Source organism: Salmo salar, chromosome 14 (genome assembly GCF_965601325.2).
Source record: "Salmo salar chromosome 14, fSalSal1, whole genome shotgun sequence".
Lineage (NCBI taxonomy): Eukaryota > Metazoa > Chordata > Actinopteri > Salmoniformes > Salmonidae > Salmo > Salmo salar.
In genome coordinates, this window is record NC_138304.1 from 23751740 (window position 1) to 23895918 (window position 144179).

Sequence of the window (144179 nt, forward strand, 5' to 3'; positions counted from 1 at the left end):
AAACATTAGATTATGTCATTAGAGTACCCTGCCAAAAATAATCACACAGCCATTTTCAAAGCAAGCATATATGTCACAAAAACCAAAACCACAGCTAAATGCAGCACTAACCTTTGATGATCTCGATACTGGCTTCCGGTTTGGAGCGAGCAGCCGCACCACGCTTCGCTCCACAGGTAATATTACACTTCACTACATTACAACGGCTTGATTTGTTTGATCTGAGCAATTCTTCTTAGCTAGCTACATAGCCGTCTTTGTATCAAAGATAATTGTGTAGTTTAGAGTAACTGAGTAATTATCGAGGCTAGCTATCTTCGTCCTCCTAACGTAGTCAACACTGCTAGCTGCTAGCTAGCTAGTCATCACTGCTAGCTAGCCAACTTCTACCGACTAGCAGCACTGCAGAAACTATTACATCGTAACGACTTGATTAGTGTGGTGTTAGTGTTAGTTAGCCAGCTACATAGTTGTCTTTGCTGTCTCTGTATCTAAGATAATTGTGTAGTTTGAGTTTGAGTATTATCGAGGTGAGCCAGCCAGCCGCGACGCGGCGCCAGACTTACTCAACACACCTAGTCATCATTAACCCACTGCCAGCTAGCCAACCGTTACCGACTAGCAGCACTGTAGATACTAATACTTTACAACGGAACGATTTGACTAGTGCAGTGTTACCTAGCTAGCTACTTAGTTGTCTTTGTCATAGCTTGATAATTGTTAGCTAGCCAGCCATCGAGGTTAGCTAGCCAGCTATTTCCGTCCCCCGCGACGCCATTTTTCCTAACCCAGCCAACTATTACCGACGAGCAGCATTGTTGAAACTAAATACACTACAAGGAACGTCTTGATTGGTGTTATGTTAGCTAGCTAGCTACAAAGTTGCTTTGTATCATGACAAGGTGTAGTACTGAAACTACCGAGGTTACCTAGCCAGCTACACGTTCAAAGTCAACAACGCAGCCACTGCTAGCTAGCCTACTCCACCAGCCAGCAGTACTGTATCATTTTAGTCAATAAGATTTTTGCAACGTAAGCTTAACTTCCTGAACATTCGAGACGTGTAGTCCACCTGTCATTCCAATCTCCTTTGCATTAGCGTAGCCTCTTCTGTAGCTTGTCTACTATGTGTCTGTCTATCCCTGTTCTCTCTCCTCTGCACAGGCCATACAAACGCTCCACACCGCGTGGCCGCTGCCACTCTAACCTGGTGGTCCCAGCGCGCACGACCCACGTGGAGTTCCAGGTCTCCGGCAGCCTCTGGAACTGCCGGTCTGCGGCCAACAAGGCTGAGTTCATCTCAGCCTATGCTACCCTCCAGTCCCTAGACTTCCTGGCGCTGACGGAAACATGGATTACCACAGATAACACTGCTACTCCTACTGCTCTCTCCTCGTCTGACTACGTGTTCTCGCATACCCCTAGAGCATCGAGCCAGCGGGGTGGTGGCACTGGAATCCTCATCTCTCCCAAGTGGACATTCTCTCTTTCTCCCCTGACCCATCTGTCTATCTCCTCATTTGAATTCCATGCTGTCACAGTTACCAGCCCTTTCAAGCTTAACCTCTCTGGGCTAGGCGGGACGAATTCGTCCCACCTACACAACAGAAAGTCTAATCCAGTGGCGCGATTTTCAAATACCTTAAAAATCCTATTACTTCAATTTCTCAAACATATGACTATTTTACAGCTATTTAAAGACAAGACTCTCGTTAATCTAACCACACTGTCCGATTTCAAAAAGGCTTTACAACGAAAGCAAAACATTAGATTATGTCAGCAGAGTACCAAGCCTGAAATAATCAGACACCCATTTTTCAAGCTAGCATATAATGTCACAAAAACCCAGAAGACAGCTAAATGCAGCACTAACCTTTGATGATCTTCATCAGATGACAACCCTAGGACATTATGTTATACAATACATGCATGTTTTGTTCAATCAAGTTCATATTTATATCAAAAACCAGCTTTTTACATTAGCATGTGACGTTCAGAACTAGCATACCCCCCGCAAACTTCCAGCGAATTCACTAACAATTTACTAAATTACTCACGATAAACGTTCACAAAAAGCATAATTATTTTAAGAATTATAGATACAGAACTCCTCTATGCACTCGATATGTCCGATTTTAAAATAGCTTTTTGGTGAAAGCACATTTTGCAATATTCTAAGTACATAGCCCAGCCATCACGGGCTAGCTATTTAGACACCCGGCAAGTTTAGCACTCACCAATATCAGATTTACTATTACAAAAGTTTGATTACCTTTTGTTGTCTTCGTCAGAATGCACTCCCAGGACTGCTACTTCAATAACAAATGTTGGTTTGGTCCAAAATAATCCATCGTTATATCCGAATAGCGGCGTTTTGTTCGTGCGTCCCAGACACTATTCGAAATGGTAAATCAGGGTCGCGCGCATGGCGCAATTCGTGACAAAAAAAATCTAAATATTCCATTACCGTACTTCGAAGCATGTCAACCGCTGTTTAAAATCCATTTTTATGCCATTTTTCTCGTAAAAAAGCGATAATATTCCGACCGGGAATGTCCATTTAGCTAAACAGAGGAAAGAAAACAAAGCTTTCGGTCGACGCGGGCACGAGCCTGAGTCTCACAGTACTGTAACCAGCCACTACCCAAACGCGCTACTTTGTTTCAGCCAGAGCCTGCAAAGCCACGATTCAGCATTTTGCCGCCTTCTGAGAGCCTATGGCAGCCGTAGGAAGTGTCACGGGACAGCTAAGATCCTCACTCTTCAATAAACAGAGACAAGAAGAACGACACCTTGTTAGACAGGCCACTTCCTGCATGAAATCTTCTCAGGTTTTTGCCTGCCATATGAGTTCTGTTATACTCACAGACACCATTCAAACAGTTTTAGAAACTTTAGGGTGTTTTCTATCCAAAGCCAATAATTATATGCATATTCTAGTTACTGGGCAGGAGTAGTAACCAGATTCAATCGGGCAAGTTTTTTATCCAGCCGTGTCAATACTGCCCCCTACCCTCAACAGGTTAAGTCTTTTGAACTTTCTACAGAAGAATATCTTGTTGTTGTGCCCACTATCACCACATACACCACATACCTCATCAAGCTCTTCTTTCCTTGTGGTTTTTGTTGAGGCAATCTTTCTGTCATACTTCTTGTCTAAACGATCCGATTTTTCCACCATCTCCTCAGTTCTGAGCTGTTCGAGTCTCTCCAGTATTCCTTCTTGACTTTTCAGGAACTTCAAGAGCATGACAAAGTGGTTGTCTGATGTGACATCGTTTCTGGGTTCAACCATGATCATAACCCAGTCTCTTTTAATGAAGTCGGGCAACTTGCTTTCAATGGATCTAATTGCCAGTGGGTTATTTATGGCTCCAGAGTTTCCTAACTCTGTGAGATCTGCTAGAGCCTTCTCCACTGACTGTATGAGATCAATTACCTTTCTTGGTTGGTTCCCTTTCACATGTGGCATCTTCTCCAGCTCTTCCAGGATTTCCACAATGATGGTTGACTTGTTGCCATACCTGTTCGCCAGGACTCTGAACATGTCATCGGCAGTGGTGTAGGTTGAAAGTCTGAGGTATTTTGAGATTTTGTCATCCACACTCTCCAGGAGTTGAATTTTCTTAACTTCAGTGGATCCGGATGGCTCTCCCTGCTTTTGCAGGCTTTCCCAGTCTTTCCTCCATCTGTGATATTCTCTCCTGCTTCCATTGAAGATAGGTAGAGAGATTGGCTTGATTCTCACTATTGGTGTGGATGTTGCCGGTTGGGGTAGTAGTTTCACTCCTGTGCCTCGCTCATTGGTCGTCCGTGCAGTGGCAAATTCAGGTCTCCTTAACTCAAGCCTGTAGTAGAATGCTCTTACGTCCTTGACTCTTCCATCTAATTCGTCCTTTAATTCTACAGGGATCCATCGCTCCCATGATGACATTGCTGAGATGGCCTCTTTTATCCTCTTGTCCAAGAGAGCGAGGTGCACTTCATAGCCCTCTAAATTGGCACTTTCCACTGGTACATAAGCCGCTTTATCATTGGCTTTTTCAGCTTCCAGGATTGCCACAAGAAGTTCACTCCTTCCATACCTCGACCACAGGTTTGTTTGAACAATGTCTCTTATTTCCGCCAACTTTGTTTCACCTTCATTTACAGATCTATCAATGTCAGCCTCTTGCTGTTCATTAAGACCTGGTTCCTCATCCTCAGTCATGTCAGCCTCCAGTCCAATCCTGTAGTCATCGTTGGCATCGAGCATCTTTCTGAAACAATCTGAAAGCTTAGCGAATTCCTCCTTTAACTCCACTTGAAGCATGCTGCTTGCTCCTCTTGAAATGAAGTTGGCTTGTCTGGTGAAGCTGCTTTTTGCAGTGGTCCTCTCCTTTTTGAGCTGCTGGACCGACTTCCCCAGGACATCTTCCGCCATCTTGACTTCCTCTGCGTCAACAGCTTATTTCTGGATCTGAAGCCGTTTATCCTCAGGGCCAGGCCGCTCCGCGTGGTTTACAACTGTCAAGTCCTCCTCTTGTTCACCATCCAAAGGACACAGGGACAACTACATTTTCCAACTCAATCTTTTTTATTTTTAGTTTACCTTCAGTTAATTGGTCTGTCCAGTAATTTAACCAGTAAATTAGCCAGTAAATTAGCCAGTAAATTAGGTTGTAAACCTTTAAAGACAGAACAAAAAGTTACCATCTTAATTAAACATTTTAACCTCTATGGGCTAGGTGGGACGCAAGCAACAGCCAGTGTAATCCCGTGGCGCGTTATTCAAATTCCTCAAATGCAAAAACTTCAATTTTTCAAACATATGACTATTTTACACCATTTTAAAGACTCTCGTTAATCTAGACTTATAATGCTGTGAAAGCATCCAGGAACCCAGATCAGGGGTTGTTAAACTTTTTTCAGCATGGGACCCAAATGAGAAATTCTGTGTTTTCCTGGGACCCAAGCTTATGAAAACATGCGACTATATGTAAAAATCGGTACATTTCATTGCCCTTATGCCAGCCTAAAACAAATGCAATAATGACGAATAACAATGAAATTAAATATAAATAGCTATTCATGTTTATTTTTCCCCATTAAAAACACAGTCTAGGTTGGAACTGTTGCTGTTAAAATATAATAAAGCATTTGCATTCTGAACTGGAATATACTGATTGATCACATCACACAGATGTAGACTATAAAACACATACACAGGCTCAGTTTTTGATAGTGCATCCCTAAGTACCAGTACAGATGAAAAAAATCAGGTCTACTGTACATTAAGGATGTTTTTATTTTCGTGTCAAATCGCCAATTGGCAACCCATCCCTTTTGGGATTAATTGACACCTGAACAAACATTACAATAATTCACTATGGCAATTAAATCATAACTCTTCTTCCTGTGTTCTCTGCATTGTGCACCACAAAGAGTGATTTACATTTTTTATAATAATAATAATAATAAATAAATACATATAATAAATAAAAATAAAAAGTAAATCAAATCATAATAGTAAATTAGGCTATCCAAACAATAATTACATCCCTAGAGCAGTAAAATAATATACATACATATATGCATACTGTACAAACACATACATACATACATACATACATACATACATACATACATACATACATACCATATACAGACATACCATATACAGACATACCATATACAGACAAATAAAAACATTTAAATTTCTCCTCGTCATTCAGCCACGTAATGCCTGGGTATATCTGGTGTGCTTTCTGAAATAAGAGCAAGCGTATATCGTGGTAGAAAGGGTAATAGAGGATAAACTGAGTTTCATTCTATACTTCTTCAAGATCATAATAGTTACATTGTCTTTCCTCTTCCATTTCACCACAATACCGACCTGTTTCAATACACAGAGGCAATATCCCTGATCTGACCTGTTTCAATATGCAGAGGCAATATTCCTGATCTGACCTGTTTCAATACGCAGAGGCAATATCCCTGATCTTACCTGTTTGAATATCCCTGATCTGACCTGTTTCAATACACAGAGACAAAATCCCTCATCTGACCTGTTTCAATACGCAGAGGCAATATCCCTGATCTTACCTGTTTCAATACACAGAGACAATATCCCTGATCTTACCTGTTCAATACGCAGAGACAATATCCCTGATCATAGCTGTTTCAATACATTTTTACATTTTTTACATTTTAGTCATTTAGCAGACACTCTTATCCAGAGCGACTTACAGTAGTGAATGCATACATTTTTTTTCTTCCATACTGGTCCCTCGTGGGAATCGAACCCACAACCCTGGCATTGCAAACACATTGCAAACACCATGCTCTACCAGCTGAGCCACACCCTCCCCCGCAGAGGTAATATCCCTGATGTGACCTGTTTCAATACGCAGAGACAATATCCCTGATCTTACCTGTTCAATACGCAGAGGGAATATCCCTGATCATAGCTGTTTCAATACGCAGAGGTAATATCCCTGATCTGACCTGTTTCAATACGCAGAGGTAATATCCCTGATCTGACCTGTGCACATAGTGATCTCTTGCTTTTAGGTAGGTTATACATGATATATCGCTCACACACAAATTCACACTTAATTAAACAAAAGGTTCTCAATTTGTGTTTATGATGAATCTCCTCCACCTATTTTTTTTCAAATTGCATCAACAGTTGTTTTTTAATCATATCTATGTCTCACTTAATTTGGTTTTCATACAGATGTTCACAGTCAGACTGTTGAAAACGGTCAAACATTTCAGTTGCCCCATATGGATAGATCCCATTGAAAAACTTGACTCGCTATTCTGGCAGTTGGCATATCCAACAGTCTATTCCAAAGGCTCAGCATACACGCCTTCCATCTCACCTCACAGGGTTCCCAGCCCATGTCCCCTGTTATTGCAAGTACAGGTGCAAACCTGTGAACACCTAAAATGTAACGTACTGCTCTGTTATGAACATGTTTGTTTTTAAAATACCTCTTCGCACCCCACACTCCTACTGAATAGTCCAGAACAGGACACACGCATGTCTGATACAGTTTGGAAAATGTAACATAACCAATATCTTTGAGTGTTTTTGGTTTTTCCTAAAACTCCCCCAAGAGCTCTATTTGCTGAGTCGGCCAGGGCAGATGTTCCGTATAGAAAGGTAATATGTTCGTCAATAAAAATACCCAAATATTTATAAATGCTATTAACCCCGAGTGTCTTCACCAAAACAAAACTTAAAACACTTCTCTTAGTACCTGGTTTTCTAAAATGCATTATCTGTGTTTTTGTCTGGTTAATCTTACATCTAGGCGGTCCAGCGGGACCCCTAGCCAACAGCCAATGGGATCGCATGGCGCGAAATACAAAAACAACAAAAATACCACAATTCAATTTTCTCAAACAATCAACTATTTTACACCATTTTAAGGATAAGACTCTCGTTAATCTAACCACATTGTCCGATTTCAAAAAGGCTTTACAAACCCAAAACACAGCTAAATGAAGCACTAACCTTTGACGATCTTCATCAGATGACACTCCTAGGACATTATGTTACACAATATATGTATGTTTTGTTCGATAAAGTTCATATTTATATCCAAAAACAGCATTTTAGATTGGCGCGTGATGTTCAGAAAATGTATTCCCACCAAAATGTCAGGTGAATGTGCACATCAATTTACAAAAATACTCATCATAAACGTTGACAAAATATATAACAATTATTTAAAGAATTATAGATAGACTACTCGTGGATGCAACCGCTGTGTCAGTAACTGAGCTCCTATACTCAGCCCAGTGACAGGAGAATGCTCAAACCACTTTCTGAAGGATTTAGACAGCCAACGGAAGCCTTAGAAAGTGCAACGTAACCCCACAGATACTGTAGTTTCAAAAGGGACTAGAAAGAAGAACTACAATTCTCAGATCCTCCACTTCCTGGTTGACTTTTTCTCAGGTTTTTGCCTGCCATATGAGTTCTGTTATACTCACAGACACCATTCAAACAGTTTTAGAAACTTTAGAGTGTTTGCTATCCAAATCTACTAATAAAATGCATATTCTAGTTTCTGGGCAAGAGTAGTAATCTGTTTAAATTGGGTACGTTTTTCATCCGGCCGTGAAAATACTGCCCCCTATACCCCAACAGGTTAACTGCCTTGTTCAGAGGTAACACAACATATTTTTAGCTTGTCAGCTCAGGGATTCGATCCAGCAACCTTTTTAGTTACTGGCTCAACACTCTAACCACTAAGCTACCTGCCGCCCCACAGTGTTAATCTTTAATTTTGAACCTTGTTTCAACAGTGGCTATAATGAACGTTGAGAAAACTCACCAACAAGTGCAGAAATGAATAACAGTGGATAGAGGAACATGATGGTGGAAGTTCAGCAGCTCTCTCAGTAACACTGAGGTACCACTCCCCTGTGACAGACTAAATGATATCCCCCTGTGGTTTGCTTAGTTTAGCTCCTCCTCTTGAATAGATAGCAGTTTTTGAACAGTGTTGGCAGGTTTCCTGTCACTGTGGGCTCCAGAGCACAGTAGTACAGAGCAGAGTCTGTTACAACAGCAGAGGAGATTTCCAGATCCACACGGGTTCTCTCATCGTTCAGTTTACCATTCATTCTTGGGTATGGATGAGTAGCTTCCACTACAAGTAGATTTGCAGTGTCTGTGAGGAGGAGGAATTGGGATGCTCATCCAGGGTACTTTCTGTACAACTGGAGATAATTAACCTTTACTGTATAGTTACCGGAGAGCAACCTGTTGGGGCTAGGGGGCAGTATTTGCACGGCCGGATAAAAAACGTACCCAATTTAAACTGGTTACTACTCTTGCCCAGAAATGAGAATATGCATATAATTAATAGATTTGGATAGAAAACACTCTAAAGTTTCTAAAACCGTTTGAATGGTGTCTGTGAGTATAACAGAACTCATAATGCAGGCCAAAACCTGAGAAGATTCCATACAGGAGGTGCCCTGTCTGACAATTTGTTGTCCTTCAGTTGCATCTCTATCGAAAATACAGCATCTCTGCTGTAACGTGACATTTTCTAAGGCATCCAATTGGCTCTCAGAAGGCGCCAGAAAGTGTAATGGGGTGTCTGCTGTCTCTGGGCGAAGAACAGCAGGAGAATTTGTGAGTGGTCAGCCTGGGAACAGTGACACTGGAGATGCGCGTTCATAAGAATTCTCAATTTTTTTCTTTCAGCCTTTGAATGAATACAACGTCGCCGGGTTGGAAAATTATCGCTATTTCACGAGAAAAATAGCATTAAAATTGATTTTAAACAGCGTTTGACATGCTTCGAAGTACGGTAATGGAATATTTTGACATTCTTTGTCACGAAATGCGCGTCACCCTTCGGATAGTGACATGAACGCACAAACAAAACGGAGGTATTTGGATATAACTATGGATTATTTGAAACCAAAACAACATTTGTTCTTTAAGTAGAAGTCCTGGGAGTGCATTCTGACGAAGATCAGCAAAGGTAATCCAATTTTTCTAATAGTAATTCTGAATTTGGTGAGGGCCAAACTTGGTGGGTGTCAAAATAGCTAGCCGTGATGGCCGGGCTATGTACTCAGAATATTGCAAAATGTGCTTTCGCCGAAAAGCTATTTTAAAATCTGACACCGCGATTGCATAAAGGAGTTCTGTATCTATAATTCGTAAAATAATTGTTATGTATTTTGTGAACGTTAATCATGAGTAATTTAGTAAATTCACTGGAAGTTTGCGGTGGGTATGCTAGTTCAGAACATCACATGCTAATGTAAAAAGCTGTTTTTTTATATAAATATGAACTTGATTGAACAAAACATACATGTATTGTATAACATAATGTCCTAGGAGTGTCATCTGATGAAGATCATTTACATTTACATTTAAGTCATTTAGCAGACGCTCTTATCCAGAGCGACTTACAAATTGGTGCATTCACCTTATAATATCCAGTGGAACAACCACTTTACAATAGTGCATCTAAATCTTTTAAGGGGGGGGTTAGAAGGATTACTTTATCCTATCCCAGGTATTCCTTGAAGAGGTGGGGTTTCAGGTGTCTCCGGAAGGTGGTGATTGACTCCGCTGTCCTGGCGTTGTGAGGGAGCTTGTTCCACCATTGGGGTGCCAGAGCAGCGAACAGTTTTGACTGGGCTGAGCGGGAACTGTGCTTCCTCAGAGGTAGGGAGGCGAGCAGGCCAGAGGTGGATGAACGGAGTGCCCTTGTTTGGGTGTAGGGCCTGATCAGAGCCTGAAGGTACGGAGGTGCCGTTCCCCTCACAGCTCCGTAGGCAAGCACCATGGTCTTGTAGCGGATGCGAGCTTAGACTGGAAGCCAGTGGAGAGAGCGGAGGAGCGGGGTGACGTGAGAGAACTTGGGAAGGTTGAACACCAGACGGGCTGCGGCGTTCTGGATGAGTTGTAGGGGTTTAATGGCACAGGCAGGGAGCCCAGCCAACAGCGAGTTGCAATAATCCAGACGGGAGATGACAAGTGCCTGGATTAGGACCTGCGCCACTTCCTGTGTGAGGCAGGGTCGTACTCTGCGATGTTGTAGAGCATGAACCTACAGGATCGGGTCACCGCCTTGATGTTGGTGGAGAACGACAGGGTGTTGTCCAGGGTCACGCCAAGGCTCTTAGCACTCTGGGAGGAGGACACAAGGGAGTTGTCAACCGTGATGGCGAGATCATGGAACGGGCAGTCCTTCCCCGGGAGGAAGAGCAGCTCCGTCTTGCCGAGGTTCAGCTTGAGGTGGTGATCCGTCATCCACACTGATATGTCTGCCAGACATGCAGAGATGCGATTCGCCACCTGGTTGTCAGAAGGGGGAAAGGAGAAGATTAATTGTGTGTCATCTGCATAGCAATGATATGAGAGACCATGTGAGGATATGACAGAGCCAAGTAACTTGGTGTATAGCGAGAATAGGAGTGGGCCAAGAACAGAGCCCTGGGGGACACCAGTGGTGAGAGCATGTGGTGCGGAGACAGATTCTCGCCACGCCACCTGGTAGGAGCGACCTGTCAGGTAGGACGCAATCCAAGCGTGGGCGGCGCCGGAGATGCCCAGCTCGGAGAGGGTGGAGAGGAGGATCTGATGGTTCACGGTATCAAAGGCAGCAGATAGGTCTAGAAGGATGAGAGCAGAGGAGAGAGAGTTAGCTTTAGCAGTGCGGAGAGCCTCCGTGACACAGAGAAGAGCAGTCTCAGTTGAATGCCCAGTCTTGAAACCTGACTGATTAGGATCAAGAAGGTCATTCTGAGAGAGATAGCAAGAGAGCTGGCCAAGGACGGCGCGTTCAAGAGTTTTGGAGAGAAAGGAAAGAAGGGATACTGGTCTGTAGTTGTTGACATCGGAGGGATCGAGTGTAGGTTTTTTCAGAAGGGGTGCAACTCTCGCTCTCTTGAAGACGGAAGGGACGTAGCCAGCGGTCAAGGATGAGTTGATGAGCGAGGTGAGGTAGGGGAGAAGGTCTCCGGAAATGGTCTGGAGAAGAGAGGAGGGGATAGGGTCAAGTGGGCAGGTTGTTGGGCGGCCGGCCGTCACAAGACGCGAGATTTCATCTGGAGAGAGAGGGGAGAAAGAGGTCAAAGCACAGGGTAGGGCAGTGTGAGCAGGACCAGCAGTGTCGTTTGACTTAGCAAACGAGGATCGGATGTCGTCAACCTTCTTTTCAAAGTGGTTGACGAAGTCATCCGCAGAGAGGGAGGAGGGGGGGGGGAGGGGGAGGAGGATTCAGGAGGGAGGAGAAGGTAGCAAAGAGCTTCCTAGGGTTAGAGGCAGATGCTTGGAGTTTAGAGTGGTAGAAAGTGGCTTTAGCAGCAGAGACAGAAGAGGAAAATGTAGAGAGGAGGGAGTGAAAGGATGCCAGGTCCGCAGGGAGGCAAGTTTTCCTCCATTTCCGCTCGGCTGCCCGGAGCCCTGTTCTGTGAGCTCGCAGTGAGTCGTCGAGCCACGGAGCAGGAGGGGAGGACCGAGCCGGCCTGGAGGATAGGGGACAGAGGAAATCAAAGGATGCAGAGAGGGAGGAGAGGAGGGTTGAGGAGGCAGAATCAGGAGATAGGTTGGAGAAGGTTTGAGCAGAGGGAAGAGATGATAGGATGGAAGAGGAGAGAGTAGCGGGAGAGAGAGAGCGAAGGTTGGGACGGCGCAATACCATCCGAGTAGGGGCAGAGTGAGAAGTGTTGGATGAGAGCGAGAGGGAAAAGGATACAAGGTAGTGGTCGGAGACTTGGAGGGGAGTTGCAATGAGATTAGTGGAAGAACAGCATCTAGTAAAGATGAGGTCAAGCGTATTGCCTGCCTTGTGAGTAGGGGGGGAAGGTGAGAGGGTGAGGTCGAAAGAGGAGAGGAGTGGAAAGAAGGAGGCAGAGAGGAATGAGTCGAAGGTAGACGTGGGGAGGTTAAAGTCACCCAGAACTGTGAGAGGTGAGCCATCCTCAGGAAAGGAACTTATCAAGGCGTCAAGCTCATTGATGAACTCTCCAAGGGAACCTGGAGGGCGATAAATGATAAGGATGTTAATCTGTTAGGGCTAGGGGGCAGTATTGACACGGCCGGATAAAAAACGTACCCGATTTAATCTGGTTACTACTCCTGCCCAGTAACTAGAATATGCATATAATTATTGGCTTTGGATAGAAAACACCCTAAAGCATAAATTTAGAGTATGTTAGGACAGTACATTTACAAGAGTTGTGTGTAATGTTTTGTCAATTCAAAGACCGGGTCACCAAAACCATAAAACCAGCTAAAATGATGCACTAACCTTTTACAATCTCCATCAGATGACACTCCTAGGACATTATGTTAGACAATGCATGCATTTTTAGTTCTATCAAGTTCATATTTATATCCAAAAACAGCGTTTTACTATGGCATTGATGTTGAGGAAATCGTTTCCCTCCAATAACCGGCAGTCAAGTCAGCGTCACAAATTAAATAATTAAAATTAGAAAACATTGGTAAAATATTATATTGTCATTTAAAGAATTATAGATTTACATCTCTTGAACGCAATCAACTTGCCAGATTTAAAAATAACCTTACTGGGAAATCACACTTTGCAATAATCTGAGCACTGCGCCCAGAAAAATACGCGTTGCGATACAGACTAGACGTCATGTTGGGGAGATCTAAAATCGAAAATACTATGTAAATAATCCATTACCTTTGATTCTCTTCATCAGATGTCACTTCCAGGTATCACAGGTCCATAACGAATGTAGTTTTGTTCAAAAAAGCTCATCATTTATGTCCAAAAATCTCCGTCTTGTTAGCACATGATCTAAGCCAGCCGGACTTCTCGTCATGAACAAGGGGAAAAAATATATTTACGTTCGTTCAAACATGTCAAACGTTGTATAGCATAAATCATTAGGGCCTTTTTTAACCAGAACATGAATAATATTCAAGGTGGACGAATGCATACTCTTTTATAACGTATTGGAACGAGGGTACCCAACATGAACTCGCGCGCCAGGTGTCTAATGGGACATCATCGTTCCATGGCTCTTGTTCGGTCAGATCTCCCTCCAGAAGACTCAAAACACTTTGTAAAGGCTGGTGACATCTAGTGGAAGCAATAGGAAGTGCCAAAATATTCCTCAGCCCCTGTGTTTTTCAATGGGATAGGTTTAAAGTCAATACAACACATCAGGTATCCACTTCCTGTCAGAAAATGTCTCAGGGTTTTGCCTGCCAAATGAGTTCTGTTATACTCACAGACACCATTCAAACAGTTTTAGAAACTTTAGAGTGTTTTCTATCCATATATAATAAGTATATGCATATTGTAGTTACTGGGTAGGATTAGTAACCAGATTAAATCGGGTACATTTTTTTTATCCAGACGTGCAAATGCTGCCCCCTAGCCCTAACAGGTTAACCTCAGTTAACTTTTCAAAAAGGAAAAAGAAGATGAGAGTTGGGAAAAATCTTCTCAAGGAGGAGGTGAGAACTGAGATACCTAACCCACTGACTAGGAGGGCCCTCTTAAGCCAAGTGGCTGGACTGTACGACCCAATTGGCTTAGTTACACCTGCCAAACAGAAGGGAGCAATTCTTGTTCGAAAAGCATTCCAAGAAGGAGGGGGTGGGAAACTAACCCAAGAAACCTGGGACCAACCTCTCTCAGAAAACCTCAGGGAAGAAGCCATCCAACTTTTTGAAGAATATGTGCAGCTTGGAGAGGTGAAATTCCACAGGAGCCTCACACCAGCTGGCTGGGAAGGGAAACCGTGGGGCATCACATTCTCTGATGGAAGTGATAAAACCTATGGAGCTGTGATGTACTTAAGATGGGAGACAAGTCAGGGCACTAAAGTTCGATTTGTTGAATGATGGAAGTGATAAAATCTATGGAGCTGTGATGTACTTAAGATGGGAGACAAGTCAAGGCACTAAAGTTCGATTTGTTGAATCAAAAGCCAAGCTGACACCCCTGGATCAGAAGGGAGACGCTGTAAAATCTGAGATCTGTGGTGCTGTCTTCGCAGCCAGGATCAGGAAGTATGTGGAAAAGCATGCTCGAATTAAGATCGAGAGATGGTTCCATCTACTTGACAGTCAAACGGTCTTGGGAGCCATTAAAAGAGTCAGTTATGGGTACAAAACATTCTTTGCAAACAGAGTGGGTGAAATCCAGAAGGCTGGACAAGTGCAAGACTGGTGGTGGATCCGTGGGGATCTAAACATAGCTGACATCATAACAAGAGGGGGTGCTCCTGAAGATTTGAAGGAGAATTCCACATGGCAAGAGGGACCAGAGTTCCTAAAGTGGCCAGTGGAGGAGTGGCCTATAAAATCAGCTGGAGAGGTTGCAGCTCATGTCAGGGAGAGTGTAAACAAGCTCCAGAGGAAGGCATTCTCAGGTGCATTGACAAGAGCTGAAGCGAGAAGTAGTCAGCAGAAAGAAGACCTACAAAGCACTCAGGAAAGTCCAAAGAGTGAAACTCAAGAGGGAATACCTGTGGTGAACCCAACTCTTCTTAGAAGGAAGCCCACTGGTTGGGTTAAAGATCTTGTGGAAGTAAAAAGATTCATTAGCCTGTCCAAACTGGTGAGAGTCGTTGCCTGGGTTTGTCTAGCAGCCAAGCAGTGGCTGAAGAGGAAGGGCCGGGCCCCTAAACAGGCAAAGAGGGAGGTAAGATCACCCAAGCAAGCTGTGCCGACTGTCAAAGAACATGAAGATGCACTCAAATACCTTTTTCTCGCAGCTCAAGAAGGTACAGATTTTTCAGACAACTCTAAGCACACTGACAGTATACAAAGATGTGAAGTCTGGGCTGCTAGTTTGTGGAGGCAGAATTCAGACATTCAACGAAGATAAGACAGCAGTGCCAGTTTTACCCTTTGAAGCATGGGTGTCTACACTGCTGGCACAAGAATCCCACAAAGCAAACCACGAGGGAGTGGCGGGAACCCTTCTCCGGATGAGGAAGAAAGCCTGGGTAATAAAAGGCCGTAGACTTGCCAAGAAAATGGTTGACAGCTGTGTGGTCTGCAGGAAAAACAAGGCAAAACAGTGTCAACAAATCAAAAAAAAAAAGCTCTTAATTTATGTCCAAAAAGCTCCGTGTTGTTAGCACATGATCTATCCCAGCCGGACTTCTCGTCATGAACGAGGGGAAAAAAAATATTTACGTTCGTTCAAACATGTCAAACGTTGTATAGCATAAATCATTAGTGCCTTTTCTAGGAGACATCAAAAAGATGTACAACTCAGGTTAACCAGAACATTAATAATATTCAAGGCGGACGTTTGCATTCTCTTTTAAAACGTTTTGGAACGAGAGTACCAAACATGAACTCGCGCGGAAGAGTCTAATCGGCCATCACCGTTCCAAGGCTCTTGTTCGTTCAGTTCTCACAGTATAAGACTCAAAACACTTTCTAAAGACTGGTGACATCTAGTGGAAGCCATAGGAAGTGCTCAAAAATTAATAAGCCCCTGTGTGTTTCAATGGCATAGGCTTAAGGGTAATTCAACACATCAGGTATCCACTTCCTGTCAGAATTTGTCTCAGGGTTTTGACTGCCATATGAGTTCTGTTATACTTACAGACACCATTCAAACAGTTTTAGAAAATTCAGAGTGTTTTCTATCCAAACCTGAACAATAATATGCATATTCTAGCTTCTGAGTTGGTGTAGGAGGCAGTTAAAAATGGGCACATATTTTTTTCTAAATTCTCAATACTGCCCCCAAGCCCCAAGAGGTTTTAACCAACAAAATAAGTCTGAACTTGAAGACACAGCTGCCAAGCATGGTACAGAATGGTCATGGAAGATCCACCCTGCAGACTCTCCCCATAGGAATGGTGCCGCAGAGGCAGCTGTCAAAGTAGTGAAGCGGGCGTTGAGCAACCTTGGTGGAGATGGTGGTTTTACGTGGGGAGAATTCCAAACTTTTCTCTTCATGGCAGCCAACCTTGCTAATGAGAGACCCATTGATGCAAGAACTCAAAGCAGAGAAGACTGTGTAGAGTACATCACCCCGAATTCTCTGCTTTTAGGACGTACCAATCCAAAGGGAGACCCTGGAGATTTCCAGTTTGATGGCTACCCTTACAAAAGACTTAAACATATTCAAGCAGAGGTAAGCCGTTTCTGGAAGAAGTGGAGCCAATTGGCTGGACCTAATCTGTTCATAAGGAACAAATGGCATACCAAAAAGAGAAATGTTGCTGTTGGAGATGTGGTCTGGTTGGCTGACCAAAACGCGCTAAGAGGACAGTACAAGCTGGCTAGAGTGGTCGGTGTCAATGCTGACAGCAAAGGCATCGTTAGAGATGTGCTTGTGAAGACTTTTCCCAGCTATCCTGTTCACATCACAAAGTCAAACAGCAAAAAAGGGCCCAGAAGAGCAAACGGTGAAAGAACGAAGAGGCTTCAAACTGTCCGATTTCAAAAAGGCTTTACAGCGAAAGCAAAACATTAGATTATGTCAGCAGAGTACCAAGCCAGAAATAATCAGACACCCATTTTTCAAGCTAGCATATAATGTCACAAAAACCCAGAAGACAGCTAAATGCAGCACTAACCTTTGATGATCTTCATCAGATGACACACCTAGGACATTATGTTATACAATACATGCATGTTTTGTTCAATCAAGTTCATATTTATATAAAAAAACAGCTTTTTACATTAGCATGTGACTAGCATGTGACTAGCACTCCCACCGAACACTGCCGGTGAATTTACTAAATTACTCACGATAAACGTTCACAAAAAGCATAACAATTATTTTAAGAATTATAGATACAGAACTCCTCTATGCACTCGATATGTCCGATTTTAAAATAGCTTTTCGGTGAAAGCACATTTTGCAATAGTCTCAGTAGATAGCCCGGCATCACAGGGCTAGCTATTTAGACACCCAGCAAGTTTAGCACTCATCAAAGTCAGATTTACTATAAGAAAAATGTTATTACCTTTGTTGTCTTCGTCAGAATGCACTCCCAGGACTTCTACTTCAATAACAAATGTTGGTTTGGTCCAAAATAATCCATTGTTATATCCAAACAGCGGCGTTTTGTTTGTGCGTTCTAGACACTATCCTAAAGGGTAAATAAGGGTGGCGAGCATGGCGCAATTCGTGACAAAAGAATTCTAAATATTCCATTACCGTACTTCGAAGCATGTCAACCGCTGTTTAAAATCAATTTTTATGCCATTTTTCTCATAAAAAAGCGATAATATTCCGACCGGGAATCTTCTTTTAGGTAAACAGAGAAAGGAAAAGAAAGCATTCGGTCGAAGCAGGCACACGCCTAAGCCCATAGTACTCTGAGTGGCCACTTGCCAAAAGGGATAATGTGTTTCAGCCAGAGCCTGCCTCGATATCGTTCAACTTTTTCCCGGGCTCTGAGACCCTATGGAAGCCGTAGGAAGTGTCACGTTATTGCACAGATCCTGAGTCTTCAATAAAAAGAGCCAAGATGAAACACTACTTCTCAGACAGGCCACTTCCTGCTTGAAATCTTCTCAGGTTTTGGCACCATTCAAACAGTTTTAGAAACTTTAGGGTGTTTTCTATCCAAAGCCAATAATTATATGCATATTCTAGTTACTGGGCAGGAGTAGTAACCAGATTAAATCGGGTACGTTTTTTATCCAGCCGTGTCAATACTGCCCCCTAGCCCTAACAGGTTAAACAATAACGCGGCTAATATATGGATTTTTCCCGCTTTCAAATTTCTTTTCTCCAAAAAAACACATTCTGTGACGTGCTCCGTTTTTTGCCGGCATGAAGATTTCATTAGACCAATGAAATTGCCGAACGGGTTAAGTCAAACAACTTTTTTGTTTACTGTTTAGATTAAATCGGGCGCTCTCAAACTTCCCATCATTCTGATTACGGTAGTCATTTTGTCACCCTCATCATGGCAAAGACACGGAGAAATGCATATGATGCATTTCAAGCTTTCAAGCTTTCAAGTTGAAGGAGATTGATCTGGCTGTTGGAAAAGGAAATAGAGCTGCTGCACGGGAGCTTGGTCTTAATGAGTCGATGATAAGACGTTGGAAACAGCAGCATGAGGAATTGACTCAGTGCTAAAAGACAACTAAAGCTTACTGCCATCTTTTTTCTCACAAGCCGTGTTTCGTTAAATCAAATCAAATCAAATGTATTTATATAGCCCTTCTTACATTAGCTGATATCTCAAAGTGCTGTACAGAAACCCAGCCTAAAACCCCAAACAGCAAGCAATGCAGGTGTAGAAGCACGGTGGCTAGGAAAAACTCCCTAGAAAGGCCAAAACCTAGGAAGAAACCTAGAGAGGAACCAGGCTATGAGGGGTGGCCAGTCCTCTTCTGGCTGTGCCGGGTGAAGATTATAACAGCACATGGCCTAGATGTTCAAATGTTCATAAATGACCAGCATTGTCAAATAATAATAATCATAGTAGTTGTCGAGGGTGCAACAAGTCAGTAACACAAGAGTAACTGTCAGTTGGCTTTTTCATAGCCGATCTTTGAGAGTATCTCTACCGCTCCTGCTGTCTCTAGAGAGTTGAAAACAGCAGGTCTGGGACAGGTAGCACGTCCGGTGAATAGGTCAGGGTTCCAGCAGGTCTGGAACAACAGGTCTGGGACAGGTAGCACGTCCAGTGAACAGGTCAGGGTTCCATAGCTGCAGGCAGAACAGTTGGAACTGGAGCAGCAGCACGGCCAGGTGAACTGGGGACAGCAAGGAGTCATCAAGCCAGGTAGTCCTGAGGCATGGTCCTAGGGCTCAGGTCCTCCGAGAGAGAGAAAGGAAGAGAAAGAGAGAATTAGAGAGAGCATATTTAAATTCACACAGGACACCGGAAAATACAAGAGAAATACTCCAGATGTGACAGACTGACCCTAGCCCCCCAACACATAAACTACTGCAGCATAAATACTGGAGGCTGAGACAGGAGGGGTCAGGAGACACTGTTGCCCCATCCGATGAAACCCCCGGACAGGGCCAAACAGGTAGGATATAACCCCACCCACTTTGCCAAAGCACAGCCTCCACACCACTGGAGGGATATCTCCAACCACCAACTTACCATCCCGGGACAAGGCCGAGTATAGCCCACAAAGATCTCCGCCACGGCACAGCCCAAGGGGGGGCACCAACCCAGACAGGAAGACCACGTCAGTGACTCAACCCACTCAAGTGACGTACCCCTCCCAGGGACGGCATGGAAGAACACCAGTAAGCCAGTGACTCAGCCCCCGTAATAGGGGTAGAGGCAGAGAATCCCAGTGGAAAGAGGGGAAACCGGCCAGGCAGAGACAGCAAGGGCGGTTCGTTGCTCCAGCCTTTCCGTTCACCTTCACACCCCTGGGCCAGACTACACTTAATCATAGGACCTACTGAAGAGATGTGTCTTCAGTAAAGACTTAAAGGTTGAGACTGAGTCTGCGTCTCTCACATGGGTAGGCAGACTATTCCATAAAAATTGAGCTCTATAGGAGAAAGCCCTGCCTCCAGCTGTTTGCTTAGAAATTCTAGGAACAATTAGGAGGCCCGCGTCTTGTGACCGTAGCGTACGTGTAGGTATGTACGGCAGGACCAAATCGGAAAGATAGGCCTAAAGCCTATTTATTTTTGATATAAACCGTGTTTCGTTAAAGCCTATTTATTTTTGTTACAAGCCGTGTTTCGTTAAAGCCTGTGTAAAGTTAATTTGTTTCAATCTACCCGTAGGCACCTGCGGCTTATAGACATGTGCGGCTTATTTATGTTCAGAATAATAAAAATAAAAAAATTCAGTGGCTGCGGCTTATATTCAGGTGCACTTAATAGTCCGGAAGTTACGGTAAGCAACGAGTCGGAGTCAATGGCCGTGACTTATCAGGTCTCTCATCCACCTGTTACGGGGTCCCCACTGCCGAAGCCTCCCACTATTAGCTGAAAAATTGAAAATCCTAGTCATTGCCGACTCCATTACCCACAATATTAGACTTAAAAATAATCACCCAACGATCATACGCTGTTTACCCGGAGGCAGGGCTGGCGACATAAAGGCTAATCTGAAGATGGTGCTGGCTGAGGCTAAAACTGTTGAGTGTAGACTGCATAGGGATATTGTTATCCACGTCGGCACCAACGATGTTAGGATGAATCAGTTAGAGGTCATGAAGTGCAACATAGCTTCAGTATGTAAATTAGCCAGAAAGATGTGTCAGCATCAAGTAATTGTCCCAGTTAGGGGGAGTGCTGAGCTCCAGAGTAGTGTCACAACTAAATCGCTGGTTGAAAACAGTTTTCAGCCCCTCCCAAAAGGGGATTCAGGACCAAGTCTGGCCTGCTGAGGAGTGACAGACTCCATCCTTGCTGGAAGGGTGCTCTCATCTTATTAATCAACATAGACAGGGCTCTAACACTTCTTGCTCCACAATGAGATAGGGTGCAGTGTAGTCTGCTTAGTTTACCACATTCAGACCTTGGCTGTGCCTCAATCTAGGTCAGGAAAATCTCAACATAGCGGTGTTTGCCTTAGCAATCTCACTGGAATAAAGACCTCCATCCGTTTCAATGGAAACACTCAAGTCTTTTAATCTGTATCTCTCGAATCATTCACAAAAATAGTCATGGCCTTTAAACCTTCCAGCTGTCTACTGGACTCTATTCCAACTAACCTACTGAAAGAGCTACTTCTTGTGCTTGGTCCTCCTATGTTGAACATAATAAACGGCTCCCTTTCCTCCAGATGTGTACCAAACTCACTATAAGTGGCAGTAATAAAGCCTCAACAAGAAAAAGCCAAACCCTGACCTGGAGCATTTACAAAACTATTGGCCTATATCAAATCTCCCATTACTCTCAAACATTTTAGAAAAAGCTGTTGCTCAGCAATTCACTGCCTTCCTGAAGACAAATAAGGTATAGAAAACGCTCCAGTCTGGTTTCAGACTTCATCATAGTACTGAGACAGCACTCGTGAAGGTGGTAAATTACCTTTTAATGGCATCTGACCAAGGCTCTGCATCTATCCCTGTGCTGCTAGTCCTTAGTGTGGCTTCCAACACCATCGATCACCACATTATTTTGGAAAGATTGGTAACAGTAATTCGTCTATGTAGACAGGTTCTTGCCTAGTTTAGATCCTATCTGTCAGAAAGGTATCAGTTCATCTCTGCGGATGGTTTGTCCTCTGACAAATAAATTATTCATTTTGGTGTTCCTCAAGGTTCCATCTTAGGACCCCTATTGTTTTCACAATATATGCTACCTCTTGGTGATGTCATTCGGGAACACAATATCAACGTTCACTGCTATACAGACGACCCACGGCTGTATATTTCGATGAAACATGGTGAAATCCTAAAATGTCCTACTCTGTTTCAGACATAAGGAAGTGTATGGCGGAAAAATATTTTACTTTTAAACTCAGACAAAACAGAGATGCTAGTTCTAGTTCCCAGGAAACAAAGAGGTCTGCAGTCATATCTGAAAATGAATCTCGATGGCTGTACAGCCTTCTCAAATAAAACTGTGAAGGACCTTGGTGTTACTCTGGACCCTGATCTCTCCTTGGACGAACATATAAAAAATATTTAAAGAGCAGCCTCTTTTAATTTTCGTAACAATGCAAAAATCTGAAACTTTTTGTCCAAATTTGATGCAGAAAAGCCAATCTATGCTGTTGTCACTTCAAGATTAGACTACTGCAATGCTCTAATCTTGTCACGTCCTGACCATAGAGAGCCCTTGGTTTTCCATGGTGTTTGGGTCAGAGCGTGACTAGGGGGGTGTTCTAGTCATTCTTTTTCTATGTTGGAGTTTTGTATGGTTCCCAATTAGAGGCAGCTGGTAATCGTTGCCTCTAATTGGGGATTATATTTAGGAAGCCCTTTCTCCCACCTGCATTTGTGGGATATTGTTTTGTTGAGTGCTGATGTGCGTGCTGTGCTTCACTTTCGTTATATGTTTATTGTTTTTTGTTCAGGTTTCACGGTAATAAATATGTGGAACCCAACACACGCTGCGCCTTGGTCCGTCCTTTAAAACAATCGTGACAAATCTCCGGCTACCCGGATAAGGCACTAAATAAACTTAAACTAGTGCTAAATACGGCTGCTAAAATCTTGACTAGAACTCAAAATGTGATAAAATTACTCCAGTGCTTGCCTCCCTAAATTGGCTTCCTGTTAAGACTAGGGCTGATTTTAAGGTTTTAGTGCTAACCTACAAAGTATTACATGGACTTGCTCCTATCTAGCTTGGCAATTTGCTTCTGCCGTAAAAACCTACACATACACTACTGTCACAAGATGCAGGACTCCTTATTTTTCCTAGAATATCTAAGCAAACAGCTGGAGGCAGGGCTTACACCTATAGAGCTACATTTCTATGGAATGGTCTGCCGATCAATGTTAGAGACGCAACATTTTATAGAACACTGACCTGTTCACCGGATGTGCTACATTGTTGTGCTGCTGACACAGTTGCTGCTGTTCTGCCTGTGGTTATGGAACCCTGGCCTGTTCAGAGCCTGGTTCCTCTCTAGATTTCTTCCTAGATTACTGACTTTCTAGGGAGATTTCCCTAGCCACCGTGCCTCTACATCTGCATTGCCCACTCTCTAGGGTCTTAGGTTCGGTTTCTGTATAAGCACTTGTGACAACTGTTGTTGTCAAAAGGGCTCAATAAAACAATTTGATTGATTGATAGTACTGTGCCCGGGAGCCCACAGTGACAGGAAACACAACTTTGTCATACAAAAAGAAGCCAGCCTGACACACAGAGGTGGGAGGAAGGCTTTATGTTCAGAATGAACTTTATCCTTATCAAGAGTGATAAAATATTATGCAATTCTTAATATAAAGTTTATTTGCAGATTGTACATATAGTATGGCATAGTATTCTAGATATATTGAAAAAAATAACTAACAATCAAACAATAGCATTCACTAGACATTTCCAGATAGAAATTAAGTCTAAAATAAACTGAGGAGGAGACCAATAGGAACTGAAAACACTTAACCACAGAAGAAAAGTTTCATATCCAGTTATCAGAGGAGGGGCCTCATAGTCAAACACTGGTATAGGCTGGGTATACCTGCAACCATGAGGATGTCTCTGTAGAGGAACTACTCAGCTCTCTCCCTGTATTATCTCTCAGTTGGTTTGTCTAGTCTGTGTCAGGATGTCACTCATATTACTGTTTCTCCTCTCTGCATTTGTAGGTGAGTGCTGAGTTCTTATCTTAAACCAAATAACATTTGAATAGTGACATTGCTTTTTTCAGTGAATTATAGTTTTTAATGTAAAGTGGTATTTTTACTGAAAGGTTTCAGTCATTTCTCTTGTCATACTTTATGGACACCTAATCCATGTATTTTTTTCTCTTTAGGAATAAACATTAACACAATGTGAATACTTATATTGTTGCAGCTGATAGTATGGAGCAGGAAACAATAACTCCAGTGAAGCCTGAAGTCAATGCTCTCCAAGGAACAGACATCACTCTCTACTGCAACTACAAGGGCAACGTTAGCAATCACTAATGGTACCATTATTATCCCGGATCCAGACCAGAATGTCTTCTTTTGATCCAACAAAGCAGCATGTTTGTACAGTTATTTTATGAAAAAATATTCCCTCAGGAAATATTACTTGATATAGTCTGCATGTTTCTTTGTGATATAAAATGATCAAAAATAATAGTCTGAATAAATACAGAATGAAGAACATTTGTTGTGTTGTTATGCTTCATGAACAGTTATTTAATTGTTCATGAAAATGTATGTGTTTTAAAACCATTCTCTATGCAGGTGTTAGTTGTGAGGACCTCACTCCACTCAAGAAAGAGTACTGTTTAGAGGGAACCCCTGTTACCCTGTCTTACAACTACTACAGGACAGCTACTGGTAGAGATGAAGTCTATTGGTATCACCAAGACACAGCACAAAGGAAAGAGTTACTCCTGTACATCTTACAGTAGGTTCAGAGATGATAAGAAAAGCAGATCCTCTGACCACTCAAATAACTGAATGAAGATATAAACCGTTTGGATCTATAGATCTCCTCTGCTGTAGTCACAGACTCGGTTCTGTACTTCTGTACTGTGAGGCCCACAGTGACAGGAAAATTCCTTCCAGTTTGATGTATATTTGTATTCTGCTACAGTCAGGACTCTTAACCACATCATATACATACAATATGCATGGATTATATGACATCATTGCTCTCAACATGGACTTGCTCAGTGGTTTGGTCCTCTGGTGGTAAAACCAGGTACTGCACTCTTTAGAGGCGCATAGCTGAAGCCAACTGACTGGTAATGGACCAAACAAACTGCTTTTTTGGTCTGGATCACTAGATATAAAAAGTAATTAAAGTTTGTGCATGTATAATAATTAATTATTCATGTGAGGATTTTGTGTCTTTATTCTCAGAAGTTCCTCAACATTTAAATGCAGTCAGCAAAGTGAAAGTAGAGGAAAAAGGTTTTCTTTATATTTACCCACAAACAGCTGTTTCTGCAGCTCCTGGCTTATCTTCAGGTGAGGTACCTTCTTATCCTACATGTGCTACCCACTACACCTCCTGAAGGATGGATTAATCAGGCCCAAGTTAGCCAGGTGGCTCGTCCACTGCTTCTCACTCTTCAGCCACAACCACTGAGATGTTCTCTCTGCCTCCAGTTTTATGACAGATCTTCTTTGTCTGTGCTCCTCCTATAGACTGTTATTCTCAGAAGTTCCTCAACATTTAAATGCAGTCAGCAAAGTGAAAGTAGAGGAAAAAGGTTTTCTTTATATTTACCCACAAACAGCTGTTTCTGCAGCTCCTGGCTTATCTTCAGGTGAGGTACCTTCTTATCCTACATGTGCTACCCACTACACCTCCTGAAGGATGGATTAATCAGGCCCAAGTTAGCCAGGTGGCTCGTCCACTGCTTCTCACTCTTCAGCCACAACCACTGAGATGTTCTCTCTGCCTCCAGTTTTATGACAGATCTTCTTTGTCTGTGCTCCTCCTATAGACTGTCCTCCACAGTTATGAAGTCCAGTGAGAAGGTTTTTCTTCAGTTGAAGTTGGAAGTTTACATACGCTTAGGTTGGAGTCATTAAAACTCGTTTTTCAACCACTCCACAAATGTCTTGTTAACAAACTATAGTTTTGGGAAGTCGGTTAGGACTTCTACTTTGTGCGTGATACAAATACATTTTCCAACAATTGTCTACAGACAGATTATTTCACTTATAATTCACTGTATCACAATTCCAGTGGGTCAGAAGTTTACATACACTAAGTTGACTGTGCCTTGAAATAGCTTGGAAAATTCCAGAAAATGATGTCATGGCTTTAGCTTCTGATAGCCTAATTGACATCATTTGAGTCAGTTGGAGGTGTGGGTAAAACAAAAGCATGAATTAAAAGTACGTATCTCAGAGCATCGTAGCACCATTAGGTGCAAAAACTCAACTTACCCAGTTGCGGCCCACTTTTTGGAAGCAAACCATTCGATTTCGTCTCTGCCTTATATTGGCATTGAACATGTCACCCTCCCGAGGAGAGGGGGTGACCTTGATAATTTATTGTTAAAATGAGAGGCTGCCTGGATCTTTAATTTAAAGACCCTTGCTCCCTTCAGTCTCAACATAGACTTTGATCTGAAGCCATTCTTGTGATTATTGTGATTTTGCCATTGTAATTGTTTGTTAGATACATTTTAGACTACAAATGCTATGATCGTATGCTATCCATTTGTTTGTCTTTTTGTATGTTCTTTGTGTGCCATTTTTTTAAATATTTGAGTTAACCAATGATATTAGGCCACACTTGGCCATGATTACAAACACCTGTGTGTCTTCTGACACTATATAAATGACTCATCTCGCAGTATTTGTGATGATACCCTGATGAAGACAGCTTTGCTGTCGAAACGTTGGTTATTACATTTTTGCATCTGAGCTCTTAGTGTGCGGCTTTCCCTTATTTTTCAGTTGGAGGTGTACCTGTGGATGTATTTCAAGGCCAACCTTCAAACTCAGTGCCTCTTTGCTTGACATCATGGAAAATCAAAAGAAATCAGCCAAGACCTCAGAAAATAATTGTAGACCTCCACAAGTCTGGTTCATCCTTGGCAGCAATTTCCAAATGCCTGAAGGTACCACGTTCATCTGTACAAACAATAGTATGCAAATATAAACACCACGGGACCACGCAGCCGTCATACCGCTCAGGAAGGAGACGCGTTCTGTCTCCTAGAGATTAACATACTTTGGTACAAAAAGTGCAACTCAATCCCAGAACAACAGCAAAGGACCTTGTGAAGATGCTGGAGGAAACAGGTACAAAAGTATCTATATCCACAGTAAAACGAGTCCTATATCGACATAACCAGAAAGGCCGCTCAGCAAGGAAGAATCCACTGCTCCAAAACCGCCATAAAAAAGCCAGACTACGGTTTGCAACTGCACATGGGGACAAAGACCTAAGACAGGGAATTTTTACTAGGATTAAATGTCAGGAATTGTGAAAAACTGAGTTGAAATGTATTTGGCTAAGGTGTATGTAAACTTCCGACTTCAACTATATGTATACTAATGATACAACAGTTTAACCTCACTAGGGTAGGGGGCAGCATTCGGAATTTTGGATGAAAAGCATGCCCACATTAAACTGCATGCTACTCAGGCCGAGAACGTAGGATATGCATATTATTAGTGGATTTGGATAGAAAACACTCTAAAGTTTCTAAAAATGTTTGAATGGTGTCTGTGAGTATAACAGAACTCATATGGCAGGCCAAAATCTGAGAAGATTCCATACAGGAAGTGCCCTGTCTGACAATTTGTTCTCCTTCTAGGGCATTTCTATCAAAAATACAGCATCTCTGCTGTAACGTGACATTTTCTAAGGCTTCCATTGGCTCTCAGAAGGCGCCAGAAAGCGGAATGACGTCTCTGCAGTCTCTGGGCGAAAAAAAGCAGGAGTTTTTGTGAGCGGTCAGGCAGGGAACAATGACAATGGAGTGCACGTGCACGAGATCACTCCATGTTTTTCTTTCAGTCTGTGAATGAAAATAACGTCACCCGGTTGGAATATTATCGCTATTTTACGAGAAAAATAGCATAAAAATTGATTTTAAACAGCGTTTGACATGCTTCGAGGTACAGTAATGGAATATTTTGAATTTTTTTGTCACGAGATGCGCCCGCGCGTCACCCTTCGGATACTGACATGAACGCATGAACAAAACGGAGCTATTTGGATATACCTATAGATTATTTGGAACCAAAACAACATTTGTTGTTGAAGTAGAAGTCCTGGGAGTGCATTCTGACCAGGAACAGCAAAGGTAATCCAATTTTTCTTATAGTAAATCTGAGTTTGGTGAGGGCCAAACTTGGTGGGTGTCAAATTAGCTAGCCATGATGGCCGGGCCATGTACTCAGAATATTGCAAAATGTGCTTTCACCGAAAATCTATAAAGAGTTCTGTATCTATAATTTTTTTAATAATTGTTATGTTTTTTGTCAATGTTTATCGTGAGAAATTTAGTAAATTCACCGGAAGTTTGCGGTGAGTATGCTAGTTCTGAAGTGATATCTTTTGTTTAGACATGCTAGCTAAACAATGAACCGTAATCCTAATCCATAGAGTACTAGCAATACAAACCGATTGTCATAGCTAGCTAAAGTTAACCAAATAGGTAACATTAGGCTATAACTAGCAATGTGAAATGGCATTGTGAGAACATTATTACACACAGATCGTAAACATAATGTTAGCTAGCGAGCCAGCCATCTAACATCAGCTCGCTAGCTAACAGTAAGCTTTGACTTGGTGTAGTGGTCTGGGTGTAGCTGGTGCAGAGGAGTCAGGCGCAGGACAGCAGAGATGAGTAACACAAGTAACTTTATTCAAATATTCCAATAACATGTCGTAATACTGAGCCCACAATAACTGACCGAACATACATAAAACAGTCACGCACAAAAACCATGGGGAAAACAGAGGGTTAAATAATGAACATGTAATTGGGGAATTGAAACCAGGTGTGTAAAACAAAGACAAAACAAACGGAAAATGAAAAGTGGATCGGTGATGGCTAGAAGGCCGGTGATGTCGACCGCCGAACGTCGCCCGAACAAGGAGAGGGACCGACTTCGGCGGAAGTCGTGACACTTGGGTTCTTTTGTTTAGACATGTACCGTAAACTAACTCACTTTTGTACATCGCGCTGGTCTGTACAGTTGACCTTATTTTAGCACCCCAAAAACGTAATACTTCCAGATCAACTGTCATATCAATACCATTGTAAAGCACAATTTATCCCCTTTCCAACAAAATCAATGACGAGACCTTCATGATGCCCATCTCTGCATGATTCAAGAAGGCAATGACCCCCGTTTGTTTTGTTTTTTAAATGGCGGGTGGGGAAGCGAAACCTATTGCGTGATAGTGAGAAGGAGAGATGTCGTGTGGGGAAACGGCTTTTTTCACTCGATCTGTCCAACTTATCACCTTATCGCCTCTAAAATGTAAATAAAACACTATAAAGAGTTTATATAACGTGTCATTACGTACCTATTTGAATGTTTGTGTCGAATTTGAATCTGGTTTTCAGGGCAGTGCTAAAGTGATCTTCAGAAGTAAATAGTGGCTTTTGAGAGTCATGATAGTGTAACAGTGTAGGTTCCGTCCCTCTCTTCGCCCCAACCTGGGCTCGAACCAGGGACCCTTGCACACATCAACAACTGACACCCCACGAAGCATCGTTACCCATCGCGCCACAAAAGCCACGGCCCTTGCAATGCAATGGGAAACCCTACTTCAAGTCTCAGAGCGAGTGACGTCACTGATTGAAACGCTATTAGCGCCCACCACCGCTAACTAACTAGCCATTTCACATCGGTTACTCTCACCCCCCTTTGACCTCCTCCTTTTCCGCAGCAACCAATGATCCGGGTCAACAGCATCAATGTAACAGTGCAGGTTCTGTCCCTCTCTTCGCCCCAACCCGGGCTCGAACCAGGGACCCTTGCACACATCAACATCTGACACCCACCGAAGCATCGTTACCCATCGCGCCACAAAAGCCACGGCCCTTGCAACGCAAGGGGAAACCCTACTTCAAGTCTCAGAGCGAGTGACGTCACTGATTGAAACGCTATTAGCGCGCACCACCGCTAACTAACTAGCCATTTCACATCGGTTACAATAGCTTGCGGTGATGATGCAAAAAATGACTAGGTATCCCCCCTTACCCTGTCCCTGTCCCTTTCTTGTTTTTAAACGGTGAGAGAAATGCTATACCTGGTGGAAATAGGCTGTAAGACAGAATTAGTTGCTTTATGCGTGCTGTACGTTACACCATGACACGTCACGATGTAACGTACAGCGTCGGAGGGGTCAGTTTTTTTCAACTTTTCTCCAATACTAAAGAGACATTACCATGTCAATCAACGCTTGAATAGAAACGTAGTTCACACCCCAGATTTTGATGTTAACACAGTCGCTACAGTCCCATTAGTTTTCATTGCAGCCTCGTTTGAATGTCGCGGTTGCACACATTTGTACGACATTTGTAGAGTACTAGCAATACAAACCGATTGTCATAGCTAGATAAAGTGATGATATGTATTATGATACAAGCAGCAGTAATATGACTTTACTGGTACCAAGCACCTCAGTTTCTACTGTATTAAAGGTGCCATATTCTTCACTCTTCAGTCAGTGGTTTTCAATTCCACTTAGACATGTTGATATTGGTTGGAAAAGCACTTGGGAATATGACAAAGTGCAACAATGTTATTGTTTGTAGTTGGTTCTATTCACAATTCACACTTACCTGTGGTGTAGTATAAAAGTCCACCTAAAGGGGGCAACCTAACAAAGCACACACACCCCTGAATCAGAGGATGCCATACAGACAGACACCTCCCCATGGTCTACTACTGCATGTTATACAGAACAATATGAAACATCAACAGTAGGACAGAGGGTGTCAAAGCTCTGTGAAAGAGAGATCAGCATTGTTCTGCTCCACTTCAAACTGACTGACTAGTCATGAGAAATTGGCTGATCCTGCATGTTCTGGCTGCATGCTGCTTTGGTATAACATCACTCTGTTCATCTGTCTCTTTCTGTGCATTTGTTCATTTGATGTATATACATTATTATTAAATGTTGTGAAGATATATGTATCTTTCTTTTCAGGGTGCAGAGCAGAAGAGAATGTAAGACAGCCAACAGAAGATGTAATGGTCGTAGAAGGACAACCAACAAAACTCAGTTGTACATTTGATACAACTGATCTATCGCCATATCTCTTTTGGTACAAACAACCGCCAAATGGCAACCCCGTGTTGATGCAGAGAAAGGATACGTTTGGAGTTAAGGAAACTGTTAATGAGTTCAAGGGGAGATTTCATGCCCGTCTGAATGTCACAGCAAAATCATTCCCCATGTCGATCCAGAGGGTGCGACTGTCTGACTCTGCTGTGTACTACTGTGCTCTGAGGCCCACTGTGACAGCAGGATACACAGCCTCCTTACAAAAAGTATAGGTTTCACATGTGTCCATAGAAATATTCAGTACCCCTGAAAAGTTGGGACCAAAGCACAAAATGTATTTTAATATACTTTATGTACGGTAGTAGACCTGCATTAGATACTCTGTAAGCTACATGAGTGTTTGTACATTAATTATAATAGAACATCTGTATGTTTTTAAACTATATAAAAAAATAATATGAATCGTACTCACTTCATGGAACATTTAAGTTATTGTAAATTCCTTTAGGCTTCTTTCAGTATCATGTGAGCTAGACGTGAAGGCTTTACACTTTGTCTATTGTAATGCAGAGAGTGCTAATGTAATATTGACAAGGTAATATTGACTCATACATTTCTATGCAATCTTATCTCTCTGAACAGGCTCCTCCTTCATGTCTGTCAGTTGATGGTGATATACAGGCTGAGATGGACATGGAAGAGAGAGAGAGGATCTCTACCTCTTACTGTAACTCACAGTCACTCTCAGTGTGTTCTGTATAACCATGGTACTCTGTCTGATCATCTGGCTGGTTCTTGATGTATTCTGCTTCGGTATGATGGAACCTTTCTCTCATTGGTTTTTATAATCATCATCTATGTAATTTCAACTTTCATTATCACTCACTTTATACTTTTTTGTCTTCCAGAGTGTACAGGAGACCATGTTCAACAGCAACCAGGAGGTGTGATTGCTACAGAAGGAGGACTGGTAACACTGAGTTGTCAATATAACACCAGTGCTAATAATAATAATGCATATCTATTTTGGTACAAACAAGAAGAAAATGACTTCCCTAAACATATGCTGACCCGTTTTTCTTTTGGATCTGGAGACAATGCTGGAGGGTTCAAGGAGAGATTCAATGCAAGTCTAAATGCCAAGACACAATCAGTCCCATTGACGATCCAGAGGTTACAGCTGTCTGACTCAGCTGTGTACTACTGTGCTCTGAGGCCCACTGTGACAACAGGATATACAGCCCCCTTACAAAAACAGTGTGTGTGCACGTGGGTGCGTGTCTACAGTCCTTTGTGTTGTGAGTCGTTTTTTAAGACATTTTGAAACAATACCAATAGAGGGCAGTAATGAGCTAACACATCTCTATTCAGAACTACTTCAAAATCATGAAGATGACATTTAGCAGCAATCCAACCCAGAAAGACAGTTGAACTCAAATACCCAACCACCTTTAGTGTAGAGAGGTGGAGCTTCAAAGTCAATGAGTGATTTGACAGTACAGTATGTAGTCTACAAGATATTTGAGGAGAGTATAGTGATACACTCTTACCTGACAGCGCATGAAGCCAGCCATTCAGACCCCCTGAAGATGTTTAATGCAATTCTGCTTTTTTCAAGGTTCATTGGTAAGTGCATAGCTTTTGCACTGCAGTTTTGGAGACATACGTACATTTTTATTTAACTTAGTATGTCAGCTAAGAACAATTTCTTCTTTAAAATGACGGCCACCCCAGACAAACCCTAACGACACCGGGAACAATTGTGCACCGCCCTACGAGACTCTCAATCACGGCCAGTTGTTATACAGCCTGGAATCGAACCAGGGTTTGTAATGATGCCTCTAGCACTGAGATACAGTGCCTTAGACCACATGGGAGCCCCAGACAGAAAGTGCTCTGTACTACTGTGCTCAGAGGCCCTGTGCTTGAGCATTCTCCTGTCAATGGGCAGATTATAGGAGCTCAGTTACTGTGTGGCCTGCCTGGCAACAAAGGGATTGGATATGTGCGGTCACACGAGCACGCTGTTCCTTCTTTTTCTCCCTGAATGAATACGCTATTGTCCGGTTTGAATATTATCGCATTTCTACCTTAAAAATACCATAAAGATTGATTTTAAACAGCGTTTGACATGCTTCTAAGTACGGTAATGGAACATTTTGACTTTTGTGTCTCGAACTGCGCTCGCGCGTTATGCCTTTGGATAGTGACATGAACGCACGAACAAATCGGAGGTATTTGGACATAGAAATTGATTATTTCGAACAAAAAACAACATTTCTTGTGGAAGTAGCAGTCCTGGGAGTGCATTCTGACGAAGATCAGCAAAGGTAATATAATATTTCTAATACTAATTCTGAGTTTAGGTTGCCCCAAACTTGGCGGGTGTCTGAATAGCTCGCCGTGATGGCGAGCTATGTACTCAGAATATTGAAAAATGTGCTTTCTCCGTAAAGCTATTTTAAAATCTGAAACAGCGGTTGCATAAAGAAGTAGTCTATCTATAATTCTTAAAATAATTGTTATGTATTTTGTCAATGTTTATGTAAATTCACCAGAAGTTTTTGGTGGGAAAAACATTTTGTGAACATCAGGCGCCAATGTAAAATGCTGTTTTTGGATATAAATATGAACTTTATCGAACAAAACATACATGTATTGTGTAACATAATGTCCTAGGAGTGTCATCTGATGAAGATCGTCAAAGGTTAGTGCTTCATTTTGCTGTGTTTTGGGTTTTATTGACACATGTCCTTGCTTGGAAAATGGCTGTGTGATTATTTTTGTCTATATACTCTCCTAACATAATCTAATGTTTTGCTTTCGCTGTAAAGCCTTTTTGAAATCGGACAATGTGGTTACATCAAGGAGAAGTGTATCTTTAACCTCCCTGGGCAAGGTGGGACGTTTGACCCTAGTCAACAGCCAGTGGAATCGCGTGGTGCGAAATACAAATACCTCATAAATGCTATGACTTCAATTTCTCAAACATATGACTATTTTACACCATTTTAAAGACAAGACTCTCGTTAACTAGGCAAGTCAGTTAAGAACAAATTCTTATTTACTGTTGCGCCCTGATCTGTTTCACCTGTCCTTGTCTCCATCCCCTTTCAGGTGTCACCCATCTTCCCAATTATCCCCTATGCATTTATACCTGTGTTCTCTGTGTTTGTTGCCAGTTTGTCTTGTTTGTTGAAGCTTACCAGCATTTGTCCTGTCATCTGCCTATCGGTTCCCAGCCGCTCCTTTCTCGTCCTCCTGGTTTTTGACCTTTGCCTGTCCTGACCCTGACTTCATTGCATAACACATCAGCTGTTTATGTGTCGGGGGGCTAGGGTCAGTCTGTCACATCTGGAGTATTTCTCTTGTCTTTCCCGGTGTCCTGTGTGAATTTAAATATGCTCTCTCTAATTCTCTCTTTCTCTCTTTCTTTCTCTCTCTCGGAGGACCTGAGCCCTAGGACCATGACTCAGGACTACCTGGCTTGATGACTCCTTGCTGTCCCCAGTTCACCTGGCCGTGCTGCTGCTCCAGTTCCAACTGTTCTGCCTGCAGCTATGGAACCCTGACCTGTTCACCGCACGTGCTACCTGTCTCAGACCTGCTGTCCCAGACCTGCTGGAACCCTGACATGTTCACCAGACGTGCTACCTGTCCCAGACCTGCTGTTTTCAACTCTCTGGAGACAGAAGGTGCAGTAGAGATACTCTCAAAGATCGGCTATGAAAAAGCCAACTGACACTTACTCTTGTGTTACTGACTTGTTGCACCCTCGACAACTACTATGATTATTATTATTTGACCATGCTGGTCATTTATGAACATTTGAACATCTTGGCCATGTGCTGTTATAATCTCCACCCGGCACAGCCAGAAGAGGACTGACCACCCCTCATAGCCTGGTTCCTCTCTAGGTTTTTTCCTAGGTTTTGGCCTTTCTAGGGAGTTTTTCCTAGCCACCGTGCTTCTACACCTGCATTGCTTGCTGTTTGGGGTTTTAGGCTGGGTTTCTGTACAGCACATTGAGATATCAGCTGATGTAAGAAGGTGATAAATATATAAATAAATTTGATTTGATTTGAGCTGTCAGTGACCAATCGAAAAAACCTTTCCAAGCAAAAATATATCATAAACGCCTACTGCTACACACTGCCTACATCGTTGTCACCATATTAGCTAAACTAATGTCATAGTTAACATAGCTTATAGAATTAACACGTTAGCAAACTCGCTACAATCATGCAGTATAGTGTGTAGGAGAGTTGAAATGGTTATTCCATCAAACTTCAAATTATTAGAATAGTACACAACGCAGAACAGAACAACCAGGTTAAGGGTCAGTGGCCCAAACCCACAAACAGGAATATTCCAAGTTCAGACATGTGGGGGGAGTCAGATCGCTATGATCGCCAGGAACTTTACTTTTGGTGTCTATTTTTCATTGTTCGGCTACTAGTGCTGCCTGTTGACGTTAATTAGGCAGCTACAGTAGCTGAATGATATTAACATCTTCGGGTTTTATTTCATTAAATGTATTTTATTTCATCTGGGTGCTTACGTCACCTAACACCCTGGTACTACCCGTAGCTCCCGTTCTCCTCAGTCCAAGAAAACACAGAGAGAGAGAAAGGTATGTGTTGCAGGTTACTCCTTGGTAGAAGTCTATAACGTGAAGTAAATAAAACATCCCAAGGTTAATGCTGTAGATATTGTTATAAGGGAGTGTGAAACTATTGAAACATGTAACTTTCAGAGTTGTATTGGTATTGATATAGTTTACAGAGTGCTAAAAATTAATGCTGTTGCTAACTAGCATGCCTTTCTGTGATGCAAACGTTTAGCTGAGCTGCCAACTGATGCTAGCGTTGCATTACGGGAGATGTAGTTTTAGCCCTCTAAGGTCTGAATGGGATAAAGGCGATTTCACGTTGTAGCTTGTTTGTATTAGTGTTTTTGTACATGAGTTGTTGTATTTTAATACTGTCAACACTGAAAGCACCTAACAATGTATTGGGGATGTGAGACAGGTGTTTTACCTTTCTTCATGCTCCTGTATAGAACAAAATGTCAGATGGTGTATTGAAAACTGATGTGTTCCTGTCCTGTCTTTTCATAATAATATTGCAGATTGACAAAAAAGGCAAAAAGACAGACGTGGTGTCGCTCTTCATTTCTTGGTTCTCCTGTGGTACATATAAATACAGCTACAAGTGTACAGTCAGTAAGCGGTTTAGCAGTTACACCGGCAGGCCCCGGTGATGATAAATTTGTAAAACCAAAAGCTTACCTAGACTTGGTAGAGTTCCAGTGTTGGATAGTCATAGCCAGCTAGCTAACATAGGATCCCTGTATTTGAGCCGGGTGTTTGGGTAGGCTAAACTAGCTAGCTGCATTTGCTAGCTAAGTGAAAGGGAACTCTCCTTCTATCTTGCTTCCCCTTCATTTTTGAAGAAATTAATTTGTTAAAAATTCTTCAACTATTGTCTTTCGCTCTCTTTGCGATAACTACTCACCTCCTTTTATGCACGGCAGTGCTAGCTAGCTGTTGCTTATGCTTTCAGTACTAGATTCATTCTCTGATCCTTTGATTGGGTGGACAACATGTCAGTTCATGCTGCAAGAGCTCTGATACGTTGGAGGACATCCTCTGGAAATAATAATTACTGTGTAAGTCTATGGAAGCTGGTGGAAAAGTACATTGACGTCAATACTAGGTTTTGTATTGACGTCAATGAACCCAAAGGAGTAGAGAAGCTAGCTGTCCTCCGGATACACCACGGTGCCACCCTACAGAGTGCTGTTGAGGCAACTGTAGACCTTCAATGCAAAACAGTTTGTTTTAATCAATTATTTGGTGAGGTGAATATATTTCGTAGAGTTTTATCTAAAAAGGATAAATGTTTCGCTATTTACATTTTATGAAATTCACTGAGGATGGTCCTCCCCTTCCTCCTCTGAGGATCCACCACTGGTAGGCACTATCGTCTCCAATAGGGCAATTTGCATCCCCAATAAACAGTGGCGAGATCCATCAGGTCCTTTAAGATCACTTCCATGGTCATGACCCTCAGGTGGGGAGGAAATACTGCTGGTTCACACGATCTCCTCACCAAGGTCGTCAGGGATGAGAACAGACAGAACGATAGCAAAAGGACTCCAACCAGTACCAGGAGACATTGCAAGTCGAGAGTTCCAATGTTCACCAGGCTTGGCTAGGAGATCCAAATCCCAGTCATTATCTCGTTTTGCGACAGTAGCAACCACCTGTCTGATAATGGCAACTGACTCAGCAACATCAATAGAGGAGTCTTAAATATATGTACAGCATTCTTGACCCACAACCGCACAGGGGCCTCCCTTTGACACCCCTAGGAGAATATCCAAAGCCAATCTATTTTGTAAGACCATAGTATGCATAGCCACAAGTTCAGAAGTTCATTCTTCAATAGCAGTAGCATTACCCTGTTTCCTACTTCATTTGTTAGTTCTCTAATGGAAACAAGTGCAACTGTCAAGCCATATTAGGGATTAATGGAGAGAACAAAAGTTTTGCAGGGCCAGCTACAATGGTCCTCCTTTACAAGTGGGAGAAAGGGTGATTTGGGGGTACTGGGTTAAAGCGCACAGCAGGAACAACGTAAGCAGCATAACATGATCCTGGCCAGTTTGTGGGCAGATAACGGTAGGCTTTTCCCCCACACACATACACAGTTCCATTTACTGAGGAAGTATGTTTAGCATTCACACTGATATTTTTTAATCTATAATATTCCCAATGAAATGTCAGGGTGGAATGTTCCATTTCTCAATAGTAAGGATAGTGTAAGATTATTGATGACAGAAAGATTATACTTACAATGATTTTTCCCTAACTGGAGACCTGTTCCATTTGCTATATAACACAAATAACCTGGGGCACAGTAGGCCAGGGTGATGGGTAGCTTGGGCAGGGGGGTGGGATTATTAATATAAAATCTTCTCATATAAAACACCTCATCATCCACCCAATGAAGCTCTCGGTCTGTAAGGTTACTTGCTTTTGTCCACATCAATATTTCATAAGCACCGAGGGGTATAGCTAGTAATGGCATAGTCTCAGCACTGTCTGATAACAATCCACAAACCCAACAAGCTGATATATTCTGTAGTACAGAGACATTACTAGCTAATTGTAAGAAAGTGTTTGACCCGGGGAAAAAACAATAATGTTCATGACCTCTTTTTCTTAAGTCTGCGGGGTCATCAGGGTCCAAGTTCGGGTCATCTCACCCCAATTCTGCCACAACAACATGCATGATAGTCTTTCATGGTTGAGGAGAAATTGACTACTTATCTTCTAGTTTTTTAAAGAAAAATGTGTGGGTTGAAAATGCCTAACCCCTTGTATAATCTATTTGAATACACTTCAAGCAGACATACATACCCCACCAGAAACACCACTATGGGTTTCTTCACGGTTCCCAAACCATAAAAAGATTGAATGTGTTTCTTAATTATGTATAGTGCCGAGCCATGTCATCGTGGAATGCTCTGCCACTAGAGGTTACTCAGGCAAAAAGCAAGTAAAAACAACAACATATTGTATCACAGTGCCTCTCCTCTTTCTAAAGATCTAATTTAACTGTATATCAGAATATGAAGATGTACTGTATATATGAAGTTTGTAGAAAGCAAATATTTGTTTTGTCTTCTGGTGTCTTTCCTATATATATAACATTTTTATTTTGTACTTTTCTTTACTTTGTTTAATTTAATGTAATATATTATGTCGTTCTTGTCTATTATTGTTCTGTACTTTGTCATGTATTTGTACTCTTTATGTGGACCCCAGGAAGAATAGCTGCTGCATGTGCAGTAGATAATAGGGATCCAAATAAACCAAACCAAACCTGCATTAACTGCATTATCTTTACAGAATTGATTGCTGGGATCACATTACTTCTTCGTTGTTGAAGTTACAAGCCTGACACCTTGAACATAGACTGCTGACACCCTTTGGAAGCCATAGGAATTGCATCATGGGAGCTAATTTCCAGTAATCTCTTCCAGTAATGCCCTTATACTTTCCATTGTAAGAACATGGTCTCAAAAAAAAAATTACGGTTTGTTTTTCTTTGGATTTTCTCCTACCATATCTATTGTGTTATATTCTCCTACATTATTTTAACATTTCTACAAACATCAAAGTGTTTTCTTTCCAATGGTACCAATTATATGCATATCCTGGGTACAGTGCGTGAGCAACAGGCAGTTTACTTTGGGCACGTCATTCACTTATGAAGATCTGAGAGGATTTGATTGGTATACACAATATGGTTCAACTACCACCTAAGGAGGCAAGGTGTAGTTATTATTAGATTGATAACAACTGTCAAATCTTCTCAGTTCTCCACAAGCACAGAGTGTCTGTTTAGGGTGATGAGTTGGTATTGGGGGTAACTTTGCCTGCTCATGTTTAAAATCATATGATGAACATTATTGTAACGTCAGTTTCATTAAAAACACTCATTTTTTGCTATAAACCATGATGTTTTCACATATGTTGACGTTGGGGAGCTGCAAGAGGACAAATGAGGTTGAAAAGTGATGACATGTCCTTTTTTGTTGACGTCTGTTCATTAGCATTAACTGCACCTGAGAGCACCTGAGATTGCAGCCCAAATAAATGCTTCAGAGAGTTCAAGTAACAGACACATCTCAACATCAACTGTTCAGAGGAGACAACATGAATCAGGCCTAATGGTCGAATTGCTGCAAAGAAACTACTACTAAAAGACACCAATAAGAAGGGACTTGCTCGGGCCAAGAAACACGAGCAATGGACATTAGACCGGTGTAAATCTGTCCTTAGGTCTGAAGAGTCCATTTTTGGTTCCAACAGGCGTGTCTTTGTGAGACGCAGAGTAGGTTAATGGATGATCTCTGCATGTGTGGTTCACACCATGAAGCATGGAGGAGGAGGTGTGATGGTGCTTTGCTGGTGACACTGTGTGATTTATTTAGAATTCAAGGCACACTTAACCAGTATGGCAACCACAGCATTCTGCAAGAGAAAATCATCCATCACACCTCCAGGCAGTGTAAAGGCTATTTGACCAAGAAGGAGAGTGATGGAGTGCTGTATCAGATGACCTGGCCTTCACAATCACCCGACCTCAACCCAATTAAGATGATTTAGGATGAGTTGGACCGCAGAGTGAAGGAAAAGCAGCCAACAAGTGATCAGCATATGTGGGAACTCCTTCAAGACAGTTGGAAAAGCATTCATCATGAAGCTGGTTGAGAGAATGCCAAGAGTGCAAAGCTGTCATCAAGACAAAGGGTGGCTACTTTGAAGAATCTAAAAGATCAAATATATTTTGATTTGTTTAATACTTTTTGGGTTACTACATGATTCCATATGTGTTATTTCATAGTGTTGATGTCTTCACAATTATTCTACAATGTAGAAAATAGTAAAACTAAAGGAAAACCCTTGAATGAGTAGGTGTGTCCAAACTTTTGAATGGTACTGTATATTTTTCCCTGCATCACGACATCCATTGAAATAGAAGAACTAACTGTTATTTAATATAAATACTATTCAGGAAATAATACTTCATATTGTCTGCATGTTCCTGTTGTGATATAACATGATCAAAGATACAAGTCTGAATAAATACAGAATGAATAACATTTGTTGTGTTGTTTTGCTTCCTTAGAGGATTATGGGCAGTACTAGTCTTATTCTTCTCCATTGTTTTTTGTGAAGAGTATACATTTTGAGACATTACCAATAGAGGGCAGTCATGAGCTAAAATTTTTCTATTCAGAACAACAGCAAAATCATGATGACATTTAGCAGCAATCCAACCCAGAAAGACAGTTGAACTCAAATACCTGACTACTTTAGTGTAGAGAGGTGGAGCTTCAAAGTCAATGAGTACTTTGACAGTACAGTATGTAGTCTATAGGATGTTTGAGGGGAGGATAGTGATACATTTTTACTTTACAGCGCATTAGTTGCCATAAACATGTTTTATGCACTTTAGCTTTTTTCAATAGTCATTGGTAAGTGAATAGGTTTTGCATTGCCGTTTTGGATTGAAGACATGTAGGTCGATAAAGCATTTATGGTGCATGAATTGCAATAGAATTTATTCAAAACAGGTTGAACATTATTTATTTCAGGTAGCAGTTATGAGGAGGAAATAATATCAGCCACAACTGAAGAGTATGTTTTTGAGGGTTATGGTGTTACTCTGTCCTGCAACTACACTGGCTCCTACAGTACTGATACTTTACTGTGGTACCAACAATACCCCAGATCAGAACCAGAATTCCTGCTCCTCATCACTGAAGGAGGGTTTAAGACACATAATGAATTGACCCATCCTTGACTGTCTGTTAAACTGAATGAAGATAAGACCCGTATTGATCTGGAGATCTCCTCTGCTGAAGTGACAGACTCTGCTCTGTACTACTGTGCCTTGCAATCCACAGTGACAGGAAACCCAGAAACAGAAAACCTGACAACATACAGTATACTGTAGAAAGAAAGCCGTAGCAGAAAACATTTCACTTTGGTGTCAAGAGGAGGGGCTGTATAATCAAAGATCTTATGGGAAGTTATTATTCAGGAAGTAGCTAGTTAGTTACGTCTCTTAGTGCTGAAGTGCTGTCTGTCTGTCTGTGTGTTACTCAAAGGTCTAGCCAGATGTTGCTCTTCTCATGTGTTCTCTTTTCAGCTTTTTTAGGTGAGTTACTATATGATTGAAATCCTTGCTTTCATCTTTGAAGATTATTTGACAGTGAATGAAGAACATATTTTCATCCATAAAATGTATTGTAGTACAATAATATCATATATGTTACATTTATAACAGTTACAGAAAATGTGTTACACGTCAGTTACAACTATAATTTTTACTGTTACATTTTCTGCAGGAAACAGTTTTGGTTTTTCAATAAACCCTGCTACTACTGAAGAGCTTGTTCAGGAAGAAAGGAATGTCAATCTCTCCTGCAAATATGATGGCAATGTCTACAATCTCCAGTGGTACCGCCAATATCCCAGGTCCAAACCAGAATTCCTCCTGTACATCACACCAGAGGGGTCTATATTTAAAGCTACTCCCCCACCTCCTCGTCTGACAGTTTCCATTGACAAAGTGGAAAAACGTGTGGATCTGAAGATCTCCTATGCTGTAGTGACAGACTCTGCTCTGTACTACTGTGCCCTGACGCCCACAGTGACAGGAAACCCAGAAATACTGTACAAAAACATGTCAAGTGCCATGGAAAGAAACCAATGAGAAGGGGAGGAGCTGCATCTAGGCAAGAGACGAGTAAATATTCAGAGATAGCCAAGATTATGTTTCTGTATGCAGTGCTGCTGCTCTGCACATGTGTAGGTAAGTGCCACTTTCCTGATAATGATGCATTAAAAAATGATATATTTTAAGTTTCATTTTCTTTTCATTAACGTATGCATTACAACTACCCTTTATTTATACAGATGACAGTTTAGAGAATGATATCGCTCCTTTAAGAAATGAAGTGCATGGCTTGGAGGGAACCACTGTCATCGTGTCCTACAACTACTCCTCAACTTCTACAATTGGAAATAGATTCTACTGGTATCATCAAACCAGTGCTGGGAAAATGACAATATTCCTTCTATGGATGATGAATACAGACTTCCAAGAGAATTGGCCGCCTGGTAGTCTGTTATATTGATACAGAGACCAAACATCTGGATCTGAAGATCTCCTCTGCTGAAGTGCCATGAAGACCACAGCGACACTACAAAAACCTGTCAAGAACCATGGGAGGAAACAGACATCATGTATGACATACATATGTAACATATCTACTGTATGTTAAGGTGAGGGACTTATGGTAGAGGAGGAGCTGAACAACAGTATAGAAACCTAAAACAGGAGGAAACATTCAGAGACTGCTGAGATCTTTCTGTCAGTTTGTCTCTGTTAATCTAATATGGTGTTGTTGGATTCAGTGTTGTTCCTGACTATATGTATGGGTAGGGGATACAATACAATACAATACATGACAAAACAATACAATTCAATACACTGCATTGCCATGATTGTCAATATGAATTCAATTCAAGTTCAATATATTTTATTCAACAATTAAATGTATGTGTATTAAAACCATTCTCTATGCAGGTGTCAGATGTGATGACCTCACTCCACTCAAGAAAGAGATTACTGTTTAGAGGGAAGCCCTGTTACTGTCAATGGTGTGCGTACTGGGAGCGGAGTCAGGTGCAGGAGAGCAGAGAGTTGTGAACAGGAGCACACTTAATTTAGGCAGGAGAAACCAACAAACGGACGCCACTGCGTCGAAAACCTCCAGCCTATATGCCAAAGTGCAAACGCGCAAACAGTCACAATAATATGTACTAGCAAATAAATATACCTCGTGAAATAAAACACGTAATTAACGCACACCAGAAATAGCGCGTCAAACATGACACATAACACGAAACAATCTCACACAAAGACATGAGAGGGAACAGAGGAATAAATACATGTAGTGTGATTGGGGAATGAAAACCAGGTGTGCAGGGAACAAGACAAAACAAATGGATATATGAAAAATGGAGCGGCGATGGCTAGAAAGCCGGTGCCGGTGACGGCGACCGCCGAACGCCACCCGAACAAGGAGAGGAGCCGACTTCAGCGGAAGTCGTGACAGTACCCCCCCGACGCGCGGCTCCAACGGTGCGCCGACACCGGGCTCGGGGACGACCCGGAGGGCGAGGCGCAGGGCGATCCGGCCGGCAACGGTGGAACTCCCGCAGCAGTTCAAGGTCAAACACATCCGCCACCGGAACCCAGCACCTCTCCTATGGACCGTACCCCTCCCACTCCATGTGGTACTGAAGACCCCTCGCCCGACGCCTCGAATCCTGGATGGAACGGACGGAGTACGCCGGGGCCCCCTCGATGTCCATAGGGGGCGGAGGAACCTCCCGCACCTCAGACTCCTGGAGCGGACCAGCCACCACCGGCCTAAGGAAAGACACATGGAACGTGGGGTTAATATTGTAATCGGAGGGAAGCTGTAACCTGTAATATACCTTGTTCACTCTCCTCAGGACTTTAAATGGCCCCACAAACTGCGGGCCCAGCTTCCGGCAGGGCAGGCGGAGGGACAGGTTTCGGGTCGAGAGCCAGACCCTGTCCCCCGGTGCAAACACCGGGGCCTCACTGCGGTGACGGTCCGCGCTGGTCTTTTGGCGCAGCGCGGCCTGCTGGAGGTGACCATGGGCGGCTTCCCATGTCTCCTCCGCGCGCCTGAACCAATCGTTCACTGCAGGAACCTCGGTCTGACTCTGATGCCATGGTGCCAGAACCGGCTGGTACCCCAATACACACTGAAAGGGGGAAAGGTTAGTGGAGAGTGGCGGAGTGAGTTCTGCGCCATCTCTGCCCAGGGTACGAACGCCGCCCACTCCCCCGGCCGGTCCTGGCAATAGGACCGCAGAAACCTGCCCACATCCTGGTTCACTCTTTCCACCTGCCCATTACTCTCGGGGTGGAAACCTGAGGTGAGGCTGATCGAGACCCCAGATGTTCCATGAACGCCCTCCAGACTCTTGAAATGAACTGGGGACCTCGATCAGACACTATATCCTCAGTCACCCCATAGTGCCGGAAGCCGTGTGTAAACAGGTCCTCCGCAGTTTGTAGGGCCGTAGGGAGACCGGGCAGAGGGAGGAGACAACAGGACTTAGAGAAACAATCCACAGCGACCAGGATCATGGTGTTTCCTTGTGAGGGAGGAAGATCCGTTAGAAAATCCACCGACAGATGTGACCAAGGCCGTTGTGGAACGGGTACGGGATGTAGCTTACCTCTGGGCAGGTGTCTATGAGCCTTACACTGGGCGCACACCGAGCAGGAGGAAACATAAACTATCACGTCTCGAGCAAAGGTGGACCACCAGTACTTCCCAGTCAGACAGCACACCGTCTGACCGATCTCCGGATGACCAGAGGAGGGTGATGTGTGGGCCCAATAGATCAACTGGTCATGGACAGCAGACGGAACGTACTGACGCCCGACGGGACACTGGAGTGGAGCGGACTCTGTACGCAACGCCTGCTCAATGTCCGCATCCAGCTCCCACACGACCGGCGCTACCAGGCAGGAAGCCGGGAGAATGGGAGTCTGATCCATGGGCCGCTCCTCTGTGTCATACAGCCGGGACAGTGCGTCTGCCTTCACATTCTGGGACCCTGGTCTGTAGGACAGGGTAAACACAAAACGGGTAAAGAACATGGCCCACCTTGCCTGACGAGGATTCAGTCTCCTAGCTGCCCGGATGTACTCCAGGTTGCGGTGGTCAGTCCAGATGAGGAAAGGGTGTTTAGCCCCCTCAAGCCAATGTCTCCACATCTTCAAAGCCTTAACAACAGCCAACAGCTCCCTGTCCCCCACATCATAGTTCCGCTCCGCCGGGCTGAGCTTCTTCGAGAAAAAAGCACAAGGGCAGAGCTTCGGTGGCGTGCCCGAGCGCTGAGAGAACACGGCTCCTATCCCAGCCGCGGACGCGTCCACCTCCACTATGAACGCCAAAGAGGGATCCGGATGGGCCAGCACGGGGGCCGAGGTAAACAGAGCTCTTAGGTGCCCAAAAGCCCTGTCCACCTCAACCGACCACTGCAGACGTACAGGACCCCCCTTCAGCAGTGAGGTAATGGGAGCAGCCACCTGGCCAAAACCCCGGGTAAATCTCCGGTAGTAAGTGGCAAACCCAAAAATCGCTGCACCTCCTTTACTGTAGTGGGAGTCGGCCAATTACGCACGGCTGCAATGCGGTCACTCTCCATCTCCACCCCTGATGTGGAAATGCGATACCCTAGGAAGGAGACGGCCTGCTGAAAGAACAGGCATTTCTCAGCCATGATGTACATGGCCATGATGTACATGCCGAGCATGTGTCCTTGCGCACCTCCATAAAGGAGTTCTGTATCTATAATTCTTTAAATAATTGTTATGTTTTTTGTGAACGTTTATCGTGAGTAATTTAGTAAATTCACCAGAAGTTTTCGGTGGGTATCCTAGTTCTGAACGTCACATGCTAATGTAAAAAGCTGGTATTTGATATAAATATGAACTTGATTGAACAAAACATGCATGTATTGTATAACATAATGTCCTAGGAGTGTCATCTGATGAAGATCATCAAAGGTTAGTGCTGCATTTAGCTGTGGTTTTGGTTTTTGTGACATTATATGCTAGCTTGAAAAATGGGTGTGTGATTATTTCTGGCTGGGTACTCTCCTGACATAATCTAATGTTTTGCTTTCGTTGTAAAGCCTTTTTGAAATTGGACAATGTGGTTAGATAAAGGAGAGTCTTGAATTTCAAATGGTGTAAAATAGTCATATGTTTGAAAAATTGAAGTTTTTGTATTTCTGAGGTGTTTGTAATTCGCGCCATGCTCTATCATTGGATATTGGCGAGGCGTTCCGCTAGCGGCACATCTAGATGTAAGAGGTTAACGGGCACTGGGGACAAGCGGAGATGTAATGTCCCAAGCTACCACAGTAGAGGCAGCTGTTGGTCTCACGTCTACGTTGGCGCTCCTCCTTGGTTAACCTGTGCCGCCCCACTTGCATGGTTTCAGGATCTGGAGGCAGGACCCCTCCACTAATCCCGTGTGGTGAATAATGATCGACTCGTTCTGGTCCACTTCCTGACCCGAATGGTAACCGAGTAGCTGATTGATTGGACGTGCCCCATTGCTTCTCCCTCCTTCTCTCTCGGACTCTGTTATTCACCCGAATAGATAATGCTACCAGACTGTCCAGGTCACTAGGCTCAGGATAGGAGATCAGCTCATCCTTGAGTTGCTCCGACAACCCCTGATAAAAAACCGCTTGTAGTGACACCTCATTCCACCCACTCTCCACAGCCAATGTCCTGAATTCGATAACAAAGTCTGCCACACTGCGAGCTCCTTGGCGAAGAGAGAACAAACGCTTAGCTGCGTCCTTACCTCGGACAGGATGGTCAAAAAGCTTCCTCATCTCTGCCGTGAACTCCTGGTATGATGCCATGCAGGTGTCCTGTCGTTCCCATACGGCTGAAGCCCACTCCAGAGCTCTTCCACGCAGCAGTTCAATAACAAAAGCTATCCTAGCCTTGTCTGTGGCGTAAGAGTGGGGCTGCAGATCAAACACTAATCCACACTGCATAAGAAACGAACAGCATCTTCCCAAATCCCCTTCGTACTTATCTGGCGTCGGAACCTTGGGCTCACGGAAGGAAACAACTCCACAAGCGACAGGTGAGAGGGGTGAAGCAGGTGGTGGATGATCCACCGGCAAATTGAGCTGAGCCTGGATACTCATCAGACTAGCAGAAAAGTTCCGAACCGAAAGCGCTATCTCCTGTAGCGCCGTGCTGTGTTGTCCCAACATCTTCTCCTGATGGGTAATGGCATGGCGAACGGAGTCCAGGTCCGCTGGGTTCATTCTTGGCCGGATCATTCTGTCACGATTCTCTAAAGCAGAACCCAGAAGCAGACCAGGACAAGGTGAGCTGAACGAAGGTGAGTATTTATTTACAGACTCAAATGTGAAAGCAGAATAATCCAGGAGACGGAGCGGGCAGCGGAGGTGAGTTGGTGAGAGTGAATAGGCAGATCCAATGATGTCACAGAAGCCACCGACGACCAGGCAGGGGTGGGGTGAATGTTCCGGGAGAATGACTGTAGACAGAGTAAACGGAGGTGAGTACACGGCAAGCAAATAGTACAGAACAACAAAACTAACTGTAGTAAACTTGAGGCTGATACGCTGACACAACATCCTGTTCATTGCTAACAATCCGGTAGGGAATGGATGTCAGGTCAGAACTTATGAAGTGGAGAGGTGATGATCAGGACCAGGTGTGCAGATAGCTGATGAGATGCAGGTGCGGGTAATCGAGAGATCTCCCGCCTAGCTTCGTCGCCCGGCAACCAGACCGGGTGCGTTCAGGAACCTCAGGAAACAGACTCCAAGACAGAAAACAGGCAACTCAGGCAGAAAACAGACTCAGGAAGCGGGATTCATGACATAAACATATATCGTCTACATGTGCTGCCCACTACACCTTCTGAAGGATAGGTTGATCAGGCCCAAGTTAGCCAGGTGGCTTGTCCACTGCTTCTCACTCTTCAGCCCCAACCAATGAGATGTTCTCTCTGCCTCCTGATCAGTTATATGACATATCTTCTTTGTCTGTGCTCCTGCTCTGGACTGCCCGCAACAGTTATGAATAACTGTCCAGTGACAAAGTTTTTCTATGTATAATAATGATACAATAGTTCCATCTAGTGTTCAACATTCTGCTCAACAAGGTGAAACCTTGACATTGCTTCTATTTTCAAGGCTAAGTTACTAGTGAGAGTCAATAGGTGTCAGTGGAGTCTCATAGTTTGCTTCTTTTCCTTTGAGAGAGTTATCTGTTTTGTTGCATGGGCTGCGTCTCATTCCACCACATCAGCCTATGGTGGTCTTCTGCATCTGCGGTGGAAGGTGGCCGAGCTCCAGCGGTGTTTGTCAGACCACGAGACATCCCGAAAATCGGCCTTCTCAAAAAAATATCTGTAGTGTCTGAACGGTTTGACCTAGAAAACTAATATGACCACTCTTTGGAAAGATGAGACTCTCACGGATATGATGGTGATCTCTCCTCTGGTCTCTCCTCTATTTGGGCCACAAACGAATGTGACCCAACTGTTTACAGGGGGAATTCTCACAAACAAGATGGAAAATTTAAGGAGTTAAATATGTGTAAAACATATTTTACATACAGTACCAGTGAGTAGGTATGTCCAAACTTTTGACTGGTCCTGTAAATATTTCCTGAGCTTTCTTATGTCTCTTAGATATCTGACAGACACTTAAAAACCTTATTCCTTAAGATTTTATTTTTTTAATGTCATTTTTTGCCATTCATGAATGTGTTATTAAGTGTGTTTCTATGGGAATTGGTAGTAAAGGCCAAATTCTGTATTTTATCAAATCATTTTCCTATATATTTGTTATACCTAAAGGGTCCTACAATTCCAAATTAAAAATAGCTAAATGATCCCTGGTATGAGCATCTTAAAATAATTATGTATGTCAAATTTGTTATATATTTTTTATACCTAAAGGGGTCCTAAAATTCTAAATCAAATAGCTAAATGATCTATGGTATGAGCATCTTAAAATAATTAAATATGTCAACTTATAACCCCTGATCAACCTCAACAAAATAATTGAATATACCGTAAGCTCCTCCCTTAAATCCGAGCTCCACAATTATGAGACTTCTCAGCTACAGTGGATGGAACATAAATTCTATAACAGTCTATTCTTCCTATACATATATCATAATGGCACATTGGCTCGGGAATACTTTACTTATCCTGGCTGCATGCTGTTTTGGTACAGTATAATGCTTGTCCTTCCTAATATCTTTGTCTGAATTTGAGCTAACAAGTTATTACACAATTATTCATTAATTATTATTTAAGAAACTATGTTAACATCTTTTTCAGATTGCAGAGGTGAAGAGGCTGTTGACCAGCAGAGTGGACATGTTACTGCCCTTGAAGGAGGACTGGTAACACTCAGCTGTAACTACACTACCAGTAGTCCATCTCCTGACCTCTTCTGGTACATCCAGTTAACTAGGAACTCTCCTTGGTATGTCCTGAGAAGAGATCGTTATTCAGAAGGGAGCAATAGTGATGAGTTCAAGAAGAGGTTTGATTCCAGGCTGAATTTCACATCTAGCTCTGTCCCCTTGATGATCCAGAGGTTGCAGCTGTCTGACTCTGCTGTGTACTACTGTGCTCTGAGGCCCACTGTGACAACAAGTGATTCAGTCACTGTACAACAACACAGGGTAGAGTGTTGTTCAGACAACGTCACAAGCTTCTCAGTGTTTGACGACACACAGAAAGAGGAGGAGACAAGGATTTCATCATCTCATCATTGCCTAGTTACATCAGAGTGGTATTACTCTTCTCCACTGATCTCACAGTAGCAGACATGGAACCCTGGCTGAGGAATTTACTGATTCTTGCTGCATTTTGTTATGGTATTACAATATTATTTATTTAATATTATTATCTTATTTGTTTACGTCCTTTTCTACAATCCCTTTCTTTTTTCGATCATATTTTTCAGTTTTATACTACAATTAATCGAATGCATTTTAATTCCCTCTATCATGTTGCTTACCTCCTCTTTCCACCAATACAAATGTGTGTCCTTTTCCAGAATGCAGAGGAGAAGACTCAGTCACTCAGCCACCAGGAGATGTGATTGCTACTGAGGGAGAACAGGTCACACTGGACTGTCAATTTGATGCAGTTAATATTAATAATCTCTACCTGTTCTGGTACAAGCATGAAGTAAATGGCTTCCCAAAGTTCATGCTGGGACGTTTTCCTTTTGGAAGTAAAAATGCAACTGGATATGAAGAGAGATTTGATGCCCATCTAGATAAAGACTCAAAAGCTGTCCCCCTGACAATCCAGAGGTTGCAGCTGTCTGACTCTGCTGTGTACTACTGTGCTCTGAGGCCCACTGTGACAACAGGATATACAGCCCCCCTACAGAAACTAGTGTAGCCTTGGCGCTAATGTAGAAAAAATGCAAGCCTTACATCTGTGGTGGGTGTGATGTTAGCAGGGCTGTACACCTCACACAGTGACACACAGAATAACATTTCAGAGGAGAGTGAATGCATCCAGTCTGAAGATGGAGAAATAAACCAGTGTATTGATCATTCTGATTATGACTACAGGTAAACAATACCTAAACATTTGAACTCCTTGCATCCTTATAATCCGATTATTACATTATGGTATCGGTAGTAAAACATATTGTGATGAAGTAAGTCATTTAAATGTGAATAACTAAGTTGATTTCTATAAAGTCTTAAAACATAAGCATGTGTTTCAATCAGTTTTATTATCTATTTTTCCTCTTCAGGAATGGTATCTGGAGATCGTGTGACTTCTGACAAGGAGGAGTACACTCCCACTGAGGGATCACCAGTGTCTCTGAGCTGTACATATGAAACAAGCAGCAGTAACATCTACCTTAACTGGTACCAACAAGACCCTAACCAGGCACCTCAGTACTTACTCTATAAAGGTGCCAGAGAAAATAGTGTTGACCATATCTCTAATCATCTAAATGAATCTACAATGTCCCAAACATCAACTACACTCATGATAAAACAAGTAACTCTGGCAGACACAGCTTCTACTACTGTACCCTGAAGGATGCCAAGTGATACAGTCTCTGAGAGGCTGTATAAAAACTAGTACACTGATAAATGACTTGTTTTAGATGAGCTTGTTGGTCACTTCTGTTGTTCGAGTAATTAAAAACACATTTAGCATAATATGAGAAACTTGTATTATGTACAAATTAGAGAATATTATTAATATGTAAACCAAATAATTTGAAAATGCATTTTTCTTCCTGTTATTCACTTCAGAAGATCCTCTGAAAATGAGTTGTGTGTGTGTTACAGGAGGAGCTAGTATGAGAATGAAAAGGAGACACTCAAAATGACATGAAGGTCTTTCCTCAGTGCATTGTAAGCTTGTCTCTCTAACATTAACCATGCTGTGCTGGTTCACCTTGTTCTTTTTAACATTTGTGGGTAAGTAAAATACGTTTAACAGTAATAATAATGTGTAAATACTTCCTCACAAGCTTGGAAAAATATCACTTTTATCTCACGTTAGTTTTCTGCAGGTTACGGGGTTGGAATTTTCTCCATCAGTCTTGAGGAGGATGTGATACATGGTGGCAGTGTCAAGCTTTCCTGCAATTACACAGTATCTGGTGGAGGCAGTGTCTTCTGGTATCACCAATATCTCACATCTGCTCCCCAATTCCTCCTCCTCATCTCAGTGTATTCAGCATCTGCTGAGACAACAGTTACTGCAGAACCACCGTATCCTCGACCGTCAGTTAACGTTGACAAAGTGGCAGAACGTGTGGATCTGAAGATCTCCTCTGCTCTGTACTACTGTGCCCTGAGGCCCACAGTGACAGGAAAGCCAAGACATACTGTACAGAATCAGGGAATAAAAATCCTTATTGTGAACCGTTTAAAATATGTGAATTCTCTGGCGTTTAACAGTAATAAGGATTACAACCGAATACAGTTTACATTACCAGAAATGTAATACTCGAATTAATAAAATGTAAATTGACAAGATTTATTGAACTACATTTCTTCTGTAGAGGGCCTCACCTCAGCACTACACAAACCTCTATTTCTCTGAGCAGGTGGCTCCTCCTCCTGACAGTGGAGGTAGTTGCAGGGCAGACAGACAACAGTCATACATTACATATCCCACCCTGCAGATCACAGTACACTGCATATCACAGATCAGTTTGGTAAACACTCTTTCCTAGCTGCATTCTGTCAAATACACCATGATGTTGCTCATTTCAATCTTACTGTTTTCAGCACTTGTTGGTACGTAAGGTTTTATGTCAAGTCATTCTCACACTGTCTGTCATTATTTAATTGGTAAATATTGGGCTGCTTATAATATAAAATAAGAGGTTTTCATGTTTAGTCTCATGCTCTGATTTTCTTCTCCTTCACAGGTGATACTTTAGAGGATGATATTTATCCAACCAGTCCTGAGGACTATTATTTAGAGGGTAGCAGAGTTAAGATCTCCTGTAACTATACAGTAAAAGCAGATAGTCTGCTGTGGTACAGACAGTACTCTGGATCAGCTCCCCAATACCTTCTGCTCATCCCGCACTACACTGGGACTGGACAGAGAGCTGATTCTCTTGACTCTCGCATCTCTGGTAAACTGAACAAAGAGAAGACTCGTGTGGATCTAGATATCACCTCTGCTGAAGTGACAGACTCTGCTCTGTACTACTGTGCTCTGAGGCCCACAGTGACAGGAAACACAGACACACTGTACAAAAACCTGAAGTCTCCTGAGAGTGTATTTCTACTCTGTATGTAACAGTATAGCTTCCGTCCCTCTCCTCACCCCAACCTGGGCTTGAACCAGGGACCCTCTGCACACATCAACAGCTGACACTCACGAAGCATCGTTACCTATCGCGCCACAAAAGCCATCGCCCTTGCAGAGCAAGGGGAACAACTACTTCAGGTCTCAGAACAAGTGACGTCACCCAATTGAAACGCTATTAGCGCGCACCACCGCTAACTAACTAGCCATTTCACATCGGTTCCATGTAGTTCCAAGTTTCATTTGACAATAGTGCCATCAAGTTGAGTCAACATGCACCCATTCTATTGTGTCAGGTCGAGGAGCTTAGTTTTATACATAACTTGTATTGAGTGGAACTGATTCACCCAGAGAGTGAATGTTCCAAGAGAAGATCCTTAGGGAAGTCTCTGTCGACTAACACCCAGTTACTATGATGCTGCTCTTTTCAGGCTTGTTTTTGTGTGCACTTATCAGTAAGAATTCCCTCTCCATTATCTGAATGTGTGCTAACAGAATGTACACTGTTCAGTATTCATTACAATATGGTATTATCATAATCAAGTGATAATACACTTTCAAACACCAAGTGTGGGTATACTGTACGCTGTCTACATTGACTCAGTAATACATGTTTTTCTTTTTTACAGGTACAAGTGTTGAAGACATAATTACTCCAGACAGAGATGTGGTGGATGTTATCCTCTCTGGGCTAGGTGGGACGCCTCAGATGTCACACTTCCTGGTTGGATTTTTCTCAGGTTTTTGCCTGTCATATGAGTTCTGTTATACTCACAGACATCATTCAAACTGTTTTAGAAACTTCAGACTGTTTTCTATCCACATCTACTAATAATATGCATATCCTACCTTCTGGGACAGAGTAGCAGGCAGTTTAATTTGGGCACATCATTCATCCCGAATTTCCGAAAACTGCCCCCTATCACTAAAAAGATAACAGAGTAATAATAGAAGAATATTTTGCATCTCTTTCAGGTGACAGTAATGGTCAGACCATTGAGCCAATCAGAGAGGATGTGTATGCTCCAGCTGGTATTTATATTACACTTTCATGCACCTACTCATCTGCAGTCTCTCTTCAATGGTATCTCCAGGGCCCTGGATCACCTCCTCAGTATATCCTACTTATCCTGCATGGTGTCGGGTCTCCATCACGGGTTCCAGGTCTGGATCCTCGACTGTCAGTCAAACTTCATGTTGAGAAGAACCGTGTGGATCTGGATATCTCCACTGCTTTTGTCGGAATTTTACATGTTGTCACGACTCCCGCCGAAGTCGGCCCCTCTCCTTGTTCGGGCGGCGTTCGGCGGTCGACGTCACTGGCTTACTAGTTGCCACCGATCGATGTTTCACTGTTCGTTTGGTTTTGTCTTTATTGTGTACACCTGTTTTTGATTTCCCTAATTATGTTTATTATTTAACCCTCTGCATTTCCCGTTTGTCTTGTCGGTGATTGTTTCCTGTTTTGTGTTTTGGAGGGGTTGTTCCCCAATCCTGTATTTTGGAATTGGAAGAAGTTTATTCATGAATTTTAGTAAACACGTATTTGTTTACACTCATCCATGTGTCCTGCGCCTGACTCCGACACTTCTTCTAACTAGTGCATTACACATGCACCTTAGCCAAATAGATTTTAACTCAATTTTTCACAATTCCTGACATTTAATCTCGTAAAAATACCCTGTTTTAGGTCAGTTAGGATCACCACTTTATTTTAAGAATGTGAAATGTCAGAATAATAGTAGAGAGAAGGATTTCAGCTTTTATTTCATTCATCACATTCCCAGTGGGTCAGACGTTTACATACACTCAATTAGTATTTGAAGGCATTGCCTTTAAATTGTTTAACTTGTGTCAAAAGTTTCGGGAAGCCTTCCACAAGCTTCCCACAATAAGTTGGGTGAATTGTGGCCCATTCCTCCTAACAGAGCTGTTGTAACTGAGTCAGATTTGTAGGCCTCCCTGCTCGCACACTCTTTTTCAGTTCTGCCCACAAATGTTCTATAGGATTGGGGTCAGGGCTTTGTGACGGCCACTCCAATACCTTGACTTTGTTGTCCTTAATAAGCAATTTTGCCACAACTTTGGAAGTATGCTTGGGGTCATTGTCCATTTGGAAGACCCATTTGCGACCAAGCTTTAACTTCCCGACTGATGTCCTGAGATGTTGCGTCAATATATCCACATAATTTTCCTGCCTCATGATGCCATCTATTTTGTGAAGTGCACCAGTCCTTCCTGCAGCAAAGCACCCCCACAACATGATGCTGCCACCCCCGTGCTTCACGTTTGGGATGGTGTTCTTCGGCTTGCAAGCCTCCCCCTTTTTCCTCCAAACATAACGATGTCATTTTGGCCAAACAGTTCTATTTTTGTTTCATCAGACCAGAGTACATTTCTCCAAAAAGTACGATCGTTGTCCCCATGTGCAGTTGCAAACCATAGTCTGTCTTTTTATGGCAGTTTTGGAGAAGCGGCTTCTTCCTTGCTGAGCGGTGTTTCAGGTTATGTTGATATAGGACTCGTTTTACTGTGGATATAGATACTTTTGTACCTGTTTCCTCCAGCATCTCCACAAGGTCCTTTGCTGTTGTTCTTGGATTGATTTGCACTTTTCGCACCAAATTACGTTCATCTCTAAGAGACAGAACGAGTCTCCTTCCTGAGCGGTATGACGGCCGCATGGTCCCATGGTGTTTATACTTGCGTACTATTGTTTGTACAGATGAACGTGGTACCTTCAGGAGTTTGGAAATTGCTCCAAAGGATGAACCAGACTTGTCAAGGTCTACAATTTTTTCTGATGTCTTGGCTGATGTCTTTTGATTTTGGTCCTAAAATTCTTTGAAGCAGTTGTTTTTAGGATCTGTCAGCAAGGTACCCACCTTAGACCGGATTTTATGGATTGCTCTATTTGCCTATGCACCCTTTAGTTGTCTAGTCAGCAACCTTTCCGGTTTGTCCCTTAATTCAAATTGTTTTTGTCTCAGCTTTAGTTGGAAGTTACTGACCTGAGAACCAATAATAGAATTGTATTCATATTTTAATTTCAAAATATCGTTGTAGTCAACTTGAGAGAGTGAAGTTCTGTATATTTTTTTTCTATCTCCAAACTTATGCGATTTCCTTTTATATGGCACACTCATATGAAATAATATGACCTCTCATAACCACTTTAAAAGTTTCCCATAGTGTAGAATCAGATACCACTCCTTTGTCATTAGTCTTGAGGAACTCATTCAACTTGCCTGTCATGCAGTCAAGGAATATTTGGTCTGTGAGCAAGGAGGGGTTAAAACACCAACTGTAATTATGATTTGGTAAAGAAAGATTGAGGGGCAACATAATTGGACTGTGGTCGCTTATTAAGATGCTATGGTACATTGGGTATCAGTTTGGAATCTATTAGGAAGTAGTCGATTCTAGAATAAGACTTGTGAACATGAGAATATAATAAGTAGTCTTTGTGGGATGTTGCAGTCTCCAGATATCCTCTAGATTCCTGGATCTGATTAGATTATTTATAACCTGGACAGAGGTGATATTTGATGGAGTACATATAGACACTGTCAAGATACGGATCAAGGTAACAATTAAAATCACATCCGATTATTAGATGAGTGGAACTAAGATCTGGGAGCAAATCAAAAACATTACGAAGTAAATGTTCAATAGGGTGACAGAGAAAGAATTGATGTTCCCTGATACAATGATATACCTACGGCGTGGGTCTGTAGACATGGAGGAGAGTTGAGAGTTGTTTTTACGAAAGAGAATAGCGACACCTCTTGCTTTGGAGGAGAAGGGTGATTGATAAACTTGAGAAATCTCAGATGCTGCTGCACTGTGGCTTTTATGTGCGCTTCTTGCAGGAAAATTATGTCAGCACCAAGTGATTTCAAGTGCTTAAATACCATGCCCCTTTTTCGCACGTGCCCGAGACCATGCACATTCCATGAGACTAATGTGACACCTTTAGCATCTGACTGATTCCCAATATCATTAACTGACATTTATATCCAAGAGCATTTCAAATAAAACATCTTAAGCATGTACAAATTAAAATAAAACGTGTCTGGTAGCAGAAAACAAAATCCAAACACAGTAACCAACCCCAGAGAAACCCTCCCTCCCCAATGTTCCCCAGAGAAACCCGCCCTCCCCACTGCTTCCTCAAATAAAGCACTTTTCTCCTCATTTCACATAAAATAGGACCGCTGGGCATGATGGCTAGAAGAGTCCTAATACTACACTAGCAAGCTAACAACAGTCAGACTTAACAGACCTCTCCACAGTTGTTTGAAAAGATTTTTACATTTTAGTCATTTAGCAGACACTCTTATCCAGAGCGACTTACAGTAGTGAGTGCATACATTTCTTAATTTTTTTATACATATATTTTTTTTTCTTCGTACTGGTCCCCCGTGGGAATCGAACCCACAACCCTGGCGTTGCAAACACCATGCTCTACCAACTGAGCCACCAACTGAGCCACACAATAAATACGTTACCGTTTATGAACATAAAATCCACTGATTCCTCAGTTAATATCCCAGACATTTGTGGCGAGTGATTTCACCCTTTCAGAGGGTTTGCTGTAGTTTTGATAAGTAGGTTGCAGCCTCTTCGGGCTTGTGAAAGACTATTGTCATGCTGTTGTGATGAACATGCAGTTTTGCTGGAAAACGCAGGCTGTATTTCACCTCCGCCTCTCTCATGGTCTGCATCACATCTCAGAATGCACGCCATTGCTACATCACATCTATGGTGTAGTCAGGGAAGGTGAGAAACTTTTGGCCTCTGTTCCTAGGCCGTCATTGAAAATAAGAATTTGTTCTTAATGCAGGAAAACTGAAATCATTTTTACCAGCATGTCACATATGCAACCAGAGGGAAAAAAACTCTAGACCACCTTTACTCTACCCATAGAGATGCATACAAAGCTATCCCCCGCCCTCCATTTGGCAAATCTGACCATAATTCTATCCTCCTGATTCCTGCTTACAAGCAAAAACGAAAGCAGGAAGCACCAATGACTCGCCTAATACGGAAGTGGTCAGATAACTCGGATGCTATGTTACAGGACTGTTTTGCAAGCACAGACTGGAATATGTTTCCCGGGATTCATCCATTGGCATTGAAGAGTATACCACCTCAGTCATCGGCTTCATCAACAAGTGCATCGATGACGTCGTCCCCACAGTGACCATACGTCATACCCCAACCAGAAGCCATGCATTACAGGCAACATCCGCATCGAGCTGAAGGCTAGAGCTGCTGCTTTCAAAGTGCGGGACACTAATTCGGACGCCTATAAGAAATCCCGCTATGCCCTCAGACAAACCATCAAACAAGCAAAGCATCAATACAGGATTAAGATTGAATCCTACTACACTAGCACTAACACTCATCGGATGTGGGTTTGAAAACTATTGCGGATTACAAAGGGAAATCCAGACGCGAGCTGCCCAGTGACGTGAGCCTAGCAGACAAGCGAAATGCCTTTTATGCTCGCTACGAGGCAAGCAACACTGAAGCATGCACGAGAGCACCAGCTGTTCTGGATGAATGTGTGATAACGCTCTCGGTAGCCGATGTGAGCAAGACCTTTAAACAGGTAAACATTCACAAAGCCGCAGGTCCAGATGGATTACCAGAATTTATATAATAATGGAGGGAATCTACCTCCACCCCCACTTGTAGGTAAGAATTCACTCTCCATTAACTGAATGTGTACTAACAGAATCAGTATTGATTATAGCAAAATTTGAAATTGTGTTTTTTACAATGGATAAAAGTAGAGACAGAGCTACATTTACATTTACATTTTAGTCATTTAGCAGACGCTCTTATCCAGAGCGACTTACAGTAGTGAATGCATACATTTCATACATTTTTTTTTCTGTGCTGGCCCCCCGTGGGAATCGAAGCTACAAAATGGTTTATCATACACTGCATTTGAGGAACAATGGGAAAGTAATTCTGCTTTGAAATTTGATCAACTTGTAAACTCACTTTTGGAAAATGGCCTTTGAATGTTTTTGTATCTAGAGAAGAGCTCCTCTTTGTCTACTCCCATTCAGCATCGTTCACACCCTCTTAAGCTTTAGCCCCACCCATCTCGTTTAACTATCGGAGCGCACACTTGACGCTCTGGCCGATGATTTGTTTACCTCTAGATAACATGAAAACAGCCTAAACAGCTCTGCTGGCAACAATGTCATTACACTTTTTTTCAGATGTTTACATATTCAACGGGTGTTGTACACACGTCACGTAACGTTAGCTAACGAGCCAGCCAGCTAACGTTAGCGAGTTAAACAACAATGAACAGTGCCAACAATGCCACAGTGCTGGAAGCTAACCAACCAGGTTCAATGTTAGCTAGCTAACATTAGGCTCTAACTAGAAAAGCAAACGGCCCTGGGAAACAAATAATAAAGTCAGCTAGGGAGCCAGCCAGCTAATGTTAGCTAGCTAGCTAACAGTCCATTTAGCTTGAAATATGAAACCACTTTCTGTCAAAATTAGAAATGTGTACTATCTGAAAATGTAGCTAGCTAACGCTGGACTACCTGTATACATCATTATGCATGATGGACGCGTCTCCCTGTCAGGAATGCCATACCACGGTTGCCCTTAGTTTGAAGATCCGGAGACAGGGGTTTTCTCCATCTATTTGGCTATCATACTCTAATTACACTGATTTCAAAACTTGATCCTCCAGAAAGTGGACAGCAACACTTATGCAGTTCCACTACACAATACATTTTTTTTAAAGTCACGTTCAACAGGATTATCAACACAGACTGATGAGCTCAATTAGACAGAAGCCTTCTATATGGCAGACCAATCCGAACTCCTCTCTCGGCATGTCCAGCCCTCTCATTATCTCAACCAATCATGGCTATTGTGAAGGTTGCTCGTTTTTCCTTTGGCTTAACTAACAAGGCTCGTAATTTAACTATTGTATTAGTATTTACAAATGGCATACAAGTTTGTTATTAAGGCAAATGAAAGTTCACATGTTCGAGAAGGCATTTTGTGAAGTCGTGACTTGTGACATACGCCTAGTTTCCTGAATCGGGTCACATACGGTATTGTCAATATATACAAGTGTTGAAGACATAATTACTCCAGACAGAGATATTGTGGATGTTACGGAGGGTAGTAGTGTTCAACTCCCCTGTAGATACAATAGCTCATTAACCAACAGCCTGTTATGGTACCTCCAGCACCCTCGATCCTCTCCACAGTTCCTCATAGTGGACTACTCTGGGATCATAACCATTACTGATAGTACAAAATGGACCCTCACACATGAAAAATAGGAAATCCGTGTGGATCTGGAGATATCCTCTGCTGAAGTGACAGACTCTGCTCTGTACCACTGTGCTCTGAGGCCCACAGTGACAGGAAACCCAGAAACACTGTTCAAAGACCTTGAACATCTGATTAAAGGGGAGAAAGTTATCAACAGCCAGATTAATGAATATGTCCTAAACACTAACAATTGCACTCTATTCATTTCAAACTGTTTTCTTCATAACACAGTATAGCGTGAATGGAGTAGAATAGTTAAAAATAAATAAATAATTGTATACGCCAAGTTACATTAAACAAGGATTGCATGGCACACACATTAACACATTTTGTTCATCCCCACCCCTTGTATTTGCCAGTAGGTGGAGTTAAAACATTTTCTCAAATCAGCAAGTGTCACGTTCTGAACCGTAAGGGGTTATTTGTTATTGTAGTTTGGTCAGGATGTGGCAGGGGGGTATTTGTTTTATGTGGTTCGGGGTGTGTTAGTATATGTGTTTATGCAGAGGGGTGTTTGTTTAGAGTATTCCGGGGTTTTTGGTTATGTTCTATGTTTCGTATTCTAGGATCTATGTTGTGTATTTCTTTGTGTTGGCCTGGTATGGCTCTCAATCAGGAACAGCTGTACATTGTTGTTGCTGATTGAGAGTCATACTTAGGTAGCCTGTTTTCACCTGTCCCTTTGTGGGAAGTTGTTGTTGCACTGCTGTGTGTTAGCCTGCAATACTGTTCGTTCGATTGTTTTCTTGTTTTGTTTGTTAAGTGTTCAAATAAAGTTAAGATGAGCACTCAACCCGCTGCGCCTTGGTCCATTACGTACGACGACCGTTACAGCAAGACTGAACGATTGCTGCCAAAAGAGATATTTTAAGTTCATAACTGTGCACAACATATTTGTGGGAATATTGAGCTAACATAGGTTACTGTGATTAGCATGAGGTTGTAAGTAACAAAAAAAAATCCCAGGACGTAGACATATCTGATATCCTGATGAGCTTAAATTCTTGTTAATCTACCTGCACTGTCCAATTTACAGTAGCTATTATGAATACCATGCTATTGTTTTAGGAGAGTGCACAATTATGAACTTGAAAATGTATTAATAATCCAATTAGGCACATTTGGGCAGTCTTGATACAGTATTTTAACCTGTTGTGGCTCGGGGGCAGTATTGAGACATTTTGAAAAAAATATGTGCCCATTTTTAACTGCCTCCTACACCAACTCAGAAGCTAGGATATGCATATTATTAACACATTCGGATAGAAAACACTCTGAATTTTCTAAAACAGTTTGAATGGTGTCTGTAAGTATAACAAAACTCATATTGCAGGCAAAAACCTGTGAAAAATAGATCCAAAAAAATGTGAATTTTGTGACTGTACTATTTAGTGTCATTGTTTTATAGATACCATAGTGAGAAAGGATTCATTTCGCAACACCTACGGCTTCCACTAGATGTCAACGATCTTTATAAAGTTGTTTGAAGCGTCTATGATAAACAGAGAGCAAATTAGAATCCAAGGAAGTTGACATGTCATCACTTCATTTTTTTGCGCCTGCGTGAGTTTTGTCTTCATTGTTTATCTAGACATAGGATAGGTTGTGTGAAAATATTACTGATGTTTAACGTTAAAAATGGACCAAAAGATTAATGCTAAACAACATTTGACATGTTTGAACGAACATAAATAGATTATTTACTAGGTTTTTTTAGCTTTTCGGCGTGATTTTACAGTCCCCCCACCACGTTTTGTGGGAGCATAATGAACGCTAAGTACTTGGTGTTATTTGGACATAAATTATGAACTTTGTCAAAAGAAACCACATTTGTTCCGGACCTGGGATGCCTTCCGGACCTGGGATGCCTGCCTTCTGATGGAGATAATCAAAGGTAAGGGGATATTTACAATGTTATTATCGATTTTAGATGATGCTAACTGTATAGCATAGCCTGTTGTTCTTAGCATAGCACCCCGTTTATTGCAAAATGTGATTTCCCAGTAAAGTTATTTTGAGATCTGGCCATTCGGTAGCAATTACGAGATGATAATATATTATTCTTTGAATGACAATATTATAATTTACCAATGTTTTCGAATAGTAATTTTGTTATGTTCACCGGAAGCATTTCAGAGAAGAAAAAAATCTGAATTTCACGCTACTGTAAAATGCTGTTTTTGGATATAAATATGAACTTGATGGAACAAAAAATGCATGTATTGTATAACATAATGTCCTAGGAATGTCATCTGATGGAGATTGACAAAAGTTAGTGCATAATTCAAGCTGGTTTCTGCTTTTGGTGACGCCTGACCTTGAATTGAAAATGGATGTTTGTACTTTTGTGGCTATGTACTGTCCTAACATAATCTAACTTTATGCTTTTGCCGTAAAGCCTCTTTGAAAATCGAACAATGTGGTTAGATTAAGGAGATGTTTATCATTTAAATTGTGTAAAATAGTTGATTGTTTGAGAAATTGAAATTATTAGATTTTTGATGTTTTGAATTTCCAGCCTTGTTAGCAATCCCGGCTCGGGGTTCATTGCTAACCTGTAGCCCCAACAGGTATTTTAAACATATATGCAATGGTTCATTTGATCAGTCTAAAACTTTGCACATACACTGCTGCCATCTAGTGGTCAAAATCTAAATCGCGCCTTGGCTGGAATAATGGATTATGGCCTTTGTCTTGCATTTCAAAGATCCGGTACCGCATCTTTGTAACACATGTTTAATTTCTTAGTATTATCTTTAACCAGATCTAATGTGTTATGTTGTCCTACATTAGTTTCCCATTTCCACAAATTTAAAAGTGTTTCCTTTCAAATGGTATCCAGAATATGCATATCCTTGCTTCAGCTCCTGAGCTTCAGGCAGTTAGATTTGGGTATGTCATTTTAGAAAGAAAAAAAGGGTAAGTTAAGCAAATCAGTTAAGAACAAACTCTGTTTATCAGCTATGGTTCTGCTTTCATAATTTATCCTCCTAGTCCTTGTTGGTGAGTGCTGTATTCAATTTGACCGTTTTAATTTAAAACCCAATGTATTTCAAAGTTGTCAAAAATACAATTACACTTCAGATTTGAGTATCACTAAATTGTATTATGGTAATGAGAAGGGGAAAGGCATTATCAACAGACCAAAAGTCAAAAACAGCAGCATGTTTTTCCTTTCTTGACAGTTTTGAAGATGACACACCTAGGCCTATGGTAGATGGTGTGGAGGGTGATACCATCACACTATCCTGCAGCTACACTGGCTTTGTAGACAATCTACAGTGGTATCGTTAGTTTCCCAGGTCTAAACCAGTGTTCCTGATTCTCTGCACAAAATCAGGATATGTCCAGAAACTTGTCCCTCTTCGCCATCCAGCTCAGGTTCATACAGACCGTATGTATCTGGAAATCTCCTCTACTGAAGTGACAGACTCTTCTCTGTACTGCTGTGCCATGGAGCCTACAGTGATAGGAAACACTTCCTCATACAAAAAGCTGACAGTCTGACAAAAAGATGCGGGATGTAGGAATTTTGTTAAGATTTCACTTCATCAATATCAACATACAGTATTATAAAATTCTTACTATTAGGGTTTATTTGCAGATTATACAAACTGTATGGTATAGCATGGTATATATAGTATTGACATTTTTTTGACAAGAATTAAAGCATTTCCAAGCTATATTATGAATAATATCATAAGGTTTATTTGCAGATGATACATTCGGTATTGCATTGTTGATCCATTGAAAAAACAAACAGTAGCATTCCCTATCCATTTCCAGATAGAAATTAAATCTAAAATGAGCTAATGAGGAGGAACTGACAGTTTGTGGTTTTACAAACATCTGCTATTTTGTTAGACCACAACGCCATGAAATGGAGTCTCTATTGCATGAATCATTTGTAAACCGCAATCAAAATATCCGAAATCAGCACCACAGTTACTGGTTATGGAGTATGTGGATATTACACCAGGGTTCACTCTAAATCATGACAAAGAATCCAAACGTGTGGATCTGGAGATCTCCTCTGCTGAAGTGACACTCTGCTCTGTACTACTGTGCAATGGAGCCCACAGACATTCTGGTACAAAGATGTGGGATGAAGGCTTTTTGTTTGGAATGATCTTCATTCTCATCAACAGTGACACAATATTCTACTATTCTTAGTGAAGGTTTATTTGCAGATGGTATATATGGTATAGCATGGTATGGTATTATCTATTGAAAAAACAAACAAACAACAACAAACGCAAAAACAATACATTTTCAAATAAAGTCTGAAATAAACTGAGGAGGAGGCCAATAGGAACTGGAAACCCATAAACAGAAGAAGAGTTACATATCCAGTTATCAGAGGAGGGGCCTCATAGTCAAACACTGGTATAGGCTGGGTATACCTGCAACCATGAGGATGTCTCTGTAGAGGAACTACTCAACTTTCTCACTGTCTTATCTCTCAGTTGGTTTATCTAGTCTGTGTCAGGATGTCACTCAAATTACTGTTTCTCCTCTCAGCATTTGTAGGTGAGTGCTGAATTCTCAGCTTAAACCAAATAACATTTTGAATATAGTGACATTGCTTTTTTCAGTGAATGATTGCATTGAACACTAAGTTGCATTTTACTGGAAAGTTTAAATTCTTTCTCTTGTCATACTTTATGAGCACCTAATCCAAGCCTTTTTTATCATGAGGAATAAACATTAACACAATGACAATACTTATGTTGTTGCAGCTGATAGTATGGAGCAGGAAACAATAACTCCAGTGAAACCTGAAGTAAATGCCCTTCAAGGAACAGACATCACTCTCTCCTGCAACTACAAGGGCTATGTTAACAATCTACAATGGTACCGTCAATACCCCGGATCCAGACCAGAATGCCTTCTTTGGATCATACAAAGCAGCATGTCTGTACAGAAACAATCCATTGCGACTCCACGACACACTGGTAGACTGAATGAAGAGAAGACCCGTTTTGACTTGATGATATCCTCTGTTGAATTGGAAGACTCTGCTCTGTACCACTGCGCCTTGCAGCCCACAGTGACAGGAAACCCAGACACACTGTACAAAAACCTGTCAAGACCCTTGGGTATGAACAGTGCATTGTACTCTGATCAATCAGTTATTATTTAGAGTACATGAATACATATTTTTTCCTGCATCTCCACATCAATTGAAAAAGAAGAAAGAAAACACATTTAATATTAATATTATTCAGGATATAATACTTTATACTGTCTGCATCTTCCTGCTCTGATATAACATGATCAAAGATACTAGTCAGAATAAATACAGAATGAAGAAAATGTATGGTGTAGTTTTGCTTCCTTAGAGCAGGGGTTCCCAAACTTTTTCACTATGTGCCCCCATTGCAGCATTGTGGAACATCCCGCGACCTCAACCCACCTATTTTTGTAAAGGGTACAAGCACTGTTCATGACACAAACTGTACACACCCTCCCTGTTTGTGGAGAGAATTTTGCAGTTTTTAAGCTTATTTCCTGAAATGCTATACATTTAGTTATGGGGTGCAAAGAAACATGTTCTGTTTTAAATAACATTTTCTAATGTTTTTTATGTGATATTTGAGTGACAATTTTTTTTACAACATCTATGGGCTAAAAGAACATTATAAAAATTATTTAGCTGACATGGGCTAGTTGATCTGGACATTGCTGACAAGTTAAAATAGCTCTCTAAGGTCTTCAATGAATAACATGACAACTGATGATGCACTACCCAATTTCGAAATTGCAACTTGTGCATTCTACTATTACAAATTTCAAGAATAACTATGAAGCCAAACTGAGTTCCTTAAAAAAAAAATGTGGGGTTGGGAAGACTCCTGCTCCTCCCCTGCCGACCCCTCGCACGCCCACTAGGGTGCACGCCCCACAGTTTGGGAACCACTGCCTTAGAGGATTATGGGCAGTACTAGTGTTATTCTTCTCCATTGTTTTTTGTGTAGAGCATACATTTTGAGACAATACCAATAGAGGGCAGTCATGAGCTGAAATGTCTCTATTCAGAACTACAGCAAAATCATGAAGATGACATTCAGCAGCAATCCAACCCAGAAAGAAAGCTGAACTCAAATACCCAAACACCTTTAGTGTAGAGCGGTGGAGTTACAAAGTCAATGAGTGCTTTGACATTACACTATGTAGTCAACAATATGTTTAAGGAGAGAATAATGATACACTCTTACTTGACAACGCATAAAGCCAGTCATTCATACCCCATGAAGATGTTTAATGCAATTCTGCTTTTTTCAATGTTCATTGGTAAGTGCATAGGTTTTGCAATGCATTTTTGGATTGCAGACATATGTCGATAAAGCATTTATGGTTCATGAATTGCAATATGATTTATTCAAAACATGTTTAACATTATTTATTTCAGGTAGCAGTTATGAGGAGGAAATAATATCAGCCACAACTGAAGAGTGTGTATTTGAGGGTGAAGGTGTTACTTTATCCTGCAACTACACTGGCTCCTACACTACTGATACTTTACTGTGGTACCAACAATACCCCAGATCAGAACCAGAATTCCTGCTCCTCATCACTGAAGGAGGGTTAAAGACACATAATGAATTGACCCATCCTCGACTGTCTGTTAAACTGAATGAAGATAAGACCCATGTGGATCTGGAGATCACCTCCACTGAAGTGACTGACTCTGCTCTGTACTACTGTGCTCTGAGGCCCATAGTGACAGGAAATCAAAAAACACTGTACAAAAACCTGACAACATACAGTATACTGTAGAAAGAAAGCCATAACATAAAACATTTCATGTTGGTGTCAAGAGGAGGGGCTGTATAATCAAAGACCCACATGTAGCTTATGGATGTTTTGTTCAGGAAGTAGCTAGTAGGCCGGTCTCTCAGTGCTGTCTGTCGGTTTCTCAAAGGTCTAGCAAGATGTTTTTCTTCTCATTTGTTCTCTTTTCAGGTTTTTTAGGTGAGTTATGGATTATATGGATTGAATGGATTGAAATGATATGGATTGAAATATTTTATTTTAATCTTACAGTGAATGAACAGCACAAAAACATTTGAATTGCACTTTAATAATTTGTAAATATCGGTTATAACTGCACAGTTGTACAGTTACAGAAGTTATTTGTCCAAATATTTTAGCAGGAAACAGTTTTGGGGATTCAATAAACCATGCGACTACCGAAGAACTTGTTCCGGAGGGAAGGAATGTCCATCTCTTCTGCAAATATGATGGCACTGTCAACAATCTGCTGTGGTACCGCCAATATCCCAGATCCAAACCAGAATTCCTCTTGTACATCACACCAGAGGGGTCTATATTTAAAGCTACTCCCCCACCTCCTCGTCTGACAGTTTCCATTGACAAAGTGGACAAACGTGTGGATCTGAAGATCTCTTCTGCTGAAGTGACAGACTCTTCTCTGTACTACTGTGCCATGAAAACCACAGTGACAGAAAACTCTGACACACTGTACAAAAACCTGTCAAGAACCATTGGAGGAAACAGACATCCTGTATGACATACATAACATACCTACTGAATGTTAAGGGGAGGAACTTATGGTAGAGGATGATCTGAACAACAGTATAGAAACATAAAAACAGGAGGAAACTTTCAGAGACTGCTTAGATCTTTCTGTCAGTTTTTCTCTGTTAGTTAGTTAATACAATAAAATGCAATACAATACAATTCATTGCCATTTGAATTCAATTCCATTTCAAATACATTTTCATGAACAATTGAATGTATCTATATTAAAACCATTCTCTATGCATGTGTCAGTTGTGAGGACCTCATGCTGTTACGCTGTCTTACAACTATTCCAGAACAGCTACTGCTGGAGATAAATTATATTGGTATCAGCAAGACTCAGCACAAAGACCAGAATTCTTCCTCTACATCTCAGGTTCAGAGTTTATAAAGAAAGCAGATCCTCTGAACACTCTAACATCTGTAAAACTGAATGAAGAGAAAAAAACATGGATCTGGAGATCTCTGCTGTCGTGACAGATTTTGCTCTGTACTAATGTTCTGTGAGGCCTACAGTGACAAGAAACCTACACACACTGTACAAAAACCTCAGCAGAGATCACATCAGCAGGGATGTATCCAGTTTTTCCAACTGGTGTCTAACCCTTACTTTTAGCCATCAAAACACCAGTAAATGCTGTTAATGTCTCCTGTAAATAAAGTTTATGACTCAACTCCTTCACCTGTCCTTAAATTGATTTGAGCATTTACAGATTGTGTCAATTTGATGTGTATTCCTATTCTGCTAGTCAGACCTTTTAACCACATCATATACATCAGTGGAGGCTGCTGAGGTTAGGAAGGCTCATAATAATGGCTGGAATGGAGTGAGTAGAATGATATCAAACATGGTTTCCGTGTGGTTGATACTTTTCCATTGACTCCATTCCAGCCATTACTATGAGCCGTCCTCCCCTCAGCAGCCTCCACTGATATACATACAATATGCATGGTTTACATGACATCATTGCTCTCAACATGGACCTACTCTGTGGTTTGGTCCTCTGGTTGTAAATCCATGTACTGCTCTCTTTAGAGGAGCATACCTGAAGCCAACTGACTGGTAACGGACAAGACAAACATCTAAGGATCTTACACTGTTTTGGTCTGGGTCACGAGATACGAAAAATAATTCAATTTCACATATCGTCATGTCCTAATATTTAATTGCTCGTGTGATGATTTAGTGTCCAATAAATGTGCACAACATACAATACAATTGACAATTAGTTATTTATGCAAAAATGGACAATAAAAATATAACTGACCTTGTCATTCGTAGAACTTCCTCAACATTTAAATATGGTAAGCAAGTTTAAGTAGCAAGTTAAAAAAATGTTTTTTTATCCATAAATAGCCTTTTCTGCAGCTTCTGGCTTATCTTCAGGTGAGGTACCTTCTTATCCTGCATGTGCTGCCCACTACACCTCCTGAAGGATGGGTTGATTAGGCCCAAGTTAGCCAGGTGGCTCGTCCACTGACTCTCACTCTTCAGCCACTACCACTGAGATGTTCTCTCTGCCTCCTGATCAGTTATATGACAGATCTTCTTTGTCTGTCCTCCTCCTATAGATTGTCCTCCACAGTTATGAAGTCCTGTGACAAGGTTGTGACAAGGTTTTTCTATGTATAATAATGATACAATAGTTCCATCTAGTGTTCAACATTCTGCCCAACAAGGTGAAACCTTGACATTGCTAGTATTTTCAAGGGTAAGTTACTAGTGAGAGTCAATAGGTGTCAGTGGAGTCTCATAGTTTGCTTCTATTCCTTTCAGCTAGAGATATCCGCATTTTCATGGGCTGCGTCTCAATCCACCGCATCAGCCTATGGTGGTCTTCTGCATCTGCAGTGGTTGGTGGCCGAGCTGCAGCGATGTTTGTCAGACCATGAGACATCCCGAAAATCGATCTTCTCACAAATATGTCTATAGCGTCTATAGCGTTTGGCTTAAAAAATGTATATGACCACTCTATGAAAAGATAAAACTCTCGCTGTCGATGTGCCAACTTGTAGCGTACCGTTTGGGCTACAAACTAATGTGACCCCACTGTGGAAAGGGTATACTCTGACGAACACGATGTAGAATTTAAGGGATTAAATATTTGTTTAAAAAAATTATATATATATATAAATATATATATATTTCCTGAGCTTTCTTTTTGCCGTTATTCAATGCATTTCTACAGGATTTGATATTAAAGGCCGAAATTTATCAAGTCATTTTGTTTAAAAAGAAATACACCTAAAGGGGTCATATAATTCCAAATCAACTAGCTTCATTATCCATGGTATTACACTTTGCAGGTTTCGGTGTGGTATCATTTCCCCCAACAATTCAACTGAACAATTGAATATACAAATAGCTCCTCCCCTACTACAGAGCCCCAGAATTATGAGACTTCTCAGCTACAGTGGATGGAACATAAAGTCTATAAGTCTATTCTTCCTCAATACATGAATCATAATGGCACATTGGCTTAGGAATACTTTACTTATCCTGGGTGCATGCTATTTTGGTACAGTATAGTGTTTTTCCTTCCTATTCTCTTTATCTGAATCTTAGCTAATTTTTTATTATACAATTATTGATTATTAAAAAAACTATTATTACTACTTTTTCAGATTGCAGAGGTGAAGAGGCTGTTGACCAGCAGAGTGGACATGTTACTGCCCTTGAAGGAGGACTGGTAACAATTAGCTGTAACTACACTACAAGTAGTGCATCTCCTGATCTCTTCTGGTACATCCAGTTAACTAGGAACTCTCCTCAGTATGTCCTGAGAAGAGATCGTTATTCAGAAGGGAGCAATAGTGATGAGTTCAAGAAGAGGTTTGATTCCAGGCTGAATTTCACATCTAGCTCTGTCCCCTTGACAATCCAGAGGTTGCATCTGTCTGACTCTGCTGTGTACTACTGTGCTCTGAAGCCCACTGTGACAACAGGATATACAGCTCCCTTACAAAAACTATTTGATAGTCTTATATAAGATTCTTAGAGAGCTTAGTGTAAGCTCTTCCTTAATGCTTCCTAAGGCAGAGTTAAGGAAGTGGTTTCACAAGCCTATGAGACAAGTTTTCTCTCTCCTTATACTCATCTCTCAGAATGCATGGAACCCTGGCTGAGGAACTTACTTATTCTTGCTGCATTTTGTTATGGTATGATAATATTATTTTCCTAATTCATTTACTGCCTTTGCTCCATTCCTTTATTTTATGAAACATATTTCTCAGTATAATATTATCAGTATTAATGTCATGTTTGTATTCCCTCAATCATATTACTCAATTATTTTCAGTAATTTTTCATGCCAATAAAGCTCTCTTCCAATTCTGGTCAAAATGTAGAAGTAAGAAACATTAAAATTCCATTACAATATCTCATGGATTAGAAAATAGACCATTGTTTAATTTTTAGAATTGGCCTAGTTGTGTTACTTAGAAGCATTTAGAAAAAGCAAAAATCAGTATTGTGTACAGAATAATGGAAATCCAGCATCAACCACAAGGAGGCCACATTACCAAGTAAGTGTTGCTTTCTACTCTAAAATGACTTGTTTACAGTATTTGAACATCCCCCTCTGTGCTGTGCTGCATGGTCTAGGCCTGTGCTGCCACTAAAACAGGAATCAAGCGAGCACACCAGTTTCTATATTGTAACATCAGTTTGTCTTGCTCTTTGTATCCTATGATAATTATGGGACATTGCCTTTGGACCTCTGTTCTTCTTGCTGCACTTATCTTTGGTAGGATCCGGCTCTTATGATATTTTGCTCAATACTCTGATGTTACTGGAACCCTGACATTTTGTAACCATGGGACTTTAGGATTCTATCAATTAGATGTGATGTGACTAACAAATGTTCCACAAAAATGTCAGATAGAAAAAGTCCCAAGGCATTTTGTTATGTTATTATAATGTTATTTTCATTATTTGTTTAGTCTTTGCTTCCAATCCTTTCTTTTATCAAACATATTTCTCAGTTCAACACTACAAGTATTAATTGCATGTGTTTTAATTCCCTCAATCATGTTGTTTCATTCTTTTCTCTCCTAATACACATGTGTATTACATTACTTTCCAGAATGCAGAGGAGAGGACTCAGTCCCTCAGTCACCAGGAGACGTGATCACTACTGTGGAGGACAGGTCACACTGGACTGTCAAGTCACCAGGAGATGTGATCACTACTGTGGAGGACAGGTCACACTGGACTGTCAATGTGATACTACGGATACAAATCCATAACTGTTGTGGAACAAACACGGAGCAAACGAGTACTCCAAGTATATGCTGTGTACTACTGTGCTCGGTGGACCACTGTGACAACAGGCTTTACAACCCCCTTACAAAACATACTGAGCTACACAATGACAATACACCTGTCTGGACAGTCTAAAACAGCATTTCTTAAAGTATGGGTCGCAACGTAAATGTATAATTATTTCATTAATTACTGGACTTGATTTGGCCAAGTGCAACTGCGCTCTCGGTTCAGTGCGCTCCCTGCTTAGCAGCGGTCTCTGCTCTGTTTGGCAGCTGTGCACAGTGTTGCCAACTCCTCAGTAAGGAAAGTAGCTATTGGCTGTCCTAAAAGTCGCTAGAAGTTGCTAAATGACATCATCACCTAATTTGCATAATTGGCCATGTGCATGTAATTGTGATGGACGCTGTAGGAGAGAGGAATAACGTCGTGGGAGAGACAAAAGTTAGTAAAAAAACACCCTAAATATGTTAAGAAATACAAATTAACTTTCTTCTGTCGATTCTTGTTTTTTTTGTCACAATTCCAACCCTCCTCCTTTATCCGGGCTTGGGACCGGCAAAAGTGACCCAAAAGAGACACTCTGGCGGAGTTACTTCGTTTTTATTATATTTTTTTAAAAAAAAAATTTTTTTTAGTTTTCTTACATTGGTTTGGTTTTTAACCTTATGGTCCACTTAGGAGCCTACAACCAGTCACAGTAAAACATGAACATTTTTAACCATAACATTTAAAAAAAAAAATTGTATACAATCTACATTAACAATCTAAATGGACCAAAAAGAGACAATAGAAAAAACTTTCAATGGCAATGTGAGAAAATTATGGTAGCTAGTCTGGCCCTAATTCAGATTAATTGTTGTTTTTTCCCAGAACCCCCTCCACACACACACAGGCTGTGCTGGCTCACAGAAAGAGTGGGTCATCGTCATTTTGGTCAAGGCTCTCTATGGCAGGTTCAGCAACTGAGGGAGCTGACTTAAATTAGTAAGCAGCTGATGTGCCAAAAAGCTGTAAAACATTATCAGGAAGCTGGTGCTCATAGCAAGCCTCACCGGACAGCTTCAGTCCATATCGAATGTACAGGATGGAGTTAAGGGTCTGCAAGGTCATCCAATTTCTAAGTTTGCTTTTTACCACACTCATCTGGCTGAATACTCTCGACTTCAGCATTTGAATGTGGCAAGGACAACACAGACACAACAGCCATGGCAAGTTCTTGAAACGGGTTGATATCAGCTGTGTCCCTGAACTTCCAAATCTCACTCCAGAAGCCCGGTGTGTTTTTTGTCTCATTCCATTTACTAACATGGATGGCACGCCATTGCTGGACAATCGTGTCTATCTCTGCAGGGGAGTAGCCCAGGAGTTTGGCTATTTTTTCTATTTCTCCAGGACTCTTATTGTGCTTTAGAGTTTCCTCCACATTGAAAACTGACATGTACTGCAATGCTTCGATGTTGTCCGGCAGTCTCACCCTCAACTCATTAGTAAGGGAGATGGTGAAGGCTACACACCGCTTTCGGACATTGTTTTCATCCTCAGGTGCAAGGTGGAGCTCAGCTGCCTTTGACTCAAAAAGATAACCAAGGTACGGTATGGGACTGATGTCTCCATCTGTTGGCCCTTTGAGTACATCAACATTTGCCAGTGGATTCAGCACCCTGCTGCTCACAGACTTGATCAGGCTAAACAAGCTGTCATGTAGCTTAAGAGGATCTACTTGCTCTCCCTCAAAGACTCGATGGCCAACTGTACCTCACCCAGCACTGACTTCAAAAAAGTCAGATACAATATGTTTTGAGGATCACTGTACATGGAGTATAAAACCTCAGCCATGTAGCAGTGTTCACTAGACTTGGTGAATACGAAATGTAGCCTAAGCTCCTCCCACTGGTCCAAAATGCGTGAAACCGCGGGTTCAATGGAGAGCCAACGTGTGGCATACACCTTGGTTATCTGTAAAGGTTTCTCCCCGCAGGTGATGGTCTCATATATGGCCTTGTAGGCCTCCCTGCGCTTTGGAAACACTGAAAACCAGTTATAAGTCTCTCGAACCAAGTACTCCACACTACGGGGGATGGTGTCATTGGAAGCATGACTTACAGCAAGCTGCAGAGAGTGGCACACAGTGAATAAGAACCAGATATTTGAGGCCATACTCCTCCTTCAGCACTTTATGGACCCCATTTTTAATCCCCATCGTAACAGAGGCATTGTCAGTCCCTATCCCCAGGAGTTACTCTTTTTTAAGACAACACTTCTCGAGGAAAGCCACAACAGCATGGGCTATAGATTTGGCATCTCCTCCCTCCAACTCAACAAGCCCCAGAAATGTTGATATAATTGTCTTCTTGCTGTCACAAAAGTACCTTATCACAACCCCCAGGTACTTACAAACACTTACATCCGTGGACTCATCGAGGAGGAGGCTGAAACGCCGGTCACCCACATCTGCGTCCAACTTTTTCAGAAAGGAAGGTGCTAGAACACAATTAATCATTTCTGTGCACTTTGTCTTGTGCATTTTGAAGTGGGTAGCAGCAGTGGAGTCTGAGAAAGTAGCTCTACATGCTTCTCCAATGTGATCACATGCCAGCATGGAACAGTGTTCAGCGATAGCTAATGCCATGGTGGCCTCAGTCTTTTTTGCAGAGTCCATTTTTTGAACCATAAATGGCAGCTTGTTTTGGGTGGAACTGTTATAAGGCTTTGCCTTTTGAGTATGTTTTTGAGTTGTCATGTGTTTTTTTTACATCACTAAGTTTGGCGTAGAAATCAGCCTTACAATACAGGCAGTATGCCCGTGTATCATCTCCAATAAACGGCTTCAACCATCCTTTGAATTCAGGGTTTGATACCCACTCCTTTCTGTATTTTTGAGTGTACAGTTTAGATTGAGACATGATGAGCTAGCCAGCTAGATGTTTAGCTTATGTCACAGAAATGCACACACACAGTGGACATTGTGAGTAAGTGACTGAGGCTGTGTGAGTCAAATGCAGTGATTTATTTTGGTGCAGTGGTTTATTTTAGACAAAGAACATTTTACTTTTACATCCCGCCCTGAATGTAAGCCAGGGCGGGATCAGCCAGCGGCGGCTTCCCGCATGCGTGATTCATTTGCAGTCTGGACGAGGAGGGGTGAACATCTCCTGCTCTGACTGCAGCTGGGAGGGACTGCTGCATGAGGACTGGGCTGCCTGTGAGTGCTCTGGGACGGGGATGAGGCCCACGGCAGCACCTGCTGCTCGTTGAGAAGAGTAAGAACGATACGTGCTTTCACGTCAGAGTCTCCAAAGTCTCCAATCAGACCAGAAAAAGTCACAAGATTTGTTGCTAGTCGATTCTTTGAAAATGTTTCGCTAGAGTGGTCTGTATACTCTCTAAATATAGCGACAAAGTCGCTAAGTTGGCAACACTGAGCCTGTGCAAGTAGGAGAGGTAGTGGGAGATGCCTGTGTGCTTTGCAGTTTAACGGCTCTTTTTCTGCAGTTTTCTTGAAGATCACTCCGCAACCCACACGCTGCAGCACTGTCGTTCAGGCCACTGACTTGTTATTCCCGCTCGCCATCAATCACCGCTGTCATGAAATGGACTCATGCTAGCCAAAAGTTCTGACTGTGCTCAATTGTCATGAAACACAAATACAATGATGACTTTTTGTCTCTTTCATACAAACTTTGAGAAATAACGAGGAGCGCCAACAATGTGTTTTGTGTGGGGAAGTGCTTAGTAATGAGTCTATCAAAATGAACAAATTAATAAAATGACACGTCCTGACCAAACATCCAGGCACAACATGACAGTAAACCCAGGGAGTTCTTTCAGAACTGGGCAGAATGCTTCAGGAAACAGTGCTTCGAATGTGGAAAAGTAAGTCAACTAGCAAAGCGTTGTTGTCATTTTATAACAGTTGATGATAAGCAGAAATAAGGGAGTACTATCTCTCATAGTAGTAGATGTGAGTTTCTCTTTCAAACAATCCCCTGGCCTTGTAATGTTACATAGCTAATAGCTAACGTTAGCCAAAGCAAGCTAACTAGCTACTGACAGTGCAACCCTAAGAAACAGTATCGATGAAAATTAAAAATTATCAGGCCTACTGTACATTTTACTGTATAAATTATTGTTGAAAACAAGTCTAGGTTGGAACTGTTGCTGTTAAAATACAAGTAATCATTTGTATTCTGAACTGGAATAAACAGATTGAAGCAAGATGCTTTTAGAGGCAAACACTCACAGTTCTGGGTTGCTCATCTGCAGCAGGAAGTGGTCTCCTACCTTACTGAGAAAGCAGTAGATGTTCTGATCCAGTTTGGCACCACATACCTATGCAAGTGAGGGTTCTCAAGTACAGAAACAATGTTGATGCTGAGCATTGCACTGTCAAAAACTGAGCCCAGAATAGACATGCTTGTAGAAACCTTCAACCAGCCACACACCTCTCATTAGGACTGTGTGTATGTGTGTGTTTTCTGGTCTACATCTGTGTGATGTGATCAATCAGTTTATTCCAGTACAGAATAAAAAATATGTATTTTAACAGCAACAGTTCCAACCTAGACTTTCTATCAACAATAATTGATACAGTAAGATATACAGTAGGCCTGCTAATGTTTAACCTATACTGTTACTTAGGGTTGCACGATCAAAAAGCCTGTGTGTATGTGTTGTTAAACATCTGTGTTATGTGATCAATCCATTTATTCCAGTTCAGATTGAAATTATTTATTGTATTTTAACAGCAACAGTTCCAACCTAGACAGGTATGTAAGAGTATTTTTAATGGGGAAAAATAAACATGAAAATATATTTATGGGTATTACATGGTTAGTTTTTGTCTATATTGCATTTTTTTTAGGCATAAGGGCAATGAAATGTACCGATATTTACGTATAGTTGCATTGGGTCCCAGGAAAACACAGAATTCTAATTTGGGTCCCAGGCTGAAAAGGTTTAAGAACCCCTGGTCTACAACGCCACTTTGAAATGACACAGTAACATTCTCACTACCACCCTGTACCACCAAGACTAGTGGTAGCAAATTATGATAATCAAAGTGATGATGATGAGGATGAAAATGATTATGATGTTGATGATTATGCAATAAGTCATTTTTGATGCCAATAAAGCTATCTATTCCAATTCAGCTCTAATTGTAGATGTAAGAGACATTAAAATGCCATTACAATATCTCATGGATTAGAACACATATAGCTAGTAGAGTCTAACTAAATTAATTCAGCAGAAAAAATGTATACTCAGTATTGTGTACAGAGTAATGAAAAGCCAACATCAACCACAAGGGGGCCACATTACCAAGTAAGTGTTGCTTTCTACTCTAAAATGACTTGTTTACAGTATTTGAACATCCCCTCTGTGCTGTGCTGCATGGTCTAGGTCTATGTTGCTACAAGGACAGGAATCAAGAGAGCACACCAGTTTCTATATTGTAACATCAGTTTGTCTTGCTCTGTGTATCCTATGATAAGTATGGGACATTGGCTGTGGACCTCTGTTGTTCTTGCTGCACTTATCTGTGGTAGGAAATGGCTCTCGTGATCTTTTTCTCAATACCCTGATGTTACTGGAATCCTGACATTTTTCACAAAGTTATTCTTCTTTGTTTCCAGAGTGCAGAGGAGCAGACGGTGTAACTCAGTCAAAGAGAGAAGTGACTGCTTATGAAGGAGAAGACGTGTCTCTCAACTGTGAATATAACACCAGTTTATCAGCTCCATCTCTCTTCTGGTACATTCAATCCATAAATGATTACCCTGAATATGTTTTGCGGAAGGATGTCATTGGACCAGGGGGTATTGATGATAGATTCAAGGGGAGATTTGATGCCGATCTCAATTCCATCACTAAATCAGTCCCCTTGACGATCCAGAGGGTGCAGCTGTCTGACTCTGCTGTGTACTACTGTGCTCTGAGGCCCACTGTGACAACAGGATATACCACCCCTTTACAAAAACACTGTGTCTGCACTTGGGTCTGTACAGTACTTTGTGTTTTTTTTTAAGTCAATGGGAGGTGTTATATAATTGAGGCAGAGGAAAGGAAATGCCTTTTATAGCTGACAGTGAGAAACCAGGGGAGTCATTCTGTCATAACTACAGTATACTTGTGTTCACTCTTTTCACTGTATTAAATAATACCAGTGACCAAATGTTATATTTGGAAATACAATGAAAGTCATGTATATGACTAAACATTCTAAACATTCTCTCATAGAAATATAATTGATTCTATCTTTACAGTGATTTAGTAAACCAAACCTTCGTCACCACCACCGCACTTCGATAAGAGAAAGCATTGAATGGTTTTATGTCAAAGTGAAGAGCTACAAAGGATCCTGTTCAAACTGTACATATGATGACAGGAGACATATTTCAGTTAACTAGGTGGACCAACATACAGTAGATGAATGATGTAACTTGGTTTGATCTGGATGTTCTCTACATTTTGTACAGGTGAACCTTACAACATTTTGTAAGTGAGCCTGTATTGTTGATGCTAGTTACTTTTTTAAATTCCTGTCAATTGTTTTAGTTTCTATATTCTCTTTACGGGACAGATTGCTGGGGATCACATTAGTCCTGTAAAGCATGAAGTCATAGGTACAGAGGGAAAACCTGTGACTCTGAGCTGCTCATATGATATAGGCTGGAAATGTATTGACCTTTAATGGTACAGGCATTACCATAACCAGGATCTTCAGTTTCTACTGTATAATGGTGCCAGATCAGAAAGTGGTAGTGAACATAATTCTGATAAGAGATATACATCCACAACGTCTCAGACATCAACTGAATTGGTGATAAGTCTAACCCTGGCAGACAGCACTCTACTACTGTTCTCTCAGAGAATATACCCAGTGATACAATGTGTAAAAAAAAACGTTGTTCTAAAACCTGCAGACCAAAAATTCTTTGATGAAGCGGGGATCAAATTTGAACATCAAACCACAATTTCATAACATAATGGCAGAGGTTGAGATCAGAGAATTATGATGTGCTTTGTGCAGTCACCAGGTGGTCTAGTGTTTCTCTGTCTTCATATTCAATGAACTGTGAGAAATATGTATTCTCACTCTTCAATCAGTTCTCTTCAAATCCATCATTTTTTAAGTGGTTGGAAAAGCACTTGGGAATATGACGAAGTGCAAAAATAGTTACTCCTCACAATTCACACTGTCTGGTGGTGTAGAAGAAAAGTCCACCTGAAGGAGGCAACCTAACAAAGCACACACACCCCTGAATCAGAGGATGCCATACAGACAGACACCTCCCCATGATCTACTACTGCATGTAATACAGAACAACATGAAGCATCAACAGTAGGACAGAGGGTGTCAAAGCTCTGTGATAGAGAGATCAGCATTGTTCTGCTCCTTACCTTTTCCACTTCAAACTGACTGACTAGTCATGAGAAATTGGCTGATCCTGCATGTTCTGGCTGCATGCTGCTTTGGTATAACATCACTCTGTTCATCTGTCTCTTTCTGTGCACTTGTTCATTTTATTTATATACATTATTATTATATGTTGTGAAGATATATTTCTCTTTCTTTTCAGGGTGCAGAGCAGAAGAGAATGTAATACAGCCAACAGAAGATGTAATGGTCGTAGAAGGACAACCAACAACACTCACTTGTCTATTTGATACAACTGATCTGTCACCATATCTCTTCTGGTACAAACAACAAGCAAATGGCAACCCTATGTTTATGCTGAGAGAGGATACATTTGGAGCTGGGGAAACCGCTACTGAGTTCAAGGAGAGATTTCATGCCCGTCTGAATGTCACAGCAAAGTCAGTCCCCTTGACAATCCAGAAGGTGCAGCTGTCTGACTCTGCTGTGTACTACTGTGCTCTGAGGCCCACAGTGACAACAGTATATTCAGCCCCCTTACAAAAACTATATGTTTCATGTGTCCATACAAACATACAGTACCACTTAAAAGTTGGGACAAAAGCACAATATACATTTCAATATACTTTATGTACAGAAGTAGACCTGAATTATTTACTCTGTAGGCTACACAAGTGTTTGTACATTCATTTTAAAAGAATCTATGTATGTTTTCACAACATATCAAAAAATAAGTTTATCATGCTCACTTCATGGAACATATATGTAATTGAAAATTGCTTTAGACTACTTTTCATTTTATGTGAGCTAGACGTAAGCTTTTCACTTTGGCTAATGTACTGCAAAGAGTGCTTATATCAAATACCGATGAGGTAATATTGACCAATACATTTCTTTACAATCTTTCCTGTCTCTGAACAGACTCCTCCTTCATGTCTGTCAGTTGATGGTGATATACAGGCTGAGTGTCACGGTTGTGTGGAGAGACGGACCAAGGCGCAGCGTGCTCTGAGTTCCACATATTTTATTTAGTGAAACTTACAAAACAAAAGGAAACAAACAACTAACCGTAACATCAGCGGTGCAACATGCACTAACTCAAAACAAGATCCCACAAAACACAGTGGGGAAATGGCTGCCTAAATATGATCCCCAATCAGAGACAATGATAAACAGCTGCCTCTGATTGGGAACCATACCAGGCCAACATAGAAATAAAACACCTAGATAGAAACACCCCCCCAGTCACACTCCGACCTAACCAAAATAGAGAATAAAAAGGCTCTCTATGGTCAGGGCGTGACACTGAGATGGACATGGAAGAGAGAGAGAGGATCTCTACCTCTTACTGTAACTCACAGTCACTCTCAGTGTGTTCTGTATAACCATGGTACTCTGTCTGATCAATCATAAAATGTAACAAATGAAAAAGTGACAGAAACTCATTCGGTTATCTGAATATGTTGCAGATTTATACTGTAGATTCTGGATATAAATAGGAAAACAAAATACACTATGACTGAATGAATAAGCAACACACACACACACACACACACTGAAAATGAACAATGAAACATTAAAACAAATTGGAATGGAAAAGTGACAAACTCCTTAAGGATATCTGATTGTGTTGCTTATTTCTACTTTATATTCTAGATTTAAATAGAAATACCAAATAAACTGAATGAATGAATGCCTCATGTTGAATAAATGAATATCTTGCATCAAGCAACTCTGTTGTCCTAAAATCAAGAAAATACATAGAGATAAATAACAGAGTTTTATCTCATATCCAATAGAGGGAGACTAAGGTAATCATATTTCAATGCAGCCTGGCATTTTGAGGATGTGACAGTGGAATCAAGCAGCAGCAAGAAGCCTGCTGTTACTTCTGCTCATCTGACAACACTCTGTATTTTGGGGTGGGGCTTCAAAGGTTTGAGAAGAGATGGTCCATTCAGAACTAGAAGGAGGAGGATGTTACTTTAGTATACACAAATCTTGCTGTGCTGTGTGTTATCAGTTTAAATTCCAGTTTCAGCCACAATGTCAATCCCCACATTTATTTTGCTTTTAGTACTTACATGTAAGTCATCTACTTGTCACATCCTGACCAGTAAAGGGGTCTTTTATCATTGTAGTATGGTCAGGGCGTGGCAGGGGGTGTTTGTTTTGTGTGTTTTGGGGTTTTTGGTCTAGGGGATTTTGGTTCTAGTTTTCATTTTCTATGTTTGTTTTCCAGCTTTGGCCGAGTGTGGTTTCCATTTAGAGGCAGGTGTCTTTCGTTGTCTCTGATTGGAAGCCATACTTAGGCAGCCTGTTTTCCTTTGGGTTTTGTGGGTGGTTGTTTTCCGTTTTGTGTAAGTACCTGTTTTTGTTCCGGTTTTGTTATTTTTTGTAAAAGTGTTATCTCTTTAAAATTAAAAGAAGATGAGCACTATACCCGCTGCGCCTTGGTCTGTCCTTTACGACGCCCCTGATACTACTATAATCAGTACATTCTTGCAGCTGACAGTAATGGTCAGACCATTGAGCCAATCAGAGAGGAGGTGTATGCTCCAGTAGGTAGGAATATTACACTTTCATGCACCTACTCATCTGCAGTCTCTCTTCAATGGTATCTCCAGGACCCTGGATCACCTCCTCAGTATATCCTGCTTATCCTGCATGGTGTTGGGTCTCCATCACGGGCTCCAGGTCTGGATCCTCCACTGTCAGTCAAACTAAATGATGAGAAGAACCGTGTGGATCTGGAGATCTCCTCTGCTAAAGAGAAAGACTCTGCTATGTACTACTGTGCACTGAAGCCCACAGAGAAAGGAAACCTACAAACGCTGTACAAAAACCTAACCTGGCACATTCTATACATACATGACATGACCTACAGGAGATGGTACATCTCAAGGTTTTTCTTTTTGACAGGAAACCTGGTGGGTGTGTTTAAAAACCTACGAAAAGAGGAGGAGCAACATTGTATATGCCTACTTATCATTTCAAAGTCATAGCAGTGTTTTGGATTTGCTGTTTTCTAAATAACTAGTTTATGTCTGATCTGTAACATAGACCATAATGCTACTCTATTATATTCTACTGATTTCAGCCCTTGTTGGTGAAACTTTAGAGGATGATATTACTCCAACAGTTCTGAGGAGTATTATTTAGAGGGTAGCAGAGTTAAGATCTCCTGTAATAATACAGTAAAGGATAATAATCTCCAGTGGTACAGACAGTACCCTGGATCAGCACCCCAATTCCTCCTCTGCACTACAGTCACCTCAAAGCCCTCTGTAATAAGAGCTAACGCTGATGACCCTTGACTGTCTGTTAATCTGAATAAATAGAGAACCAGTGTGGATCTGGAGAACATCTGATTGAGAGGAGAAAGTTATCAACAGGCACATGAATGAATTTGTCCAAAACACTAAGGCCTAGATTCAATCAGATCAAGCACTTGCAGTGTCGGAGATGTAACTGCATTAGAGCTGTCAAATAGGTGAGCAGCTGCTGTTGATCATTGTCACAAAGCCTAACCTGGTCGGAGAGCATTTCATGCTATTCTGTATGTAAATTCAAGACACTCCATTTAGTCTGAAATGTTACGTTTCATATGGTATGTATTCATTTGTGGATGTCCATCATCCATTTTAAATTATAGGTTATGAATTACAATTCTAACCCTAACACTGTATTTGGCAGTAGGTGGAGCATCAACATTTTCTCCAATTGACAAGACTGAAACATTGCTTCAGAGAGAAATATTCAATGCTGCCTGTGTTGTTTGACGGCGCTAACGCAATTCTACCTCTGACACTGTCAAAACAACAGCTATGTGGATTTTGGCTAAAATGGATCTGATTGAATAGAGTCCTAAACCCTTCTGTTCTAGCCAGAACCCTAGCCCTAATACTAACCTGAGCTTCATGTCCACAACCCGGATTAACCCTAACCTTAACCTTAACGCTAACCCTATCTTCATGTCCACAACCCGGATAAACCTTAACCTTAACCCTAAAGCTAACCCTAAGCCTTGCTTCATATCCACATCCCGGATCAACCCTAGCCATAACACTAGCTATAGCCATAACTCAAGCTTCATGTTCATATTCCGGATCAACCCAAGCCATAACCCCAGCCATAGCCATAACCCGGACACCCTAACCCTAGTTTCATGTTCACAACCTGGATTAACTTCTTCGGCATACTGGTTATTGTTCGGAAGTTCGGATGACTGACGTGCCCAAAGTAAACTGCCTGTTACTCAGGCCCTGAAGCTAGGATATGCATATAATTGGTAGCATTGGATAGAAAACACCCTGAAGTTTCCAAAACTGTTAAGATAATGTCTGTGAGTATAACAGAATTGATATGGCAGGCGAAAACCTGAGGAGAATCCATCCGGAATTTCTTTTTTTGAGGTCTGTGGTGGTTAATTTCTGTATTACCAAATGAGGAGAGAGAGAAACTTCACATACCAGTCAGAGTTATACTTAAACTACATCATTAATAATAAGAGCTTTGTAATAGCACTGACTTTCAATGATGCACCATTTCGAATGAACCATTGAAAGTGACAACACAAAAGTACAAAGATCTGTTATAGCCAAGATACACCCCTCTCAACCTACATGACGAACAACAGATACATAGACATAGTCACAAGGTTAAGATTTGTATGAAAGGTATCTATAATACATAACAGACAGTTACTGCTGTGTCAACAGTTTTCATTGTATAGACCAGTGTCTGGTCCTCCTACTGCAAACTAGAACCGTCTCTCCCTGGTACGGTATAGAACAGAACCATTAGCTCATGTTCTCTTTAATGCTCTTTAGGCTTTACTACCCAAAGACATTGTAAATCTCCTCTGTCAGTGTTATCTCATAGAGGTCCTCCTCAGTAGAACACACACAAAATAGTTAACAGAACACTATTCTGTTGAATAAAACAACCATTATAATGCAATAAAAGCATTATAACATAATCTTGCAATTTCCACGACAGGTCACAGGCAATTTCAATGCTAGCCTATGGGATATACAAACAGAAAGGACACAGATTGCAGTTCCTATGGCTTCCACTAGATGTCAACAGTTTCTAGAAAGGGTTTCAGGCTTGCTTTTTGAAAAATTAGCAAGTAGTTGTAGTTTTTCCAAGGTGTCTCTCATTACAAAAGTAGTCTTGTTGGCGAGTGAATGAGGTGCGCGCTCTTTGTCATTTATCTTCCCTATTGAACATACTATTCTCCGTCTCAAATATTATTGTTTATTTAGACATTAGAGTACCTGAGGATTAATTAGAAACATCGTTTGACTTGTTTGGACGAACTTTACCGGTAACTTTTTGGATTTGTTTGTATGCACGTTGAACGATTGGATTACTGAATCAAGCGCACCAACTAAACGTACATTTTTGGGATATAAAGAAGGACTTTATCGAACAAAACAACCATTTGTTGTGTAGCTGGGACCCTTGGGATTGCACACAGAGGAAGATCTTCAAAGGTAAGTGATTTATTTTATAGCTATTTGTGATTTTTGTGATTACAAACATCTGCTATTTTGTTAGACCACAGCGCCATCAAGTGGAGTCTCTAGTGCATAAATCATTTGTAAACTGCTATCCCAATATTCTAAATCAGCACCACAGTTACTGGTTGTGGAGTATGTGGATATTACACCAGGGTTCACTCTAAATCATGACAAAAAATCAAAATGTATGGATCTGGAGATCACCTCTGCTGATGTGACATACTCTGCTCTGTACTACTGTGCAATGGAGCCCACAGACAGTCTGACACAAAGATGTGGGATGAAGGCTTTTTGTTTGGAATGATCTTCATCCTAGTCAACAATGACACAATATTCTACTATTCTTAGTGAAGGTTTATTTGCAGATGGTATATATAGTATAGCATGGTATGGTATTATCTATTGAAAAAACAAACAAACAACAACAACTGCAAAAACAATACATTTTCAGATATAAATGAAGTCTAAAATAATCTGAGGAGGCCAATAGGAACTGAAAACCCTTAACCACCAACCACAGAAGAAGAGTTACATATCCAGTTATCAGAGGAGGGGCCTCATAGTCAAACACTGGTATAGGCTGGGTATACCTGCAACCATGAGGATGTCTCTGTAGAGGAACTACTCAGCTCTCTCCCTGTATTATCTCTCAGTTGGTTTATCTAGTCTGTGTCAGGATGTCACTCATATTACTGTTTCTCCTCTCTGCATTTGTAGGTGAGTGCTGAATTCTCAGCTTAAACCAAATAACATTTTGAAAACAGCGACATTGCTTTTTTCAGTTAATGATTGCATTAAACACTAAGTCGCATTTTACTGGAAAGTTTCAATTCTTTCTCTTGTCATACTTTATGGACACCTAATCCATGTCTTTTGGATTCTCTTTAGGAATAAACATTAACACAATGACAATACTTATGTTGTTGCAGCTGATAGTATGGAGCAGGAAACAATAACTCCAGTGAAGCCTGAAGTCAATGCTCTCCAAGGAACAGACATCACTCTCTCCTGCAACTACAAGGGCAACGTTAATAATCTACAATGGTACCGTCAATACCCCGGATCCAGACCAGAATGTCTTCTTTGGATCCTACCAACCAACAAGTATGTACAGAATACATCCATTACGACTCCACGACACACTGGTAGACTGAATGAAGAGAAGACCCGTGTTGACTTGATGATCTCCTCTGTGAATTGGAAGACTCTGCTCTGTACCACTGCGCCTTGCAGTCCACAGTGACAGGAAACCCAGACACACTGTACAAAAACCTGTCAAGACCCTTGGGGATGAACAGTGCATTGGTAGAGACATTGTGTTCTGCTCAATCAGTTATATTTAAAGTACATTAATATATAAAAAATTCTCCTACATCTCTACATCAATTGTAAATTAAGAAAGAAAACACATTTAATATAAATATTATTCAGGAAATAATCCTTTATATTGTCTTCATCTTCCTGGTGTGACATAAATAAATACAGAATCAAGAACATTTGTTGTTTTCTTTCCTTAGAGTAGTGGTTCCCAAACTTTTCCACTCGGTGTCCCCATTCTGACATTGTGGAGCCCCCACGCGCGCATCAATTTCTATGGGTACAAACACTGTTCATAACACAAACTGTTCACACCCCTTTTGTTGGGGTGCGAAGAACATTTTGCAATTTTAAATAATATTTTCAAATGTTTATTCGTGGGATATTTGAGTGACAAAAAAATGAACAATGTCTGTGGGATAAAAAAAACGAAGGTATGCAATGAATAACATGACAAGAGAAAGTTTAAAGACAGACTGAGTTCCTTAAAACTCTGCGCCTCCCCTGCCGACCCCACAGTTTGGGAACCACTGCCTTAGAGGATTATGGGCAGTAATAGTCTTATTATGCGCCATTGTTTTTGGTGAACAGGATACATTTTGAGAGAATATCAATAGAGGGCAGTCATGAGCTGAAATGTCTCTATTCAGAACTACAGCAAAACCATGCAGACAACATTTTGCAGCAATCCAACACAGAAAGAAAGCTGAACTCAAATACCCAACCACCTTTAGTGTAGAGCGGTGGAGTTACAAAGTCAATGAGTGCTTTGACATTACAGTATGTAGTCTACAATATGTTTTAGGAGAGAATAGTGATACACTCTTACCTGACAGCGCATAAAGCCAGTCATTCAGACCCCATGAAGATGTTTAATGCAATTCTTATTTTTTCAAGGTTCATTGGTAAGTGAACAGGTTTTGCACCGCAGTTTTGGATTGCGGACATACGTCGATTTATTTATTTTTTAATGTAACTAGGCAAGTCAATTACAAATCAATTCTTATTTACAATGACAGCCTACCCGGGCCAAACCCTAACAACGCCAGGCCAATTATGCACCACCCTATGGGACTCCCAATCACAGCGAGTTGTGATACAGCCTGGAATCAAACCAGGGTCTGTAGTGACACCTCTAGCACTGAAATGCAGTGTCTTAGACCGCTGCGCCACTCGGGAGCCCCAGACAGACTTTGCTCTGTACTACTGTTCTCTGAGGCCCACAGTGACAGGAAACCCAGACACACTGTTGAAAAACTGATCCTGACAATATAAACACAGAGAACCTGAATCTGAGACCCCTAGAACCCTTAGAAACTGAGCCTGAATAGCTCTCATCTTCCATTCATTATGTTCCCTTCTTTTAATATGAACGTTATTACCAGACTTTATATTTGGAAAGAAAGTAAATATGTCATGAACATCAGAATATTTTCATGTGACTAAACATTATCTCATTTAAATGTATCTGAATTGATTCCATCTTTACAGTGATTTAGTAAACCAAACCTTCATCATCACCAACATACTTAATTAAGAGCCACCATTGAATGGGTTTTATGTTATAGGGAGGAGATACAAATGATCCTGTTCAAACTGTACATATGATTACAGGAGACATATTTTGTGAATTAGTTTGTACAGCATATACAGTAGAAGAATATTAATTGAATATGTGTACGTTTTCAAACATTTATTTTCAAATAAGTTAATCATACTCACTTCATAAATAATTTACGTCATTGTCAGTATTTACCATATTATTTCAGCTAGAGGTAGGTGTTTCACTTTGTCTCTAATGTACTGCAAAGAGTGAGAATATAATACTGACAAGGTAATATTGACCAATACATTTCCATTCAATCTTACCTCTTGCTGAACAAGCTCCTCCTTTATGTCTGTCAGTTGATGGTGATATACAGGCTGAGATGGACATGGAAGAGAGAGAGAGGATCTCTACCTCTTACTGTAACTCACAGTCACTCTCAGTGTGTTCTGTATAACCATGGTACTCTGTCTAATCATCTGGTTGGTTCTTGTTGTATTCTGCTTCGGTATGATGAAACCTTTTCTCTCATTGGTTTATCTTATCTTTTACTAATTTTAACTATGGTTTTATGATTTCTAATATCTTTCAAATTATCACTCAGTCTTTCTTTTTCCCCCAGATTGTACAGGAGACAATGTGAAACAGCAACCAGGAGTTGTGATTGTTACAGAAGGAGGACTGGTAACACTGAGTTGTCAATATAACACCAGTGCTAATAATGCATATCTATATTGGTACAAACAAGAAGCAAATGACTTCCCTAAACATATGCTGAGCCGTTATTCATTTGGATCTGGAGACAACGCTGCAGGGTTCAAGGAGAGATTTGATGCCCGTCTCGATGCAGACTCAAAATCTGTCCCCATGACGATCCAGAGGGTGCAGCTGTCTGACTCTGCTGTGTACTACTGTGCCCTGCAGCCCACTGTGAGAGGAAACCTGTGCACACTGTACAAAAACCTGGAGAAAAAAACTGACATCCCCTAGACATCCCCTCATTTTTTATTTCATCATTACTTTGTGTAGACAAAAAACACACACTGAAAATGAACAATGAACGATTTTCAATGAACAATAAAACACAAATGTTAAAAATGTTGAATGGAAGAGTGACAAAACTCAATCTATCTGAATGTGTTGCTTATTTATACTTTAGATTGTAGATTTAAATAGGACATCGAAAAACTGTGAATGAATGAATGCCTCATGTTGAATAAATGAATATCTTGAAGATCTTGCATAAAGCAACTCTCTTACCCTAAAATCAAGAAAATAAATGGAAATAAATAAGACAGTTTTATCCAATATCCAATAGAGGGCGACTAAGGTTATCATATTTCAGTTCAGCCCTGCATTTTGAGGATGTGACAGAGGTATCAAGCAGCAGCAAGAAGTCTGTTGTTACTTCTGCTCATCTGACAACTCTGTATTTTGGGGTGGGGCTTCAAAGGTTTGAGAAGAGACGGTCCATTCAAAACTAGAAAAAAGAGGGGTTGGGGGGGAGGAGTGGCGGGACACAATGAAAATAGTCCAGGTAGCCATTTGATTACCTGTTAAGGAGTCTTATGGCTTGGGGGTAAAAGCTGTTGAGAAGCCTTTTGGTTCTAGACTTGGCGCTCTGGTACCGCTTGCCATGCGGTAGCAGAGAGAACAGGCAATGACTGGGGTGGCTGGGGTCTGACAATTTTTAGGGACCTCTTCTGACACCGTCTGGTGTAGAGGTCCTGGATGGCAGGCAGCTTAGCCTCAGTGATGGGCCATACGCACTACCCTCTGTAGTGCCTTGCGGTCGGAGGACAAGCAGTTGCCGTACCAGGCAGTGACGCAACCAGTCAGGATGCTCTCGATGTTGCAGCTGTAGAACCTTTTGAGGATCTGAGGACCTATGCCAAATCGTTTCAGTCACCTGAGGGGGAATAGGCTTTGTCGTGCCCTCTTCACAACTGTTTTTGATGTGTTTGGACCATGATAGTGTTAGGTTCTTATTTTTCAGAGTAAATAACCCACAGACACTAGAGAAGCTTTAACCAAGTTTAATTCTTCCCAAAGGTTCTGTACAGCTTTAATCAGACAACCCAACATTTGTCCCATCCAGATATTTATATCCTATTTATCTCCAATCCTTACAGCTTATGTCCAACAGGAAGAAGGTAACCAGATACTAAACCCTGATTACTCCCTTAAGGGGAACTGACCTCACCCCTCATTTGCTGACCTCAACCCCTCCTTCACCTAATCCACAGATATCCATCTGTCTCCCCTATATCAACACGTCGCTCTCCTCTCCTCCAACAAACACATTCCAAAGCCTTCTGGCTTTCTACAGAGAACCTTTAACTTTCTCATTTGATTCTATGCTTCTTCTCTATCATTTATTTAATATCTCCATGTTCAAAATGTTGAACCCAACAATAGTTTGTTGGGGATGTGGACACCAAGGAACTTGAAGCTCTCAACCTGATCCACTACAGCCCCGTTGATGAGAATGGGGTCGTGCTCGGTCCTCCTTTTCCTGTAGTCCACAATCATCTCCTTTGTCTTGATTACGTTGAGATAGGTTGTTGTTCTTGCACCACCGGACCAGATCTCTGACCTCCTCCCTATAGGCTGTCTCATCGTTGTTGGTGATCAGGCCTACCACTGTTGTGTCGTCTGCAAACTTGATGGTGTTGGAGTCGTGTCTGGCCATGCTGTCATGGGTGAACAGGGAGTACAGGAGGGGACTGAGCACACACCCCTAAGGAGCCCCCGTGTTGAGGATCAGTGTGGCGGATGTGTTGTTACCTACCCTTACCACCTGGTGGCGGCCCGTCAGGAAGTCCAGGATCCAGTTGCAGAGGGAGGTGTTTAGTCCCAGGGTCCTTACCTTAGTGATGAGCTTTGAGGGCACTATGGTGTTGAACGCTGAGCTTTAGTCAATGAATAACATTCTCACAAAGGTGTACCTTTTGTCCAGGTGTGAAAGGGCAGTGTGGAGTGCAATAGAGATTGCATGATCTGTGGATCTGTTGGTGCGGTATGCAAACTAGAGTGGGTCTACGGGTTCTGGGATAATGGTGTTGATGTGAGCCATAACCAGCCTTTCAAAGCATTTCATGGCTACAGACGTGAGTGCTAAGGGTCAGTAGTCATTTAGGCAGAAGGGAGCAATAGTGATTAGTTCAAGAAGAGGTTTGATTCCAGGCTGAATTTCACATCTAGCTCTGTCCACTTGCTGATCCAGAGGTTGCAGCTGCCTGACTCTGCTTTTTACTACTGTGCTCTGAATCCCACTGTATAATCCCACATACACAGAAAGAGACAAGGATTTCATAGTGTCATCATGGCCTTGTTACATCAGAGTGGCTGAGGAATTTACTGATTCTTGTTGCATGTTGTTATGGTATGATAATATTACATTCCTAATTTGTTTTCTGCCTATGCTCCAAGCCCTTTATTTTTTTCAAATATTTACATTACATTTTAGTCATTTAGCAGACACTCTTATCCAGAGTGACTTACAGTAGTGAATGCATACATTTCATACATTATTATTATTATTTTTTCAATACTGGTCCCCCGTGGGAATCAAACCAACAACCCTGGCGTTGCAAACACCATGCTCTACCAACTGAGCCACACGGGACATATGTTTAAGTTTTCTACAACTACTACTAATTTTATACATTTTAATTCCCTATATCATGTTGCTTAACTCCCCTCTCCCCTAATACTAATGTGTGTCCTTTTCCAGAATGCAGGCGAAGACACAGTCACTCAGCCACCAGGAGACCCAGTCACTCAGTCACTCAGCCACCAGGAGATGTGACCACTACTGAGGGAGGACAGGTCACACTGGACTGTCAATTTCAGACTTCAGTTACTGCAAATGTGTCCTGTTCTGGTACAAGTATGAAGCAAATGACTTCCCAAAGTTTATGTTGGGACATTTTTCTTTAGGAAGTATAAATGCCACTCGATTTGAGGAGAGATTTGATGCCTATCTAGATAAAGACTCAACATCTGTCCCCTTGACGATCCAACGGTTGCAACCATCTGACTCAGCTGTGTACTACTGTGCTCTTAGGCCGACTGTGACAACAGGATATACAGCCCCCTTACAAAAACTATTTGATAGTGTGATTAACAGTTAGACTCTTAGAGAGCCTGGTGTAAGCTCCTTCTCAATGATTCCTAAGGTAGAGTTAAAGAAGTGGTTTCACGAACCTATGACACAAGTTTGCTCTCTCCTTGCCTACCTATCTCACAGTAGGCATGGACTCTTTGCTGAGAAATGTACTGAATCTCTCTGCATGTTGTCAAGGTACGACAATATTATTTTCCGTATTCATTTAATGCCTTTGCTCCAATCCTTTCTTTTATCAAACATATATTTATCAGTACAATACTACCAGTATGAAATTCATACTTTTTTATTTCCTCAATCATGTTGCTGGATTATTTTCTCCCTAATACAAATGTGTATTACATTATTTTCCAGAATGCAGAGGAGAAGCCTCAGTCACCAGGAGATGTGATCGCTACTGAGGGAGAACAGGTCACACTGGACTGTCAATTTGAGACTCAGTTGGATACGAATCTAAATCTGTTCTGGTACAAACAGGGAGCTAACACCTTCCCAAAGTATATGCGACTTTTGGATCAAATAATGCCATTGAATTCCATGGGAGATTCGATTCCCATCTCAATTTAACTACATTTAAATCCTTCCCCTTGATGATCCAGAGGTTACAGCTGTCTGACTCTGCTGTGTACTACTGTGCTGTGACAACAGAATATACAGCCCCCTTACAAAAACTATTTGATAGTATGATATAACGCTCTTAGAGAGCCTAGTGGAAGCTCCTCCTCAATGCTTCCTAAGGCAGAGTTAAAGAAGTGGTGACACATGCGAGTCGAGTGTGTTTGCTCTCTCCTTACCTACCCATCTCACAGCAGACATGGAATCTTGGCTGAAGAATATTTTGATCCTTACTGCATTTTGTTGTGGTATGATAAAAAAACTATATATATTTGCTTACTAGCCATTGCTTAAATGATACCTTTCTATTATCATGTAAAATAGAGAATGTTGCTCACTCTATATGCTTCTAATGATTTAATGGGTTTAAATCATCAAACAGCCTTTCTTTTTCAACGTATATAATTTCTCTCCAGAATGCAGAGGAGACAGAGTGTTACAGACAAAAGGAGTTGAGACGGCTACTGAAGGAGGACAAATAACACTTGCCTGTCATTACGAAACAGATTATCCAAGTCCATATCTATTCTGGTACAAACAGGGAACAAACGACTACCCCAAGTATATACTTATGCGGCCAAAATTTGGAACTGGGGACAATGCTGCTGACTTCAAGGAGAGATTTCACGCTGATCTAGATGCCAACTCCAAATCAGTCCCCTTGACGATCCAGCGGGTGCAGCTGTCTGACTCTGCTGTGTACTACTGTGCTCTGAAGCCCACTGTGACAACAGGAGATACAACCCCTTTACAAAAACATACTGAGCTACACAATGACAGTACACCTGTCTGTACAGTATACAGCACCACTTTAAAATGTACACAGTAACCTTCTCACTACCTCCCTGATATTACCAAGACTAGTGGTAGCAGATGATGATAATCATAGTGATGATGATGATGATGATGATTGTAGAGTAAGTCATTTTTTAAATAAAGCCAATAAAGCTACCTCTTCCAATTCAGCTCTAAATGTCAGCCTAGTCTCATAGACTAGACATATAATAGTACATTTGAATCTGGGACACTGAAATCAGCATGACATTTTATGTTTGTTATGGTTACATAAGACAGAAAGTTACTTAAGGCAAATCCTTAACCCTTTTAACTAACCCTTCCCCTAATCCTAACCTTAACCCTTTAACCTAACTCCTAATGCTAACGTTAATGTTAGCCACCTAGTCACATAGCTAACTTCAGCCACAACAAATTGGAATTCATAACATATCATACATTTCGCAAATTCGTAACGTATTGTACGTTTAGCAAATTCGTAGCATATTATACAAATTGTAATTCTTAACATAGCTTCAAAATGGATGATAGACATCCACAAATTAGTACATAATATTAGTACACAATATATACGAAATGTAACAAATCATACTAAATGGAGTGGTTGGATTTACTTACAGGATAATACGAAATGCTCTGAGACCAGGTTGTAAATGTAGATGTAAGAGACATTAAAATTCCATTACAATATCGCATAGATTAGAAAATAGACCATTGCTTTATTTTTACAGTTGGCCTACTTAGATGAATTTAGAAAAAGCAATATTCAGTATTGTGAATAGAGTAAGCATCAACCAGCATCAACCACAAGAGGGCCACATTATCAAGTAAGTGTTGCTTTCTACTCTAAAATTACTTGTTTACAGTATTTGAACATTCCCTCTGTGCTGTGCTACATGGTCTAGGTCTGTGCTGCTACAAAGACAGGAACCAAGATAGCACACCCGTTTCTGTATTGTAACATCAGGGTGTCTTGCTCTGTGTATCCTATGATAATTATGGGACATTGGCTGTGGACCTCTGTTGTTCTTGCTGCACTTATCTTTGGTAGGATACGGCTCTCACTATCTTTTTCTCATACCCTGATGTCACTGGAATCCTGACATGTTGTGACCATGGGACTTTAAGACTCTATCTGCGCAAAGCAAAATAAATGAGCATCAAAGTTTTCACATTCGAGAACTCAGAACTGTTTTGCAATTAATTGTTCTTTCATAACCCATTAATATTATCACCTTAAATGTACCTAAAGTGCAGAGTATCAAAATCCTGACACATTTATAAGTCAGTTTGTCAATCTTGGTCTTCTGAATACGACATGTTCAGTTTTTAAGAAAACTGTACCTATTTGAATACATAAATAATAGAATAACACAATTTTACCAAGATAGAGTGGTAACACCTCATCAAATACATTAGGAAAGACAAATGACTATCATTACTGAACACCGATGTGACAACATCATTTACTTTAAGACTTCTGACAGTGTTGTTATTTTTGCTTGCATGCCATTATTGCTGGCTAGATCAGCTTAGACCATACTTAGAGAGAGATGGCAAATACGTGTTCTGATTGGTCTGTCTGTATTTGCTCAGGCTTGTGATTGGATTGCAGACAGAACCTTGTAGAACCAAGTTGAAATGTGTTTATGCAGATAGAACTTCCTAAAAAAAAATGTTCACTTAAAATTAACTTTTTCAAAGATCTGACTACACAGACCATGAAGAACCATCCAAAGATCAAATAGATATGATGTGACTAACACATTTTCCACAAAAATGTCATATAGAACCCATGGCATTCTCCTTTGTTTCCAGAGTGCAGCAGAGCAGACAGAGTTAGTTACTCAGTCGAAGAGAGAAGTGGCTTTTTATGAAGTAGAAGATGTGTCTCTAAGATATAAATATAACACCAGTTAATCAGCTCCATCTTCTGGTACATTAAATCCACAAATGATTACCTTGAATATGTTTTGCAGAAGGATGTAATTGGACCAGGGGGTATTGATGATAGATTCAAGTGGAGATTTAACCTCTATGGGATCGTTGAGCTAACGTGCGATAATGTGATTAGCAAGAGGTTGTATGTAACAAGAAAATTTCCCAGGACATAGACATATCTTATATGGGCAGAAAGCTTAAATTTGTAACATCTGCGTCAAACTCACACTCATCTCACTTTCCAGCTCACTCTCCAGATTCCAATCACCGGAATTATTATCACCTGTTCACACACCTGCATGTCATCATCTCACACGATTTAGTTCAGTTCCTTGCATCCCATCACTGTGAGATATTGTTTGTTTTGAGACACACTTTTTCAGAGCTTTTACCTGCCTCACTCACGACGCCTTTCCCCTATTCCCTGCCTGTACTGTTGCCATTTTTGGACCTACCGTATATGACCTTCGGCCCGGCCCTGGACCTAGCTATCTTCCTCCTCCTATGGTGCCTTTCATTAAACACTTGCTGCGCTCTGCGCTTGAAACCAGCTCTCTGTCTCCCTTGTGTTCATTACAAAATTATTATTAGTCTAACTGCACTGTCCAATTCACAGGAGCTATTACGGTGAAAAAATACAATGCTCTGGGTTGAGGAGAGTGCACAGTTATGTACATCAAAATGTATATATTAACCAATTAGGCACAATTGGGCAGACTTCATACAACATTTTGAACAGAAATACAATGGTTCATTGGATCAGTCTAAAACTTGCACATACACTGCTGACATCTAGTGCCAAAACCTAAATTGTGCCAAAATCTAAATTGCGCCTAAACTGGAATAATACACTGTGGCCTTTCTCTTGCATTTCAAAGACGATGGATACATACAGTTGAAGTCGTAAATTTACATACACCTTAGCCAAGTACTTTTCATTTCATAATTTCACAATTCCTGATATTTAATCCTAGTAAAAATTCCCTGTCTTAGGTCAGTTAGGATCACCACTTTATTCTAAGAATGTGAAATGTTTGAATAATAGTAGAGAGAATTATTTATTTCAGCTTTTACTTCTTTCATCACATTCCCAGTGGGTCAGAAGTTTACATACACTCAATTAGTATTTGGTAGCATTGCCTTTAAATTGTTTAACTTGGGTCAAACGTTTTGGGTAGCCTTCCACAAGCTTTCCACAATAATTGGTGTGAATTTTGGCCCATTCCTCCTGACAGAGCTGGTGTAACTGAGTCAGGTTTGTAGGCCTCCTTGCTCGCACATGCCTTTTCAGTTCTGCCCACAAATTCTCTATATGATTGAGGTCAGGGCTTTGTGATGGCCACTCCAATACCTTGACTTTGTTGTCCTTAAGCCATTTTGCCACAACTTTGGAAGTATGCTTGGGGTCATTGTCCATTTGGAAGACCCATTTGCGACTAAGCTTTAACCTTCTAACTGATGTCTTGAGATGTTGCTTCAATATATCCACATAATTTTCCTCCCTCATGATGCCATCTATTTTGTGAAGTGCACCAGTCCCTCCTGCAGCAAAGCACCCCCACAACATGATGCTGCCACCCCCGTGCTTCACGGTTGGGATGGTGTTCTTCGGCTTGCAAGCATCCCCCTTTTTCCTCCAAACATAACGATGGTCATTATGGCCAAACAGTTCTATTTTTGTTTCATCAGACCAGAGGACATTTCTCCATGTGCAGTTGCAAAACGTAGTCTGGCTTTTTTATGGCAGTTTTGGAGCAGTGGCTTCTTCCTTGCTGAGCGGCCTTTCAGGTTATGTTGATATAGGACCTTTTTTACTGTGGATATAGATAGTTTTGTACCTGTTTCCTCCAGCATCTTCACAAGGTCCTTTGCTGTTGTTCTGGTATTGATTCGCACCAAAGTACATTCATCTCTAGGAGACAGAACACGTCTCCTTCCTGAGCGGTATGATGGCTGCATGGTCCCATGGTGTTTAAACCTGCATACTATTGTCTGTACAGATGAACGTGGTACCTTCAGGCATTTGGAAATTGCTCCCAAGGATGAGCCAGACTTGTGGAGGTCTACAATTCTTTTCTGAGGTCTTTGCTGATTTCCTTTGATTTTCCCATGATGTCAAGCAAAGAGGCACTGAGTTTGAAGGTAGGCCTTGAAATATATCCACAGGTACACCTCCAATTGACTCAAAGGATGTCAATTAGCCTATCAGAAGCTTTTAAAGCCATGACATAATTTTCTGGAATTTTCCAAGCTGTTTAAAGGCACAGTCAATTTTCTGACCCACTGGAATTGTGATACCGTGAATTTATAAGTGAAATAATATGTCTGTAAACAGTTGTTGGAAAAATTACTTGCGTCATGCACAAAGTAGATGTCCTAACCGATTATAAAACTATAGTTTGTTAACAAGAAATGTGTGGAGTGGTTGAAAATGAGTTTTAATGATTCCGACCTAAGTGTATGTAAACTTCTGACTTCAACTGTATATATTTTGTTATAAATAAAAACGCATGTTTTATTCATTGTGTTATCTTTTACCAGATCTAATGTGTTATATTCTCCTACATTAATTTCACATTTCCACACATTTCAAAGTGTTTCCTTTCAAATGGTATCAATAATATGCATATCCTTGCTTCAGGTCCTGAGCTACAGGCAGTTAGATTTAGGTATGTAATTTTAACTTCTTGGGGCTATGTGGGACGCTAGCGTGCCACCCGTGGTGCACCCTATCAACAGCAGGTGCATTTCAAGAGCGGCAAATTTGAAACCAAATAAATGTCAAAATTCAAATTTTTCAAACATACAACTATCTTACACCCTTTGAAAGATAAACATCTCCTTAATCTAACCACGTTGTCCGATTTCAAAAAGGTTTTACGGCGAAAGCATAAAGTTAGATTATGTTAGGAGAGTACATTGACAATAGCTGTGTGTAATGTTTTGTCAATTCAAAGACAGGCGTCACCAAAACCATAAAACCAGCTAAAATGATGCACTAACCTTTTACAATCTCCATCAGATGACACTCCTAGGACATTATGTTAGACAATGCATGCATTTTTAGTTCTATCAAGTTCATATTTATATCCAAAAACAGCGTTTTACTATGGCATTGATGTTGAGGAAATCGTTTCCCTCCAATAACCGGCAGTCAAGTCAGCACCACAAATTAAATAATTAAAATTAGAAAACATTGGTAAAATATTATATTGTCATTTAAAGAATTATAGATTTACATCTCTTGAACGCAATCAACTTGCCAGATTTAAAAATAACCTTACTGGGAAATCACACTTTGCAATAATCTGAGCACTGCGCCCAGAAAAATATGCTTTGCTATACAGACAAACGGCCATGTTGGAGAGATCTAAAATCGAAAATACTATGTAAATAATCCATTACCTTTGATTCTCTTCATCAGATGTCACTTCCAGGAATCCCAGGTCCATAACGAATGTAGTTTTGTTCAAAAAAGCTCATCATTTATATCCAAAAAGCTCCTTGTTGTTAGCACATGATCTAAGCCAGCCGGACTTCTCGTCATGAACGAGGGGAAAAAATATATTTACGTTCGTTCAAACATGTCAAACGTTGTATAGCATAAATCATTAGTGCATTTTTTAACCAGAACATGAATAATATTCAAGGTGGACGAATGCATTCTCTTTTATAACGTATTGGAACGAGGGTACCCAACATGAACTCGCGCGCTAGAGTCTAATCGGCCATCACCGTTCCATGGCTCTTGTTCGGTCAGATCTCACAGTAAAAGACTCAAAACACTTTGTAAAGGCTGGTGACATCTAGTGGAAGCAATAGGAAGTGCCAAAACATTAATCAACCCCTGTGTGTTTCAATGGCATAGGCTTAAAGGTAATTCAACACATCAGCTATCCACTTCCTGTCAGAAAATGTCTCAGGGTTTTGCCTGCCAAATGAGTTCTGTTATACTCACAGACACCATTCAAACAGTTTTAGAAACTTTAGGGTGTTTTCTATCCATATATAATAAGTATATGCATATTCTAGTTACTGGGTAGGATTAGTAACCAGATTAAATTGGGTACGTTTTTTTATCCAGCCGTGAAAATACTGCCCCCTAGCCCCAACAGGTTAAGTGAAAATTGAAAAAAAGTGTCCGATCCCTTAATGCCCATCTCAATTCCTTCACCAAATCAGTTCCCTTGATGATCCAGAGGGTACAGCTACTACTGTGCTCTGATGTCCACTGTGACAACAGGATATAGAGCCCCCTTCCAAAAACGATTTGATTGTGTGATATAAGACTTTTAGAGAGCCTAGTGGAAGCTCCTCCTCAATGCTTCATAAGGCAGAGTTAAAGAAGTGGTTTCAAAAGCTCTTGACATGTACTGTACGAGTGTGTTTGCTCTCTCCTTACCAATCCATCTCACAGTTGACATGGAATCTTGGCAGAAGATACTTCTAATCCTTGCTGCATTTTGTTGTGGTATGATAGCTATCATTTACCATGATAACTATTCATTTATTTATTTGCTTACTGCTTTTTCGCCAACCCTTTTATTGTAAATATACATTTCAGTACAATACTATCAGTATTAATTTAATGCGTTTTTATTCCCTCAATCATGTTGCTTGATTATTTTCTCCCCTAATACAAATGTGTATTACATTATTTTCCAGAATGCAGAGGAGAAGAAACAGTCATTCAGCCACCAGGAGATGTGATACCTACTGAGGGAGAACAGGTCACACTGGGCAGTCAATTTGATACTGTAGATAGAAATCCATACCTGTTCTGGTACAAGCAGAGAGCTAATGACTTCCCAAAGTTTATGCTGAAACGGGTGACTTTTGGATCAGATAATGCCATTGAATTCCAGAGGAGATTCGATGCCCATATCAATTTAACTACATTTAAATCAGAATCAAAATCAGTCCCTTTGACGATCCAGCGGTTACAGCTCTCTGATTCTGCTGTGTACTTCTGTGCTCTGAGGCCCACTGTGACAACAGGATATACAGGCCCCCTACAAAAATGAGTGTATCCTAGGCATTAGTGTTGAAAAATGCTAGCCTTACTTCTGTGGTGGGTGCGACGTTATCAGGGCTGTACACCTCACACAGTGGCACACAGAAGACCATTTCAAGGAGAGTGAATGCATGCAAACATCAGTCTGATGATGGAGAAATCAATCAGTGTATTGATCATTCTGATTATGACTACAGGTAAACAATACCTAAACATTTGAACTCCTTGCATCCTTATAATCAGATTATTCAATTATGGTATTGGTCGTTAAACCTCTTTTGATTAGGGGAAAGTCATTTAAATGTGAAAAATAAGCATGTGTTCTAACTTCTATGGGCTACGTGGGACGCTATTTCACACAGCCAGTGAAATAGCAGGGCGGCAAATTCAAAACAACAAAATGTCATAATTCAAATTTCTCAAACATACAACTATTTTATTCCATTTTAAAGATACACCTCTCCTTAATCCAACCAGATTGTCCGATTTCAAAAATGCTTTACAGCGAAAGCAAAATATTAGATTATGTTAGGAGAGTACATAGACAAAAATAACCACACATCCATTTTCCAAGCAAGGATATATGTCACAAAAACCCAAAACACAGCTAAATGAAGCACTAACCTTTGACGATCTTCATCAGATGACACTCCTAGGACATCATGTTACACAATACATGGATGTTTTGTTCGATAAAGTTCATATTTATATCCAAAAACAGCATTTTACATTGGCGCGTGATGTTCAGAAAATGTATTCCCACCAAAACGACCAGTGAATGTGCACATCAATTTACAAAAATACTCATCATAAACGTTGACAAAATATATAACAATTATTTAAAGAATTATAGATAGACTAGTCCTGGATGCAACCGCTGTGTCAGATTTTAAAATAGCTTTACGGAGAAAGCACATTTTTCAATATTCTGAGTACATAGCTCGCCATCACAGCAAGCTATACAGACACCCGCCAAGTTCGGGGTCACCTAAACTCAGAATTAGTATTATAAATATTCTCTTACCTTTGCTGATCTTCGTCAGAATGCACTCCCAGGACTGCTACTTCCACAAGAAATGTTGTTTTAGTTCAAAATAATCCATATTTAATGTCCAAATACCTTCCGTTTTGTTTGTGCGTTCAGAGCACTATCCAAAGGCATAACGCACAAGCGCGGTACCAGAGACGAAAAGTCAAAATGTTCCATTACCATTCTTAGAAGCATGTCAAACTTTGTTTAACCTGTCTGGGCTAGGTGGGACGTTAGCGTCCCACTCTATTCAACAGCCAGTGGAAGAGCGTGGCGCAAAATACAAAAAACAATTTCAATATTTCAAACATGCGACTATTTTACACCATTTGAAAGATAAGACTCTCGTTAATCTAACCACATTGTCCAATTTCAAAAAGGCTTTAGAGCGAAAGCAAAACATTAGATTATGTTAGGAGAGTACATAGACACAAATAACCACACAGCCATTTTCCAAGCAAGCATATATGTCACAAAAACCCAAAACACAGCTAAATGCAGCACTAACCTTTGATGATCTTCATCAGATGACACTCCTAGGACATTATGTTATACAATACATGTATGTTTTGTTCAATCAAGTTCATATTTATATCCAAAAACAGCTTTTTACATTGGCGTGTGATGTTCAGAACATGCATTCCCAGCAAAAACTTCCAGTGAATTTATAAAATTACTCATGATAAACGTTGACAAAATACATAACAATTATTTTAAGAATTATAGATACAGAACTCTTTTATGCAATCGCTATGTCAGATTTTAAAATAGCTTTTCGGCGAAAGCACATTTTGCAATATTCTGATTACATAGCTCAGCCATCACGGCTAGCTAATTTGACACCCGCCAAGTTCGGCGCACACTAAACTCAGAATTAGTATTCGAAAAATTGTATTACCTTTGCTGTTCTTCATCAGAATGCACTCCCAGGACTGCTACTTCCACAAGAAATGTTGTTTTTGTTCCAAATAATCCATAGTTATGTCAAAATACCTCAGTTTTGTTTGTGTGTCACTATCCAAAGTGTAACGCGCGAGCGCATATCGAGACAAAAAAAATTCTAAATGTTCCATTACCGTACTTAGAAGCATGTCAAACGCTGTTTAAAATCAATTTTCATGGTATTTGTCTTGTAAAATAGCGATAATATTCCAACCAGTCAATACTGTATTCATTCAAAGAGGAAAAGAAAAAATGGCGTGGTCTCGTGAATGCGCATTTCCAATTTCTTAGTCACCAGGCAGACCACTGACAAACTGAGCTACCATACTTTGCCCAGAGACAATCCGGTTTCTGAAGGCTTTAGAGAGCCAATGGAAGCCTTAGAAAGTGTCACGTAACCCCACAGATCCTGTAGTTTCGATAGAGAAGCAAAAGGAGAACTACAAATTCTCACACAGGCCACTTCCTGCTTGGAATTTTCTCAGGTTTTTGCCTGCCATATGAGTTCTGTTATACTCACAGACACCATTCAAACAGTGTTAGAAACTTCAGAGTGTTTTCCATCCAAATCTACTAATAATATGCATATTCTCATCTCTGGGCAAGAGTAGTAAGCAGTTTAAATCGGGTACGTTTTTTATCCGGCTGTGAAAATACTGCCCATAGCCCAGACAGGTTAAAATCAATCTTTATGGTATTTTTAACGTAGAAATGTGATACAATTCCAACCGGACAATACCGTATTCATTCAAGGAGAAGAAGAAGGAACAGCACACTCGCAGGACCGCGCATGTCCAATCCCTTTGTCCATAGGCAGTCCACTCAGTGACTGAGCTCCTATTATCTGCCCAGTGACAGGAGAATGCTGAAAGAACTTTCTGAAGGCTTTTGACAGCCAATGGAAGCCTTAGGAAGTGCAACGTGACCCCACAGATACTGTAGTTTCGAAAGGGATTGGAAAGAAGAACTACAATTCTCAGATCCTCCACTTCCTGGTTGAATTTTTCTCAGGTTTTTGCCTGCCATATGAGTTCTGTTATACTCACAGACACCATTCAAACAGTTTTAGAAACTTGAGAGTGTTTTCTATCCAGATCTATACTAATAATATTCATATTCTCGTATCTGGGCCAGAGTAGTAACCAGATTAATTTGGGTACGTTTTTCATCCGGCCGTGAAAATACTGCCCCCTATACCTTAAGACGTTCAGCTTTATTACCTATTTTTCCTCTGCAGGAATGGTATGTGGAGATAGTGTGACTCCTGACAAGGAGGAGTACACCCCCACTGAGGGATCATCAGTGTCTCTGAGCTGGACATATGAAACAAGCAGCAGTATCAGCTACCTTTACTGGTACCAACAATACCCTAACCATGCACCTGAGTACCTACTGTTTAATCTAACTGCACTGTAAAAATTTACAGTAGCTGTTACAGTGAACAAATACCATGCTATTGTTTGAGGAGAGTGCACACCAACAAAAAACTTTCATCACGGCTTCTGGTTTGATACATTCACCTCTGAAGGTAAATCATCTCTTTCATTCGGTAATCTTGCTCTGATTTGGCATCCTGAGGATACCCAGAGATAACATTTAGAATAGTTTTGTTTGATAAAATACAGTTTTATATTCAAATGTAGGAACCGGGTTCTACAATTTGAACCCCTGCTGTCTCTGGCTCCACACCCACCCCACACGGCCATCTAGATGTGTGAAAGTTAGTGTATAAGTTAATGATCCATCATGTAAGACATTACTGGGAGTGTGTAAACTTACAATTTGTATTACCATATCATTTTTGTATGTTCTCTATAGTACTAATTTGGCAAATTTGGGCAAATACTGTGCAGTATTGCAATGCTTCACTGAATCAATTTTTTCCTTTGCACACACACACTGCTGCCATCTAGTGGCCAAAATGTTAATTGTGAGAGAGATGTCATCTTCACTCTTCAATCAGTAGTCTTCAATCGTTTTTATATCGGTCGGAAAAGCACTTGGTAATTTGACAAAGCACAACAATATTGTTGTTTGTAGTTACTCCTCCTCACAATTCTCACTGCCTAGTGGTCTAGTATGAAAGTCAACCTGAAGGGGGCAACCTAACAAAGCACTCACACCCCTGAATCAGAGGATGCCATACAGACAGACACCTCCCCACGGTCTACTACTGCATGTAATACAGAACAACATGAAGCATCAACAGTAGGACAGAGGGTGTCAAAGCTCTGTGATAGATAGATCAGCATTGTTCTGCTCCTTACCTTTTCCACTTCAAACTGACTGACTAGTCATGAGAAATTGGCTGATCCTGCATGTTCTGGCTGCATGCTGCTTTGGTATAACATCACTCTGTTCATCTGTCTCTTTCTGTGCACTTGTTCATTTTATTTATATACATTATTATTATATGTTGTGAAGATATATTTCTCTTTCTTTTCAGGGTGCAGAGCAGAAGAGAATGTAATACAGCCAACAAAAGATGTAATGGTCGTAGAAGGACAACCAATAAAACTCACTTGTCTATTTGATACAACTTCTCAATCACCATATCTCTTCTGGTACAAACAACAAACAAATAGCAACCCTATGTTTATGCTGAGAAGGGATACGTTTGGAGCTGGGGAAACCGCTACTGAGTTCAAGGAGAGATTTCATGCCCGTCTGAACGTCACAGCAAAGTCAGTCCCCTTGACGATCCAGAGGGTGCAGCTGTCTGACTCTGCTGTGTACTACTGTGCTCTGAGGCCCACTGTGACAACAGGATATACTGCCATCTTACAAAAACTATATGTTTCATGTGTCCATAGAAACATTCAGTAACACTGAAAATTTGGGACGAAAGCACAATATGCATTTCAATATACTTTAAGTAGATCTGAATTATTTATTCTATGGCTACACAAGTGTTTGTACATTAACTGTAAAAGAATACCTGTACGTGTTCACAACATACCAAAAAAATATGTTTATCATACTCACTTCATGTTACATTTATGTCATTAAAAATTGCTTTAGGCTACTTTTCATTTTATGTGAGCTAGACGTAAGCTTCTCACTATACTGACAAGGTAATATTGACCCATACATTTCTTTACAATCTTCCCTGTCTCTGAACAGGCTCCTCTGTGATTTATGTCAGTTGATGGTGATATACAGGCTGAGATGGACATGGAAGAGAGAGAGAGGATCTCTACCTCTTACTGTAACTCACAGTCACTCTCAGTGTGTTCTGTATAACCATGGTACTCTGTCTGATCATCTGGCTGGTTCTTGTTGTATTCTGCTTCAGTATGATGGAACCTTTCCTCTCATTGGTTTATATAATCATCATCTATCTCAATTTAATTTTTAATATTTCATTATCACTCACTTTATCTTTTTTTGTCTTCCAGAGTGTACAGGAGACCATGTTCAACAGCAACCAATAGGTGTAATTACTACTGAAGGAGGACTGGTAACAAAGAGTTGTCAATATAACACCAGTGCTACTAATGCATATCTATATTGGTACAAACAAGAAGCAATACTGAGATGTTATTCTTTTGGATCTGGAGACGATGTTGCAGGGTTCAAGGAGAGATTCAATGCAAGTCTAAATACCAAGACACAATCAGTCCCCTTGACTATCCAGTGTCGTGTCTTTGGCTATGCCGGATTAAGTGATATGACATGCTATTCTATAAAATAATTTCTCTGTAATTAATATTACCTGATTAAGCTAATCAGCTTAATGTAATTAACTAGAAAGTCAGGGCACCACGAAATAATGTTTATAGAGCTGTTATCTTCCAAATAAACTCTTAACATCAGTAGCAGTCAATATTTAATCATCACTTTATTCAGTCTCATCTGAAAGTTGTAAATTCTTGGTTATCTTCACGAACCCTGGCTAACAAGTTGAATCAGCAATACAACATTTGGTTTAATTTTTTATTTACTAAATACGTAAATAATCATACAGAATTACATCTACACAGAATGGATCATACATTGATTACAAATTATGTCATAAAGGAAAACGTCCCTAGCGGACGGAACAGATATGACGGCTGGTTACACAAAGAAAGGGGGTTGGGTTTTGAATGAAAGAGCGGGAAGACTGAGTAACAAAGGGAGAAGCTATGCTATCGTAAATACAGAATCTTATGCATTCTAAATAACCGCCCATTTGAAAAAGGAAAACGCAATAAATATTTACTCTGAGCTGCGCTTCGGTAGATTGGTCGTAGATAGACAGCCGGTTTGTCCAGCATGGATCTCTTGTCCTCTGAAGAATGTCTAGTGGTGAACTGGAGCTTGGTAGAATGGATACTCTGTCCGTCCTCTCCTAGCCCACGTTTACAGCGGCTGCTGATAACTCACCGGCTAGGAGGTATCACTTCTGGAGTGAATAAGAGTTCAAAGTTCATACCAAGTTGCCATACTTTTAAGCTCGTGCTATATTCTGGCTGGTATAGTCGAAATTCATCCTTTCGGCGTGTCAATCGTCACCTTCACATTGAACACGATGCTAATTTCGTTAGGTTATTATCTGAGCCCTTTTAACGTAGGACCATCGTCCTGACGTCCTCGGAACAGAAAGTTGAATTTTCATCAACGGGTTTATATAGTAGTGAAAGAAGGGCGTGTTTCATAGTTTTACAACCAAAGTCTGTTCACTTGGGCGTGGCCTCTGAGTGAGCAGAGTTTCTCTATGACAAACCGGTCTCTCATTTAAGAAGCTAAAATTACATTTAATCTTTTCACAAATAGTTTCATATTTAAACATTTAAATTGTACAACAATTCCATGTGAATCTGATAACTAGAATGTGTCGACTTTCCAAGATACAGTTTATGTCATCCTGTCATTAGTAGTAATGTCTCAGACAACAACTGATCTGAGATCATATTCATATTCAAAGAGGTTAAGTACCAACGCATATGTTCAACTGGTTGGATTACCAAAATAGGGTTCCGTTTCCCACCTTTTGATGTTCCCAGACTCTCTATGTTATCAAAGGGATTTTTAATAGTCACATCGGTAGAGTAGAGAGAGGAAAAAGGGGAAAGGTATTTATGGGGGTCATAAACCTCCCCCAACAGGCCAACGTCATGACACCAGGTTGCAGCTGTCTGACTATGCTGTGTACTACTGTGTTCTGAGGCTCACTGTGACAACAGGACATACAGCCCCTTTACAAAGACATTTTTTAAGTGAAGGGCAGGTGTTATATAATTGAGGCAGAGGAAAGGAAATGCCTTTTATAGCTGACAGTGAGAAACCAGGGGAGTCATTGTGTCATAACTCTACTTGTTTTCACTCTTTTCACTGTGTTAAATAATACTTACCAGCATGTTACTAGGATCAATTTTAATATATGCACTAGTGGGTGAGATTGATGCTACTCTTAATTTCCAATCACTGTGAATGTAGTTACTGAAGACTGGAGTCATAGTACTGTGAAGGATATTTAGTCAATTTTGAATACACTTGACTGAATAAAGATTTGAATTGTATGATAATTTCCTGATAATAATTCCTGTTTTCATAAATGTTTACAGGTGGCAGTCATGGGAATGACATCACTCCAACAACAGATAAGGTGTTTGGGTTGGAGGGTGATGTCATAAATCTGTCCTGTAACTACTCCTCTGCTAGTACTCTCCAGTGGTATCAACAGTACCCTGGATCATCTCCCATCGTCCTCCTCCTCACTGGAGTGTCCTCAAACCCCTCTGTAGTGCATGCTACTCCTCCATACCCACGACTGTCTGTAAACTAAATGATGAGAGAACCCATGTGGACCTGGAGATCTCCTCTGCTGAAGTGACACATTCTGCTCTGTACTACTGTGCCCTGTAGACCACAGTGACAAGAAACCCAGACACACTGTACAAAAAACGGAACTGAAAAAAAAAAACAGACATTCCCTAAGAGAACGCTCATTTAGAATTATTTTGGCCATTATTTTGAATACCATCACTATGCCCCCATCCACAAGGCTCGAGTGGTCACTGAATGGTTTGATGAGCATGAAAACTATGTAAACCATATGCCATGGCCATCTTTAACTACAGATCTCAACCCATTTGAACACCTACAGGAGTTTCTGGATCTGCGTCTGAGACAGCGTTTTCCACCCCCATCAACAAAACACCAAATTATGGCATTTTTGTGGAAGAATGGAGTCGCATCCCTCCAGTAGAGTTCCAGACACTTGTAGAATCTATGCCAGCAGTTCTGGTGGCTCGTGGTGGCCCAACACCCAATTAAGACACTTTATGTTGGTGTTTCCTGTTTTGGGGCCGATACCTGTACATGTAGGGTGGAAATGAACAATTCATTATTTTCAATGAAAACTAATAAAATGTTCATACAAATGTTGGATGAAAAAGTTACAGAAACTCATTAGGGTTATCTGAATGTGTTGCAGATGTCCAGTATACTGTAGATTACAGATATAAATAGGACCACAAAATAAACTGTGAATGAATTAACTATGTTGAAGAGATGAACTATCTTACAGATCTTCCTTTCTAGCAATGTTTTCCCCTATGATTTCACTGTAGACAGCTCAGGTCCAACTCTGCTGCCCTAAAATCAAGAAAATAAATGGGGATAAATTACATCGTTTTATACAACATCCAATAGAGGGAGACTAGGGGAATCTTGTTTCAAAATCAAATCAAATCGAATGTTATTGGTCACATACACATGGTTAGCAGATGTTATTGAGAGTGCAGCGAAATACTTGTCCTTCTAGTTCCGACAGTGCAGCAATATCTAACAAGTAATATCTAACAATTTCACAGCAACTATTGTCACGGTTGTCGTTGGGAATGGAGGACCAAAACGCAGCAGGAATGTGGATGCTCATCTTGTATTTTATTTTCAAACAAAGTGAACACCAAAATAACAAAAGAAGAATGATCAACAAAACAGTCTTGTCAGGCTCACACACACAAAACAAGAAACAATCTCCCACAAACACTAAACCAAACAATTACCCATATATAGGACTCTCAATCAGAGGCAACGAGAAAGAACCTGCCTCCAATTGAGAGTCCAACCCCCCATTAACCTAAACATAGAAATACAACTAACTAGACTAAACATAGAAATACATTAACAAGGAACAGTGCCCATAAACCCCGGAATACATAAATCAAATACCCTTCTACAAAAACACCACCCCGAACCACATAAAACAAATACCCTCTGCCACGTCCTGACCAAACTACAATAACAAATAACCCTTATACTGGTCAGGACTGTCACGCGCTTCTTCATCATCCGATGATATAGCGAAATCGTCGTCTGAAAAGGTGGACCAATATGCAGCAGAGTTGGTGTTCATTTTATTAATTTATTAACGAACGTTGAACACGAAAAACAAGAAAACAATAAGCACGACAAATGACAGTTTTGCAGGCTATACATACGCAGTGCAAAAACAATCTCCCACAAATACAAGACAAACACACCCAACTGATATAGGACTTCCAATCAAAGGCAACACCAAACAGCTGCCTTCAATTGGAAGTCCACCCCAATTAACTCAACATAGAAACACACTCACTAGACTACACATAGAAATACATAAACATAGACCATAACTCAAAACCCGGAAATAATAAATCAAACACCCTTTTCCCAAAACACCACCCTGAACCACATAAAACAAATACCCTCTGCCACGTCCTGACCAAACTACAATACCAATTAACCCTTATACTGGCCAGGACGTGACAAGGACGTGACAACTATACACACAAATCTAAGTAAAGGAATGGAATAAGAATATATACATATAAATATATGGATGAGCAATGACAGAGCGGCATAGGTAAGATGCAATAGATGGTATAAAATAAAGTATATACATATGAGATTAATTATCAAAGATATGTAAACATTATTAAAGTGGCATTATTAAAGTGACTAGTGATCCATTTATTAAAGTGGCCAATGATTTCAAGTCTGTATGTAGGCAGCAGCCTCTCTTTGTTGGTGATGGCTGTTTAGCAGTCTCATGGCCTTGAGATAGAAGCTATTTTTCAGTCTGTCTTTGATGCACCTGAACTGACCTCGCCTTCTGGATGGTAGCGGGGTGAACAGGCAGTGGCTCTGGTGGCTGTTGTCCTTTTGATCTTTTTGGCCTTCCTATGACATCGGGTGCTGTCGGTGTCCTGGAGGACAGGTAGTTTGCCCCCGGTGATGCGTTGTGCAGACAGCACCACCCTCTGGAGAGCCCTGCAGTTGTGGGCGGTGCAGTTGCCATACCAGGCGGTGATATAGCCCGACAGGATGCTCTCAATTGTGCATCTGTAAAAGTTTTTGAGGGTTTTAGGTGACGAGCCAAATTTCTTCAGTCTCCTGAGGTTGGTTGAACAGGCGCTGTTGCACCTTCTTCACCACACTGTCTGTGTGGGTGGACCATTTCAGTGCAGCCCTGCATTTTGAAGATGTGACCTTGGCATCAAGCAGCAGCAAAACGTCTGCTGTTACTTCTGCTGATCTGACAACACTCTGTATTTTGGGGAGGGGCTTCAAAGGTTTGAGAAGAGATGTTCATTTCCGAACCAGATGGAGAAGGATGGTTTTTTTTGTATATGCAAATCTTGTTGTGCTGTGTGTTGTAATTTTAACTTCCAGTTTCATCCCCAATGTAAATCTGTACATTTATTTAGCTTTTAGTACTTGCATGTAAGTCATCTACTATAATCAGTACATTTTTGTTGTATCTAAACTTAGTTTTGATGAATTGGAAATAGATTTATAACAGAGTAATAATAGAAGAGTAACATATTTAGTATTTCTTGCAGGTGACAGTAATGGTCAGACCATTGAGCCAATGAGAGGAGGTGTATGCTCCAGCAGGTAGCGATATTACACTTTCATGCACCTACTCATCTACAGTCTCTCTTCAATGGTATCTCCAGGACCCTGGATCACCTCCTCAGTATATCCTGCTTATCCTGCATGGTGTTGGGTCTCCATCACGGGCTCCAGGTCTGGATCCTCGACTGTCAGTCAAACTGAATGATGAGAAGAACCGTGTGGATCTGGAGATCTTCTCTGCTAAAGAGAAATACTCTGCTATGTACTACTGCGCATTGACTCCCACATTGAAAGGAAACCTACAAACGCTGTACAAAAACCTAACCTGACACAATCTATACGTACATGACATGACCTACAGGAGATTGTACATCTCAAGGTTTTTCTTTTTGACAGGAAACCTGGTGGGTATGTTTAAGAGGAGGAGCCACATTGTATATGCCTACTTATCATTTCAAAGTCATAGTAGTGTTTTGGCTTTGCTGTTTTCAAAAACAAATAATTCATGGCTGATCTTTACCATAGACCATGATGCTACTCTGTTATATTTGACTGATTTCAGCCCTTGTAGGTGATACTTTAGAATAGAGGATGATATTACTCCAACCAGTCCTGAGGAGTATTAATTAGAGGGTAGCAGAGTTAAGATCTCCTGTAACTATACAGTAAAATCAGATATTCTGCTGCGATACAGACAGTACCCTGGATCAGCACCCCAATTCCTCCTCTACACTACAGTCACCTCAAAGCCCTCTGTAATAAGAGCTAGACCTGAAGACCCTTAACTGTCTGTTAATCTGAATAAAGAGAGAACCTGTGTGGATCTGGAGATCTCATCTGATGAAGTGACAGACTTTGCTACTGTGACATGGAGCCCACAGTGTCAGGAAACACTTCCTCATACAAAAAGCTGACAGTCTGGCACAAAGATGTGGGATGTAGGAATTTTGTTTAGAATTCACTTCATCCTTATCAACATACAATATTATACAATTCTTACTATTAGGGTTAATTTGCAGATTATACAAATGGTATAGCTAGGTATATATACAGTTGAAGTCAGAGGTGTACATACTCCTTAGCCAAATACATTTAAACTCAGTTTTTCACAATTCCTGACATTTAATCCTAGTAAAAATTCCCTGTCTTTGGTCAGTCAGGATCACCACTTTATTTTAAGAATGTGAAATGTCAAAATAATTGTAGAGAGAATGATTTATTTCAGCTTTTATTTCTTTCATCACATTCCCAGTGGGTCAGAAGTTTACATACACTCAATTAGTATTTGGTAGCATTGCCTTTAAATTGTTTAACTTCTCTAGGGCCAGTGGGACGATGTCACGTCCTGGCCAGTATAAGGGTTAATTGTTATTGTAGTTCGGTCAGGACGTGGCAGAGGGTATTTGTTTTATGTGGTTCGGGGTGGTGTTTTGGTAAAAGGGCATTTGATTTAGTATTTCCGGGTTTTTGGTTTATGATCAATGTTTATGTAATTCTATGTTTAGTCTAGGTAGTCTGTTTCTATGTAGAGTTAATTGGGGTGGACTTCCAATTGAAGGCAGCTGTGTGGTGTTGCCTTTGATTGGAAGTCCTATATTAGTTGGGTGTGTTTGTCTGTGTGTTTGTGGGAGATTGTTTCTTGTTTTGCTGAGTGTGCCTTTCAAGACTGTTTCGGTGTTCGTAAGTTGGTTTTTGTTTTGTTGTTTTGATGTTCACTTAGTTGGTAAATAAATACACAAGATGAGCGTCAACATTCCTGCTGCCTTTTGGTCCTCCTTAACCGACGACAGCCGTGACAGAATCTCCCACCAAACAAGGACCAAGCAGCAGAGGAAGGAGCAGAGGAATTTCGAATTGGACAAATGAGAGAGATGGACTTGGGAGGAGATCTTGGGGGGAGAAGGCTCCTACACTTGGGAGGAGATCCAAGCAAGAAAAGATCGCCTTCCATGGGGACAGGTGGTAAGCGAGAGAGAGGAAAGGCGAAAGGCTGGTATGGACCGGGAACGTTTCCGAGGATCACGGCTGGCGTTGAAGCACGAGAGGCACCCCCAATAAATGTTTTGGGGGGGGCACACGGGTAGTTTGGCTAGGCCTAGGAAGAGCCGGAAGCCAGCTACCCGTGGTTTTATGGAGGAGCGTATGAGGTGGAGAGTGCCATGTTTCGCTGAGGAGCGCACTATCTCACCCATACGCACGCACAGTCCGGTGCGCGTTATTCCAGCCCCTCGCAGGTGCCGTGCTAGAGCGGGCATCCAGCCTGGTAGGAGGATGCCTGCGCAGCGCATCTGGTCGCCGGTACGCCTCCGAGGACCAGGCTACCCAACTCCCGCTCTACGCACGGCTACCATCAGGCCCCTGCACAACCCAGTCCGCCCTGTACAAGCACCCCGCTCGTGCAGGGCTACTAGTTCCATCCAGCCAGGACGGGTTGTGCAGGAGGTAAGCTCAAGACCGCCTGTGCGCCTCCATAGCCCTGGGTTTCCAGCTCCTGACTCTCGTGCGGACCCGGAAGTGCATCAGCCCAGTCCGACTCGTCCTGTTCCCGCTCCCCGCACTAGCCTGGAGGTGCGTGTTCCCAATCTGGTACGTCCAGTACCATCACCACGCACCAGGCTTCAAGTGTGTCATCCCAGTCCGACGTCGCTAGAGCTGCCCGTCAGTCAAGAGTCGCCCGAACTGCCCGTCAGTCAAGAGTCGCCTGAACTGCCCGTCAGTCAAGAGTCCCCCGAACTGCCCGTCAGTCAAGAGTCGCCAGAGCCGCCCGTCAGTGAGGAATCGCCAGAGCCGCCCGTCAGTGAAGAGTCGCCAGAGCCACCCACTAGTCAGGAGCTGCCAGAGTGGCCAGACTGCCCGGAGATGCCAGACTGCCCGGAGATGCCAGACTGCCCGGAGATGCCAGAGTGGCCAGACTGCCTGGAGATGCCAGAGTGGCCAGGCTGCCCGGAGATGCCAGAGTGGCCAGGCTGCCCGGAGATGCCAGAGTGGCCAGGCTGCCCGGAGATGCCAGAGTGGCCAGGCTGCCCGGAGATGCCAGAGTGGCCAGGCTGCCCGGAGATGCCAGAGTGGCCAGGCTGCCCGGAGATGCCAGGCTGCCCGGAGATGCCAGGCTGCCCGGAGATGCCAGACTGCCCGGAGATGCCAGAGTGGCCAGACTGCCCGGAGATGCCAGAGTGGCCAGACTGCCTGGAGCTGCCAGAGTGGCCAGACTGCCCGGAGCTGCCAGAGTGGCCAGACTGCCCGGAGCTGCCAGAGTGGCCAGACTGCCCCGAGCTGCCAGAGTGGCCAGACTGCCCCGAGCTGCCAGAGCGCCCCGAGCTACAAGACTGGCCAGACTGCCCCGAGCTGCCAGAGTGGCCCGACTGCCTGGAACGGCCAAAACCGGAGCCACCTCCAGATATAGGTGGGTTGGGGAGGGGGGGTGTAGCACAGTGCCGTCGTTGACGGCAGCCACCCTCCCTTCCCTCCCTTTAGTAGAGGGGGAATTTTTGTTTTGTTGTTTGGGGTTGTGGTTTTTTAGTTTTTGTTTTTTTAAGGTGCTTCCGGGGTTGGCACCTTTAAGGGGGGGGGGGGGGTACTGTCACGTCCTGGCCAGTATAAGTGTTAATTGTTATTGTAGTTTGGTCAGGACGTGGCAGAGGGTATTTGTTTTATGTGGTTCGGGGTGGTGTTTTGGTAAAAGGGCGTTTGATTTAGTATTTCCGGGTTTTTGGTTTATGATCTATGTTTAGTCTAGGTAGTCTGTTTCTATGTAGAGTTAATTGGGGTGGACTTCCAATTGAAGGCTGCTGTGTGGTGTTGCCTTTGATTGGAAGTCCTATATTAGTTGGGTGTGTTTGTCTGTGTGTTTGTGGGAGATTGTTTCTTGTTTTGCTGAGTGTGCCTTTCAAGACTGTTTCGGTGTTCGTTTTCGTTTTGTTGTTTTGATGTTCACTTGGTAAATAAATACACAAGATGAGCGTCAACATTCCTACTGCGTTTTGGTCCTCCTTAACCGACGACAACCGTGACAGACGATTTCGTCCCACCTACGTAACAGCCAGTGAAATCCGTGGCGCGTTATTCAAATACCTTAGAAATGCTATTACTTCAATTTCTCAAACATATGACTATTTCACAGCATTTTAAAGACAAGACTCTCGTTAATCTAACCACACTGTCCGATTTCAAAAAGGCTTTACAACGAAAGCAAAACATTAGATTATGTCAGCAGAGTACCCATCCAGAAATAATCAGACACCCATTTTTCAAGCTAGCATATAATGTCACAAAAACCCAGAAGACAGCTAAATGCAGCACTAACCTTTGATCTTCATCAGATGACAACCCTTGGACATTATGTTACACAATACATGCATGTTTTGTTCAATCAAGTTCAAAATTATATAAAAAAATAGCTTTTTACATTAGCATGTGACGTTCAGAACTAGCATACCCCCCGCAAACTTCCGGTGAATTTACTAAAAATTTACTAAATTACTCACGATAAACGTTCACAAAAAGCATAACAATTATTTAAAGAATTATAGATACAGAACTCCTCTATGCACTCGATATGTCCGATTTTAAAATAGCTTTAACCTGTTAGGGCTAGGGGGCAGTATTTGCACGGCTGGATAAAAAAATTTACCCGATTTAATCTGGTTACTAATCCTACCCAGTAACGAGAATATGCATATACTTATTATATATGGATAGAAAACACTCTAAAGTTTCTAAAACTGTTTGAATGGTGTCTGTGAGTATAACAGAACTCATTTGGCAGGCAAAACCCTAAGACATTTTCTGACAGGAAGTGGATACCTGATGTGTTGTATTACCTTTAAACCTATGCCATTGAAAAACACAGGGGCTGAGGAATATTTTGGCACTTCCTATTGCTTCCACTAGATGTCACCAGCCTTTACAAAGTGTTTTGAGTCTTCTGGAGGGAGATCTGACCGAACAAGAGCCATGGAACGATGATGGCCCATTAGACACCTGGCGCGCGAGTTCATGTTGGGTACCCTCGTTCCAATACGTTATAAAAGAGAATGCATTCGTCCACCTTGAATATTATTCATGTTCTGGTTAAAAAAGGCCCTAATGATTTATGCTATACAACGTTTGACATGTTTGAACGAACGTAAATATATTTTTTCCCCTCGTTCATGACGAGAAGTCCGGCCGGCTAAGATCATGTGCTAACAAGACGGAGATTTTTGGGCATAAATGATGAGCTTTTTTGAACAAAACTACATTCGTTATGGACCTGTGATACCTGGAAGTGACATCTGATGAAGAGAATCAAAGGTAATGGATTATTTACATAGTATTTTCGATTTTAGATCTCCCCAACATGACGGCTGGTCTGTATCGCAACGCGTATTTTTCTGGGCGCAGTGCTCAGATTATTGCAAAGTGTGATTTCCCAGTAAGGTTATTTTTAAATCTGGCAAGTTGATTGCGTTCAAGAGATGTAAATCTATAATTCTTTAAATGACAATATAATATTTTACCAATGTTTTCTAATTTTTAATTTATTTAATTTGTGGTGCTGACTTGACTGCCGGTTATTGGAGGGAAACGATTTCCTCAACATCAATACTATAGTAAAACGCTGTTTTTCGATATAAATATGAACTTGATAGAACTAAAAATGCATGCATTGTCTAACATAATGTCCTAGGAGTGTCATCTGATGGAGATTGTAAAAGGTTAGTGCATCATTTTAGCTGGTTTTATGGTTTTGGTGACCCTGTCTTTGAATTGACAAAACATTACACACAACTCTTGTAAATGTACTGTCCTAACATACTCAAAATTTATGCTTTCGCCGTAAAACCTTTTTGAAATCGTAAAACGTGGTTAGATTAAGGAGATGTTTATCTTTCAAAGGGTGTAAAATAGTTGTATGTTTGAAAAATTAGCCCATAGAGGTTAAAGGGTGAAAGCACATTTTGCAATATTCTAAGTAGATAGCCCAGCATCACAGGGATAGCTATTTAGACACCCAGCAAGTTTAGCCTTCACCAAACTCCGATTTACTATTAGAAAAGTTTGATTACCTTTGGTGTTCTTCGTCAGAATGCACTCCCAGGACTTCTACTTCAATAACAAATGTTGGTTTGGTCCCAAATAATCCATAGTTATATCCAAACAGCGGCGTTTTGTTTGTGCGTTCAAGACACTATCCGAATGGTAAAGAAGGGTGACGAGCACGGCGCCGTGTAAATACTGCCCCCACGAACAAAACAGAGGATATTTGGATATAACTATGGATTATTTTGAACCAAACCAACATTTGTTATTGAAGTAGAAGTCCTGGGAGTGCATTCTGACGAAGAACACCAAAGGTAATAACATTTTTCTTATAGTAAATCGGACTTTGGTTAGTGCTAAACTTGCTGGGTGTCTAAATAGCTAGCCCTGTGATGCCGGGCTATCTACTAAGAATATTGCAAAATGTGCTTTCACCGAAAAGCTATTTTAAAATCGGACATATCGAGTGCATAGAGGAGTTCTCTATCTATAATTCTTAAAATAATTGTTATGCTTTTTGTGAACGTTTATCGTGAGTAATTTAGTAAATGTTTAGTAAATTCACCGGAAGATTGCGGGGGGTATGCTAGTTCTGAACGTCACATGCTAATGTAAAAAGCTGGTTTTTGATATAAATATGAACTTGATTGAACAAAACATGCATGTAGTGTATAACATAATGTCCTAGGGTTGTCATGTGATGAAGATAATCAAAGGTTAGTGCTGCATTTAGCTGTCTTCTGGGTTTATGTGACATTATATGCTAGCTTGAAAAATGGGTTTCTGATTATTTCTGGCTGGGTACTCTGCTGACATAATCTAATGTTTTGCTTTCGTTGTAAAGCCTTTTTGAAATCGGACAGTGTGGTTAGATTAACCTGTTATGGCTAGGGGGCAGTATTTTCACGGCTGGATAAAAAACATACCCGATTTAATCTGGTTACTACTCCTGCCCAGTAACTAGAATATGCATATAATTATTGGCTTTGGATAGAAAACACTCCAAAGTTTCTAAAACTGTTTGAATGGTGTCTGTGAGTATAAAAGAACTCAAATGGCAGGTCAAAACCTGAGAGATTCCTTTACAGGAAGTGGCCTGTCCGACCATTTCTTGAACTTCTTTGCCATCTCTATCTTTTACAAAGGATCTCTGCTCTAACGTGACACTTCCTACGTCTTCCATGGGCGCTCAGAGCCCGGGAAAAACCTGAATGTCGTCATCCCAGCCCCAGGCTGAAACACATTATCGCCTTTCTCAAGTGGCCGATCAAGGGACTGTGGGCTTAGGCGCGTGCCCTGGCTGCCCCCGTCTTTGTGATTTTTCCTCTGTTTGCCGAAAAGGAGATTCCCGGTCGGAATATTATCGCTTTTTTTACGAGATAAATTGCAGAAAAATTTATTTTAAACAGCGGTTGACATGCTTCGAAGTACGGTAATGGAATATTTCGATTTTTTTTGTCACGAATTGCGCCATGTGCGCGACCCTGATTTACCATTTCGGATAGTTTCTGGAATGCACGAACAAAACGCCGCTATTCGGATATAACGATGGATTATTTTGGACCAAACCAACATTTGTTATTGAAGTAGCAGTCCTGGGAGTGCATTCTGACGAAGACAACAAAGGTAATAACATTTTTGTTATAGTAAATCTGATTTTGGTGAAGGCTAAACTTGCCGGGTGTCTAAATAGCTAGCCCGTGATGGCTGGGCTATGTACTTAGAATATTGCAAAATGTGCTTTCACCAAAAAGCTATTTTAAAATCGGACATATCGAGTGCATAGAGGAGTTCTGTATCTATAATTCTTAAAATAATTGTTATGCTTTTTGTGAACGTTTATCGTGAGTAATTTAGTAAATTGTTAGTAAATTCCCCGGAAGTTTGTGGGGGGTATGCTAGTTCTGAACGTCACATGCTAATGTAAAAAGCTGTTTTTTGATATAAATATGAACTTGATTGAACAAAACATGCATGTATTGTATAACATAATGTCCTAGGTGTGTCATCTGATGAAGATCATCAAAGGTTAGTGCTGCATTTAGCTGTCTTCTGGGTTTTTGTGACATTATATGCTAGCTTGAAAAATGGGTGTCTGATTATTTCTGGCTGGGTACTCTGCTGACATAATCTAATGTTTTGCTTTCGCTGTAAAGCCTTTTTGAAATCGGACAGTGTGCTTAGATAAAGGAGAGTCTTGTCTTTAAAATGCTGTGAAATAGTCATATGTTTGAGAAATTGAAGTAATAGCATTTCTAAGGTATTTGAATAACGCGCCACAGGATTCCACTGGCTGTTACGTAGGTGGGACGATTTCGTCCCGCCGACCCTAGAGAGGTTAAAGGCACAGTCAACTTAGTGTATATAAACTTCAGACCCACTGGAATTGTGATACAGTGAATTATAAGTGAAATAATCTGTCTGTAAACAATTGTTGGAAAAATGAATTGTGTCATGCACAAAGTAGATGTCCTTACCGACTTGCCAAAACTATAGTTTGTTAACAAGAAATTTGTGGAGTGGTTGAAAACGAGTTTTATTTACTCCAACCTAAGTGTATGTAATCTTCCGACTTCAACTGTAGAATTGTGAAAAAGAATAAAGAAAGCATTTCCAAGCCATATTATGAATCATATCATATGGTTTATTTGCAGATGATACATACGGTATTGCATTGTTGATCCATTGAAAAAACAAACAGTATCATTCCCTATCCATTTCCAGATAGAAATTAAATCTAAAATGAGCTAATGAGGAGGAACTGACAGTTTGTGGTTTTACAAACATCTGTTATTTTGTTAGACCACAACGCCATGAAATGGAGTCTCTATTGCATGAATCATTTGTAAACTGCTATCACAATATCCAAAATCAGCACCACAGTTACTGGTTATGGAGTATGTGGATAATACACCAGGGTTCACTCTAAATCATGACAAAGAATCCAAATGTGTGGATCTGGAGATCTCCTCTGCTGAAGTGACAGACTCTGCTCTGTACTACTGTGCCATAGAGCCCACAGACATTCTGGTACAAAGATGTGGGATGAAGGCTTTTTGTTTGGAATGATCTTCATTCTCATCAACAGTGACACAATATTCTACTATTCTTAGTGAAGGTTTATTTGCAGATGGTATATATGGTATAGCATGGTATGGTATTATCTATTGAAAAAACAAACAAACAACAACAACTGCAAAAACAATACATTTTCAAATGAAGTCTGAAATAAACTGAGGAGGAGGCCAATAGGAACTGAAAACCCATAAACAGAAGAAGAGTTACATATCCAGTTATCAGAGGAGGGGCCTCATAGTCAAACACTGGTATAGGCTGGGTATACCTGCAACCATGAGGATGTCTCTGTAGAGGAACTACTCAGCTCTCTCACTGTCTTATCTCTCAGTTGGTTTATCTAGTCTGTGTCAGGATGTCACTCAAATTACTGTTTCTCCTCTTAGCATTTGTAGGTAAGTGCAGAATTCTCAGCTTAAACCAAATAACATTTTGAATATAGTGACATTGCTTTTTTCAGTTAATGATTGCATTAAACACTAAGTTGCATTTTACTGGAAAGTTTAAATTCTTTCTCTTGTCATACTTTATGAGCACCTAATCCAAGCCTTTTTTATCATGAGGAATAAACATTAACACAATGACAATACTTATGTTGTTGCAGCTGATAGTATGGAGCAGGAAACAATAACTCCAGTGAAACCTGAAGTCAATGCTCTCCAAGGAACAGACATCACTCTCTCCTGCAACTACAAGGGCAACGTTAATAATCTACAATGGTACCGTCAATACCCCGGATCCAGACCAGAATGTCTTCTTTGGATCCTACAAAGCAGCATGTCTGTACAGAAACAATCCATTGCGACTCCACGGCACACTGGTAGACTGAATGAAGAGAAGACCCGTGTTGACTTGATGATCTCCTCTGTTGAATTGGAAGACTCTGCTCTGTACCACTGCGCCTTGCAGCCCACAGTGACAGGAAACCCAGACACACTGTACAAAAACCTGTCAAGACCCTTGGGGATGAACAGTGCATTGTACTCTGATCAATCAGTTATTATTTAGAGTACATGAATACATATTTTTTTCCTGCATCTCCACATCAATTGAAAAAGAAGAAAGAAAACACATTTAATATTAATATTATTCAGGATATAATACTTTATACTGTCTGCATCTTCCTGCTCTGATATAACATGATCAAAGATACTAGTCAGAATAAATACAGAATGAAGAAAATGTATGGTGAAGTTTTGCTTCCTTAGAGCAAGGGTTCCCAATATTTTTCACTATGTGGCCCCATTGCAGCATTGTGGAACATCCTGCGACCTCAACCCACCTATTTTTGTAAAGGGTAGAAGCACTGTTCATGACACAAACTGTACACACCCTCCCTGTTTGTGGAGAGAATTTTGCAGTTTTTAAGCTTATTTCCTGAAATGCTATACATTTAGTTATGGGGTGCAAAGAACATTTTTCTGTTTTAAATAACATTTTCTAATGTTTTTTCATGTGATATTTGAGTGACAATTATTTTTACAACATCTATGGGCTAAAAGAACGTTATAGAAAAACTTTAGCTGACATTGGCAAGTTGATCTGGACATTGCTGACAAGTTATAAATAGCTCTCTAAGGTCTTCAATGAATAACATCACAACTGACAATGCACTACCCAATTTCGAAATTGCAACTTGTGCATTCTACTATTACAAATTTCAAGAATAAGTATAAAGCCAAACTGAGTTCCTTAAAACCTCTTAACGCACGCCAAGCATAGGGGCGCTACAGCGATTTTTGAAAAAAATACGTGCCCATTTTAAACGGCCTCCTACTCAAACTCAGAAGCTAGGATATGCATATAATTAGTAGATGTGGATAGAAAACACCCTAAAGTTTCTAAAACTGTTTGAATGGTGTCTGTGAGTATAACAGAACTCATATGGCAGTCAAAACCCCGCGACAGATCCTAACAGGAAGTGGAAATCTGATTTGCGGACTCAACTTCAGCACTTTGCCTATAAAACACACCGTGAGTTAGAATTCATTGAGCACTTCCTATGGCTTCCACTAGATGTCCCCAGTCTTTACAAAGTGGTTTGAGTCTTCTACAGTACAAACTGACCGATTGAGAGGCTGTGGATCTTGGTCACAGGGGGAGGGCCATTACCATTATGACGCGGGTGCCCCTGGCTACCCTCCACTTTCGAAACGTTTAGAAAGACAATGCAACCGTCCCCCTTGAATATTATTGAAGCTCTGGTTGAAAAAGTCCCTAAAGATTTATGTTATACAACGTTTGACATGTTTTGCACATTCGTGAGGACAAGCGCTTCGTACATTATGAGTAGCCTTCGGAACGCGCTAACAAGAAGCTATTGGGACATAAATTAGTAACTTTTTCGAACAAAACTACATTTGTTGTGGACCTGGGATTCCTGGAAGTGCCTTCTGATGAAGATAATCAAAGGTAAGGGAATATTTACAATAGTGTACAAGAGTAGATTTGATATTAGATTGTTCCAAGATGGCGCCAACCTGTTGCCTAGCCTATTTTTCTGAGCATTAGCATCCCCTTTTATTGCAAAGTGTGATTTCCAAGTAAAGTTATTTTTAAATCTGGCAATGCGGGTGCTTTCACGAGATGTTAATCTATAATTCTTTGAATGACAATATTACATTTTAAAAATGTTTTCGAATAGTAATTTAGTAAATTGTAGTGCTGATTCACCGGATGCATTTGAGGGAAAATAGTTTCTCAACGTCACGCGCCGATGTAAAGTGCTGTTTTTATATATAAATATGAACTTTATCCCCCCAAAAAATGCATGTATTGTGTAACATGATGTCCTAGGAGTGTCATCTGATGAAGATTGTCAAAGGTTAGTGCTGCATTTAGCTGTTTTTTGGTTATTTGTGATGCATGTGGTTGGTTGACGATATACTCCTCTAACATAATCTAATGTAAAGCCTTTTTGAAATCAGACAAAGTGGTTCGATTCAGAAGAGGTGTATCTATAAAACAATGTAAAATAGTCCTATATTTGAGATGAAAAAAAATATTATATTTTGCTATGGTTCGGTTATGAATATGGCGATATGATTTTTCGCTGGATGTTGATCCCGCATGCGGGACGAGCGCTTCAAGAGGTAAAAAGTGTGGTTGGGGAGACTCCTGCTCCTCCCCTGCCGACCCCTCGCACGCCCACTAGGGTGCACGCCCCACAGTTTGGGAACCACTGCTTTAGAGGATTATGGGCAGTACTAGTCTTATTCTTCTCCATTGTTTTTTGTGAAGACCATACATTTTGAGACAATACCAATAGAGGGCAGTCATGAGCTGAAATGTCTCTATTCCGAACTACAGCAAAATCATGAAGATGACATTTAGCAGCAATCCAACACAGAAAGACAGTTGAACTCAAATACCCAACCATCTTTAGTGTAGAGAGTTGGAGCTACAAAGTGAATGAGTGCTTTGACATTACACTATGTAGTCAACAATATGTTTAAGGAGAGAATAGTGATACACTCTTACTTGACAACGCATAAAGCCAGTCATTCAGGCCCCATGAAGATGTTTAATGCAATTCTGCTTTTTTCATTGTTCATTGGTAAGTGCATAGGTTTTGCAATGCATTTTTGGATTGCAGACATATTTCGATGAAGCATTTATGGTACATGAATTGCAATATGATTTATTCAAAACATGTTTAACATTATTTATTTCAGGAAGCAGTAATGAGGAGGAAATAATATCAGTCACAACTGAAGAGCGTGTATTTGAGGGTGAAGGTGTTACTCTGTCCTGCAACTATACTGGCTCCTACAGTAGTGATACTTTACTGTGGTACCAACAATACCCCAGATCAGAACCAGAATTCCTGCTTCTACTCACTGAAGGAGGGTTAAAGACACATAATGAATTGACCCATCCTCGACTGTCTGTTAAACTGAATGAAGATAAGACCCATGTGGATCTGGAGATCTCCTCCACTGAAGTGACAGACTCTGCTCTGTACTACTGTGCTCTGAGGCCCATAGTGACAGGAAAACAAAAAACACTGTACAAAAACCTGACAACATACAGTATACTGTAGAAAGAAATCCATAACATAAAACATGTAATGTTGGTGTCAAGAGGAGGGGCTGTATAATCAAAGACCCACATGTAGCTTATGGATGTTTTGTTCAGGAAGTAGCTAGTTAGTCAGGTCTCTCAGGGATGTCTGTCGGTTTCTCAAAGGTCTAGCAAGATGTTTTTCTTCTCATTTGTTCTCTTTTCAGGTTTTTTAGGTGAGTTATGGATTATATGGATTGAATGGATTGAAATTATATGGATGGAAATATTTTAATTTAATTTTACAGTGAATGAACAGCACAAAAACATTTGAATTGCACTTTAATAATTTGTAAATATCAGTTACAACTGCACAGTTGTACAGTTACAGAAGTTATTTGTCCAAATATTTTAGCAGGAAACAGTTTTGGGGATTCAATAAACCCTGCGACTACAGAAGAACTTGTTCCGGAGGGAAGGAATGTCCATCTCTTCTGCAAATATGATGGCACTGTCTACAATCTGCTGTGGTACCGCCAATATCCCAGATCCAAACCAGAATTCCTCTTGTACATCACACCAGAGGGGTCTATATTTAAAGCTACTCCCCCACCTCCTCGTCTGACAGTTTCCATTGACAAAGTGGACAAACGTGTGGATCTGAAGATCTCTTCTGCCGAAGTGACAGACACTTCTCTGTACTACTGTGCCATGAAAACCACAGTGACAGAAAACTCTGACACACTGTACAAAAACCTGTCAAGAACCATTGGAGGAAACAGACATCCTGTATGACATACATAACATACCTACTGAATGTTAAGGGGAGGAACTTATGGTAGAGGATGATCTGAACAACAGTATAGAAACATAAAAACAGGAGGAAACTTTCAGAGACTGCTTAGATCTTTCTGTCAGTTTTTCTCTGTTCATTTTTGACTATATTTAGTTAATACAATAAAATACAATACAATTCATTGCCATTTAAATTCAATTCCATTTCAAATACATTTTCATGAACAATTGAATGTATCTATATTAAAACCATTCTCTATGCATGTGTCAGTTGTGAGGACCTCATGCTGTTACGCTGTCTTACAACTATTCCAGAACAGCTACTGCTGGAGATTAATTATATTGGTATCAGCAAGACTCAGCACAAAGACCAGAATTCTTCCTCTACATCTCAGGTTCAGAGTTTATAAAGAAAGCAGATCCTCTGAACACTCTAACATCTGTAAAACTGAATGAAGAGAAAAAAACATGGATCTGGAGATCTCTGCTGTCGTGACAGATTCTGCTCTGTACTAATGTTCTGTGAGGCCTACAGTGACAAGAAACCTACACACACTGTACAAAAACCTCAGCAGAGACCACATCAGCAGGGATGTATCCAGTTTTTCCAACTGGTGTCTAACCCTTACTTTTAGACATCAAAACACTAGTAAATGCTGTTAATGTCTCCTGTAAATAAAGTTTATGACTCAACTCCTTCACCTGTCCTTACATTGATTTGAGCATTTACAGATTGTGTCAATTTGATGTGTATTCCTATTCTGCTAGTCAGACCTTTTAACCACATCATATACATCAGTGGAGGTTGCAGAGGGGAGGACGGCTCATAATAATGGCTGGAATGGAGTGAATAGAAAGGTATCAGATGTGGTTTCCATGTGGTTAATACCTTTCCATTGACTCCATTCCAGCCATTACTATGAGCCGTCCTCCCCTCAGCAGCCTCCACTGATATACATACAAAATGCATGGTTTACATGACATCATTGCTCTCAACATGGACCTACTCTGTGGTTTGGTCCTCTGGTTGTAAATCCATGTACTGCTCTCTTTAGAGGAGCATACCTGAAGCCAACTGACTGGTAACAGACAAGACAAACATCTAAGGATCTTACACTGTTTTGGTCTGGGTCACGAGATACGAAAAATAATTCAATTTCACATATCATCATGTCCTAATATTTAATTGCTCGTGTGATGATTTAGTGTCCAATAAATGTGCACAACATACAATACAATTGACAATTAGTTATTTATGCAAAAATAGACAATACAAATATAACTGACCTTGTCATTCTTAGAACTTCCTCAACATTTCAATATTGTAAGCAAGTGTAAGTAGCAAGTTTAAAAAAAAATGTTTATCCATAAACTGCCTTTTCTGCAGCTTTTGGCTGATCTTCAGGTGAGGTACCTTCTTATCCTGCATGTGCTGCCCACTACACCTCCTGAAGGACGGGTTGATTAGGTCCAAGTTAGCCAGGTGGCTCGTCCACTGCTTCTCACTCTTCAGCCACTACCACTGAGATGTTCTCTCTGCCTCCTGATCAGTTATATGACAGATCTTCTTTGTCTGTCCTCCTCCTATAGATTGTCCTCCACAGTTATGAAGTCCTGTGACAAGATTGTGACAAGGTTTTTCTATGTATAATAATGATACAATAGTTCCATCTAGTGTTCAACATTCTGCCCAACAAGGTGAAACCTTGACATTGCTAGTATTTTCAAGGGTAAGTTACTAGTGAGAGTCAATAGGTGTCAGTGGAGTCTCATAGTTTGCTTCTATTCCTTTCAGCTAGAGATATCCGTATTTTCATGGGCTGCGTCTCAATCCACCGCATCAGCCTATGGTGGTCTTCTGCATCTGCAGTGGATGGTGGCCGAGCTGCAGCGGTGTTTGTCAGACCATGAGACATCCCGAAAATCGATCTTCTCACAAATATGTCTATAGCGTCTATAGCATTTTGGCTTAAAAAATGTATATGACCACTCTATGAAAAGATAAGACTCTCGCTGTCGATGTGCGAACTCGTAGCGTACCGTTTGGGCTACAAACTAATGTGACCCCACTGTGGAAAGGGTATATTCTGACGAACACGATGGAGAATTTAAGGGTTTAAATAATTTAAAAAAATAATATATATATATATATATATATATTTCCTGAGCTTTCTTTTTAACGTTATTCAATGCATTTCTACAGGATTTGATAGTAAAGGCCGAATTTTATCAAGTCATTTTGTTTAAAAAGAAATACACCTAAAGGGGTCATATAATTCCAAATCAACTAGCTTCATTATCCATGGTATTACATTTTGCAGGTTTCGGTGTGGTATCATTTCCCCCAACAATTCAACTGAACAATTGAATATACAATTAGCTCCTCCCCTACTACAGAGCCCCAGAATTATGAGACTTCTCAGCTACAGTGGATGGAACATAAAGTCTATAACAGTCTATTCTTCCTCGATACATAAATCATAATGGCACATTGGCTTAGGAATACTTTACTTATCCTGGGTGCATGCTATTTTGGTACAGTATAGTGTTTTTCCTTCCTATTCTCTTTATCTGAATCTTAGCTAATTTTTTATTATACAATTATTGATTATTAAAAAAACTATTATTACTACTTTTTCAGATTGCAGAGGTGAAGAGGCTGTTGACCAGCAGAGTGGACATGTTACTGCCCTTGAAGGAGGACTGGTAACAATTAGCTGTAACTACACTACCAGTAGTGCATCTCCTAATCTCTTCTGGTACATCCAGCAAACTAGGAACTCTCCTCAGTATGTCCTGAGAAGAGATCGTTATTCAAAAGGGAGCAATAGTGATGAGTTCAAGAAGAGGTTTGATTCCAGGCTGAATTTCACATCTAGCTCTGTCCCCTTGACAATCCAGAGGTTGCAGCTGTCTGACTCGGCTGTGTACTACTGTGCTCTGAGGCCCACTGTGACAACAGGATATACAGCTCCCTTACAAAAACTATTTGATAGTCTTATATAAGACTCTTAGAGAGCCTAGTGTAAGCTCTTCCTTAATGCTTCCTAAGGCAGAGTTAAGGAAGTGGTTTCACAAGCCTATGAGACAAGTTTTATCTCTCCTTATACCCATCTCTCAGAATGCATGGAACCCTGGCTGAGGAACTTTCTTATTCTTGCTGCATTTTGATATGGTATGATAATATTATTTTCCCAATTCATTTACTGCTTTTGCTCCCATTCCTTTATTTTATTAAACATATTTCTCAGTATAATATTATCAGTATTAACGTCATGTTTGTATTCCCTCAATCATATTACTGGATTATTTTCAGTAATTTCTCATGCCAATAAAGCTCTCTTCCAATTCAGGTCAAAATGTAGAAGTAAGAAACATTAAAATTCCATTACAATATCTCATGGATTAGAAAATAGACCATTGTTTAATTTTTAGAATTGGCCTAGTTGTGTTGCTTAGAAGCATTTAGAAAAAGCAAAAATCAGTATTGTGTACAGAATAATGGAAATCCAGCATCAACCACAAGGAGGCCACATTACCAAGTAAGTGTTGCTTTCTACTCTAAAATGACTTGTTTATTTGAACATCCCCCTCTGTGCTGTGCTGCATGGTCTAGGCCTGTGCTGCCACTAAAACAGGAATCAAGCGAGCACACCAGTTTCTATATTGTAACATCAGTTTGTCTTGCTCTTTGTATCCTATGATAATTATGGGACATTGCCTTGGGACCTCTGTTCTTCTTGCTGCACTTATCTTTGGTAGGATCTGGCTCTTGTGATATTTTTCTCAATACTCTGATGTTACTGGAACCCTGACATTTTGTAACCATGGGACTTTAGGATTCTATCAATTAGATGTGATGTGACTAACAAATGTTCCACAAAAATGTCACACAGAAAAAGTCCCAAGGCATTTTGTTATGTTATTATAATGTTATTTTCATTATTTGTTTAGTCTTTGCTCCCAATCCTTTCTTTTATCAAACATATTTCTCAGTTCAACACTACAAGTATTAATTGCATGTGTTTTAATTCCCTCAATCATGTTGCTTCATTCTTTTCTCCCCTAATACACATGTGTAATACATTACTTTCCAGAATGCAGAGGAGAGGACTCAGTCCCTCAGTCACCAGGAGACGTGATCACTACTGTGGAGGACAGGTCACACTGGACTGTCAAGTCACCAGGAGATGTGATCACTACTGTGGAGGACAGGTCACACTGGACTGTCAATGTGATACTACGGATACAAATCCATAACTGTTGTGGAACAAACACGGAGCAAACGAGTACTCCAAGTATATGCTGTGTACTACTGTGCTCGGTGGACCACTGTGACAACAGGCTATACACCTCCCTTACAAAACATACTGAGCTACACAATGACAATACACCTGTCTGGACAGTCTAAAACAGCGTTTCTTAAAGTATGGGTCGCAACGTAAATGTATAATTATTTCATTAATTACTGGAATTGATTTGGCCAAGTGCAACTGCGCTCTCGGTTCAGTGCGCTCCCTGCTTTGCAGCGGTCTCTGGTCTGTTTGGCAGCTGTGCACAGTGTTGCCAACTCCTCAGTAAGGAAAGTAGCTATTGGCTGTCCTAAAAGTCGCTAGAAATTGCTAAATGACGTCATCACCTAATTTGCATAATTGGCCATGTGCATGTAATTGTGATGGACGCTGTAGGAGAGAGGAATAACGTCGTGGGAGAGACAAAAAGTGAGTGGAAAAACACCCTAAATATGTTAAGAAGTACAAATTAACTTTCTTCTGTCGATTCTTGTTTTTTTAATGTCACAATTCCAACCCTCCTCCTTTATCCGGGCTTGGGACCGGCAAAAGTGACCCAAAAGAGACACTCTGGCGGAGTTACTTCGTTTTTATTATATATATATATTTTTTTTTTTAAGTTTCGTTTTCTTAAATTGGTTTGGTTTTTAACCGTATGGTCCACTTAGGAGCCTACAACCAGTCACAGTAAAACATGAACATTTTTAACCATAACATTTTTTACATTTTTTTGTATACAATCTACATTAACAATCTAAATGGACCAAAAAGAGACAATAGAAAAAACTGTCAATGGCAATGTGAGAAAATTATGGTAGCTAGTCTGGCACTAATTCAGGTTAATAGTTTTTTTTCACACAACCCCCTCCACACACACACAGGCTGTGCTTGCTCACAGAAAGAGTGGGTCATCGTCATTTTGGTCAAGGCTCTCTATGGCAGGTTCAGCAACTGAGGGAGCTGACTTAAATTAGTAAGCAGCTGATGTGCCAAAAAGCAGCAAAACATTATCAGGCAGCTGGTGCTCATAGCAAGCCTCACCAGACAGCTTCAGTCCATATCGAATGTACAGGATGGAGTTAAGGGTCTGCAAGGACATCCAATTTCTAAGTTTGCTTTTTACCACACTCATCTGGCTGAATACTCTCTCGACTTCAGCATTCGATTGTGGCAAGGACAACACAGACACAGCAGCCATGGCAAGTTCTTGAAACGGGTTGATATCAGCTGCATCCCTGAACTTCCAAATCTCACTCCAGCTGCCAGGTGTGTTTTTTGTCTCATTCCATTTACTAACATGGATGGCACGCCATTGCTGGACAATTGTGTCTATCTCTGCAGGGGAGTAGCCAAGGAGCTTGGCTATTTTTTCTATTTCTCCAGGGCTCTTATTGTGCTTTAGAGTTTCCTCCACATTGAAAACTGACATGTACTGCAATGCTTCGATGTTGTCCGGCAGTCTCACCCTCAACTCATTAGTGAGGGAGATGGTGAAGGCTACACACCGCTTTCGGACATTGTTTTCATCCTCAGGTGCAAGGTGGAGCTCAGCTGCCTTTGACTCAAAAAGATAACCAAGGTACAGTTGGGGACTGATGTATCCATCTGTTGGCCCTTTGAGTACATCAACATTTGCCAGTGGATTCAGCACCCTGCTGCTCACAGACTTGATCAGGCTAAACAAGCTGTCAAGTAACTTAAGAGGATCTATTTGCTCTCCCTCAAAGCCTTGATGGCCAACTGTACCTCACCCAGCACTGACTTCAAAAAAGTCAGATACAATATGTTTTGAGGATCACTGTACATGGAGTATAAAACCTCAGCCATGTAGCAGTGTTCACTAGACTTGGTGAATCCGAAATGTAGCCTAAGCTCCTCCCACTGGTCCAAAATGCGTGAAACGGCGGGTTTAATGGAGAGACAACGTGTGGCACACACCTTGGTTATCTGTAAAGGTTTCTCCCCGCAGGTGATGGTCTCATATATGGCCTTGCAGGCCTCCCTGTGTTTTGGAAACACTGAAAAACCAGATATAAGTCTCTCGTACCAAGTACTCCACACTACGGGGGAAGGTGTCATTGGAAGCATGAGTTACAGCAAGCTGCAGAGAGTGGCACACAGTGAATAAGAACCAGATATTTGAGGCCATACTCCTCCTTCAGCACTTTATGGACCCCAGTTTTAATCCCCGTCATAACAGAGGCATTGTCAGTCCCTATCCCCAGGAGTTTCTCTTTTTTAAGACAACACTTCTCGAGGAAAGCCACAACAGCATGGGCTATAGATTTGGCTCTCCTCCCTCCAACTCAACAAGCCCCAGAAATGTTGATACAATTGTCTTCTTGGTGTCACTAAAGTACCTTATCACTACCCCCAGGTACTTAGAAACACTTACATCCGTGGACTCATCGAGGAGGAGGCTGAAACGCTGGTCACCCACATCTGCGACCAACTTTTTCAGAAAGTAAGGTGCTAGAACACCATTAATCATTTCTGTGCACTTTGTCTTGTGCATTTTGAAGTGGGTAGCAGCAGTGGAGTCTGAGAAAGTAGCTCTACATGCTTCTCCAATGTGATCACATGCCAGCATGGAACAGTGTTCAGCGATAGCTAATGCCATGGTGGCCTCAGCCTTTTTTGCAGAGTCAATTTTTTTAACCATAAATGGCAGCTTGTTTTGGGTGGAACTGTTATAAGGCTTTGCCTTTTGAGTATGTTTTTGAGTTGTCATGTGTTTTTTTACATCACTAAGTTTGGCGTATAAATCAGCCTTACAATAAATACAGGCAGTATGCCCGTGTATCATCTCCAATAAACGGCTTCAACCAGCCTTTGAAATCAGGGTTTGATACCCACTCCTTTCTGTATTTTTGAGTGTACAGTTTAGACTGAGACATGATGAGCTAGCCAGCTAGATGTTTAGCTTATGTCACAGAGGCACACACACAGTGGACAATGTGAGTAAGTGACTGAGGCTGTGTGAGTCAAATGCAGTGATTTATTTTTGTGCAGTGATTTATTTTAGACAAAGAACATTTTACATTTACATCCCGCCCTGAATGTAAGCCAGGGCGGGATCAGCCAGCGGCGGCTTCTCGCATGCGTGATTCATTTGCAGTCTGGACGAGGAGGGGTGAACATCTTCTGCTCTGACTGCAGCTTGGAGGGACTGCTGCGCGTGTACTTGGCTGCCTGTGAGTGCTCTGGGACGAGGGTGAGACCACAGCAGCACCCGCTGCTCGTTGAGAGGAGTAAGAACGATACGTGCTCTCACGTCAGAGTCTCCAAAAGTCTCCAATCAGACCAGAAAAAGTCGCTAGATTTGTTGCTAGTCGATTTTTTTTAAATGTTGACATGCTTCGAAGTATGGTAATGAAATATTTAGAAATCTTTTGTCACGAAATGCACCATGCTTGTGACCCTTATTTACACTTCGGATAGTGTCTTGAACGCACGAACAAAACGCCGCTGTTTGGATATAACTATGGATTATTTTGAATCAAACCAACATTTGTTATTGAAGTAGCAGTCCTGGGAGTGCATTCTGACGAAGAACACCAAAGGTAATCAAACTTTTCTAATAGTAAATCGGAGTTTGGTCAGGGCTAAACTTGGTGGGTGTCTAAATAGCTAGCCGTGATGTCTGGGCTATCTACTCATAATATTGCGAAATGTGCTTTCACCGAAAACAAAACATGCATGCATTGTATAACATAATGTCCTAGGGTTGTCATCTGATGAAGATCATCAAAGGTTAGTGCTGCATTTAGCTGTGGTTTTGTTTTTTGTGACATTATATGCTAGCTTGAAAAATGGGTGTCTGATTATTTCTGGCTGGGTACTCTGCTGACATAATCTAATGTTTTGCTTTCGCTGTAAAGCCTTTTTGAAATCGGACAGTGTGGTTAGATTAACGAGAGTCTTGTCTTTAAAATGCTGTAAAATAGTCATATGTTTGAAAAATTGAAGTTTGTATTTTGTATTTCGCGCCACGCCCATCATTGGATATTGGAGCAGGTGTTCCGCTAGCATCTTATTGCAACTCCCCTCCAAATCTCCGACCACTACCTTGTATCCTTTTCCCTCTTGCTCTCATCCAACACTTCTCACTCTGCCCCTACTCGGATGGTATTGCGCCGTCCCAACCTTCGCTCTCTCTCTCCTGCTACTCTCTCCTCTTCCATCCTATCATCTCTTCCCTCTGCTCAAACCTTCTCCAACCTATCTCCTGATTCTGCCTCCTCAACCCTCCTCTCCTCTCCTCCCTTTCTGCATCCTTTGATTTTCTCTGTCCCCTATCCTCCAGGCCGGCTCGGTCCTCCCCTCCTGCTCTGTGGCTCGACGACTCACTACGAGCTCACAGAACAGGGCTCCGGGCAGCCGAGCGGAAATGGAGGAAAACTCGCCTCCCTGCGGACCTGGCATCCTTTCACTCCCTCCTCTCTACATTCTCCTCTTCTGTCTCTGCTGCTAAAGCCACTTTCTACCACTCTAAATGCCAAGCATCTGCCTCTAACCCTAGGAAGCTCTTTGCTACCTTCTCCTCCCTCCTGAATCCTCCTCCCCCTCCCCCCCCTCCTCCCTCTCTGCGGATGACTTCGTCAACCATTTTGAAAAGAAGGTTGACGATATCCGATCCTCGTTTGCTAAGTCAAACGACACCGCTGGTCCTGCTCACACTGCCCTACCCTGTGCTTTGACCTCTTTCTCCCCTCTCTCTCCAGATGAAATCTCGCGTCTTGTGACTGCCGGCCGCCCAACAACCTGCCCACTTGACCCTATCCCCTCCTCTCTTCTCCAGACCATTTCCGGAGACCTTCTCCCCTTCCTCACCTCGCTCATCAACTCATCCTTGACCGCTGGCTACGTCCCTTCCGTCTTCAAGAGAGCGAGAGTTGCACCCCTTCTGAAAAAACCTACACTCGATCCCTCCGATATCAACAACTACAGACCAGTATCCCTTCTTTCTTTTCTCTCCAAAACTCTTGAACGTGCCGTCCTTGGCCAGCTCTCCTGCTATCTCTCTCAGAATGACCTTCTTGATCCTAATCAGTCAGGTTTCAAGACTGGGCATTCAACTGAGACTGCTCTTGTCTGTGTCACGGAGGCTCTCCGCACTGCTAAAGCTAACTCTCTCTCCTCTGCTCTCATCCTTCTAGACCTATCTGCTGCCTTTGATACTGTGAACCATCAGATCCTCCTCTCCACCCTCTCCGAGTTGGGCATCTCCGGCGCGGCCCACGCTTGGATTGCGTCCTACCTGACAGGTCGCTCCTACCAGGTGGCGTGGCGAGAATCTGTCTCCGCACCATGCGCTCTCACCACTGGTGTCCCCCAGGGCTCTGTTCTAGGCCCTCTCCTATTCTCGCTATACACCAAGTTACTTGGCTCTGTCATATCCTCACATGGACTCTCCTATCATTGCTATGCAGACGACACACAATTAATCTTCTCCTTTCCCCCTTCTGATAACCAGGCGGCGAATCGCATCTCTGTCAGACATATCAGTGTGGATGACGGATCACCACCTCAAGCTGAACCTCGGCAAGACGGAGCTGCTCTTCCTCCCGGGGAAGGACTGCCGTTCCATGATCTCGCCATCACGGTTGACAACTCCCTTGTGTCCTCCTCCCAGAGTGCTAAGAACCTTGGCGTGATCCTGGATAACACCCTGTCGTTCTCCACTAACATCAAGGCGGTGACCCGATCCTGTAGGTTCATGCTCTACAACATTCGCAGAGTACGACCCTGCCTCACACAGGAAGCGGCGCAGGTCCTAATCCAGGCACTTGTCATCTCCCGTCTGGATTACTGCAACTCGCTGTTGGCTGGGCTCCCTGCCTGTGCCATTAAACCCCTACAACTCATCCAGAATGCCGCAGCCCGTCTGGTGTTCAACCTTCCCAAGTTCTCTCACGTCACCCCGCTCCTCCGCTCTCTCCACTGGTTTCCAGTTGAAGCTCGCATCCGCTACAAGACCATGGTGATTGCCTACGGAGCTGTGAAGGGAACGGCACCTCCATACCTTCAGGCTCTGATCAGGCCCTACACCCAAACAAGGGCACTGCGTTCATCCACCTCTGGCCTGCTGGCCCCCCTACCTCTGAGGAAGCACAGTTCCCGCTCAGCCCAGTCAAAACTGTTCGCTGCTCTGACACCCCAATGGTGGAACAAGCTCCCTCACGACGCCAGGACAGCAGAGTCAATCACCACCTTCCGGAGACACCTGAAACCCCACCTCTTTAAGGAATACCTAGGATAGGATAAAGTAATCCTTCTAACCCCCCCCCCCACTTAAAAGATTTAGATGCACTATTGTAAAGTGGTTGTTCCACTGGATATCATAAGGTGAATGCACCAATTTGTAAGTCGCTCTGGATAAGAGCGTCTGCTAAACGACTTAAATGTAATGTAAATGTAATTGGGTCCCAGGAAAACACAGAATTCTAATTTGGGTCCCAGGCTGAAAAGGTTTAAGAACCCCTGGTCTACAATGCCACTTTGAAATGACACAGTAACATTCTCACTACGTCCCTGATACTACCAAGACTAGTGGTAGCAGATGATGATAATCACAGTGATGATGATGAGTATGAAAATGATGATGATGTTGATGATTATGTAATAAGTCATTTTTGATGCCAATAAAGCTATCTCTTCCAATTCAGCTCTAATTGTAGATGTAAGAGACATTAAAATGCCATTATAATATCTCATGGATTAGAACACATATAGCTAGTAGAGTCTAACTAAATTAATTCAGGAGAAAAAAGCTATACTCAGTATTGTGTACAGAGTAGTGGAAAAGACAACATCAACCACAAGGGGGCCACATTACCAAGTAAATGTTGCTTTCTACTCTGAAATTCCTTGTTTATTTGAACATCCCTCTGTGCTGTGCTACATGGTCTAGGTCTGTGCTGCGACAAAGACAGGAATCAAGAGAGCACACCAGTTTCTATATTGTAACATCAGTTTGTCTTGCTCTGTGTATCCTATGATAAGTATGGGACATTGGCTGTGGACCTCTGTTGTTCTTGCTGCACTTATCTGTGGTAGGAAATGGCTCTCGTGATCTTTTTCTCAATACCCTGATGTTACTGGAATCCTGACATTTTTCACAAAGTTATTCTTCTTTGTTTCCAGAGTGCAGAGGAGCAGATGGTGTAACTCGGTCAAAGAGAGAAGTGACTGCTTATGAAGGAGAAGACGTGTCTCTCAACTGTGAATATAACACCAGTTTATCAGCTCCATCTCTCTTCTGGTACATTCAATCCACAAATGATTACCCTGAATATGTTTTGCGGAAGGATGTCATTGGACCAGGGGATATTGATGATAGATTCAAGGGGAGATTTGATGCCCATCTCAATTCCATCACTAAATCAGTCCCCTTGACGATCCAGAGGGTGCAGCTGTCTGACTCCGCTGTGTACTACTGTGCTTTGAAGCCCACTGGGACAACAAGATATACAGCCCCCTTACAAAAACACTGTGTCTGCACTTGGGTGTGTACAGTACTTTGTGTTTTTTTTAAGTCAATGGGAGGTGTTATATAATTGAGGCAGAGGAAAGGAAATTCAGGGGAGTCATTCTGTCATAACTACAGTATACTTGTGTTCACTCTTTTCACTGTATTAAATAATACCAGTGACCAAATGTCATATTTGGAAATACAATGAAAGTCATGTATATGACTAAACATTCTAAACATTCTCTCATAGAAATATAATTGATTCTATCTTTACAGTGATTTAGTAAACCAAACCTTCGTCACCACCACCAAGGGAAAGCATTAAGAGAAAGCATTGAATGGTTTTATGTCAAAGTGAAGAGCTACAAAGGATCCTGTTCAAACTGTACATATGATGACAGGAGACATATTTCAGTTAACTAGGTGGACCAACATACAGTAGATGAATGATGTAACTTGGTTTGATCTGGATGTTCTCTACATTTTGTACAGGTGAACCTTACAACATTTTGTAAGTGAGCCTGTATTGTTGATGCTAGTTACTTTTTAAATTCCTGTCAATTGTTTTAGTTTCTATATTCTCTTTACAGGACAGATTGCTGGGGATCACATTAGTCCTGTAAAGCATGAAGTCATAGGTACAGAGGGAAAACCTGTGACTCTGAGCTGCTCATATGATATAGGCTGGACATGTATTGACCTTTAATGGTACAGGCATGACCATAACCAGGATCTTCAGTTTCTACTGTATAATGGTGCCAGATCAGAAAGCGGTAGTTAACATATCTCTGATAAGAGATATACATCCACAACGTCTCAGACATCAACTGAACTGGTGATAACAAGTCTAACCCTGGCAGACAGCACTCTACTACTGTTCTCTCAGAGAATATACCCAGTGATACAATGTGTAAAAAAACGCTGTTCTAAAACCTGCAGACCAAAAATTCTTTGATGAAGCGGGGATCAAATTTGAACATCAAACCACAATTTCATAACATAATGGCAGAGGTTGAGATCAGAGAATTGTGATGTGCTTTGTGCAGTCACCAGGTGGTCTAGTGTTTCTCTGTCTTCATATTCAATGAACTGTGAGAAATATGTATTCTTCACTCTTCAATCAGTTGTCTTCAAATCCAGCATTTTTTTAAGTGGTTGGAAAAGCACTTGGGAATATGACGAAGTGCAAAAATATTGTTGTTTGTAGTTACTCCTCACAATTCACACTTTCTGGTGGTGTAGTAGGAAAGTCCACCTGAAGGGGGTAACCTAACAAAGCACTCACACCCCTGAATCAGAGGATGCCATACAGACAGACACCTCCCCACGGTCTACTACTGCATGTAATACAGAACAACATGAAGCATCAACAGTAGGACAGAGGGTGTCAAAGCTCTGTGATAGAGAGATCAGCATTGTTCTGCTCCTTACCTTTTCCACTTCAAACTGACTGACTAGTCATGAGAAATTGGCTGATCCTGCATGTTCTGGCTGCATGCTGCTTTGGTATAACATCACTCTATTCATCTGTCTCTTTCTGTGCACTTGTTCATTTTATTTATATACATTATTATTATATGTTGTGAAGATATATTTCTCTTTCTTTTCAGGGTGCAGAGCAGAAGAGAATGTAATACAGCCAACAGAAGATGTAATGGTCGTAGAAGGACAACCAACAACACTCACTTGTCTATTTGATACAACTGATCTGTCACCATATCTCTTCTGGTACAAACAACAAGCAAATGGCAACCCTATGTTTATGCTGAGAGAGGATAAATTTGGAGCTGGGGAAACCGCTACTGAGTTCAAGGAGAGATTTCATGCCCGTCTGAATGTCACAGAAAAGTCAGTCCCCTTGACAATCCAGAAGGTGCAGCTGTCTGACTCTGCTGTGTACTACTGTGCTCTGAGGCCCACAGTGACAACAGTATATTCAGCCCCCTTACAAAAACGATATGTTTCATGTGTCAATACAAACAAACAACTAACCGTAACATCAGCGGTGCAACATGCACTAACTCAAAACAAGATCCCACAAAACACAGTGGGGAAATAGCTGCCTAAATATGATCCCCAATCAGAGACAATGATAAACAGCTGCCTCTGATTGGGAACCATACCAGGCCAACATAGAAATAAAACACCTAGATAGAAACACCCCCCCAGTCACACTCCGACCTAACCAAAATAGAGAATAAAAAGGCTCTCTATGGTCAGGGCGTGACACTGAGATGGACATGGAAGAGAGAGAGAGGATCTCTACCTCTTACTGTAACTCACAGTCACTCTCAGTGTGTTCTGTATAACCATGGTACTCTGTCTGATCAATCATAAAATGTAACAAATGAAAAAGTGACAGAAACTCATTCGGTTATCTGAATATGTTGCAGATGTATACTGTAGATTCTGGATATAAATAGGAAAACAAAATACACTATGACTGAATGAATAAGCAACACACACACACACACACACTGAAAATGAACAATGAAACATTAAAACAAATTGGAATGGAAAAGTGACAAACTCCTTAAGGATATCTGATTGTGTTGCTTATTTCTACTTTATATTCTAGATTTAAATAGAAATACCAAATAAACTGAATGAATGAATGCCTCATGTTGAATAAATGAATATCTTGCATCAAGCAACTCTGTTGTCCTAAAATCAAGAAAATACATAGAGATAAATAACAGAGTTTTATCTCATATCCAATAGAGGGAGACTAAGGTAATCATATTTCAATGCAGCCTGGCATTTTGAGGATGTGACAGTGGAATCAAGCAGCAGCAAGAAGCCTGCTGTTACTTCTGCTCATCTGACAACACTCTGTATTTTGGGGTGGGGCTTCAAAGGTTTGAGAAGAGATGGTCCATTCAGAACTAGAAGGAAGAGGATGTTTTTTTTTAGTATACACAAATCTTGCTGTGCTGTGTGTTATCAGTTTAAATTCCAGTTTCAGCCACAATGTCAATCCCCACATTTATTTAGCTTTAAGTGATTGCATGTAAGTCATCTACTTGTCACATCCTGATCAGTAAAGGGGTCTTTTATCATTGTAGTATGGTCAGGGCGTGGCAGGGGGTGTTTGTTTTGTGTGTTTTGGGGTTTTTGGTCTAGGGGATTTTGGTTCTAGTTTTCATTTTCTATGTTCGTTTTCCAGGTTTGGCCGAGTGTGGTTTCCAATCAGAGGCAGGTGTCTTTCGTTGTCTCTGATTGGAAGCCATACTTAGCCTGTTAGGGCTAGGGGGCAGTATTGACACGGCTGGATAAAAAACGTATCCGATTTAATCTGATTATTACTCCTGCCCAGAAACTAGAATATGCATATAATTATTGGCTTTGGATAGAAAACACCCTAAAGTTTCTAAAACTGTTTGAATGGTGTCTGTGAGTATAACAGAACTCATATGGCAGGCAAAAACCTGAGAAGATTCCAAACAGGAAGTACCCTCTCTGACCATTCCTTGGGCTTCTTGGCTCTGTTTAAAGAAAATGTAGGATCTTTGCTGTAATGTGACACTTCCTACGGCTCCCATAGGCTCTCAGAACCCGGGAAAAAGCTGAATGATGTAATTCCAGCCGCTGGCTGAAAAACTTTAGCGCGTTTGGATGGTGGTCGATCAGAGGGCCATCAGACTGAGGCTCGTGCACAAGGGGATCCCATGCTTTTACTTTCTCTCTCTTTGAACGTAAACACGCTTTCCCGGTCGGAATATTATCGCTTTTTTACGAGAAAAATTGCATAAAAATTGATTTTAAACAGCAGTTGACATGCTTCGAAGTACAGTAATGGAATATTTAGATTTTTTTTGTCACGAAAAGCGTCGGGCGCGTAACCCTTATTTACCCTTTTGGAGAGTGTCTTGAACGCACGAACAAAACGCCGCTATTTGGATATAACTAAGGATTATTTGGGACCAAACCAACATTTGTTATTGAAGTAGAAGTCCTGGGAGTGCATTCTGACGAAGAACAGCAAAGGTAATAACATTTTTCTTATAGTAAATCTGACTTTGGTGAGTGCTAAACTTGGTGGGTGTCTAAATAGCTAGCCCTGTGATGCCGGGCTATCTACTTAGAATATTGCAAAATGTGCTTTCACCGAAAAGCTATTTTAAAATCGGACATAGCGAGTGCATAGAGGAGTTCTGTATCTATAATTCTTAAAATAATTGTTGTGTTTTTTGTGAACATTTATCGTGAGTAATTTAGTAAATTCACCGGACGTTTGCGGGGGGTATGCTAGTTCTGAACGTCACATGCTAATGTAAAAAGCTGTTTTTTTTATATAAATATGAACTTGATTGAACAAAACATGCATGTATTGTATAACATAATGTCCTAGGGGTGTCATCTGATGAAGATCATCAAAGGTTAGTGCTGCATTTAGCTGTGGTTTGGATTTATGTGACATTATATGCTGGCTTGAAAAATGGGTGTCTGATTATTTCTGGCTGGGTACTCTGCTGACATAATCTAATGTTTTGCTTTCGTTGTAAAGCCTTTTTGAAATCGGACAGTGTGGTTAGATAAAGGAGAGTCTTGTCTTTAAAATGGTGTAAAATAGTCATATGTTTGAAAAATTGAAGTTTTTGTATTTTTGAGGAATTTGTAATTCGCGCCACGCCCATCATTGGCTATTGGAGCATGTGTTCCGCTAGCGGAACGTCTAGATGTAAGAGGTTAACTTCTAACACCAGGGTTCACTCTAAATCATGACAAAAAATCCAAATGTATGGATCTGGAGATCACCTCTGCTGATGTGACATACTCTGCTCTGTACTACTGTGCAATGAAGCCCACAGACAGTCTGACACGAAGATGTGGGATGAAGTCTTTTTGTTTGGAATGATCTTCATTCTCATCAACAGTGACACAATATTCTACTATTCTTAGTGAAGGTTTATTTGCAGATGGTATATATGGTATAGCATGGTATGGTATTATCTATTGAAAAAACAAACAAACAACAACAACAGCAAAAACAATACATTTTCAAATGAAGTCTGAAATAAACTGAGGAGGAGGCCAATAGGAACTGAAAACCCATAAACAGAAGAAGAGTTACATATCCAGTTATCAGAGGAGGGGCCTCATAGTCAAACACTGGTATAGACTGGGTATACCTGCAACCATGAGGATGTCTCTGTAGAGGAACTACTCAGCTCTCTCACTGTCTTATCTCTCAGTTGGTTTATCTAGTCTGTGTCAGGATGTCACTCATATTACTGTTTCTTCTCTCTGCATTTGTAGGTGAGTGCTGAATTCACATTTTAAACCAAATAACATTTTGAAAACAGTGACATTGCTTTTTTCAGTTAATGATTGCATTAAACACTAAGTCGCATTTTACTGGAAAGTTACAATTCTTTCTCTTGTCATACTTTATGGACACCTAATCAATGTCTTTTGGATTCTCTTTAGGAATAAACATTAACACAATGACAATGACAATACTTATGTTGTTGCAGCTGATAGTATGGAGCAGGAAACAATAACTCCAGTGAAGCCTGAAGTCAATGCTCTCCAAGGAACAGACATCACTCTGTCCTGCAACTACAAGGGCAATGTTAATAGTCTACAATGGTACCGTCAATATCCCGGATCCAGACCAGAATGTCTTCTTTGGATCCTACCAACAACCAACAAGTATACAGAATACATCCATTACGACTCCACGACACACTGGTAGACTGAATGAAGAAAAGACCCGTGTTGACTTGATGATCTCCTCTGTTGAATTGGAAGACTCTGCTCTGTACCACTGCGCCTTGCAGCCCACAGTGACAGGAAACCCAGACACACTGTACAAAAACTTGTCAAGACCCTTGGGGATGAACAGTGCATTGGTAGAGACATTGTGTTCTGCTCAATGAGTTATATTTAAAGTACATTAATATATAAAAAATTCTCCTACATCTCTACATCAATTGTAAATTAAGAAAGAAAACACATTTAATATAAATATTATTCAGGAAATAATCCTTTATATTGTCTTCATCTTCCTGGTGTGACACAAATAAATACAGAATCAAGAACATTTGTTGTTTTCTTTCCTTAGAGTAGTGGTTCCCAAACTTTTCCACTCGGTGTCCCCATTCTGACATTGTGGAGCCCCCACGCGCGCATCAATTTCTATGGGTACAAACACTGTTCATGACACAAACTGTTCACACCACTTTTGTTGGGGTGCGAAGAACATTTTGCCATTTTAAATAATATTTTCAAATGTTTATTCGTGGGATATTTGAGTGACAAAAAAATTAACAATGTCTGTGGGATAAAAAAAACACGAAGGTATGCAATGAATAACATGACAAGAGAAAGTTTAAAGACAGACTGAGTTCCTTAAAACTCTGCGCCTCCCCTGCCGACCCCACAGTTTGGGAACCACTGCCTTAGAGGATTAAGGGCAGTAATAGTCTTATTATGCGCCATTGTTTTTGGTGAACTGCATACATTTTGAGAGAATATCAATAGAGGGCAGTCATGAGCTGAAATGTCTCTATTCAGAACTACAGCAAAAAAAATGCAGACAACATTTTGCAGCAATCCAACACAGAAAGAAAGCTGAACTCAAATACCCAACCACCTTTAGTGTAGAGCGGTGGAGTTACAAAGTCAATGAGTGCTTTGACATTACAGTATGTAGTCTACAATATGTTTAAGGAGAGGATAGTGATACACTCTTACCTGACAGCGCATAAAGCCAGTCATTCAGACCCCATGAAGATGTTTAATGCGATTCTTCTTTTTTCAAGGTTCATTGGTAAGTGCACAGGTTTTGCACCGCAGTTTTGGATTGCGGACATACGTCGATTTATTTATTTTTTAATGTAACTAGGCAAGTCAATTACAAATCAATTCTTATTTGCAATGACATCCTACCCGGGCCAAACCCTAACAACGCCAGGCCAATTATGCACCACCCTATGGGACTCCCAATCACAGCGAGTTGTGATACAGCCTGGAATCAAACCAGGGTCTGTAGTGACACCTCTAGCACTGAAATGCAGTGTCTTAGACCGCTGCGCCACTCGGGAGCCCCAGACAGACTTTGCTCTGTACTACTGTTCTCTGAGGCCCACAGTGACAGGAAACCCAGACACACTGTTGAAAAACTGATCCTGACAATATAAACACAGAGAACCTGAATCTGAGACCCCTAGAACCCTTAGAAACTGAGCCTGAATAGCTCTCATCTTCCATTCATTATGTTCCCTTCTTTTAATATGAAAGTTATTACCAGACTTTATATTTGGAAATAAAGTAAATATGTCATGAACATCAGAATAATTTCATATGACTAAACATTATCTCATTTAAATGTATGTGAATTGATTCCATCTTTACAGTGATTTAGTAAACCAAACCTTCATCACCACCACCATACTTAATTAAGAACCACCATTGAATGGGTTTTATGTTATAGGGAGGAGATACAAATGATCCTGTTCAAACTGTACATATAATTACAGGAGACATATTTTGTGAATTAGTTTGTACAGCATATACAGTAGAAGAATATTAATTG

The 144179-nt window shown here is 41.2% G+C and overlaps 1 protein-coding gene, 2 long non-coding RNA genes, 1 pseudogene and 1 gene segment (V, D, J or C); all 5 read left to right on the top strand.

The window, feature by feature from the left end:
* Window positions 1-24246: 24246 nt before the first annotated feature.
* LOC145860318 (uncharacterized) lies at window positions 24247-49271 on the top strand. Its single transcript, XM_082960681.1, has 5 exons — window positions 24247-24370; window positions 41157-41276; window positions 41483-41491; window positions 41682-42148; window positions 42253-49271. The coding sequence occupies exons 1-4, from the start codon at window positions 24247-24249 to the stop codon at window positions 42047-42049; spliced, it is 621 nt and encodes a 206-aa protein (XP_082816807.1). The 3' UTR covers window positions 42050-42148; window positions 42253-49271.
* Window positions 49272-50389: 1118 nt separating this feature from the next.
* LOC145860335 (uncharacterized) lies at window positions 50390-52200 on the top strand. Its single transcript, XR_014380319.1, has 3 exons — window positions 50390-50560; window positions 50749-50913; window positions 51299-52200. It is a non-coding gene; the product is annotated as an uncharacterized LOC145860335 (long non-coding RNA).
* Window positions 52201-87497: 35297 nt separating this feature from the next.
* On the top strand, window positions 87498-88790 carry LOC106569031 (uncharacterized). Its single transcript, XR_014380320.1, has 2 exons — window positions 87498-88193; window positions 88308-88790. It is a non-coding gene; the product is annotated as an uncharacterized LOC106569031 (long non-coding RNA).
* A 14600-nt stretch (window positions 88791-103390) lies between these two features.
* Window positions 103391-108001, top strand: LOC123726578 (T-cell receptor alpha chain V region CTL-F3-like). The segment is given in 2 exon segments: window positions 103391-103563; window positions 107881-108001. Coding segments are annotated over 2 exon segments (294 nt in total).
* A 33857-nt stretch (window positions 108002-141858) lies between these two features.
* LOC106596161 (uncharacterized) overlaps window positions 141859-144179 on the top strand; it is a 3302-nt pseudogene continuing 981 nt past the window's right edge. Inside the window, exons 1-2 of the transcript XR_014380283.1 lie at window positions 141859-141898; window positions 142117-142512. The product of XR_014380283.1 is annotated as an uncharacterized LOC106596161 (transcript). The remainder of the gene's footprint in view (window positions 141899-142116; window positions 142513-144179) is intronic.

What these genes read in the sequence shown, in the direction of transcription:
- LOC145860318 (XM_082960681.1), top strand. Translation starts at nt 24,247, where the DNA reads ATGTGTTTTAAAACCATTCTCTATGCAGGTGTTAGTTGTGAGGACCTC. An exon ending in CTACTACAGGACAGCTACTG is followed by an intron (nt 24,371 to 41,156) that starts GTAGAGATGAAG and finishes AACTGAATGAAG; the next exon opens with ATAAGACCCGTATTGATCTG.